General features: G+C 41.9%; 1 protein-coding gene and 1 non-coding gene across 2 annotated transcripts; both read right to left on the minus strand.

The window, feature by feature from the left end:
• Positions 1–1,182: 1,182 nt before the first annotated feature.
• On the minus strand, positions 1,183–107,235 carry LOC126108686 (zinc finger protein OZF-like). Its single transcript, XM_049914006.1, has 8 exons — positions 106,977–107,235; positions 60,099–60,180; positions 53,670–53,741; positions 35,610–35,687; positions 28,241–28,336; positions 17,098–17,163; positions 8,852–8,889; positions 1,183–2,617 (listed from the first exon to the last, which is right to left on the minus strand). The coding sequence occupies exons 2-8, from the start codon at positions 60,126–60,128 to the stop codon at positions 1,450–1,452; spliced, it is 1,548 nt and encodes a 515-aa protein (XP_049769963.1). The 5' UTR covers positions 60,129–60,180; positions 106,977–107,235; the 3' UTR covers positions 1,183–1,449.
• Positions 62,358–62,430, minus strand: Trnai-uau (transfer RNA isoleucine (anticodon UAU)). Its single transcript has one exon. It is a non-coding gene; the product is annotated as a tRNA-Ile (tRNA).
• Positions 107,236–108,233: the final 998 nt, after the last annotated feature.

Here is a 108,233-nt window from a genome sequence, read left to right on the forward strand (position 1 = left end):
GTCTATTGTGAGCGGTGTGGTCTGGAGACGTTTAGCTTTCACAAATAGGAATGATTCATTCATGAAAAAATGTGTTTCACAAAGCAGCTGTTCAGTTTGAAGACTGATTTATGCTGCTTTTTATTCTCGTCCACCTCATAAAAGCCTCTTCAGAACTTTTCACTTGAACCTCTTATTGTATTGAGGTCATGGTCTCTCTCTACAGGTCCCCCTCCCCCACCCCCTCCCCCACCCCCTCCCCCCCTATCCATCTACTCACTTCCACTATGAAACTGATGATTCCTTGATGCCTCGGACTGTGTCCTACCAACCTGCCCCTTCTTTTAGTCAAGTTGTGAATAATTTTTTTCCCCCCAATTTGATTTAGTACCTCCTCATTACATACTTGATCTACCCATGTGGTCTTCAGCTTTCTTCTGTAGCACCTCATTTCAAAAGTTTGTTCTTGTTGCAACAGTTTCTTGTCCATGTTTTACTTCTGTACAAAGCTACACTCCATGCAAATACCTTCACGAAAGTGTCCAGACACTTGAATCTGTATCTAATGTTAATGAATCTCTTTTTTCAGGAACATGTTCCTTCCTATTGTGAGTATACATTTTATACCCTGTCTTATTTGACCATGATAAGTTATTCTGCTGCTCAAATAGCAAAGCAAAACTCATCTACTACTTTTACTGTCTCATCTCCTATTCTGATTCCCCCAGCCTCATCTGATTTAATTTGATGACATGCCATTAGCTTTCCTTTTAAATTTTGTTGATGTACATCTCTGTTAAGGCACTATCTACTTTGTCCAACTGTCCTTGCAATTATTCGGTGATCTCTGGCAGAATTACTGTGTCACTGGCAAGCCTTTAAGTCTTTATTTCTTCTCCCTGTACTTCAAATCCCTTTCGATATTACTTCTCTGTTTCCTTTACTATTGAATAACATCTGTGATAGGCTACAACTGTCCGTCTCACTCCTAGATTACTGATCACCTTTCACATCCTTTGACTCTTGTAACTTTAGTCCGGTTTCTGTAAAAGCTGTAAATAAATTTCGCTTCCCATATTTTACACGTGCTACCTTCGTGAAGCTATATTTTTGAAAAACTGATGGCCAGCAAATCAGTCTTAAAGCTAGATGTTAAGGCCCTGAATAATGATTAAAATAAAACTCTATGAAGTTTGCACCAGGTGACTGCAAAAGATAAATGACCATTTTATTGTTCTCCCATTCTGCTTAGTTTATTATTTAACATAATAGGCACATATCAATAACATTCTCGGATACACGACAAAAATCTGATTGCCGAGCCACTGTCGGCAACACTGGGAAGTCGCAAACTCCATTCACCGGTGCAAAACTTAACAACATTGCCCCGAGAGCAATTTAGAATATCTCGAGTCTCTTCGTAAACACACGTATTCGTTACTAGTGCCATTAGTGAAAGAGGAAGGGCTCTTACGAGATTTGCGCCTCCGGGCCTTTCGCGTGCACCCGCCGGTGGCGTTTCACGTGACTCGACACCGCAAAGCACTTGCCGCATATGTCGCAGCTGTACGGCTTCTCACCCGTGTGCACCCTGCCGTGTGCATTGAGAGAGCTGAGGTAGCAAAACGTCGCTCCGCAAAGTTCGCAGCTATAAGGCCTCTCGCCAGAATGACTCTGCAAGTGTCTCTTCAGAGTGTTCAGCTCGGCAAACTGCCTCTCGCACAGACTGCAGCTGTAGGGCTTCTCGCCCGTATGCGTCAGTCGGTGCCTCTTGAGAGTCGCAGACCACATGAAGGTTTCGCCGCAGACGTCGCAGCCGTAAGGCCTCTCGTCCGTGTGCCGCCGCGTGTGCGCCTTCAGGCTGTTCGGTGCGGCGAAGGAGCTCCCGCAAATTTCGCAACTGTACTTTTTCTTTCCGGTGTGGAGTTGCCTGTGCGTTTTGAGTTTGTCCAAAAGAGAGAAGGACAACCCGCAAACGTCGCACCGGTACGGCGTCTCGCCCGTGTGCAGCCGCAGGTGCCTCTTCAGGCTGTCGGAGTGGCCGAAGGTCCTCCCGCAGATTTCGCAGCGGTGAGGCTTCTCGTCGGAGTGCGTAATTTTGTGGTTGTGCAGGTGAATCCACTGTACGAAAGCTCTGCCGCAAATTTCGCAGTCGTACGGCCTCTCCCCGGAGTGAGTCCGCGCGTGGATGTTCAGGCTCTGGGGCGTCGGGAAGGCCTTGCCGCACGTATCGCAGCTGTGAGGACGTTTTCGGGGCTTCCGTCCGTCGGGAGGCGGCTCGGATCTTCCGGAAGTCCGAAGAGCCCCCCGCAGCCCGTCCTCGTGAGCAGTCGCGTGTCCGAGCAGAGACTCTGCGTCGTCGAACACCTCCCCGCACACTCTGCAGATGTGGTCCGGAGGTGGAACACCCGGTATGTGGGTGAAAACGTGGAGTACGAGGCTGTGCTTTAACGTGAAAGCTGAAGAGCACGAACTACATTCAAAGTTTTGCCCGACGCTCTGTCTCGCTGCAGTATTACAGTTGCTGTGAGGTGCGCTCTCGTGCATCCGATACTGCGACAATTCCCCGTCGGTACCGACTCGTCCCGCCAGGGCAGCAATTGTTGTTTCTGTTGACGCAGTGGCGAAGAACCCAAATCTGTGGAGCATAATGTGAATGTATTAAACATACATTATCAAAAAAAATAAAAATAAAAACATTATTAAATCATATTGTACAACATGCACACTGAAATGTAACCGCCGTAGTCAGGTTATGACGTATTACACGATCTCAGCATTTAATGAAGAACGTGATACCTCAGCATACTTGGTTCCTGTATCTTGTCACTTCAGGATTTTAGCAATAACACACTATATTGAACAGACAATTAACACTTTTGGTTAATAATTTGAGTATTTCGTTTTATTCTGACTTCAAACCTCAGTCCATGATAATTTGCAATCTGTAATAATAATAATAATAATAATAATAATAATAATAATAATAATAATAATGTGATGGGATGATGGGCACTACATTGTTTTATGACATGTGGAGGCTCTGTTTGTCACATGAAAGTGTATTAATTAATGTAAAACAGAGTAGAGATGACTGCATGCAGTGAATAGCTGCTGTATATCTGAAAGCATTTAACAAACCTTAAGACAAATAGGAAATTTCTAAAAGCAAAACTGTATGTTATGTGAAACGATTAGATCTCAATTAATGTAACACATGTTGTTGAACCACTTGTCACATATTGTCCGATGAAAAATTGTTTATGTATAATAAATTTAATTTGTTTGCTATATTATGCAGTACTCATTTTTCATTATTTAGAGGGAGGTTTTTTATTTCATTTTAAATTTTTACACTGTGCCACTCTGCATACATTATCACTGCACTAATTTAGCAGTTATGTTGGTTGTAAAGTGCACAGGCTTAATATGAAAACGTCATTTGGGCAGACTATAGCCTTTAGGTTACTACAGACACACAAAACATTCATGAAAATTAATAACATGCTGCATAATTTGTGTATATGTTCAATTTTCTTGCGAGAGAGAGAGAGAGAGAGAGAGAGAGAGAGAGAGAGAGAGAGAGAATAAAGGTGTGTACAAATCAAGAACATCCCCGTCTGGAGATATAGCTACAGTTATAACTTCACTGTTCTACACAGTATTCTGAAACAGAGGAAAGAAAGGAGATTATGGTTTAAAGGTTTGTCAATGGTTACCTCATTAGAGACAGAATACAAATTCAAACTGAAGTGGGATGGGAAAGGAAATCAGCAGAGTCCTTTTGAAAGGAACCACGCCAACCAACATTCTGCTTTATTGATTTAAGGAATCCTTTGATGATCTAAATGTGGATGGCCAGGGAGGAATTGCAAATGCCCAGATGCCAAATGCACTGTCATCCTTGTCAGGTACAGAATACCAAGATCTTAACACGTTATTCCAGACATACGACACCACAATCTCACCACTGGACCAGATGGTGAGTGTGTTGCAATTTCTACAGAGGGTAACTGGTCCAGTTGTTAAAAGTGTTCTATCAACCTCATCAAGCTTTCGACACCTTGGACCAGAATAAATTTTTATAAATTCTGAAACTAGCACAGGTACAATACTGTAAACTAAAGATTATCTATGACTTGTACAGAAACCAAACTGCACCTACACGAGTCGAAAAATGTGAGAGGGAAGCAGAGGTTGAGAATGGAGTGAGACATGGTTGTACCCTCATCACAATGTTATTAAATCTGTACAGTGAGCTAGCAGTAAAGAAAATCAGAAGAAATTCGGAAAGGGGACAGAAGTTGAGGGAGAGAGTGTTAAAACTTTGAGGTTTGGAGATGACATTGTAATTCTGTCAGAGACAGCAGAGGACTTTGAAGAGCAGTTGAACGGCAAGGATACCGTATTCAAAAGATGGTTAATACATGATATTAAATAAAAGTAAAATCAGGATAGTGGAATGCAGGTGATGATTTGGAATTAAATTAGGAAATATGTGACTGTAAAAGTAGTATATGAGTTTTGCTATTTGGACAGTAAAGTAACTGATGATGGCCAAACGTATACAGAATATAAAACGCAGATTGGCAGCAGCAAGAAAATCATTTCTGAAAAAGAAATATATGTCAAACCTGAATATAAATTAAGTGTTAGAAGTCTTTTATGGAGATATTTGTCAGTAAAAGAAAACAAAGGTGCTACATAGTATAGTTGAATTATATCACATGATGCTAGGGGAATTAGATAAGGAAATAAGGTGCTGAAAGTAGTAGATAGGGTTTTACTATTAGGAAACAAAGATAACTTACAATGACAGAAGTAGAGAGGATAGGAATTTTAGACACGCAATAACAAGAAAAGCACTTCCAATTTTTTTAATAAAATAAAAGCACATAAGTTTTGAGTGTCTGATAGTCTTCATTTATTTAATTAATCCATTTTCAGCTTACGTCACATTATAAATTATCATCATTGCAGAGGATGAAAAACATTTCTTTGTGTCTCTTGTCTTTACTATTATTCTTCTTCTGTCTATAGTTTAGTTTAATCACTACTACAATTTTGATTAGTTTGTTCCACTTGGCAATGCCCACTGCTTTCCAGAAGTCTACAAGTGCTCTACAAATTTATTCTGTTGATCCTAGAGCTATCCTCAGTTATACTGCAAAGGCACAGGAGTCGATCTATTGTCCCTCTGCCTTGAGGAGTTTGCGGGCACTAAATGCCAAGGTTACCACGGCCTATGCCTTCTCAGAGGCCAAATTCACCTTCAGCTAAATTGACTTCACTTATGTCCTTTTGTTAATAATTTTTGTTAATAATTTCGAAGTGTGAACTAGGATGCTGAATGTGCTGTGATTTTCACACATGGCTGCTCTGTTCTTTTTTGGAATCGTTATCACAATACTTTTATTAAAGTGTTTTGGGACGATACCAGTTTCGCGCAGGTTATTCCAGAACAATGGTCATTATTGAGGGACACTACAGGAATGATCGCTAAAAGCACAAAGGTCCAGTAGACACTAGTCCTAAAGTGCATACCTTAACAGTACGAGCAATTTTTTCATCTTCGATATTGTGAAAAAAATCTCTTGTACTGTACGCTCTTTGCTTTCCATATTTTGAGAGGTGGTAGTATGGACCAAAACAAGACAAAAATGTTCAGTAAACATTGGGTTCTAAAATGCACACCTTAAGAGCTATGAGTACCTTTTTTGAATAGAAGAGATGTGCTTTAAAGTAGTGAAGATGAACAAGCACTCACAGCTCTTAAGATACACATTTTAGAGTCCAGTGTTTACTAGACCTTTTTGCTTTGAATGATCAGTCCTTTCACATCCCAGAATATTCACCATTCCTCCTGGAACAGCCAGTATGCCACTGACAGGCTTATATAAGTTGCCTTGATTCTGCATCTAAGGCTTTAAGTATTCCACTGACAAACAAAAGTCAGCAAATGTCTGAACTTGGGCTTTGGAAGCGACCGGTTTGGTGCACAAATCAGGCTTCCTTATTATCTTTTGCAACCAGTACTGAGTCTGGCTAGACTTCTGTGGTGGTTCCACATCAAACTGCTTCAGAAGGATCCTCTCAGGTATTTGAGGTTTTCACTGGATTCAGGGCTCAGTCACATAGTGCAACAACATTGGTTCCTTTGTTCTATTTACACAAACTGCAATGACTGACATGCAATAAAGTGATATGAGAGAGTTTTTATTGAGAAACTACAGAACGGTGTTTAGAATTATTTACAATATTGTCTGTAACAAAAGTACTGAATTGATCTACGGAAGCATTTGGTCTGAAATGGAACCTTGAATGATACTTCAACTGAAGTAAACTATAATGAAGTATGTCAATCTTTAAAAATAATAGCTACACAAAATGTAAGTTTTTGTGCAATATTATGCTCTTCGTGAAGTGAAGATATTTTACACAGAATCTTTAACCAGCTTACTGAAAAATATCAGTTGCAAATGTTCTTCTCGTTTGGATGAAATTTGTGTGAAAATATCCAAAATTTACATATTAACCACAGTTTAGAATGGCAGTTGTGATCTTTAACAGTGTTGACATTAGACATCAGGTCTACGGACAGTGTATCATCCGATAACATTGAGATTATATCACGTAAAATTCACACGCGGCACTACAGGAATATTCCTTATTAATGGTATCAGATTAGTTTGTGTCTCTGATCTGAAAATATACGACCTGCAGTATTGAATTTTCTCGACAAATGATAAAAGGTGTGCTCGAGGGTTAAAAGCTTACACGCTCTAATTCAAATCAACATTTTCGACTTGACACTGAACACGGAATGGTAATTAGAGCCAGATGTATGGGATATTCCATTTCAGAAATCATTAGGGAATTCAATATTCCCAGATCGAAAATGTCAAGAGTGTGCCGAGAATATCAAATTTCACCCTTTTCCTCTCACCGTGTACAATACAGTAACCGACAGTCTGCACTTAACGACTGAGAGTGGCGGAGACTGCACAGGGTTGTCAGAGTTAAAGACGAGCGACACTGCACGAAACGATTGCAAGAAACCAACGTGGCACACGACGAACATATCCGTTGGGACAGTGCAGCGAAGTACAGCGGGAGATGACCGATACGAGTGCCTTTGCCGACAGCATAACATTGCCTGTAATGCCTCTCCCGGGCTCGTAATCGTATCGGTCGGACCCTAGACTACTGAAAACCCACGGCCCGGTCAGAGGAGTCCCAACTTTAGCCGGTCAGATCTGACGGCAAGGTCGGAGTGCGGTGCAGACCCCACGAAAGCAGGCAGTCGAGCTCCCGACGAGGCACCGGGCAAGCCGGTCGTGGCTCCACTACGGTGTGGGCCTCAGACTGGCACGAACATTGTCTGTCTGGCTGTTTATATATTCTGAACAGTACTGTGGTGGATGCCCCCACATTTGGAATGATACAAAGAGTTCTGTTTGCCACGAAAATCTTCAATGCAGTCACACCAGTGTTTAGATATTCTGCACACCTGTACTTTGTCTTCTAGGTGACAGAATGGATCTGTATCTAAAGCTGTGTCCAAACTGAAGTGTGCAACAAATTTCAGGCTACGTTTCCGTCAACCACTGCAAACTCGTGTCGGCAACACGTGGAAACAGCTACCGACGAGTGTGTCGGCCCGATGTTTTTGGCCAGATTCTGCACCTTGCCACTGCATGGCACTAGCATTCGCATGTGCCTAGGTCACCTGTAGTTTGTATGCTTTTGCACTTGTTTACACAGTCCATCAATACGATACTGAAAGGTAGCGGACAAGGCCACACTGTTTGGAATTGCTGTTGTCGCACGAAGCAGAGAAGTGCTTGTGGAATGTCGGGAGGTCACCTGTAGTTTGTATGCTTTTGCACTTGTTTACACAGTCCATCAATACGATACTGAAAGGTAGCGGACAAGGCCACACTGTTTGGAATTGCTGTTGTCGCACGAAGCAGAGAAGTGCTTGTGGAATATCGGGAATTCCAGCTATAAGAATGTAAACAGATGACAGGAGTCTTTGGAAAGAACTGCTGTGGTATTTAGGGTCAGCAACAGCTGTACCGGGAAGTAGATCAGGTCGCTAATCGTTCGTGGCTTCAAAACCACTGCTCCACATACTGCAGGTATTATTTCAGATGTTGCTTACTTTGAAATGTGAAACAAATATGCATATCTCTGGCTTGAAACTGCAGCTGCCAAAATATGAAGAGTAACACCGTAATTGCTTTCCTGAAATTTGTGTCTTCTTTGTACCATACAATACTATCACAAAAGCCATAATTTGAAATTCAAAGGATGATATCCTAGTGAATTTACATAAGGCTGCGTCATCCTCCACACTCGTCCCATTGCAAGTTATTCTCATCACTACTTCTGCAGTACATTTTTGTCCACCAATGACTGTTACGCATTTCTCTTAATGTGTTTAAGTTTTTGATACCGACAGTGCAGCACAACATATCAATACAGTTTTCTCATTATTAGACACAGGATAGCAGCTGATCCAGATACACTACGGGAAAGTAAGACGCGTGGACAGAAACCTTAATGAGAGATAATATTTGAAACTACATTAAAAAGGAAACATTTACAACAAAAACGTTTCCTGTCAGGATGCAATTCACGCGAGCACACACACACACACACACACACACACACACACACACACACACACACACACACACTATTTTTTCTCATGGAAACTATGTCAATCCTTACAAAGACCTTCTTCAGTCTCCAGAAAATATACACTTAATAATTCTAGAAAAAGATTTGCCTTACTGACTCCTTTTAACAATCGGCAACATATCACTTCAAAGTATTAAAAGTCTATTACCAAACTATTTAAACTTACCGTGTTCTGTCAAAATATATCTCTGCCGCCCCTGGTTCCTGGAACATTAGGAGAGACAATTACGTGTTGGTTGATTGGTCAGCACAGAATGTACTTACTAGCAATACACCTCTGTCTGTTACAGACAGTGTGTCAACAACATATTAAAACTGATAAAAATATGTTCTTACATTTATATTCAGTCAGTGCTACCATCTCGTCCCATTCTTTTCTCCAAAAATTTCACTTTAGACATTTAATGGTCATCTAAAGCTTTCATATAACAATCATTCTGAAATCAGTGGCTCCCATTTAGTTTCATGTAAACTACAACATACACAGAAGGCATAACAACACCGACACAGCAAGATTTCAGCTATATACCATCACTTTTCCACACAGTCAACCACAGTCCATTATAAACCTTTGCCAACAGTGAAGCAGAGCCCACGACTGCCTGAGGCTACACACCATCTCACATCTCTGATGAAAGCATCCGGATCTGGAATATATCGGCCACAAATTCAGTCTTTCATAGGAACAAAGAGGTGGAAATCTGGGCCGAACAACAACTGTACGATGCTTCTTTTTCTTATCTGTCATACGTACTGTGCTGCATCAGATTAAGTAAAATCTTGCAAGAAATTTTAAAGAGTCTGCAGAGGTAAAAATGTAATGCATAAACTTTATGTATGGTTCATTTTAGCTCACACATTGAAGTGAATGAAATATAGATAAGACATCGAAATTTTATTTAAAATGGATAGCACAAGGATATCTCATTTTGGTCTCAATTAATTGGGCTTTATATCTGAAGGACAGTCATGCACAATGCACTTACTCACGTCCTTGCACATCGTGAACCACGTTGTCATAACAACTGTTGTATCTCATAAACAATTCAAGATATCCAAATGAAGTCATTTGCAAATGATAGCACACAATAATGCACATATGTTACATGATAAATTCTGGAAACACTTTATTCACCAAGTCATGGAAGTAACTCATCTGCACCAATGGTATCAGCAGCTCAGGAAGCATTTAGACATCCATAGCACTGTAGGAAAATGCAAGTGGTGCCTGTATAAATGTCCACAACACTTGGGGAACGGCATAGTAGGATGTGAAATGGTTAACAGTCAAAAACTGTCGTGGGGCCTGTCATATTCTACATCTACATACTTTATCTACATCTATATACATATTCTGCAAGCCACTGTATAGTGCATGGCAAAAGATGCCTCAGCAATACAGATAGCCGTACCATAGGTGCAACCACAAAAATGGTTCAAATGGCTCTGAGCACTATGGGACTTAACTTCTGAGGTCATCAGTCCCCTAGAACTTAGAACTACTTAAACCTAACTAACCTAAGGACATCACACACATTCAGCCCGCAGGATTCGAACCTGCGACCGCAGCGGTCACGTGGTTCCAGACTGTAGCGCCTAGAGCCACACGACCACTCCGAACAGTGTGCAACCACAACAGTTGAGAGGCCAGACAAACGTGTGGTTCCTGAAGAGGGGCAGTAGCCTTTTCAGTAGTTGCAGGGGCAACAGTCTGGATGACTGACTGATCTGGCCTTGTAACAGTAACCAAAACGGCCTTGCTGTGCTGGTACTGCGAACGGCTGAAAGCAAGGGGAAACTACAGCCATAATTTTTCCCGAGGGCATGCAGCTTTACTGTATGGTTTAATGATGATGACGTCCTCTTGGGTAAAATATTCTGGAGGTAAAATAGTCCCCCATTTGGATCTCCGGGTGGGGACTGCTCAGGAGGATGTCGTTATCAGGAGAAAGAAAACTGGCGTTCTATGGATTGGAGCGTGGAATGTCAGATCCCTTAATCGAGCAGGTAGGTTAGAAAATTTAAAAATGGAAACGGATAGGTTAAAATTAGATATAGTGGAAATTAGTGAAGTTCGCTGGCAGGAGGAACAAGACTTTTGGTCAGGCAAATACAGGGTTATAAATACAAAATCAAAAAGCGGTAATGCAGGGGTAAGTTTAATAATGAATAAAAAAGTAGCTACTACGAACAGCACAGTGAACATATTATTGTGGCCAAGATAGACATGAAGCCCACGCCTACTACAGTAGTACAAGTTTATATGCCAACTAGCTCTGCAGATGACAAAGAAATTGGAGAAATGTATGATGAAATAAAAGAAATTATTCAGATAGTGAAGGGAGATGAAAATTTAATAGCCATGGATGACTGGAATTCGGTAATAGGAAAAGGGAGAGAAGGTAACATAGTAGGTGAATATGGATTGGGGTTAAGAAATGAAAGAGGAAGCCGCCTGGTAGAATTTTGCACAGAGCATAACTTAATCATAGCTCAGACCTCACGAGATCGTGGATCCGAGTTATCGACAACCACTGTGCAAGCTGGTGGTGGTGCTGTGGTGTCACCGCCAGACACCACACTTGCTAGGTGGTAGCCTTTAAATCGGCCGCGGTCCGTTAGTATACGTCGGACCCGCGTGTCGCCACTATCAGTGATTGCAGACCGAACACCGCCACATGGCAGGTCTAGAGAGACTTCCTAGCACTCGCCCCAGTTGTACAGCCGACTTTGCTAGTGATGGTTCACTGACTACATACGCTCTCATTTGCAGAGACGACAGTTTAGCATAGCCTTCAGCTATGTCATTTGCTACGACCTAGCAAGGCGCCATATTCAGTTACTATTGATATTGATGTTGTGAATCATGTACCTTCAAGAGCGACGTTCATCATTAATGGATTAAAGTTAAGTATTAAACTAATAACATCCGCTTTCTGAATTCTAGTTCCTAGTCATGTTCCAGACCTCACGTCAGTATAGTTCTTCCCTCCTCACGCCAGCCTGCGTGAGCTAAAATGCGTGCATTTCGGCCTCCAATAGTAACACGGTGTTGGTTCTTCTGTCAACCCAACACCTTCAATGGTGAAGTAATTGTGGGGTGAGTATATAGTCGGTCATAGTGACCAGAAAGTAAGTTGTAGGTTTGGCATCCATGGGGCATTGGGAAATGCAGTGTTCAATAGTGGCAAAGTTAGGGATGTTAGTGTACAGGGAGGTGACAATGGTAGTGTAGAGCAGGGTTCCTTGTGGCAGAGGAACAGGAACTGTGGAGAGTCAGTGGAGTAAACGGTTGGTGTCTTTTATATAGGAGGTTGGGTTTCAGGTAATAGGCTGAATGTTTATGCCTACAAGGGCAGAGATTCTCTTAAAAGGGGTGTCCTGGGTGGTCGAGTTAATGGACCTTCGGAAGCACGCACAAGGTAGGAGAGTGGGGAGGATTAGGGACCAGGAGAGAGAGAGAGAGAGACTTGGGAGAGGTCCTGGGCGCTATGGATTTGAGGAGAAACTGGAGATCCTGTCTGGAATAGGCTCACTGTGGCAGGATTTGTAGCTGGACGGATCTGACAGCTGGTGGAGCCCTTCTGCCAGGCAATCGCTGCAGTTCAAAAGCCTGCAGCCGTTGCAGCCTTTGTCAGCAGGTAGGACTACAAGGTCCGGATCAATTTTGGATTGCAGTTCTTTCTGAGGATGTAAGGTCAGCTTTCACAATGAGGGATTTGGCAAATGATGGTGAGACGAGGTTTTAGGTTAAGAAAGTGGGGAATGTTAAGAGGGGGTGATTCGGGGACAGAGGGAGCGGATCCTGGTCGGATGGAGGAGTGAACTGAGTCAAGTAGGATTCGACACTGGTCTTTGGTAGAGTCCGATTGTTAAGATTGGTGACGAAAAAGTGTTTCCACTGTACGGACTGGGAGAAGGAGAGAATGACTTTAACAAGTCCTGCATGACTGATATTGGGAGGGGGCAAAAGGTGAGGCCTTTGGAAAGGACAGATACTTCTGTGGGACTGAGGGTTTTGGAGGGAAGGTTTGTGACTGTGTTTCAGGTTCGTTTAGATTCTGGCTTCTGTATAGTGGCGAGAGGGAGTTTCTGACGGTGTGGTAAATGTAGTATGTCTGCGAGGCAGGGTTTTTCCAGCTATGAGGGGGTGTGGGGGAAGTTTGGAGATTGTTGCAGAGGTGGCAGATAGTGGTAATTTGAGGCAGGAGTAGGAAGTCAACAGGCTGGAGAGTTTTTTTAAGGTGGCATTGTGCATGCTGCTCTATTTCCTGGAGGGCAAGACTTTCAGTGGGAGAGATGGGATACAGAAATTTGGGATTGCAGAGCAAGTGAATTTAATGGATGGAGAGGAGGTCTTGCAAAGAGGTTTGAGCCCGATTTACCCGATTTTGCTGGACAAGGTTGGTGACGGCTAATGACTGCCGGAATCTGAATGGACAGGGGTTATTGTTGGAAGGAGGGGTTGCTACCAAAGGCAGGTAATTTGATGCTAAGGACATTTGGGAAGATTCCATGAGCCAGGCAACAATGCAGGAACAGTACGTAGGATTGGGTTCTGGCTAGAGATACGGAAACATTTGTGTGCAGATGGAAGGAGCAGAGTAGGATAAAAATGCGTAGAAATGCTTAAATCATGTAATATATATATATATTTTTTTCATCTCAGATTTTCCACGTTAAATTACATAAAATCCTATGACACATATACATGGGCCATCTAGAGGACTTTTTTTTTTAACCATCCACAACCCAAAATCTTCAAAACTTCATATTCAATGATGATGTCTTCACGATCTGGATCAAATGTAGGTACACCCTATCCAGATTACCCCAAAACCTATCCCCCTTCGCTTTACTTGGTCTTTCTCAAACCTACAAGCCACATTCCGCAATGTCGACACCCACCTCATACAGTCCAGTGACTTAGAGCCGCTACGTCTGTAGTGAGGAATAATCCATCTTCAAATGTAGTGAGGATCTCACTGAGGCCTTCCCGGACCAAAATTATCCTCCCAACCTTGTACAGTAACACATCTCCCATGCCTCATCTCTCCAGTTACCCACCACCTCCCAAAGTCCGGCCAGCCACAAAGGAGCTCTCCTCTCACAACTCAGTGCGACCCGAATAAGACTCTCCGCCAGAGTTTCAAGTACCTCCTGTCGTGCCCACTATACTTCCCATCACACCCACAGTGGTAGTCTGCCACCCACCAAATCTACACAATATCTTCGTAAATCCCTACTCCCAACCCCCTACCTCATAGCTCATATTCCTGTAACAGCCTTAGATGCAAAACTCTCTCATACATCCTCCCACCACCGCACCTATTCCACTCTGGTCACAAGCACCTCCATAAAAGGAAGGGCTTGAGAAACCAGTTGTGCAATCTACAAGCTAAGCTGCAACTACTGAGCTGCATTCTACGTGGGCACAACAACTGACAAACTGTCTGCCAGCACAAAAGACCGATGAACTGTGGTCGGCAGACAGCTGGACCACCCAGTTTCTGAGCACACTGTCCGATGCTACATTCTTCACTTCGATGACTACTTCACAGCCTTCCTATCGACACCATTTTTCTGAACTGTAAGTAACAGCCTACAGAATATCAGACCAGCTGTGCGGCTGGATTGAAGAGTTTTTAGCAAACAGAACACAGCATGTTGTTATCAATGGAGAGATGTCTACAGACGTTAAAGTAACATCTGGCGTGCCACAGGGGAGTGTTACGGGACCATTGGTTTTCACAATATATGTAAATGACCTAGTAGATAGTGTCGGAAGTTCCGTGCGGCTTTTCGCGGATGATGCTGTAGTATGCAGAGAAGTTGCAGCATTAGAAAATTATAGCAAAATGCAGGAAGATCGGCAGCGGATAGGCACTTGGTGCAGGGAGTGGCAACTGAACCTTAACATAGACAAATGTAATGTATTATGAGTACATAGAAAGAAGGATCCTTTATTATACGATTATATGATAGCGGAACAAACACTGGTAGCAGTTACTTCTGTAAAATATCTGGGAGTATGCGTGCGGAACAATTTGAAGTGGAATGATCGTATAAAATTAATTGTCGGTAAGGTGGGTACCAAGTTGAGATTCATTGGGAGAGTCCTTAGAAAATGTAGTCCATCAACAAAGGAGGTGGCTTACAAAACACTCGTTCGACCTATACTCGAGTATTGCCCCTCAGTGTGGGATCCGTACCAGATCGGGTTGACGGAGGAGATACAGATGATCCAAAGAAGAGCGGCGCGTTTTGTCACAGGGTTATTTGGTAACCGTGATAGCATTACGGAGCTGTTTAGCAAACTCAAGTGGCAGACTCTGCAGGAGAGGCGCTCTGCATCGCGGTGTAGCTCGCTCGCCAGGTTTCGAGAGGGTGCGTTTCCAGATGAGGTATCGAATATATTGCTTCCCCCTACTTATACCTGTCAAGGAGATCACGAATGTAAAATTAGAGAGATTCGAGCGTGCACGGAGACTTTCAGACAGTCGTTCTTCCCGCGAACCGTACGCGGCTGGAACAGAAAAGGGAGGTAATGACAGTGGCAAGTAAAGTGTCCTCCGCAACACACCGTTGGGTGGCTTGCGGAGTATAAATGTAGATGTAGATGAACTGCACGTGTAGGAGCTCTCCCTGCAACATCTCCTATGTTCCAGTAACCCACGTTGGCCTTAACCTCATTTAGACCTTGTCCGTCCCTGCTCGCTCTCTAGCACTACACTGTCCTCTATTTCACCGATGCACCCACAGTTTCTTCCTCCCTCATCTACTTCTCTCCCTTTCTGCTCGACCCCCTCCCCTGCCATCCTTCTGACCTCCCGACAGCACCTAGCTGCCCTTCCCTCTCCCTGTACGTTCCCGCAAGCAGAACTTCACTGTCCCCATCCCTACTCTGCTACCCCCAGTCCCCACCCAGCCTCCTCCTCAGCCCCACCACCCAGATTTCTTCTACCATCATGCACAGTCTGGCATCGGTGGCCAGAATCTGTAGTCCTGTGTCTGACCTACGTTTGCGTCAGTGTGCGTGAGTTGTCTATTTTACAAGGAGGCCTTTTGGCCAGAAGCTCACGTGTTTAGCAGTCTTTTTGTTACACCTATCTGTGACTCGACATGTCCATTATATGGTGAGTAGCAATGTATTCTTTTCATAATACTGTCATTGTCCTGTTCTGGTTCTCGCATTGTTTAATGTTTTAACAAAGCTCTGTAAATTGGTATTGTTACATTGTGTAATGACACATTCCGACGCAGAGACATACAATACCTTAAAGGCTGCACCAAAGATTAAATTGAGAGGCATTTAGACAATAATCTTTGTAATGTTCACATTGGATTCTCTTTTGTTTCATACTCCAAGAAGGAGCTAAGAGACACTTTCGATTGTTGCCTCGTGGAGGATGGACGTAATTTTTGGAGTGTGCAGAAAGGCAGCCGTATAGTCAGTAATTGCGGTTTGTGAGACGAGCACAGTGAGTCTTATTGTGTCGTGAATAAAAAATAGTGAGAAGTATCTGAGATTTACGAGAATTATTTAAAGTGATGTAGCACTGTATTCCTCAGTCTCCACCGTCTTCGTGAAGTGAACCGATGCCGACTCGGAAAGATACACACGGTCGACAAAGAGAAGAACACCGATGGCGACTAACGAATTAATACTGTGGCAGAAGGACTAATTCTACGTCTAAGGTGAGAACTCCGATTAAATCGACAATGACGTAGAATTCAAAATGTAACTAATCGGAATGCTAAATTATATTACAGGCATATTTCACGCAGCTCTGAATTTGTCCGCATTCAAGCCGGTCAACACAGTCCGTAAAAAAAAGCCTTTTAAAAATTCTAAAGTTACATTTCTATGTTCATAATTTTTCCTCTTTTCAAAAAATCAATAAATTTTTTTTTTTTTATTTATTTCGCCACAATCTTTATTTATACCACGGCAGTTGTGCCTTCCCAGTCAGTTCTACACACACCTAGTTTGTTCCAGTACGAGTTGTAAATCAAGTTTGTACTGATCAGCATACAGTATTAGTTAATCAGCCATACAATTTGTGATGCATCTGAGAGCAACTGAAGTCTATACAAAATTGTATGTGTAAATGATGCTACTAGAAACAATAAAAAAAGATTGAGTGCAACTAGTTCTCATGTTATTAATTAACGTATACAATTCCCGGATCTAATCTATCTACACTCGAAGTTAAGCATATTAAAATCAATTAATTTCTGCATACTATCCCGCAAATTTTAGTTTGTTGGTGGTATTGGCTGGCTTGTTGGTGGAAACACACAAGTCTAAAACATAATTTTTGCTTGCGTGAAACAATGATTTTTATTAAGTACGACAATCAGATAGTAATGCGACAATACGGTAAATAAAAAGACAAGCAAAGCACTCACTATGTCTCCTTCAGAAGCCAGGGGGTCTCTCGAGGCCTCGTCGTCGGCAGGTAAACATGTCGGAACCTGTGAAGTGGAGAAACGTGTCAGCGTAAGTAGCTCTCTGCTGACAAAGCGACTGAGAATGTCTTGAACAGCTGGTCCTCCACAGCTTGCAATGAGAAATTGCCTTTCTGGTTCACTAGCTAATATTTTCCTACGCAGTACTGGGAACAGTTTTTGGACCAACTTTCATAGACTAACAAAGTTTATTACTATCACATATATGTAGAAAGCATGCTAATTTTATTTCATGGAACAGAAACAAAAACACACTCACACTGCAAATACTTGAATAAAAACATCACATTTACAATTGAGCACAAACTACAAAACAAATAAACTTTCTAGATCTCAAAAACACCAAAAGTGGGCCAATAGACTAATTCAATATCTCCCGGAAGAAGACGGCCACAGACTGCATAATTCACCGTAGTTCTTGCCATCCAAAAACAGATAAGAAAGCAGTTTTTCAGACTTGCATAAAATGACTAATAAAATATTTGCTTAGTAAATAAAATATTAGATCTGAACTAAAAACAGTGGGACGGGGGAGAAACAATGATTGTACTCCCACCTTAATTGATAAAATTTATACTAAAAAGTTGTGCATCAATAAAAAGGAAATAAGTTAGCATTAACAAGCAAAACCACATTACAACCAAAAAACTCAGTTCACTGTCATACTATAATGGTAGCAGGAGAAACAGAACTTCTGGTTCAGATAATTATATATGATTATAATACAATGTCAAATAGTGGTTAAGAAAGAGTTGGTTTAATAATGAATAAGAAAACAGGAACGGAGGTAAGCTACTACAAACAGCAATGTGGATGCACTGTCATAAGCAAGACAGACACACAGCCCACACCACCACAGTAGTACAAGTTTATATGCCAGCTAGCTTTGCAGATGATGATGATGATATTGAAGAAATGCATGATGACATAAAAGAATTCAGATAGTCAAGAGAGACAAAAATCTAATTGTAGTGGGGAATGGGGACTCAGTAGCTGAAAAGGAAGAGAAGGAAAAGTAGTAGGTGAATATGGACCAGGGAATAGTAATGAAAGAGGAAGCCACCTGGCTAAATTTTGTACAGGGGATAATTTAATCATTGCAATTTACGAACCATCAACGAAGGTTGAATACATGGAAGAGACCTGGAAACACTGGAAGGTTTCAGACTGACTCAGATGTGGGCTCTGACCACAATTTAGTGGTTATGAACTGTAGTTTAAAACTAAAGAAATTGCAGAAATTAATTAGATGGAACCTGGATAAGCTGAAATGACCAGAGGCGGCTGAGTGTTTCAGAGAGAGCATTAGGATGACTGACTACAACAGAGCAAAGAGATGATGAATGGGTAGCTCTGAGAGATGTAATAGTGAAGGCAGCAGAGGATCAAATAGGTAAAAAGCCAAGGCCTAATAGAAACCCTTGGATAACACAGGAGATATTGAATTTAACTAATGAAAGGAGAAAATATAAAAATGCAGCATATGAAGCAGGCAAAAGGGAATACAAATATCTAAAAACTGAGATTGACAGGAAGTGTTAATGGTTAAGTGAGAATGGCTAGAGGACAAAAATGGCTCTGTGCACTATGGGACTTAACATCTGAGGTCATCAGTCCCCTAGAACTTAGAACTACTTAAACCTAACTAACCTAAGGACATCACACACATCCATGCCCGAGGCAGGATTCGAACCTGCGACTGTAGCGGTCGCGCGCTTCCAGACTGAAGCGCCTAGAACCGCTCGGCCACACCGGCCGGTGCTAAGAGGACAAATGAAAGTAATTAGAAGCATATATCACTAGTGGAAAAATAGATACTGGCTACAGGAAAATTAAAGAAGCCCTTAGAGAAGAGAGAACTAGCTGTATGAATATCAAGAGCTCAGATGGAAAACCAGTCCGAAGCAAAGACGAAAAAGTTGAAAGGTGGAAGAAGCATATAGAAGGTATATGCAAGGGAGATGAACTTGAAGGCAATATTATGGAAATGGAAGAGGACATAGATGAAGACAAGATGGGAGATATGATACTGCAATAAGAATTTGACAGAGCACTGAAATACTTAAGTCCAAACAAGGGTGCAGGAGTAGATGACATTCCACCAAAGTTACTGATAGTCTTGGGGGAGCCTGCCATGACAAAATTTTCCATCTGATATGCAAGATGTACAAGACAGGTGAAATACCCTCAGACTTGAAGAAAAATGTAATAATTACAATTCCAAAGAACACAGCTGCTGCCAGGTGTAAATATTATCAAACTATCAGTTAAATAAGCAAAGTACTAACATGAATTCTTTACAGAAGGAGAATGGAAAACCTGGTAGAAGCCAACCTTGGGGAACATCAGTTCTGATTCCAGAGAAAAGCTGGAACATGCAAGGCAGTACCGATCTTATGAGTTATTTTAGAAGATACGTTAAGGTTATTTTAGAAGATACGTTAAGAAAAGGCAAATCTACATTTATAGCATTTGTAGACAGAGAGAAAGCTTTTGACAATGTTGACTGGAATACTCTCTTCACGAGTTTGTAGCCATTCCTTGACATTATTTGATCCATACACTGAGCAAGCAGCAAAGGAAATCAAAGAAAAATTTAGGCTAGGAATTAAAGTCCAGGGAGAAGAAATAAAAACTTTGAGATTTTCCGATGACATTTTAATTATGTCAGAGACAGTAAAGGACTAGAAAGAGCAGTTGCATGTAATGGGCAGTGTATTGAAAGGAAGATATGAGGTGAACACCAGCAAAAGCAAGACTAGGATAACAGGAGGTAGTCGAATTAAATCAGGTACTGCTGATGGAATTAAATTAGGAAATGAGACACTGAAAAAGGTAGATGAGTTTTTCTATTTGAACAGTAAAATAACTGATGAAACAGGGATGAAATAAAACATAGACTGGCAATGGCAGGAAAAGTGTTTCTTAAACAAGAGGAACTTGTTAACATCGAATATAGATTTAGGAATCAGGAAGTCAATTCTGGGAGTATCCGCATGGAGAGCAGCCATGTATGGAAGTGAAACATGTACCATAAACAATTTAGACAAGAAGAGAGTACAAGCTTTCTTACTGTGGCGCTACAGAAGAATGCTGAAGATTAGACAAGTACATCACGTAATTAATGAGGAGGTACTGAACAAAATTAGTGAAAAAAGAAATTTGTAGCACAACCCGACTAGTGGAAGGGATCGGTTAACGGGACACATTCCAAGACATCAAGGAATCCTCAATTTAGAATTGGGGGAGAAGTGTGCGGGGTAAAAATCTTAGAGGGAGACCAAGAGATGAATACAACAGGCCGATTCACAAGGATGCAACTTACCATATTTACCCAAATCTAAGCTACATTCTAAGCTGCACCTGCCACTGCTTTGTGAGTAGATTTTTTACCTATTCAATTAAATAATTTTATCAATAATGATTTTTTTTCATTGTTATATTCAGAATAAGAATAATACGAATGTAAGCATTACATGATATGCACATTTGTCAGCATTTATGATTGTCTCACTCCATTTTATTAGAGGGACAGGATTTAAATGAGGTAACAGCTAACACACAAGAATATATGTTGTAATGTTTACATTCGTATTAGTCTTATGACAACAGGGTGTATACGCGGACAAGGAAAAAGAATTTCCGGATTTTCCCGGATCTCCTGCTTCAAAATACACTTTCTCATGGGTGAAAATACACTTTTTCCGTGTTAAGTGACAGTATACTTTCTGTCACTACTCTAAAATTTATCAATCCTTTGAATGGATATGGTTTTATACAGCAGCATAGAATTTCCCGGCACTTTAGAAAATGAAACTCAGGGGGGAAAAACACGTTTTGGAAAGATCTTTGACGTGCAGCAACATGTACGCTGCACATTTTGGAATTACGAAAGCATAAATTCGAATTCCAACAACAGAAAAAGTTAATGGTTTAAGTTAATATACATAGTGTTGCTACAAGAAAAGCTTTCGCATATAATATTTGTCTCGAAGACTAATAAGCTACAAGATAAGCTAAGCTTTCACATTTAATGTTGATCTGTTTAGCGCATGTTACACTTTAAGATACATCACACAAATACGCCAGTAAAATTTTTAATACCGACATAAATCTTGACATTCTGGGCTCAAAATTCTTCTAAATGGCTCATCATCAAAGAGTTGATTTTTAAATGATATCAAACACACTGTGACCACAGAAATTCATCGTGCATTCTCGCACATAGTTCATCTTGCGTAAAAGGAAATTTACTTCGAAAACAATGCTTTTCGAACCAAAATTCGCAATATTTTCCCGCAACCTGTTAGAAATAGATTCATTTCAGCAGTTGCCAGAGAGTGCCAGATAATAGGCATCCCCGCACTTGCGCAGCTACGGTGACGTAGGAAGCCCATATGTTTATATGTGTGAAACATTAGAAGAGCTTACTTACATTAAGTCATAAAAGAAACAAGACATCAGAGCGTCGGAATTTCGTGAACCAGGCTAAAATGCATAGTTCGCCTTGATGTGCACATTCGTATGTCCAGATTCCCAATGACGTATGCCTCAACCTGATACTAAGCTTTTCAGTCTGGTTTTCAGGACATAAATTTTCTTGGAGTACCAGTACTGTATTATCTTACGTTTGGTACTTTCTTATGGCCTAATGCCGTAAGTGCACTTTAAATGCAGTGAACAGTTGAAACTAGCCAGTAGTGTGGAATTAAACATTTCGTTTCAAATAAATTTACTGCCTCTGCAGGAAACCTTAATAAAAGAAAAATTCCTTTAACAAACCGACAAAAATAACTTTATTGTTCTGCAAGGCGATTAATACTTGACTGTCAGAAAGGTGGAAATAAAATCAAATCTGAAACTAGTAACATAGTAATTATGTGAATGTATTTTAATTCACTTGATAGCTCCCAGCCACAGAAATCCGTCTTGTTTTCATTTGACGTGAGAGCAGTAAACGAGGAGGAAACAGAGAAATCACTAAATGTAAACACGGGTCATCTGGAAACTAGCCCCCTACTCCCCTCCCCCCTCATCCCCCTCCGCACTATAACTCAGACTGCTCTGCGCTCTATGCATAATGCATAAGAACGTCAAAATTAAAATATATATATATATATATTCATTTTGTAGTGCACATCTTTCTGAAGAGCCTGACACATAAAATATATATCTTCGAGGAAATGTAAGACATGTTATTTGATCTTAAGTGTGCCGAAGTGCCTCTTCAAACAACATTCTTATACCACATGTCACTGTATTTTGCTCTGTGGAACTCAAACGTGTATATTTTGTAATGGATGCCATCAAACTATTTCAGGACAGTGGAAATTAAAATGGCCTGTAGTGCCTCTCCTGCTCCCAGTCGGCCAGTTTGACATCCTGCCCCTCTTAAACACACAAAAAAATAAAAAACAAAAATTCGCGATTAATACTGGATATGATTATATGTCACCGGGAGAACAAGAACTCTTCAGAAAATATGGACTCTTTATTGCCTATTGTCTAATAACTTGTTCTTCTGTGTGACATGAAATTAAATATAGGATACCTAAAACCAGTAAAGACAAGAGACAGGCAAAACAGTACACATTTCGTCAATCCTTAGATCCTAGCAATTTTTCTCTCTAATCTTCCTACAGCTTTACCTGGTGTGCTTTCCTTTCTGCGAAAGAACTATTACCTCATCCCAGTTCGCTAAATGTTTTGCTAGATGAAAAATCAAAATGTTGTCGTCCAACACTGAAAAAGCTGTTAATAGAAATAGTACTTAAGACTGGTGTGATTTCTCGATCTGATTACATCTATGTTGCCCCTGTTGCTGGATGAAACAAAATAGGCCTTTCTAATATTGCAGCAATTGTAACACACACCAAATAAGTGAGACTGTTTTGGCAATAACGATCATTTTTATAGTACGACAGAATATAATTCACGAAGTACCAATACGAAATACCTATTTGGCATACTACAATCAAAAAGCTTTATGTTAGGAAATAGTTTCAGATTTCATGCATATGGTTCAGTTTCTCATTCACAAGACTGAAAAGTAGTACAAAGAAATTTTTGTATAAATTTGGAATCGTCATATTCTTCCATAATTTGTGTGATGTCCCCGTTCTCTTCTCCTTCCTCATTCTAACAAACAATCTCATCATCAGTAATTCTGTAACTATTCCTACCACTGTCAAAACTCATTCTCCGGTAAACTTTACTAACCCTGCCACACTCACCGGTTTAGTTATCCAGCGATTATTCTCCAGTTAGGCATTATTACGTGTTCGTACAATGCGTTTTCTGCACTACTCCGAGAATGGGACTTAAGTGGCTGCTAGCAGGGGACTACAACTGGCCCTGACTAGTGTAGCGATCTGGCCAAAAATTTTCTGTCAAACTTCACTTCCTTGGATACACCGAGAAGAAATACGTAATCTTTCTTACGTGTTATACCTGTTAGTCGTCTATTTCCACTCTGGTAGTCTGAATCTACGGATTTCGCTAGTAATTATAACAACGCCGAACATCTGCAAACCAAATCAACCACATAAACAAGCAGCAGTTGGCATTCACAGGTTGAGCTTTATTCCACTCAGCTCGTATAGCCCCGTCCCGTTTTGTCTGCAGGAAAGTTCATTCCTAGATGCGACGAGGATTCCCTTGGCAGAGATATCACGTACACTATGCACGCATTCAAATATCAACTTATACTTCATTCAGAAATCAACTTATAATGTGTTCAAAAATGTCCAAAAACCAGCAGGGGTGCCTTTCAAAGTCATACGAATAATCGATAGACCGACTTGCGCTGGAAGCTAGGTGCTTTGTGAAACAAAGTTTTTTTTTTCCCCCTCAAGAATATGAATTTGCCCCCTCCTCCCTAAATTGCCATCCAGTTCAGATACTCCGGTCTCCCACCCCCTTCCCCACCCCACACATTAGGTGCGAGCCTGCTGCGCACGTGTGAATCTGGCAGCTTGGGCACATCAGTAAAATCTTTCTGGGTGTCCCATGTGGCTGGTTGCTGCTACTGCTGCTTACACAGCCAACAGCCACACTTCTGTAGCCAGAAGCGGGAGAAGGTGTTACTAAAACGCAACTCAACTACGTGTGTGTGTGAGCCCACTGGTAACTGGCTAATTGATCTAACGTAAACAGTTGCGACGCCACATTCATCGGAGGCAATTTGTTGTTACGAAGCACTGCATAGTCTTCCTAAAGCCTTTGACACATTTTGCTGTCGGCAGACGCTTGTACGAGCACTGTGTTATTTTATTTCCTTTGCAATTTAAGTTTTATTTTCATTTTTTTCTCTCATTCATGTTTTAATGCTGCAGTATTATTCTGCAGTAGCGGGATACAGTAATATCCTTTGTTAGAGTATCGGTTCTTACCAGTCAAAATTACAAAAATTTAACTGAAAACTAAAACAACTAAAAATTCTGGGAATTCTAAAAAATTCCCAGGGTTTTCCCAGTTTTCTCCCAGATGAAAAAATTCCCGGGTTTTTCCCGGATCTCCCGGTTGTCCCAGGTCGTATACAACCTGGACAAAGAGAGTATGCGATTCACGATTCATAGGAACCGTCTACTGTCACCGGTAGGAAAACATCGAAGATGTACTGACAAAGTGTCGGCCATATTGACGTACGTTCTGAACACGAGTTTGCCAATCGGCTTTTCGTAGCAGATTCGTAGTGAAGTGGCAGCGCTGGAAAAACAGCAGCACCACGAAGCCGACGTCTGCCGATGCCTTAAGCGCCTACAGCACGGTTAGCATTTTTTCTGCATAAGAAATAATTTCCGCCTGGAATTTGGCACTGTAATGAAAGCTCTTTATTACGGTTCACTAACACAAGCACTTCACAGCACGTGAAACGAAAATGAGCCACAGCTTACCAACTTGTGCAAGAATCCTAAAGCCTTAGGCACTGTCGGTATTTACGTAGAGGAATTTATTTTTGTTGCTACAAATATTTGAAAGACTGCTACATTTGAAGATGAGCAATACTGAATTTCTATTTTCTCCGTAGGTGGAGATATTACAATTTGATGGCCTAAACTCAGAAAAAAAGTACCTTTATTTTCTAACTTTTTTATGTATTTTTACTAGCACAGAAGATTTGATGCCAGTATTTATCTCTGATCTCTAAAATCGTTCCCGTCTAGCACTGATTTTTTCTGATGGCAAAAGTTAGTTGAGACAGTTCCCAATGCCATTTTTTCAGAACTTCCATTTGCTTTGCATTTGATTCTAAGCTGCTGGCGGTTTTTTGGATCCTGAAAACCAGAAAAAAAGCACTGCTCAGATTCAGGTGTATACAGTATTAAGAAATGAAGAGGTTTGCACAGGAGAGAGTGGAATGGAGAGGTGCATCAAGCAAGTCTTTGGACTGGAAACAATAACAACAACAGCATACTTATACAACCAATTTCCAAAAGTGATTAACCTACTAGAGATGGAAAGCCTTGTGCCAATGTGGAGCAACAAAATCTCCTGGGCCTGTGCTACATTCCTCTGTACCATCAAACAGCTGGGAGCTGACAAGCTGCAGCAGTCAGCAACAAACCACCCTTCCACTGGGGCGATGTCGCAGCAAAAGTGCAGCGACCCACCTTACTAAAAGAGTGGCACTGACAAACTGAGGTTACCATTTTTCTGGAACCAAAACCGATTTCATCTGCAAATGTCAGGGACATCTTGGGACAATTCCGAAAGACTTGCTTTATTCTGAAAGACTCTGCAAGGATTTCGACTGTTTGTGGACCTCAGATCCTTTCGTCACAGTCTGCCACTTCTCGTCCTCTGCCTTCCGATACACTAATGTGAGTGCAATGTCAGTCTCAGAATTCCTCCCATACTTCATTGCTCACCAAAAAGATTTTTCTCATTTTCTTTTATAAATGTACATATATACTGGAAAGCTCAGTGTTTTTTATAATCACTGATTTTCCAGGCTTTGTTTTCCTATCACTTTACGAGTGCTACGAAAGTGTCAAGCTTCGAGTGAATACCGCCCACAAAATTATAGGAGAGTGTTTTGAAACATGGCCCATCACTGTTATCAAAGCTATAACTATTAATAGTTCCAATCTGAAATATGTTCCTTTAAGGATTTCAGACAGCATTTTTGTGATCTATAGCAAATTACACACTATGGTGAACATTTGAGACACATTTATACTGCTGCCACGATGGCATTAATTCAAATACTTGACACTAATGGGCACTATAGCCCCTCAAGTTATCTTACGGTGTGTAGCAGAGGATACTTCCGAGAACTGCAATGACATCTCAGTTTTTGTATTTCATTTGGGGATGGTGCATGGGAACAGTGACTCTTAGTTGTACTCCACACGAGTTCAAATTTCTGTGATTTCACTCTTGTGGACATTTCATATTATTAGCAGGAAATACTATCTTCCTTACCACTTCTTAGACAGACACTCTTCGCATCTGATAGGTACGTATCTTCATGATGCTCAATGCCTCTCTAGTAGCATCTGCAAAATAAGGCATCACCCTTTTGTGTAAGTCAATACAGTTATAAATGTTCCTAGGAACTATAGCTCAAGTTTAATGGGATAGCTGACCATGCACTGGATGCAACACCAGTTCCATACGTCCTCCCACCACCACCTACACCAGTCCGGCCACTAACGTCGCGTATCCCATCAAAGGCAGGGCTGCATGTGAAACCAGCCACGTGATCTACAAGCTAAGCTGCAACCACTCTGCCGCATTCTACGTGGGCACGACGACCGACAACCTGTCTGTCTGCACAAACTGTGGCCGAGAAACAGTAGACCACCCTATTGCTGAACGCGCTGACAAACACGATATCCTTCATCTCACTGGCCGCTTCACAACCTGTGCCATAAGGATCCTTCTGACTAACACCAGCTTCTCCCAATTGTGCAGGTGGGAACTTCTCCTGCAATACATTCCATGTGACTGTAAATCTCCTGGCTTCAACCTTTGTTAGTCGCTGTCCTCACCATCCAGCCCCTTCCCTGTTCCCATTCCAACACTACACAGCTGTCATTCCACCACCACACCCAGTCTCTTTACTTTTCCTCTTTACCTCTACTCCCCCCCCCCCCCCCCCCCCAAATCTCTCCCCCACCTTCCGTCTAACCTGTGGCACTTCACTGTCCACCATCCACCATACTATCCCTTCCTCTCCCCACCCCAGCCTCCTCATTACCCCCACCCCATCGCGTATTGATGCTGCCGCTCGCAGTGTGGTTTCAGGTGCCTGAGACTCCAGTCGTGTGTGTGAGTTGCATTTTCGAGAGAGAGAGAGAGGGAGAGAGAGAGAGAGAGAGAGAGAGAGAGAGAGAGAGAATCACCCATTGTTGACAAAGGCCTTAATGGCTGAAAGCTTTATTTGTGACAGATCAATTTGTTGTTCCTATTACGACTCACCATCTCCTATGTATAGTGAGTAGCAACTTTCCTTTTCGTAATGTTGTTACTATCCATCCTGGATTTTCCATTGTTTAACTGTTCAGTATATTTTAATGTCAATATTTGACCACTGTGGTCAGATAAACTACCTTTTACTGATTTTGCAACTAAATCACTGCAGGTTGTTGGTTCAAAAACAAGTTGTTAACAGCTGTCGCACTATGTCCTTCGGTCCTAGTAGGACTTTTACCAGATCTTTGGAACGACGTATGTAACGTTTCATAGCTATGAGTTTAGTTTTTATAACCATCGAGCAGTTCTCCAATGTGAGCCTCTGTTATCTGTTACATACGTAAAGCTTGAGCTAGTCGAGATGGATGCTTTAACATTTCATTTTTCAGAATTTTATGGTTCACTACTAAAAATCTTGAGGTGATTATGAAAAACTGCAAACTTTATTTTTGGCTCTAAAAATCACTGCAGCAATTAAAAACTGTTATGAACTCAAATAACAATCTTTCATTTACATTTAAGAGATTCTCTACAAAAACCACCATACGACAATCTAAAGACACTACCGCTCCACACCAAATAGGTCAAGAAACAGTACAATCTGCATGCTAGATACAAACACCATTGGACAGCCTTAAATGGAGCATTACTGAGCACCTCTCACCCATTCCACCTCCGGAGCCAGGCCGAGGATCACCTCCTGTTTAGCCCCTCCTGCTGGAATATCTGGCAGCCTCTGGTCAACCCCATCTTCGTGCACCTGCCATTAAGAAATATCACTGTATTACACAAAATCACTTAAAAGACAACCAATGAGACATACATACCAGTGTAATAACACACACACACACACACACACACACACAAACACAAACAAACAAACAAACAGGTCATCATCATCATCATTTAAGACTGATTATGCCTTTCAGCGTTCAGTCTGGAGCATAGCCTCCCTTATACAGTTCCTCCATGATCCCCTATTCAGTGCTAACATTGGTGCCTCTTCTGATGTTAAACCTGCTGGCAATATATATGATATATATATGATATGATATATATGATATATCATGATATATCATATATGATATATATCATATATATCATATATGATATATATCATATATATATGATATATATCATATATATGATATATGATGCTGGCAATAATCAGAACAAACAAACAGGTCTGAAAAAGAATTTCTTTAATGATGGAACAATTCTCTGTACACATGTATGAGTGGTGTATTCAAAAAGATGCCACTTGCACACACTAATATCCCAACTATGCAGAGAGAAATCTTCAGTTTAGTGATCCACAATAAACAAATTTGGCAAGGTCAGGTCATAAAATATGCAAACAGGGTAACGTCTGTTGTTTAGTTCCGCCAGGACTTCAAAACAAATAAGCAAGGGCAGGAAAAAAAGATTCAACAGGAAAACTGTGACTTCTGACAAACAGCAAAGAAATTATATCAGACTCGGTAACAGCGTGCCTCGTGGAATCGTACAGAAAGAGCTGACAGACACACACGGGCATCACCTGTGTCGAGACGGTTAACGTATCCATTAGACAGAGCACGAGGAAATCAGCTGCTTCCTTCTCAAAGGAACCATCTCGTCCCTTCTCCTTATCCAGCCTGGCAAAACTACACAAAACCGACAGTGCGTGGGCACTGGGGGATCTCCCAACAGTGAGTCCACTGCTCCACCAGGACTTTCACTACTATACGAGGTTATCACCGAGTCTAACACAGTCGTGATTTATTTCACGGATTTTACAACATATCCTGAGCTCATACACAATTGGGTATTGCGGTGTTTCCTTCTCTCCCGTGTTGTAGCGACTCTACCGCAACACCACGAGTAGGAAACACTGCGTGGGCGATATGTCAGTGTGATGTAGTCTAAGTTTCCTTTTACCGGTCTGCCTGAAATACGGTCACCTTTTCGTTTTATTCTCGTCGTACGGCTACTCTGTAGCATACTGCACACAAACTTACACTTCGAGAATTCGTGTCGTGGGTGATGCTGTGAGAAAGTGTCTCACTATTTTGAGCTACCAAATGACAAATACATCTTCAACAGTAATCTTCTGTATCACTTCAACTATTTATATCAATTGTGAAGACAGATCCAATTACCAATAACTTTCAACTTTCCAAATACATCATTCAAAATGTCTGACCACAACGAACTCAACTTAAGACCAAAGACTTACACTCTTCATTTATCATGAGCATTTACATTATAGTATCCCTGTTTTCTCTAGTGTGTTCACGATACCTTCAGGGCACGTCACCGAGGCACAAATGTCCACATCCAGCGAGTGCTATTGCACCCACCACACTGCGCCTCGCCTCTGCTGTGTTGTGTCGTTGCATACGGACCATCTCCACAGATTATACATCAGGGCATGCACAGTATTTTCTCCCCACCTCCCCCCCTCCCCCTCCCCACACACAAAATGTTTCGGAAAGGTATGACCATCTTTCATGAGCACGAGTGTTTTCAGTAGAACATAGGTCATTCACCCCATGTTGCACTACAGCATCTCAAATAAAATGACACCCTCCATTCAAAGCAGCAAGGATTCCAAAAACATGTTATATGAGGGTGGTTTGAAAAGTTCTCAGAGTGGAACAGAAAAAAGCTACATACATCACTGAAACTTTTTTTTTATTTTTCAATGTTGTCTCCTTGTAGATAAACGCACTCGGTCCATCGATGTTGCAGTGCCTCGATCCCATCTCGAAAATGAATTTCCTCCAGGCCTGCAAAATAGTTGCGAACTCCAGCTATAATTCTTCGTTTGAGCTGAATCTTCATCCACCGAGAAAAATTTTCAGTTTTGGAAAGAGATGGAAGTCTGGCTGAGGCATATCAGGTGAATAAGGTGGGTGTGACAACAATTCGTACCTTAAATCATGTAATTCTGCCACGGTGACGGCACACGTGTGCAGGTACAGTGGCAAGAGTTGCGACACCCATCTTGCAGATAATTTTTTCATTTCTAATTCTTCAGTTAAAATGTAATATACCCTTTCAGATGACATCTGGCAAGTGTGAGCCATTTCACACACTTTCAATCGACAATCCTCCGTGACCATTTTGCCCACTTTTGCAATTATCTCTGGAGCAGTGACACATCTCGGCCGACCACTGCGGAGATCGTCATCTGAGTTCTCCCGACCAAATTTAAATTCGTTTGTCCACTTGGCAACAGCTGAAGATGAAGGAGCAGAGTCCCTCGGTGTATTCTGGAAATCAACACGAATGTCCTTTGCGTTCATACCTATCTTTACGAAGTTCTTAATCACTGCTCGAATTTCGATTTTCTCGATCTTCGCAAATAATTACATGGGAACAACAACAGAGCCGTGTCACTGCCACAGCTCTCTTCCGAGAGCACTGACATGCCACGTTTACAGCCAACAGTCCAATGACACGTTAACAACTCGTTGCGCTAGCACTGACCTCTCGTGGTGACTCGGAGAACTTTTCAGACCACCTTCGTACAAAAGCCGACTTGGCCTTTTCTCACGTAACATCTAGAAAGCTGCAAATTGCAGCAATCGGGGGGTTGTGGTATTTCTTAGGTTCAAAAATTGCTTGACTCAGTATGACAGCAATATTGTTATTACAGCAATATTTAATAACAAGAGTAAGATGACGGAATATTAAAGATCACCCATCACTGGTTTCTCAGCACGGAGGACACAACACATTATGAATTTCTTTTAATTCTGCCAACGATCACAAAACTTTTGGTCCTTAGACTACCTGTTTCGGTCAGCAATGACCATCTTCAGATCTGTTTTATAACGTCACCTGCACTTCTGTAATCCTGCCACATTACTTTCTGCTCAGTGCATTACGCAGACGAAATACTGATACACTTGACTCTTATCACAGATCACACCAATATCGACCTCGATGGAACTGCATTTCGAAAACTGAATAATATATTTTCGAAAGAACACTTGTTAATGTGCTGTACTTGTACGTTTACTGTAATGTGACATTCATTCTGCAGTCAGCCCTCGTTACTCGGAAACGTGTTTTACCTTACAAGACTGTAGCCAGCTGCATTACACTGTGGCCTCACTCCGCCACCAGTTACGAAAATTCTCCCAGTGGCAGGAATACGACTTTCCATATTGTACCGAGTCACTGAGAACTCGAGACGAATTTGCCACAACTAATAAAAATTTTATACGCAAACTTAAGCTACAAATGAAAATTTGTACCGAGGCCGGAATTCCGACCCGTGTCTTCCGCTCACTAGGCAGTCGTGCCGACCGATACGCCAATCTGGCACAGTGGGTTTGCACGACAACACTGACTGACCCGGGACACCGTCCATCCCCAATTCAAATTTCCATTCGTGCCTCAGCGCATTTGGTATTCTCCTAAACTTTAACAGCACTGCAGTCTGCATATATACATTACAGATGTTTGACACGTGAAACTATCTCTGGAAGCAAAAAGTTTCATTTCATTAACGCAGCCACATCTGGGGTACTGGCAAGATCCCCCATTTCGTTCAACGCCGAGGCGCTATTCCGACAGAGTCGGGCAGTCTCCGCAGCGCTGCTCGAGTTTACAGGGAGTACCGAGTGGGCTAAGGAGTGACGGCAATTCGGATTGAGGAGGGAGGCATTGCTTTTTGTTTTGTTTTACTTTAAGGCAGGAAAAACAACTGGGATCGTACGCACCCAAGTCAAAACTACAGAACATGAAGACACAGAGGAGCTAAAAAACAACTATATGTCAGTCCCAATTGACATAAGAGAAGGCAAGTGGAGAAAGGGTTCAAAAAGACACCATACATAAATAGGAGTCCAAAACCAAAAGTTAAATGGCCTCTGCCATATTTTATCGGCAGATAAAAAGTAAAGCACGGTCGACAGAACGCATGTCGTTTGCTGAAACGGCAGACAGCAAACCCGAGCGGGAAAATAGACAGTTAAAAAAACGGGCATTCGGTCAGGAAGTGGCGAACAATTAAAACTTGAGCGCAATGTTTACAAAAAGGGGAGGTAGCACCACTTACCAAAAGACGATAGCTAAAAAGGGAGTGCCCAATATGTAGCCCAGTTAAAATGACCTCCTCCCGGCGAGAGGGCCGAGAGGAGGTCGTCCGAGCCGCTGTGAGAGGTTTCGTAAGCCGGAGCTTATTCCCGTGTAGAGAGGACCGTTGGCAATGCCAAAGGGGCACCACCTCCTGACAGACGGCAACACAGAGATCGTCGGAGGGAATACCGGAATTAGCGGGCCGAAGTACGAGGACTGCAGCCTCGGCAGCAGCGTCGGCAACCTCGCGTCCTGGCAGACCGACGTGACCGGGGACCCACAGAAAAGTCACAGTGGTCCACCGAGAGTGAGCCAGTGACAGTTTTCTGGACCCGCTGCACTGAGGGATGGGCACTGTACAGTGCAGAGAGACTTTGAAGGGCACCGACTGGATCCGAGAAGAGGACACAATCGAACAGGCCGTGTCACCGGACTTACTCCGTGGCCCGATACGGGGCGAAGAGCCCGGCTGTAAACACTGAGCAGTGTGCCGGAAGCCGATATCTAAAGACACGAGTGCCGACGGTGAAGGCACACCCGACTCCACGGTCAGTCTGAGAGCCACCACTGTACGCAAAGGTACTATCGCGAAGTTCCGTGCGAGGGTTGCGAAACTGAAGGCGATAGACCGAGGCTGTAGTAGCGTCCTCAGGAAATGAACGAAGGCCGAGGTCAACACGGGCCGCTTCACGAAACCGAGGCGGGGAAGGGTTCACAGCCACCGGGAAAGTTGCAGGTAGTGCGAAGTTCAGCTGCCGTAGCGAGTGCCGAAAGCGGACTCCGGGAGTTACCACAGAAGAGGGATGCGCCCCACACTGGCGATCAAAGAAGGAGGCACAGGACGGGTGGCCACGCACGGCAGACGAACGGCACGCGTACCTGCCGAGGAGAAAGTCGCGGTGGTACGACGGCGGTAGTTCGGCAGCTTCAGTATACAGACTCTCGACCGGGCTGGTGTAAGAGACACCCGTGGCCAAACAGATGCCACGACGCTGGATAGGGTCGAAATTGTATAAGAGGGACGGAGGTGCAGACGCATCGACAAAACACCCACAGTCGAGTTTCGAACGGACGAGGGACCGGTACAATGGAGGAGGAGGGAGGTGTGCTACGGTAGTCAGCGCAGTTGTGCAAAGCCACTGTGCCTGAGTGGCTCCGCAATTAGTGTTTCTTCCTAGCGAACGGGAAGTCCTGTTTCAAATCCCAGCCTCTGTACTAATTTTCGTTTGCTGCTCCAATCTGCATATATGGTCGTAGATGTTTGAGACCTGAAAAGGAATCTGGAACCGTAATGTTACACTTTATGTAACAAAAATTTAGTAAATACTGGGATTCAGACTCGTACTTTGATCACATATTTCTGCCTCAGCTGTTAGGCCATCTCGTCATACCTCCAACCCGACTCAAACTTGCAGTCACTGACAAATTCTCCGAGAATTTCTCAACATTAAACTCTATAAAACATCTGACAGTGCAATACACTAAAAACTTCACACTACTTTAATAAACACCCACTTTCTCGAATTGCATTTTCTCTCTCCTCCTCCAATTTCAAACCTGTACAACACCATCAACTCTACACGTTGTAATGGTACTTGAATTACATAACCATTACGGCACCTCACCTCAACCTCTCGATACCAGCAATATTCTACTGTGTTTCTGTAGAACAGTTAACATATTTCTGTGACAACATTCAGATTTGATTTCATTAATGTAGAGGTACTTTGATACATCGATATGTTCATATTGCAATGATATTATTCCTATCTGTATTCTTTGTTTTGTCACTACAATCTTTGACGTACTTGTAACTTTGAATTTTGGTGCGCATAAGCGGTTATTAGAGAGTCAAGTCTTGGTGGTCATGTTGAAAAGACGCAAATTGTAGTCAGTTTATGAAATGTGAACTTTAACAGTGAGGAAGATGTTTTCAAGTATGTTTTGCATTGTGAAGTGATGTTTTGTGTGTTACGCGATATTGCAACAAAAGCAATAAAAATGAAGTGTAACTTGAATTCAGAGTGCTGATTTTTTTTTACATCACCATTGTGCTAACTTTGAAAAGTTTAATCTTCAAGAATGGTTTGTGAAACACATCTACAAAAGTTTTGAATATAGCAGAATAAAACCTAGGCCCCTTTGCATCCGAGCTTGCAATCATCACTACCTAGATTTTCGACAATTGAGCCATGAGTTCACAACGAGACCAGCGTGGGAAACACGAAAAGATGAGTGCCTAGTTTATCCATTATTTCATGAAATGACTTTATTAACTGTGCGCTAATGACACCTGCCACATAATATAACTTTGCTGTTGCCCGAAAATGCAGTACTTAGCAGCGTGAGCAACACTACAATCAGAATTAATTTTTGACCTTTGTTGTGGTAGGGTTGTTAGAACGTGTACCTTGCAAACTGCACAGGACATCTGACAGTGCAATACACTAATGACTTCACACTACTTTAATAAACACCCACTTTCTCGAAGTGCATTTTCTTCCCCCTCCTCCCAATACACCAGTTATTATGGTTGCTTCCTGTTTCGTTTCTGTACGAAATGCAGGAAGCATGAGTGTTTAAATTCCCCTGTGCATGTCGTAATTATTAGAATCTCATCTTTTTTACTCTATGGCACCAGTATTAGGGCACTGTACTAGATTTCTAGATCTGTCACTTAACACTGTTTCAAGCAACATTGAAAGCAGGCTTTTATCTGACAGTTGAGATTTATCTTCAAGTGGCTGTCGGTCCAAGGTTTTTCATCAGGTCTACAGTGCTACCCAGTGGATAAAAATAACATTGGTTCGAGCTTGACAAGCTACAGACATGAAGAGAAGCTTGATAAAAAATTAGCATCAAGTTTTGCTATTACTACAGAACTGTGTCTCAAAATCAGAAATAAATGGGAAAGAAGACAAAAATGAGAAAAGTATGTCAGAGTGCAAAATCTTTCCTACCTGTGTGGTGTCCGACTCTCCGAGTTGCAAATCGTAGTCACCCGGTTCCAGCTTTTGCACAATAATACACTCTGGTTCCTGCAATAAAAGATACAGCATTACAAAATGATTAAGGAATTGCATTATTTGTTTTATAAATAACAATGGAAGTACACTAGACTCTTGTTAATCTGGTGATTCCTTGCACGTACAGGTGCCGGATTGGCGGAAGTGCAGGACTATTGAGAGTGTCTTAAACTTAGCGTTAACACATAGTGATTACACTTTATTAAATCCAAAGAGACACTACTCTCACAGAAAACTTAATCCTCGAGTGTGTGTGTATACACAGTAGTATCATTCACTACAAAACGTGTCGCAAATTTGTATACTTCATTCACATAACAATAAACCTGATGTACAAAAACACAAATGCAGTGACTGGTCAGTACCCATAGCTCTCGTACATTGGTGTTCCGCTCTTGGAAGTAGGTCTGTATTAGATAACTTACTACTACATTACTGTAAAAGAACCTTTAAGAATTTCTGACGTATTAACAGCCATCAACATTTTTCTTAATCATACTTTTGTTACGTAATTTTTATTTCAAAAATCGTGTACTGTCACAAATCTCTGTAAATGCAACTTGTGCTCTGATTGTCTTATTGTTCATATGTACTGTGAAAATTGATGACACTGCTCCGTAGTGAAATTCTCATGTAACACCATTAATGGTGAGAAACAAGTTGTTCTTAATGTTTTTCACAAGATTGTACAGAAAAAGCAGCTTTTATATTTTTCGAGAAAACCTAAGAAATAAGTGGTTCATGGTGTGGGTTCCTGTAGTCATGTCCTAGTTCATGAACCACGGGCAACGTATGACTGGCCAAGTAAGTGGTCCCGACAGTCGGGATACCAGTTACTTTGGAATAAGGCTGGGCATCTAGGACACATTCTGAGTCGTGGTCACCTTTGTGCTCATACAGCAAAGACTACCAAATCCACCCGTTAGTCCCTCAGCCGTTAGGGGTAAAACTCAATGGGACTCGGGGCAAGTAAGGCTAGCAACCTGCTTCCCTGGTACTTTAAATATGATGCTGGCAACAATCAGAGCAAAATGCCTCGGACCTTTGGAGGTGACAAAGTCCCACCCCTAATTGACAAACCAGGGACTCCTAAGATGTGACTTGGCAAACAAATGGTAATGAGATGGGGAGCTGTTAATATCAATGGGGGCTACTCTGGGAAGAAGGTAGAGCTGTCAGAGGCTGCAAGTAAGATGGGGCTGGACGTTTTAGCTGTTAGTGACATTCAGGTAAGGGGTGAGAAAGAAGAGGAAGTGGGAGAATACAAGGTCTACCTGTCAGGAGTCAAAGCAGGAATAGCACAATGGGGTGTAGGGCTTCACATTAGGAAAGAAATGGAACCCAGCGTAGTTGCAATAAGGTATGTAAACGAATGACTGATGTGGATAGATTTGACAGTGTCTAACAAGAAAATTAGGATTGTGTCAGTATATTCGAATTGTGAAGGGACAGATCAAGATAAGATGGATAGTTTCTATGAGGCACTCAGTGATGTAGTTGTTAGAGTAAAGGACAAGGACACTATTCTGCTCATAGGTGATTTCAACGCCAGGATTGGAAATCGAACAGAAGGGTGTGAAAAGGTTATGGGTAAATTTGGAGAGGATATGGAGGCCAACAGGAACGGGAAACAACTCTTGGATTTCTGTGCCAGTATGGGCTTAGTAATCACAAACTCCTTTTTCAAACATAAGAACATTCACCGGTATACTTGGGAAGGCAGGGGAACCAGATCTGTCATTGACTATATAACAACAGATCAGGAATTCAGGAAGGCTGTGAGGGACACACATGTATTCAGGGGATTCTTCGATGACACTGATCATTATTTAATCTGTAGTGAAATTGGGATTGTGAGGCCGAAAGTGCAGGAGGTCAGGTCCATATGTAGGAGGATAAGAGTGGAGAAACTTCAGGATAAGGAAATCAGGCACAAGTACATAACAGCAATCTCAGAAAGGTACCAGTTAGTTGAATGTAGTCAATTACAGTCATTGGAAAAGGAATGGACAAGGTACAGGGACACAGTACTAGAAGTGGCTAAAGAATGTCTTGGAACAGTAGTGTGTAAAAGTAGGATGAAGCAAACAGCTCGGTGGAATGGCACAGTCAAGGCAGCCTGTAAAAGGAAAAAGAAGGCGTATCAGAAATGGCTACATACTAGAACTCAGGTAGAGAGAGAAAGTTATGTTGAAGAAAGAAACAAAGCCAAACAGATAATTGCAGCATCCAAGAAGAAATCGTGGGAAGACTTTGGAAACAGGTTGGAGACTATGGGTCAAGCTGCTGGAAAACCATTCTGGAGTGTAATTAGCAGTCTTCGAAAGGGAGGTAGGAAGGAAATGACAAGTATTTTGGACAGGTCAGGAAAACTGCTGGTGAATCCTGTGGATGCCTTGGGCAGATGAAGGGAATATTTTGAAGAGTTGCTCAATGTAGGTGAAAATACGAACAGCAATGTTTCAGATTTCGAGGTAGAATGGGATAGGAATGATGGAAATAGGATCACATTTGAGGAAGTGGAGAAAATGGTCAATAGATTGCAGTGCAATAAAGCAGCTGGGGTGGATGAAATTAAGTCGGAACTCATCAAATACAGTGGAATGTCAGGTCTTAAATGGCTACACAGGATAATTGAAATGGCCTGGGAGTTGGGACAGGTTCCATCAGACTGGACAAAAGCAGTAATCACACCAATCTTTAAACATGGAAACAGAAAAGATTGTAACAACTACAGAGGTATCTCTTTAATCAGCGTTGTGGGTAAAATCTTCTCAGGCATTGTTGAAAGGAAAGTGCGAGTATTAGTTGAGGACCAATTGGATGAAAATCAGTGTGGGTTTAGGCCTCTTAGAGGTTGTCAGGACCAGATCTTTAGCTTACGGCAAATAATAGAGAAGTGTTATGAGTGGAACAGGGAATTGTATCTATGCTATATAGATCTAGAAAAGGCATATGACTGGGTTCCTAGGAGGAAGTTATTGTCTGTTCTACGAGATTATGGAATAGGAGGCAAACTTTTGCAAGCAATTAAAGGTCTTTTTACATGGATAGTCAGGCAGCAGTTAGAGTTGACGGTAAATTGAGTTCATGGTTCAGAGTACTTTCAGGGGTAAGACAAGGCTGCAACCTGTCTCCACTGTTGTTCATATTATTTATGGATCATATGTTGAAAACAATAGACTGGCTGGGTGAGATTAAGATATGTGAACACAAAATAAGCAGTCTTGCATATGTGGATGACTTAGTTGTGATGGCAGATTCGATTGAAAGTTTGCAAAGTAATATTTCAGAGCTAGATCAGGAATGTAAGGACTGTGGTATGAAGATTAGCATCTCCAAAACGAAAGTAATGTCAGAGGGGAAAGAAATATAAACGGATTGAGTGCCAAATAGGAGGAACAAAGTTAGAATAGGTGGACGGTTTCAAGTACTTAGGATGCATATTCTCACAGGATGGCAACATAGTGAAAGAACTGGAAGCGAGGTGTAGCAAAGCTAATGCAGTGAGCGCTCAGCTACGATCTACTCTCTTCTGCAAGAAGGAAGTCAGTACCAAGACTAAGTTATCTGTGCACCATTCAATCTTTCGACCAACTTTGTTGTATGGGAGCGAAAGCTGGGTGGATTCAGGTTACCTTATCAACAAGGTTGAGGTTACGGATATGAAAGCAGCTAGGATGATTGCAGGTACTAGTAGATGGGAACAATGGCAGGAGGGTGTCCACAATGAGGAAATCAAAGAAAAACTGGGAATGAACTCTATAGATGTAGCAGTCAGGCTTAGATGGTGGGGTCATGTTACACGCATGGGAGAAGCAAGGTTACCCAAGAGACTCATGGGTTTAGCAGTAGAGGGTAGGAGGAGTCGGGGCAGACCAAGGAGAAGGTACCTGGATTCGGTTAAGAATGATTTTGAAGTAACAGGTTTAACATCAGAATAGGCACCAATGTTAGCACTGAATAGGGGATCATGGAGGAATTTTATAAGGGGGGCTATGCTCCAGACTGAACACTGAAAGGCATAATCAGTCTTAAATGATGATGATGATGATGATGATGATGATGATGATGTCCTAAGAAATAAATATAAGGGAAAGAATTGTAATTACATGCATGGCGTAAGCAATAGTGTCACTGAACGACAATTGTGTATGCTAGCAGGTGGCGGTTCAAAACAAGTTGTTGTCTATGATTTTTTCCTGTTGGAATACCTAAATCATTTAAATGTGATATTCATCAAATATATGTTAATTAAGGCACACTTAACCAGCACTTTTCAAGAAAAATACACGTCTTCTAGTTTCTAATTACATATTGCAAACAAAATTCTGGTTTTCATTGCAAATACATATTCTTAATTATTAATATTTTATAAAAGATTGTCAGAGATTGTTGAAGTTAAGAAAACATTACACAACTAAATTTTTTGGAGAAAAATTAAAAATCAAATACTCTTTATTTGAATATACACATTGTTTTGTAGGACAGATGCGGCCTCATACGAGCCAGAGTAATAAGCGTGTAGAAAATTGGAAAACTATAATGTTCACAGTGTCAAGCTCACTGCAAATGCGGCATTTTTACTGTTGTTTACATAACACTGCAACTAAACCCAACAGAATTGAGCTGGAGCCAAGTTAAGTGATTTGTTGAGAGAAATAACAAACTGCCAAATGTACTGGAAATAATGCACAAAGCTTTGTGACACATCACTGCAGAACAATGGCGAAATGCAGAACAGTACGTCATAAAAGAGGAGGAGGAAGAAATGTGTTTTTGGTGGCTTGGGATTCTGTTGCTGATTGTCTAGTTATCAACGCAAACTTCCAAAATGTTTGTATTGCCCAGAGTACAATACGGAAGGAGTCCAGAGATTACCAGATGACTGACTGTAATACCCTCGGTGGCATCAATATTTAACTACATGGGAAATTACCAGTGCGCTTTTATGCCACACGTAGCTCGTGAAGAAAAATTACACTTGTTGAAGTCAGTAATTTTCATCACTCTTGTTTTTAATTACAACGTTATGTTCTACATCTACATTCATACTCCGCAAGCCACCTGATGGTGTGTGGCGGAGGGTACCTTGAGTACCTCTATCAGTTCTCCCTTCTATTCCAGTCTCGTATTGTTCGTGGAAAGAAGGACTGTCGGTATGCCTCTGTGTGGGCTCTAATATCTCTGATTTTATCCTCACAGTCTCTTCGCGAGATATACGTAGGAGGGAGAAATCTACTGCTCGACTCCTCGGTGAAGGTATGTTCTCGAAACTTCAACAAAAGCCCGTACCGAGCTACTGAGCGTCTCTCTTGCAGAGTCTTCCACTGGAGTTTATCTATCATCTCCGCAACGCTTTCGTGATTGCTAAATGATCCTGTAACGAAGCGTGCTGCTCTCCGTTGGATCTTCTCTATCTCTTCTTTGACCCTATCTGGTACGGATCCCACACTGCTGAGCAGTATTCGAGCAGTGGGCGAACAAGCGTACTGTAACCTACTTCCTTTGTTTTCAGATTGCATTTCCTTAGGATTCTTCCAATGAATCTCAGTCTGGCATCTGCTTTACCGACGATCAGCTTTATATGATCATTCCATTTTAAATCATTCCTAATGCATACTCTCAGATAATTTATGGAATTAACTGCTTCCAGTTGCTGACCTGCTATATTGTAGCTAAATGATAAGGGATCTTTCTTTCTATGTATTCGCAGCACATTACACTTGTCTACATTGAGATTAAATTGCCATTCCCTGCACCATGCGGCAATTCGCTGTAGATCCTCCTGCATTTCAGTACAATTTTCCATTGTTACAACCTCTCGATATACCACAGCATCATCCGCAAAAAGCCTCGGTGAACTTCCGATGTCATCCACAAGATCATTTATGTATATTGTGAATAGCAACGGTCCTACGACACTCTCCGGCGGCACACCTGAAATCACTCTTACTTCAGAAGACTTCTCTCCATTGAGAATGACATGCTGCGTTCTGTTATCTACGAACTCTTCAGTCCAATCACACAATTGGTCTGATAGTCCATACGGTCCTACTTTGTTCATTAAACGACTGTGGGGAACTGTGTCGAACGCCTTGCGGAAGTCGAGAAACACGGCATCTACCTGGGAACCCGTGTCTATGTTAGCTAACATCGAGAGCACGTCACGTTTTCCGTCTGCTCACCTAAGAAGCGTATCACCTGAGTTTTGCCATATATTACTACCTTTTGTTTAAAAATTAAATGACATTCAAAGCTATATTGTTTCTTTGCTCATCGCTCTTTATGTCTTTACTGCAACTGTTACTTCACTGCGGGTTAGCTGGATCACTTGTCTGGTCAGTGCTGTCCAAGTTAAACGCACTGAAACCTGTCACCCCATATCATCGCTGAGCCGACGTATGCATAATGCAGAGCACGAAACAAATACGCATTATCGCACTCGAGTGTATTCAAGACAGCTCAGCTTCCGCTCCACATGAAACGAAATCCAATGAGGTTCCAGCAAACAGAGAAGAAGACATAGTGTAATGTTTACTTACACGAGATTTATTCTTACGACGGACGGAGAATAGTTGTCACAATGGCGATATGCCACGGCAGTACACCTGATCACAATCGGCTTTACAAGCATTACATCGATACTGCACATTTCAGGCTGTTGCATAATGTACTCCAGGGAGATGCCTGCAGGTACAGCACCAGCAGTGTTCTCCCCTCGTATGTCCTCTCCTTCATCACGACTTTGTTGTACTCTTTCAACTGTTCTTCGTCTATTAAAGTTTGGTCACAAACTGCTGCTCATCCAGCACTGTACTTGGCAGCAACAGCTTTCCAGGAAGAATGTCAGTTCGACTTCCCTGCAGTTTCAACTTTCTGCTCGACGTCTAGCATAGCGTGTTTTAGAAGCAGTGATACTGAACCGTAAAGAAAGCTGCAATTTCAAACACATGTAGCATTGTTTGACATTGTAATTAACTAACAATGTTGTTGCACACAATAATTCATTATCTACTTGAACGACTAGAGGCCAGATGTGGGCCGGATTACTGAGAGGCTGGACTTCTGAGGGCCAGATTAGCAGGAGTTCACTGTGATAAATACAAGGATTGGTAAAGACGAACTCTCATGTGTAAACAACAAGTCTGACAACATCTTCTGACATCGCAATGTGGCTAATGTTGTAGAAATTTTCAGTGAAGAACTTCATTACAAATTTGTATGACTCAAGATGCACGGAAAGCTTTCCTGCAATTCTCTCATTTGGGAATTTTAACAGCATCTTCAGTCAGTGACCGTCAAAAGTGAAATTCTGTAAATTTTCTGAAAGATCATCCACACCGATTCTGAATGTAAAGCAACGACAAGTCGATGCCAAAGTTTCTCAGGAAGAAAACTTTGACATCGTGATCGGCAAGCGACAGATGTGTCATCCTCAAACATCGCACATTAAGCCGGCCTCACTGCACTCGTTCGTGTCAAAGTACGTTTTTCTCCTCTTAATCTAATTTTATCGTTTGCTTTGTTTCCTTGATGCGCTGCAAAGCTTTCTCAGTGACTCACATTTTTGCCCTCACAAGTGTTCTTCCAGCAAATAGGTAAAACATCTCAAATCAAAAAGTGGTATAGTTTTTACAATACCGGGACAAAATAAAGCCTCTATTATGCATTGTCAACCACATAAACTGATGAAATAATTTTCAATAAAACACTTCTTAATAGTGAAAAAGTGAGTTCTGTTGACTGTTAAGAACAAAAACTTCTCAATATCAGCACGATTCATCATTACAGTACACACCCAATCAATAGACGAGTCCTCCCCAAACCTTGATGGTTCAAATGGCTCTGAGCACCATGGGACTTAACGTCTGAGGTCATCAGTCCCCTAGAACTTAGAACTACTTAAACCTAACTAACCTAAGGGCAGCACACACATCTGTGCGAGAGGCAGGATTCGAACCTGCAACTGTAGCAGTTGCGCGGCTCCGGACTGAAGCACTTAGAACCGCTCAGCCACAACGGCCGGCCAAACATTGATCAGTGTGCCTGGAGTAATGGTTGCACCAACTGTTTCTTGTGTTGGATAGATCAGCAAGTACCAGAAGCACATACACATGATCCCTTACGAGCTCCCAAAGGTAAAAATTGCATGGTGTCGGAGCAGGTGAACATGGAGTCCATGCGAAACAAGATGTGTTGTCTGCCCCCTTGACCAATCCTGGAGTCTTGTACATCATCATCATCATCCTCATCATCATTTAACTAATCCTGTACCAAGTTCCAAGTAATACCACATACCAGTGAGGTGGTGCACCATCTTGCAGCCAAACGTAATTCCATGATCCAGTTTCTCCCAAATGAGGAAAGAGCCATATTTTTAGTGCATCAATATAAGAAACAGCACTTTGCTTCACCAAAGAAGAAAAGCCCATAAACTTTCCACTAAATTTCGTATGTAAATCGTAGTCTGGAGGCTTTAGATCTCGTAACAACTGCAAACTTTGTAAAACTGCTCGAGTTGCCTTTTAATTTAATGTAATAAAACCTGAAAGCAGAATGTAATAAATGCTACAAAGCTTTAAACCCCAACATTCACTTTTAAACACTGGGTATTGTGCACACTGGGTGTGGTAAGAAGCCACTGCAATCACTGAGAAATGGAAAAGTAAACTGCAGTAGTTTTGGAAGACGAGTCGTCATTCACTAGCTCTGCGACACTGCCCTTGTTGACAGCCTGTGAAGGGCGGCAATTTGAGTGGAGAGAGAGGGACATTTTTGACAAATTACCAGCATGGTGGGGCACTGGGCAATGCTTTTATTACATGAAGTATTCACAGGGTTTTTCATGATACAACAGAAACTTTTCTGGTTGTCGGCTCAGGAAATTTGGTCACAAGTTATTGAAAAAATAACACTGCAAATAACATCATTTCTCTACACGGTCTGCCTTAACCGTCATTTAGTTGAGCCATCTCCTGACAAGTTTCCTCCAGCCATCCCGAAAACAGCTCTGTGGCACCGCCTCCACAATCTCGTCATTTGACAGAAACTCGTATTCGACCACGTGCTCATCTGTCTAACAAAAAGGGTAGGAATCTTCTGAAGCAATGTCAGAAATCTATAGTAGGTGATCTAGAATTTCAAATATATTGGATTTCATAGTTTGCCATCTACATACAGACTCCCTGAGTCACCGTGCAGTGTGTGACGGAGGGTATCCTGCACCACTAATAGTAGTTTCCTTTCCCCTTTCACTCGCAAACAGAGCGAGTGAAAGACAACTCTCTGTACGCCTCCGTACGAGCACTAATTTCTCGAACATTATCTCTGTGGTCCTTATGCGCAATGTATGTTGGAGGCGGCAGAAACATTCTGCTGTCAGCCTCAAATGCCAGTTCTCTAAATTTTGTCAATAGTGTTTCTCAAAAAGAATATCGTCTCAGCTCCAGGGATAGCCATTTCAGTTCCGGAAGCACGTCAGTAACATTCGAGTGTCGTTCGAACCTACCAGTGACAAATCTACCACCTGCCAGCAACAAATCTGCCAGCCCACCTCTTAACTGATTCAATCCGACCTGGTACGGATCGAAAACACTCGAGCAGTACTCGAGAATAGGTCACACCGGCGTCCTATATAAGGATCTCCTTTACAGATGAACCGTGCTTTCCTAGAATTCTCCCAATAAACTGAAGTCCAACATTTGCCTTTCCTACCACAAGTCTCACATGCTCGTTCCATTTCATATTGCTTTACAAAGTTCTGCCCAGACATTTCATTTCAACAATGTGACAGTGTCAAGGGGAGACTACTAATGCTGCATCCGAACATTATAGGTTTGTTTTTCCTACTCATTTGCGTTAATTTACATTTTTCTACTTTTACAGCTAGCTGCCATTCGTCATACCAACTAGAAATTTTGTGTAAGTCATTGTTTATCCTCCTCCAGTCACTCAACAATGATCCTTCCCCTACACCGCGGCATCATCAGCAAACAACCACAGACTGCTGCCCAACCTGCCCACCAGATCATTCGTGTATATAAAAAATAACAGTGACCCTACAACACTTCCCAGGGACACTTCTGATGATACCCTGATGAACACACTCAGTCGAGGACAACATACCGATTCTGTTACTTAAGAAGTTTAGTTTAGTTTAGTTATGTAATGTTCCATAGATCATTTTCCCAATTATTTTATCGATATGATGTGGAACAAGTCAGACACACACACACACACACACACACACACACACACACACACACACACAAATATATTAATATTACTGAAAGTTTCACTTCTACACATGCAACTACATTTAGAGGTACTTTTTTTTTTTTTTTTTTTTTTTTTTTTTTTTTTTTTTTTTTTAAAGCAGTCCTGAAACAGAAACTTGTCCATGGAACAGAAGCAGTTGTCCAAAAGAAATGATTTTAAGCTAGATTTAAAACTTGATCTGCTACCTGCCAGAAACTTTATGCTGTTGGGCAAATGATCAAAGATTTTTCTTGTTGAATAGTGTACTCTTTTTTGAGCAACTGACAGCTTCAATAACGGATAGGAAAGGCCATTTTTCCCTCTAGCGAACATATATACTCTGATGGTGCAGTTAAAATACCTAACTCCTTGAAAAGGTTCCTACATGACATCCTTGGGTGAACACCACTAATTATTCCCACTGCTCTCCTGTGTGTAATCAATACATTATGTCTAAGTGGTGTGTTACCCCAGAAAACTATTCCATAAGACATTACTAATTGAAAATATGCAAAGTACGTTAGGAGGCCGATCGGTTTATTACCGAAACTAGCGATTATACGAAGAGCGAAAGAAGCCGAACTTAATTGTTTGAGAAGCTCAGTAATATGCTTCTTCCAGTTCAAGTTGTCATCAATGTGAACACCCAAAAAATTTGGAGGAATCTAACCTGTTAACTGAGCCCTGTTCATATGCTACGTCAATTGTCAGTATGTCTCTATTCGGTGTACAGAACTGGATATGGTGACCATTTTCAAAATTAAGGGGGGGGGGGGGGGGGGGTCAATTTTCTGAAAACTACTTAATAATTCTTTGAAAGACATTCTTAACAATATCTTCAGCTGATTTTTCTGGAATGGGATTTATTATAACACTCGTGTCATCTGCAAAAAGTACTAGTTCCGCTTGCTGAACGTTAGGTGAGAGGTCAATCACACAAATAAATTGAACCATGTGGGACTCTCTTTGTGATAACTCCCCATTCACTAGAATTGAACACCCTCCCAACATTATTTGTGCGATTCAGCACAATTTTTTGCTTTCTATTCATTAAGTATGATTCAAACCAGCTGTATGTATAGCATTCAATTCCATAAAACCTGAGTTTTTCTAACAAGGGAACCTCCCCATCGCACCCCTCTCAGATTTAGTTATAAGTTGGCACAGTGGATAGGCCCTGAAAAACTGAACACCGATCAATGGAGAAAACAGGAAGAAGTTGTGTGGAACTATCAAAAAAATAAGTAAAATATACAAACTGAGTAGTCCATGAGCAAGTAAGGCAACATCAAGGGCAGTGTCAGCTCAGGAGCGCCGTGGTACTGTGGTTAGCGTGAGCAGCTGCGGAACGAGAGGTTCTTGGTTCAAGTCTTCCTCGAGTGAAAATTTTACTTTCTTTATTTTCGCAAAGTTATGATCTGTCCATTCGTTCATTGACGTCTCTGTTCACTGTAATAAGTTTAGTGTCTGTGTTTTGCAACCGCACCGCAAAGCCGTGCGATTAGTAGACAGCAACCGCACCGCAAAGCCGTGCGATTAGTAGACAAAATGACGTGCCTCTCCAATGGGAACCGAAAACATTTGATCGAAAGGTCATAGGTCAACCGATTCCTCCACAGGTAAACACATCTGATATATTCTATGCAACACTGGTGATGGCATGTGCATCACATGACAGGAATATGTTGCCGACCCACCTAACTTGTACACTTGGCGAATGGGTAAAAAGATTCTTCCACCTTGCCCGATTTAGGTTTTCTTGTGGATGTGATAATCACTCCCAATAAAGTGATGAAAACATAAGAGTTTGTCACATAAACTGCAACAAATTAATGCAACAGTTTCACAGTCACACAGTTTTCCCTGTGCTCTGTCAAAACATATGTTTTTAACGTTTTTGTGCTGTGGTCGACTGACGTCGTGTGTTACGAAATTTGTTTAGGTGTAGCGTCCCCATACTACGGCGCAGTTACCTCGCATCGGATGGACGGACAGACAGATAATAATTGTCTGAAAATTAAAAAAATAAACTTTTCGCTCGAGGGGAGACTTGAACCAAGGACCTCTCATTCCGCAGCTGCTCATGCTAACCACGGGTCCACGGTGCTGCTGAGCTCACACCATCCATGATGTTGCATATCTTGCGCATGGACTACTCAGTTTGTATATTTTGCTTATTTTTTCCTAGTTCCACACAACTTCTTCCTGTTTTCTCCATTGATCTGTGTTCAGTTTTTCAAGGCCTATCCACTGTGCCAACTTATAACAAAATCTGAGGGAGGTGCGATGGGGAGGTTCCCTTGTAAGAGTGTGACATGGTCCACACAGTTACATCACAAAAGATATCAAAAGATCACAAAAGATATCAACTGGTGATAATTTGTTATTTAGGGCTTGTACTATTTCATGGGTAAATGTGTCTTTCAGCCATTCACATATATGAGAACCCATTCCCATATGCTCGTACCTTTGTTAAACCCTGCGCAGGGGCACTGTGTAGAATGCTTTTGGGAAATCTAGGAATATGGAATCTGGAACTTGCCCTTCACAGCATGTCATGTAAGAACAGTGCAAGCCGAGTTTTCCATGTGCGATGCTTTATAAAACTGTGTCGATTCATTGATGGAAGCTTTTCTGTCTCCAGGAAATTTATTATATTCACATTGAGAATATCTTAAAGAATTCAGCAGGAAACCGATGTTAAAGATGTTGGTCTGTAATTTTTTGGGTCCACTCTTTTACCATTCTTCCATACAGAAGTCACGTGTGCTTTTTTCAGTCGCTTGGGACTTTGCACGGGTTGACATTCATGATAAATGCAAGGTAAGTAAGGGTCCAATGCACTCTTTGTGAAACCAGACTGGGATTCCATCTGGAGCCAGCAACTTATTTGTTTTCAATTCTTCCTGTTGTTTTTCTATGCCAGGAATGCCTATTACTATGTCCTTCCATACAACAGTCAGTGTCGTGGTCAAATGACAGTATGGTTGTATGACTCTCCTGGGTGAATGATTTCTTAAACGCAAAATTTAAAACTTCAGCTTTCCTTCTGCTATCTTCTACTGTCACACTAGATTGGTCAACAAGTGACTGGATGGAAGTCTTAGACCCACTTAGAGATTCTGTATAATATCAGGATTTTCTCAGGTTCTCGGCAAAATCTTTTGCTAAGGTATGACAGCAGTAGTAGTTGCATGCTTTGTGCATCGATCTTTTTAAAGCTGTACAAATCCCTGCTAACTTTAGACTGTCATCGTCTGCATGTTCACTTTCAACCGAGAGTGTAACGGCCTTCACTTCCTCAGGATTTTTCAAATATTTTTGTTAGACCAAAGTGGGTCTTTCCCATTCTTAATTAACTTATCTGCCAAATACTTCTCCAGAGCTTCATTTACAATCTGTTTCAACTTTGGCCACAATTCCTCTACTGGAAGTAAACGATTTCAATTCATTCTCTAAACGGGATACTAACAACAGCATATTTGCTAACAGGAATACTCTCCTACCCTATGTGACTGATTTATTAACTTTAGTAGCCATAGTCACTACTGAATATAATCGGGGAGAAGAGAAATTTGTGCCACAACTTGACTAGAAGAAGTTGGTAGGACGTCAACAGATCACCCGTTTAGTATTGGAGGGCAGTGTGGAGGGTAATAATCGTAGAGGGAGACCAAGAGATGAATACACTAAGCAGATTCAGAAGGATGTAAGGTTCAGTGGTTACTCGGAGATGAAGAGGCTTGCACAGGATAGAGTAGTATGGAGAGCTGCATCAAACCAGTCTCTGGACTGAAGACAACAATAACAACAACAACAACAACAACAACCACAACAGTCACTATAATCACGTCAGAGTCACTGAGCCACTGATACGGTCAGGCCTGTTTTTAGCTGCAAGTTCAAAAACACATCCATTGTGTGTTGACTGTCAAACTAGCTGCTCAATATAGTTTTCTGAAAACATTTTCAAAAGCACATCACATGCTTGTAGGTCTGTATCCTCTGCAATGAATCCACAGACGTCAGACCCTTTAAGAAGGGTAGTAGGAGTAATCCATCGAACCACAGACCTATACTATTGATGTCGGTTTGCAGTAGGGTTTTGGAGCATATACTGTATTCAAACATTATGAATCACCTCAAAGGCAACAATCTATTGATACGTAATCAGCATGGTTTCAGAAAACATCGCTATTGTGCAACGCAGCTAGCTCTTTATTCGTACGAAGTAATGGCCGCTATCGACAGGGGATCTCAGGTTGATTCCATATTTCTGGATTTCCGGAAAGCTTTTGACACCGTTCCTCACAAGCGACTTCTAATCAAGCTGCGGGCCTATGGGGTATCATCTCAGTTGTGCGACTGGATTCGTGATTTCCTGTCAGGAAGGTCGCAGTTCGTAGTAATAGACGGCAAACCATCGAGTAAAACTGACGTGATATCAGGTGTTCCCCAGGGAAGCATCCTGGGACCTCTGCTGTTCCTGATCTATATAAATGACCTCGGTGACAATCTGAGCAGTTCTCTTAGATTGTTCGCAGATGATGCTGTAATTTACTGTCTAGTAAGGTCATCCAAAGACCAGTATCAGTTGCAAAGCGATTTAGAAAAGATTGCTGTATGGTGTGGCAGGTGGCAGTTGACGCTAAATAACGAAAAGTGTGAGGTGATGAACACAAGTTCCAAAAGAAATCCGTCGGAATTCGATTACTCGATAAATAGTACAATTCTCAAGGCTGTCAATTCAACTAAGTACCGGGGTGTTAAAATCACAAACAACTTCAGTTGGAAAGACCACATAGATAATATTGTGGGGAAGGTGAGCCAAAGGTTGCGTTTCATTGGCAGGACACTTGGAAGATGCAACAAGTCCATTTAAGAGACAGCTTACACTACACTCGTTCGTCCTTTATTAGAATATTGCTGCGCGGTGTGGGATCCTTACCAGGTGGGATTGACGGAGGACATCGAAACGATGCAAAAAAGGGCAGCTCATTTTGTATTATCACGTAATAGGGGAGAGAGTGCGGCAGATATGATACGCGAGTTGGGATGGAAGTCATTAAAGCAAAGACGTTTTTCGTCGTGGCGAGTTCTATTTACGAAATTTCAGTCACCAACTTTCTCTTCCGAATGCGAAAATATTTTGTTGAGCCCAACCTACATAGGTAGGAATGATCATCAAAATAAAATATGAGAAATCAGAGCTCGAACAGAAAGGTTTAGGTGTTCGTTTTTCCCGCGCGCTGTTCGGGAGTGTAATGGCAGAGAGATAGTATGATTGTGGTTCGATGAACCCTCTGCCAAGCACTTAAATGTGAATTGCAGAGTAGTCATGTAGATGTAATTGTAGATACCTGGTAGGTTGAAATTTCTTCCAACTAATACTGCACAGTCCGGGTATTTCCACGATACTGACCATAGACTAATTTGAATGATTCTAGAACTGTCATAGCAGAATCGGGTGGCTGGTACAAACATCCAACAATTAACTTGGTTTTCTTAGACCTGTTATATGCAATAAGATAACCTCAATGTCACACTCCAATTCGACCTCAATAGAGACGTTTTTGTCAACTGCAATAAACACTCCCCCCTCCCATGGCGTTTAATCTGTCTTTTCGATATACGTTCCGTGACTCGCTAAATATCTCTGAGATTTCTATCTTGGGCTTCAGTCTCGTCTCGGTCCCAAGAATAGTCAGAGTGTGAGAAATTTTGTTGAGGGAATAAATTTGGGACCTACGTTGCAAATACTTCGGCAATTTACTGATAAAATTTTAACCGTTGAAATGTCTTTACTCAGAACACGGTCCGATTTCACTATCTGCCTGTTATGAGGTGAGCGTTCATCAGAGAGGATGTTCATCATTTCTACGAGGGCAGCCATTACCCTGATGCAAAATCACAGTCCTGAAAGCTCCTTCTCTCCTTCATTTGGTCACAAAAGTTGTCACTCAACCTGTTTGGCAGTTGAGATTTCAACAAACTGACAGTAGACTTTAAAATTATATTGGAAACAATTGCAAGATATTTATTTTTATCGTTGTTGTTGAACAAGTAGTAAAGCAACACAGCTTTGTATAATTCATTGGGACGCAGTACCATAGCTTTGGTACTCATTTCCTGTAAACACTGTTTACACACTGCACAAATGTAAAAAATGAACATGACTCGTATTAAACAAACTGTACTAGTTAACTGACATTTGTACCTCCTACTGTGTCATATCACTTAATACTGTTCATGGCAAGAACAAACTGTTACTGCAAATAAATACTACAGCTAAAGATATTAATAAATATTTTATTGGTGAAAGTAAGACAGGTATACCATCTAAAGTCTTTAATCTACCAGATTATCCATTTTTTGAGAGGCTTAAAATGAGTAAAAAGGTAAAAGAATAACACTTTCTGAAGTTAAAGGTACATTTGAAGTAGTAGTCATATTAACTGTTAACACAGGCCAAACCAGAACTCCGTCAATAAACTTTCACAGTTGGTAGTACGGACCAAAATGTCCAGTAAACATGGACTTTAAGGTGAATATCTTAAGAGTTACAAGCACTTCTTCAGGAGATATGTTTCACAGAACCAAAGATGAAAGAGTGCTCGGAGCTCCTAAGGTACGCATTTTAGAGTGCACATTTACTTGACTTTTTTTTTCCTCATTTTGGTCCACACTACCACATCTGGAGGCAGTAGAGATGTGGATATGGAGAAGAATGGAGGAAGTGAAATAGGGAGCCCGAGTACGGAATGAAGGAATATTAAGAAGAGTTGGAGAAGAAAGAAACATGCTGAAAGTCATCAGAGAGAGAAAACGGAAATGGGTTGGGCACTGTTTGAGGAGGCACTGTTTATTGAAAGAAGGAATAGATGGAATGGTGGAGGGAAAAAGGGGAAGATAAAAAAAGATATCAAATGCTGGACAATATAAAAGGAGACAAATATTCAGAAATGAAACAACTGGCTATGGGCGGACAAAAGTGGAAGAGGCTTAACCCATGACAAGGCCTGCCATAAGGCTACTACTACTACTACTACTACTACTACTACTACTACCACCACCACCACCACCACCACCACCACCACATCTGAAAGTTTGTCAGAGGCATTCCGGTCGTGTATAGTTTATGGATTTTCTACGATATACTTCCCCTCCATTAATTATTACCAAAACTTGTTCCAAATTTTCGAAGGCTCTCCTTCTTCACAGGATCAGCTGAACGTGCTAAATTAAACAATGGTTCAAAAATGGTTCAAATGGCTCTGAGCACTGTGGGACTTAACAACTATGGTCATCAGTCCCCTAGAACTTAGAACTACTTAAACCTAACTAACCTAAGGACATCACACAACACCCAGGCATCACGAGGCAGAGAAAATCCCTGACCCCGCCGGGAATCGAACCCGGGAACCCGGGCGTGGGAAGAGAGAACGCTACTGCACGACCACTAGCTGCAGCCAATTAAACAATGGATAGGGAGAACTACAGTGTACAGGAAGTCTGAATAACACTACAAGTTTTCAGTTTCAATATTTATAGACAGCTTGCAAAGGTGATAGTACTTGTAGGTGGAAGAGAAAATACTATGGCTGGCTGAGGAGTGGAGTGTGGGAGTCTTTGGAGTGGCAGCCTTACACTCAGTCACATGACAGTACTTTCCATCAATATCTAATGGTGAAATACCAGGAAACACTTACAGACGACGCAATGCAAGTTTCATACCTGCACCATTCGTAGTAGATCCGCCTCGGTGCCTTCACGTAGCTCCTGCTTCACTGCCATAAACTCATATCCCTGCAATACAAAAAAACAACATTACTGTATTTTTATGTGTGGCAAAACATCTGTGCCAGATTATAGTCAAAGCAGTGCAGAAGTGTAGAATGAAGGCTTTGATGACTGGATGACATAGCTGCTGGTAAACCTTTCAGGCTGTGAGGTCGTGGTCCAAGAAACTCTTCTGTTCCTGAAGTTTCATCCAGGACTGCACCGGACATCTTCAGGTGCTCCTCCGCCGAATCTTGCCGACTGACTGGTCAGACGTCCGAGAGCGACATATATACTGTACGAAAGGGGGTGTGGTCAAAGTAATGTGATGAGCAGAGATAATCCTTGTCAAAGATATGACTTAACTATCAATTGTCGTCTTGTCGAAGATAAAATTGTCTAGCGATTCTGCGGCTCTGCTACTTTGACCACACCCCCTTTCCTACAGTACGTATGTCGTTCTCGGGCGTCCGATCGGTCAGTCGGCAAGACTCGGAGGAAGAGCACCCGAAGGTGTCCGGCGCAGTCCGGGGCAAAACGCCAGGAACAGAAGAGTTTCTCGGACCACGAGCTCACATCCAGAAAGGTTTACTAGCAGCTGGTACAGAAGCGGCCTGAAACAATATTCTCAGACCTCCGTGAAAAGGAAAGTTGCTACTCACCATATAGCAGAGATGCCGAGTCGCAGACAGACACGACAAAAAGACTGTCAAAAATAATAGCTTTCAGCCAGTAAGGCCATATAGCATCTCCGCTATATGGTGAGCAGTAACTTTCCTTTTCACAATATTGTCACGAACATTTGGTAAGAATGTAGTGTTACAAATACCAGCAATTACACTGATATCTTTCCCGTGCGAATGACAACAGGAAAATATTTCCACCGACGAGCAATGACCGGAGCGAGATCAAATGTCACCTGCTGCCGCTCCGGACACACAGTGCGGTATGGAAAGTACAGGATGTTTGTAAAGTCGGTACCTACTTGTAACAGTGAATATTTAAAAAAGAATACATCTTTTCATAGTTTTGTTTCCACTGAATATATTATTACAGTGTACCATTTGGTTATTAAGTTACATTTCAATTTATGCACCCACATTTTCCACATAAATCTTGAATCTTTTAGGAAAAAATCCACAGCTTTTCCTAGCATCTCAACTAGGACATTTGCAAACACTTCACAGATACGTTGTTCAAGACTGCCAATATCCTTCAGTTTTAACTTGTACACTTATTCCTTAGCTCATCCCCAAAGGAAGAATTCACATGATGTGAGATCAGGGCTGCATGCAAGCCATTCTGTCAGTTCCCGGTGGCCAATGTACCTGCGAGGGAAATTGTCATCAAACCATTCTCTCACTGTGGGGTGGAGTTCCATCTTGCACGAAGAGCAATTCCCTTCCATTTTCCGATTCTCGAATCACAGGCTCTACGTACATTCGCAGCACCTGCAAGTACCGTGCACTATTCACGGTGTCATGTAGCACGTACGGTCCAACTAATCTCCTTCCCACACCTCTGATCTCGATTGCATTTTTTCAGCTGTCACACTGCATCCAATTTTTACCAATAATGACACCCGTGACAGTTCACAAAACCTCCAACGTGAAATCCCACTTCATCAGAGCACAGGGTATTGTTTTACTGATCGGGATAATCGTCTCCTCGATCGAGCACAAACTCCCAAAATTCCACTCTCCTGTCACAGTCCTCATCGAACAACTCTTGCACATAATATGGCTCCTGAGGTCGAAAAAATAGCTCACTTTTAAAAATGGTTGTTACCGTGTGACATTACAATCCCATTTCCCTAGCAGCTTGTCTTGTTGACTTTGCAAGGCTTCGTTCAAAGATGTGGTGAACATCATTCACATTCTCTTCGCACGTGGATGTCGAAAGTCTTCCAGACTGACTTGCATCTTTCACTCTAGCAGTTATCACATATTTTTTATGACAGTTTTCTTTATTGTCTTAGGATTAACTTTCGGTTTCCTACCTCACTCTTGCCCAGGGGCGAAGGCAAGAGGGGGCGCTTTGGGGGGGGGGGGGGGGGGGGGTTATAGCTCGCCTCCCCCCACCCCTCCAATGGAGTATTATATTACACTGGATAAAATGACTTTAGAAATCAACAAATATATTACTTCAACAGATTCAGAAGGCGAGCTGAAACTACGGAAGAAAAAGAGGGTAGATGAAAGTAAAAGATCTGAAACAGCGACTGAAGATTTAAAGAACTGTGACAAACAGTTTTTCCTAAATGCATATGTTGTACTTCAAATATTTGGGACTATTTCTGTTACCATGAACACTCCTGAATGAAGCTTCTCTATTTTGAGACGAATAAAGACTTATTTGTGTAACACACTGAGGCAGGTGAGAATAAATGTATCGGCTCTTGCAAATATCCATAAAGAAAGAGATATGGACATTGAAAATATCATTGACACATTCAGTAAAAAGAAACAGAGACAAATGAGCATGACAAATTGGGCTGAAGACAGAAATATCCAGTGAATTTTGGTACAGATTTATTTTTTTTCCTATATCCAGTTCAAGTTTTTACATTCATGTCATCTTCCGTATCCAGAAAATTACTGGAAACTTATTTGTTGTAAGTTGACCTTTTTTATGATTTATGTAATTTTTAAAATTTCCCATGTTAAAATAAGTTTTTTTTTTTACCCTGAACTCCAAAACAGGTACCAAAAACTACTTTAAGCAAACCCCAAATTTTACCAATTTGTCGGTGGCGGACTGTCCTTTTGTTAAGCAATATTGCGTGGGCATAATGTTCTGCTCATCAGTGCTCACATAAGTGATATACTGTGTAGAGATGCATTGATAAAAATTACAGAGAATGAAAGAGAAAGTTCAGATGTTTTGTGTATGCTATAGCCATTCCATAGACAGAGTGAAGTCATCGCAAGAGTGTTTTACAAATGCGTATTCTGAGATCTAGAACTGTTTTTGGTGCAAGAGGCACGTACCTGAGGTCTTTCAAACAACCTCGGAGAAACAAATTGACAGGTGTCAGGCCTAGAGAGGTATGTGGCCAAGACCCAAATGCAGCACTGTCGTGTCACCTCCATATCCAATTCACAGTTACCATTTAAAGATGACACGCTGTTCATTCTACACAGTGATTCCAGAAGAATTACAGAAGACAAATGTAATGCAACATTCCACGAACTTGAGGGCTAGTGCCGAAGTGCTAAACTGTCACTAGCAGATCACAAAAGAACAACGTACCTCCTGCTGAAAGGAACCTAGCAAGAAACCGTAAAATAAAATTTAGTGATTTCATGATTCGGAGAAGTGCAGTAACAAGATATCTAGGGATATTTCTGGACACACATCGTAACTTTGCACTTCGTGTAGAGGAAACAGGCAAAAAAAGGTACAAATCTGATGAATAAAATTATAACAAGTGCAAACAGGCAATTTTGTCTTTCCTCGAAAACAATCGGAGCATACCACCGATTTATTTTATCATCGGTCATAGGATATGGTATGAGCATCTATGCTCATAGATTGCAGCTAGTGAAGCCAGCCTCATTAGTGAGAAGAATTCAATGAGGAGTGTTACTAATATTAACAGATGCTTAATGCATTAGCCTGAATGATGCTTTGTTAGTAATTCCGAGAATATGCCCACTGGACTTGGAAATCAGAAAAATGAGAGACCTTTACTGGTTAAAGAAAGCAATTAAATGGAAGTAAAAAGGATGCACGGAACTGAAGCCAATACAAAAAATTTAATGAAAGATGGCCTATTATGACTCACAAAATGAATGAAACATCTCAGATACAGGCTGAAGAACAGATGAATTTATCCCTAACATCAGGAGGAGACTAAAAATCAGATTTCTTAACCCATCGAGTGGATTAATACATTACCTGACTGGCCACGGCATGTATGCTACATACCTATACAAAATCAAAAGACAGACAGACGATAGCTATGCTTGCGGCAGTGTGGGTGCTCTAGAAAACCCGACACTGATGAACCGTCCGCTCTACGCAGATGCGGCAGGTATTACCCCAAAGCAGCACTAGGAAGCAAGTCGATCTGGTCCACGTTTGACGATAATGCAGCTGCAGTAACCAGGAAGGCCGAGGAAGATTTCCACGAAGCATTCGACAACATGTGAGTATGCTGCCATCCTGCGTAGACGATATACTCAACAGTTTGAAAGAAGACGACTGAGGTCGGCAATTGCCTCAAGAATTTACACTGTGTCGATACAGGTGATCACGGAAGTGTGCACTCTAAGCCACAACAGTGATTGCTGGAAATTTTTGCTACAGTCGAAACGTTGCTGACGTGCTGCCCGATGCCCGAAGAATGTAGCGGACAGTGGCTTTTAAAAGCGGGGTAGTACGAGGATGTATCCAGTAGTGGAAACAACTATCTACTGCTTAAATGGACCAGACTAAATGAGCAGACACATGACATATTCTGCTATGCTTATAGTGGTATTAGTAGGTGGTAGTTGTTTAAGGGTTTATTGCAGTTTTCCAGTAGCAGAAGCAGTTGTAATATTTTTAAAATATAAATATCAGGAATAAATAGTTAATGCATAAATTTATCATTACCCAAGAAAATGTGATTTGTATGGCCTGTTTTAGCTCTTCAGATAACAGGCTGTAATTGTGAAATATAAATAAGTAAATAAATAACAATACCCACTTCATTGTACTTGGATAATAACTGAATTTATGAACCACCTCTTACTAACCCTGTAATCCTTATTCCGCATAATTATGTAATATATAGTTGAAGCCATTTTCAATTGCAATACATTCACAGATTTGGCCCTCATTGCCTGACAGTCAATAAACAATTGTATCGTAATGCACTACAATGGAGTACACAAGAAGTGAACCTTCACAGAAGTGGTGTAAAAGTGACTAGGTACTACACTGTGCCAATGTGCGATGAGGTGTTTTTCTTGTTGCGAGTTGATTTTAAGTGATCAACATATTGTGAGATGCCAAGCCTTCACTCGTTCCCTGTAATAACAGTTACCTTCCTTTCGAAATTTCACAGTCGCCATCTCGTTTTCTCTCGATATTGTGGTCCCGCTATGCCACACCACATATTTGACTGCCGACTTCTTTTCCGATTCCAGACGGGTGAAGGCTATAAGAGAGCCTCTACATTTAAACAACTAACTACAAAATCACTAAACATGGTTTCCATAATTCTTCTATATTCAAATATGTTCTCAATTTACAACTGATAATTACCAAAACTTTTCAGACATGTTCATACGTGATGCTTTACTGCTTGACCAAACCCATTCATTGGAACTTAATATGAGATAGCATAGCATAGAATCTATAAAAAACAATTATTATAAAATAATATATATAAATAACATACAATGGAAGAGCGTGAATTCGTCTTCTTCCAGGGGAACAGCTCCTCGACACCAGTATTGGGTGACATAGACATGCTGGCAGCAGCTCCAGTACACTCTGGGGAACATTCGCACCGGCATCCATGGGTCCAGTAGAGCTCGTGTCAGGCACCATAACAGCTGAGGAGTATCGTACACTGGTTGCCAACCACATATACCCCTGCACGACGACAATGTTTCCGGAGCGCTGTGACATTTTTCAAGAAGACAATGCACTGTGTCACAATTCCAGGAGAGTGACGGAGTGATTTGAGGAACACAGTGGCGAGTTCCAATTGACGTGTTGGCCCCCCCAGTCACCAGACCGGAACCTGATCGAACATACCTGCAACGCGATTGAACATGGTTTCAGAGCTCACCGACCACCTCCCCCCTACTCAGAATTTACGGGAATTAGGTGACTCGTGTGTGCAAATGTGGTATCAACTCCCTCCAGCGACCTACCGAGGGCCGACTGCCTCCGTACCACGACACGCTGTGCTGTTACGCTCAGGTGGATGGTCATAATGTTCTGGACAATCAGTGTATATTCGATAGCATCGTCTGCAAACAGCTTCGCAGAGCATCTGACATTCTCATTAATGTAAACTGTAAACAGTAACAGCCCTATAATACTCCCTTCGAGTACACCAGAAATAACTTTTACATCTTTTGAATTTGTTTCTTTGAAAATGATGAGTTCAGTTCTATCTGAAAGGTAGAAATCCAATCACAAATACGGCCCAAAACTCAATAAACTAGTGTTTTTTTCACCAAACAACAGTGTGGAAAAGTATCAAAAGCATTCCAGAAGTCTAAGAACGCGGCATACGGCCGGTTGCCGAACTCCGGGGCACTCTGTAGATTACGAGTGTAAAATCACAGTTGCGTTCACTCCGGTAGGAAGTCCCGAACCCACTCACAAATTTACAATCGTCCACCAGATGTGCTCAATAAGGGACAGGAGTGAGGGCCTTACCTCGGCAGCTCCGGGCACCTCATCTTCCATGGTGGCCAGCGCCTTCCGTGACTGTCGGCACAATACTGGATGCCAGCATCAGCTGCAACAGAACAGGCAACACCTCACTATCGGCAGTGCAATTTCTCGGCTAAGATCAAGATTGTCTGCACAGACATGTAGAAAAGCTCTGCACATCACAATGACATTCTCTCCTGCAACAACTGAATCATATTGAAACGCGTCAAGACATTGAAAGTTCTGTGGTGTGGACCATCTCCACCTACAAACATACTCTGCAGGCCACAGTGACATGCACGGCAGACGGTGCCTAGCAGTGTACCGCACGATGGGGTACGTCCCCGTTCCAGTCGTGTACCGACTGCAGAAAGAATGACTGCTTGAATGCAGTATAATTAGTCAGATCTTGTCTTCGCACTGTCTACGTAAGCTATACATAAAAAAGTTGGAGAGCAGCTCTAAATTCTTCACCTAATACAGATTCTTGAAACTTTACAAGAACGGGATAACTGGCTTCTATCTCGAGCAATCTGCTAATTTAAATTTTGCAACATTTCCATGAAATTCTCCCATGAGCCAAAAAAATCTGTGACACTCGTGTATCTTTATTATCCCCTGTTACTCCTCTTTCCTACAGGTCCCACATGTTTCAGCAATGTGCTAAAATGGGACACGTAAGTGATTTGTAACCCAGATCTTTTGTAACTTCTCAGCTGATTGAAACTGTGTGCCAGACGAAAACTCAAGCTCGGGACCTCTGCCTTCCGTGGCAAGTCCTCTATCGACTGAGCTACCCGAGCACAAGTCACGACTCGTCTGCACCGAGAGGACCGCTGGGAGCCGGGACTGGACCCGGGGCAAGATGTGTGACTGGGCCCCACCGCCAAATACACAAACCATTTATATTATAACAACAAAAACAATCAATTAGTGATAAAATTATTTAATTGGATAGGTAAAAAAAATCTACTCGCCAAGCAGCGGCAGAACACAAACACAAAAGACTGCTGTGAGGCAAGCTTTTGCAGCCAGTGGCTCCTTCTTCAGGCAGAAGGGTTGAAGTGGAAGCAATATGGGTGAAGGAAAAGGCCTGGAGAGGTCTAGGAAAAGGGGTAGACTGTGACAAGGTCACCCAGAACCGTAATGCAGGGGAGACTTACCGTATGGGATGAGAGGGAAAGACTGATTCTTTAATGTGAGATGGGATTCATCATGGCAAGAGAGGGCACTTTGGAGAGTTAAAAATCGTGAGAGTGGTCAAATAAAATATGCACAGGTTGGAAAAAATAAAAAAAACGAAAGAAAAGCACGAAAAAGGTCATAAAATATTAGAAAAATTCGTACGGAAGTCATTAATAGGAGGTAATGAGTGGACGATCTATATTGATCAGAAAATAGAAATAAGGTAAAAATCGATCTGGAAAGTCGTGAAAACTGACGAAATTTTAGAGCCTGGATAAACAGAAAGCGAAAGTTATAAAAGAAAATGTAAACTACTTTACTTGATATCAATTAAAGTCGATTACAGCGATTTGCCGAAAAACAAACGCGGAAAAACGTGAGAGAATTACGTATAAACAAAATAAGGCGATAGTGGAAAAGCAAATAGCTCTCAAATTTGCGAATAAATCGGTGAAAGACGATCGGGATAAGGCCATGCAGTATAATGAACCGTAAATTGTTGAATGCAAATTCGTAAATAACAATGGAATTGCTATATACAAATAAAATTGAAAGTGAAAATAGACCCGTCTACTGGCACGAAAATCCGTATTAGAAAAGACATCGCGACAAAGTGCTAATATTTTTTCGCTGCGATATAGATCGCCCACTTATTATCTCTTACTAATCATTTCCGTACGAATTTTTCTAATTTTTCCGACCTATTTTGTTGCCTTTCTTCCGTTTTTCTACATTTTCCACCCTATGCTTTCTTTTCTTTACGACTCTCACGATTGTTAACTCTCCAAATCGTCCTCTTTTTCCATGACGAATCGCATCTATTAAACACTCAGTCTTTCCTTCTCATCCCGTACGACAAGGCTCCCCTGACCCACAGTTCTGGGTGACTTCCTCAAACGTCGCAGAGCAATGCTTTTGGCTTCATGCTGTGCTGGGAGAACAGGAAAAGGGAAGCTGTAAGTAGCAATAAGAGGAAGTAAACATTTTCCCGCTGAAGCGTTGAAACGTTGTGGATAACAAACAAGAAATATGTTGGCGCCCTAGCAATAGCACCACCATCACTCACAGAAAATTAAATGCCCCGGGTGAGGATAGAACTCACGACCTTAAGATTATAAGACTTACGCGCTGCCTACTGCGCTACCGAAGCACGGGTGAACCGTTTCACCTGGAAACTGGGTAAGTTGCCTACCCAATATTAGACGTAGAAATAGCGGCCTTATTCTGTATCGTTCATACCGTTCGGTGTAGTAGGTTAGTCTCGGTAGTGACGTCATTTTCGGTTCTTTATCGAAATACCCTATTAAGTAAGCTTCTGAGACTTGTTACCGAACGGTCCATCATGGGGCCCTATTCAGTATCGTTCACACAGATCGGTGTAGTAGGTTAGTCTCAGTAGTGACGTCATTTTCGGTTCTTTATCCAAATACCCTATTCAGTAAGCTTCTGAGACTTGTTACCGAACGGTCCATCATGGGGCCCTATTCTGTATCGTTCACACAGATCGGTGTAGTAGGTTAGTCTCAGTAGTGACGTCATTTTCGGTTCTTTATCGAAATACCCTATTCAGTAAGCTTCTGAGACTTGTTACCGAACGGTCCATCATGGGGCCCTATTCTGTATCGTTCACACACATCGGTGTAGTAGGTTAGTCTCAGTAGTGACGTCATTTTCGGTTCTTTATCCAAATACCCTATTCAGTAAGCTTCTAACTTGTTACCGAATGGTCCATCATGGGGCCCTATTCTGTATCGTTCACACAGATCGGTGTAGTAGGTTAGTCTCAGTAGTGACGATATTTTCGGTTCTTTATCGAAATACCCTATCCAGTAAGCTTCTGAGACTTGTTACCGAACGGTCCATCATGGGGCCCTATTCTGTATCGTTCACACAGATCGGTGTAGTAGGTTAGTCTCGGTAGTGACGTCATTTTCGGTTCTTTATCGAAATACCATATCCATCATGGGGCCCTATTCTGTATCGTTCACACAGATCGGTGTAGTAGGTTAGTCTCGGTAGTGACGTCATTTTCGGTTCTTTATCCAAATACCCTATCCAGTAAGCTTCTGAGACTTGTTACCGAACGGTCCATCATGGGACCCTATTCTGTATCGTTCACACAGATCGGTGTAGTAGGTTAGTCTCGGTAGTGATGTCATTTTCGGTTCTTTATCGAAATACCCTATTCAGTAAGCTTCTGAGACTTGTTACCGAACGGTCCATCATGGGGCCCTATTCTGTATCGTTCACACAGATCGGTGTAGTAGGTTAGTCTCGGTAGTGACGTCATTTTCGGTTCTTTATCCAAATACCCTATTCAGTAAGCTTCTGAGACTTGTTACCGAACGGTCCATCATGGGGCCCTATTCTGTATCGTTCACACAGATCGGTGTAGTAGGTTAGTCTCGGTAGTGACGTCATTTTCGGTTCTTTATCCAAATACCCTATTCAGTAAGCTTCTGAGACTTGTTACCGAACAGTCCATCATGGGGCCCTATTCTGTATCGTTCACACAGATCGGTGTAGTAGGTTAGTCTCGGTAGTGACGTCATTTGCGGTTCTTTATCGAAATACCCTATCCAGTAAGCTTCTGAGACTTGTTACCGAACGGTCCATCATGGGGCCCTATTCTGTATCGTTCACACAGATCGGTGTAGTAGGTTAGTCTCGGTAGTGACGTCATTTTCGGTTCTTTATCGAAATACCCTATCCAGTAAGCTTTTGAGACTTGTTACCGAACGGTCCATCATGGGGCCCTATTCTGTATCGTTCACACAGATCGGTGTAGTAGGTTAGTCTCGGTAGTGACGTCATTTTCGGTTCTTTATCGAAATACCCTATTCAGTAAGCTTCTGAGACTTGTTACCGAACGGTCCATCATGGGGCCCTATTCTGTATCGTTCACACAGATCGGTGTAGTAGGTTAGTCTCGGTAGTGACGTCATTTGCGGTTCTTTATCGAAATACCCTATCCAGTAAGCTTCTGAGACTTGTTACCGAACGGTCCATCATGGGGCCCTATTCTGTATCGTTCACACAGATCGGTGTAGTAGGTTAGTCTCGGTAGTGACGTCATTTTCGGTTCTTTATCCAAATACCCTATTCAGTAAGCTTCTGAGACTTGTTACCGAACGGTCCATCATGGGGCCCTATTCTGTATCGTTCACACAGATCGGTGTAGTAGGTTAGTCTCGGTAGTGACGTCATTTTCGGTTCTTTATCGAAATACCCTATCCAGTAAGCTTCTGAGACTTGTTACCGAACGGTCCATCATGGGGCCCTATTCTGTATCGTTCACACAGATCGATGTAGTAGGTTAGTCTCGGTAGTGACGTCATTTGCGGTTCTTTATCGAAATACCCTATTCAGTAAGCTTCTGAGACTTGTTACCAAACGGTCCATCATGGGGCCCTATTCTGTATCGTTCACACAGATCGGTGTAGTCGGTTAGTCTCAGTAGTGACGTCATTTTCGGTTCTTTATCGAAATACCCTATCCAGTAAGCTTCTGAGACTTGTTACCAAACGGTCCATCATGGGGCCCTATTCTGTATCGTTCACACAGATCGGTGTAGTAGGTTAGTCTCAGTAGTGACGTCATTTTCGGTTCTTTATCGAAATACCCTATTCAGTAAGCTTCTGAGACTTGTTACCGAACGGTCCATCATGGGGCCCTATTCTGTATCGTTCACACAGATCGGTGTGGTAGGTTAGTCTCGGTAGTGACGTCATTTTCGGTTCTTTATCCAAATAGCCTATTCAGTAAGCTTTTGAAACTTGTTACCGAACGGTCCACCATGGGGCCCTATTCTGTATCGTTCATAACGATCGGTGTAGTAGGTTAGTCTCGGTAGTGACGTCATTAACGGTTCTTTATCCAAATACCCTATTCAGTAAGCTTCTGAGACTTGTTACCGAACGGTCCATCATAGGACCCTATTCTGTATCGTTCATACCGATCGGTGTAGTAGTTTAGTCTCGGTAGTGACGTCATTTTCGGTTCTTTATCGAAATACCCTATTCAGTAAGCTTCTGAAATTTGTTACCGAACAGTCCTCCCGCCGATTTTACGACAATTGGACCGAGAAGTTTTGGATTTCGGTCTGGCCCTGTCGACCTATGAGCTGTGGTTTATTTGCACCATTAATTTGTTATTTTAAACATATTTAGCGGTTTTAGCTCTGGATTTAGTGATTGTGTTACAAAAGAATCATCAGAGGATGCATCCGGTTGGAATGTGAATGATTACATAAAAAAAAGTTTTTGGTCAATATCCTCTCAAAATACGTGTTAGTAGCATGGAGAGCTGCGTCAAACCGGTCTCAGGAGTGAAATCCACAACAACAACTTATGAAAATAAGGGTTTAAAGATTATTAAAGATCAAGACATCGGTTATGCTTACGTATATTACAGGAGTGTGAAGTGACATTACTAGTGCGTTTGTGTACTTTTTCCCACAAATGGGTTAGTTAGTAATTATCGAAACGTGTTTACAACTTTCAAGTAACAATGGAAAGCAATTACGTGCAGCCTCATATTGGAAACTTTCCAAACTGTCACGCGTTTATGACTTACACTGCACCGTTTGGCAACGAAGTCAGCCTATGTTCCTCTACACAATACTACAAGAACTGAGCACTGCAGGTCTGTTGTTTGGTGTGGCTAAGTGGTTAGCGCGCGTGTATGCGATGCGGAAGGACACAGGTTCACAAACTGGTAGGTGCAAAACAATTTTTTTTTCCTCTTCATATATGCAACACCTTCTGAGACATTGCTATTCGTGTAGTTAAGATTTTTCTGCAATATTACTTACATGTAAGAGTGCACTTCGTCAGTAATGGCTTCGTGATTTTTGTGTGTTTAAAATACGAAATATGAAATTGTTGGCGATGAAATTTCTGTGAGTGAAACAACCGACAGTGACCTTTATATTTTTTCTTGTCAGAAATAATTCACCATTTTTGCCGAATAAGTAGCGATTTCTGAGTATGCAGCTAGACAGGAATCTAAGAGCACAACTTAAATTACTGGGAATGTAACTAGCAGCAATAATCTTCATAATCTTGCTTGTCACAAGTATTTATCTGCGATAGAATCCTCGACCACAGTAGACAGAGATGAAAGATCTCTGACGTAATATTTTTAGACTGTAGCAACATATACGAAACATTTTCATTCACGAGATGCATGTTATAAACTTCAAAGAACTGCAGGAGCTCTCGAAAATGCGTTTTCTTTTCCGTTTTTGTTTTTAAGACAGAAATAGTTGACGTATTATATAGGGAAGTGGGCTACATAATCATTTGGATGTCTAGGAGCGAGTTATAACCACATTCTGTTTATCTTCTTACTATTTGAAACTCTCAGAATCAATTTTTCGGGGTTTCTTATAGATGTATTAGTACAGTTTGGTACTACACACTATACCTAACTCGTTTTCGGAAACGTGAAATCCAAAACACGATGTCAGTGTGAATGAGAATAAGATGACATAATGCGGCATTTACGACAATCTTCAGAATACAGTCAAATACGCTGCCGTTATTATGCATGCATGGAAACATGCGGTCAGACAAAATGTAAAAATTTTTATGCATTTCAGCTGAGAATCATGGAAATGGATATACTGCAACTGATACTGTTAAGGATGGGGCAAGCTCGATGGAATGCGGCGTCTTGCGTTATGGCAACGTAAACGCAAGTTCGGTACTTGGAAGAGTAGCGCGCCTGTGCCTTCTGCTGGCCGCTGTGTGTTCGTGGCGCTGTGTGCGCTGCAGTGCGCATGCGCGGATCTGCGGCCGCTCGCTTTTGATTGGCTTGCGCGACGCGAACCGACAACAGCGCTTCGGTTCTCTAGACCCGAACGGTATCACTACCGAAATGCACACTGAATAATGCTGGGGCTCTAATTCGAGTACTAGACCGTGAGTACCGAAACGATCGGCACAATGGCGGAAAGATACAGAATAGGCACCCAGGCCTTTTCTTTCACCCTTCTCCCTTTCCCTTCAACCCTTCTGCCTGAAGAAGGAGCCACTGGCTCCGAAAGCTTGCCTATCGGAAGTCTTTTGTGTGTGTGTGTGTGTGTGCTCTGCCGCTGCTTGGTGAGTAGATTTTTTTAACTATGCAATTAAACAAATTTTATTGTTATTTTGAAGAAAGTTTGACACAATTTAAATGTAATGCAATTCGGAGAATATTGGACGCACACAAAAAATATGCTTTGGGATGAAATAGATGATGATGATAATGATGATAATAATAACAATAATAATAATTTCTTATTAGACGCTAAACATATCTTCACAAATACAGTCGGTCTGCGCACAGTACCAGTATGTTCCAATCTACACGTACATGATTATTCTGAAATTCACAACTAGGTGCCTCGTAGGGATTGTTATGATCAAACTGCTGTTGGCTTCTGTCTCGCGTTCTTCGGTTGACATTTGTCTGACGATTTTCTGTCGTTCGCCAGCACGAGTGGCTGGCATAGTCGAAGCTTCTGCAGCTGTGAGCTCCAGTATGTTAGTGATACCGTTCGGGTCTAGAGAACCGAAGCGCTGGTTGTCGGTTTGCGTCGCGCAAGCCAATCAAAAGCGAGCGGCCGCAGATCCGTGCATGCGCACTGCTGCGCCACGAACACACAGAGGCTAACAGACAACACAGGTGCGCTGTTCTTCCAAGTACCGAAAACTGCGTTTACGTTGCCATAGCGCATGACGCTGAATTCCATCGAGCTGACGTGCCCGCCTTCATCGCTCTTGCCTCCTCCTTAACAGTATCAGTTGCAGTATATCCATTTCCATGATTCCCAGCTGAAATGCATAAAAATTTTTACATTTTGTCTGACCGCACATTTCCATGCATGCATAATAACGACAGCGTATTTCACTGAAGCTTTGACAATGTCAGCCAATTGTGCTGGCAAAACGTCAGAAAATCGTCAGACAAACATCAACCAAAGAACCCGAGACAGAAGCTGACGCGCAGTTTGTCAAGAAGTGGCCACAAAAGCCTTAACAGTTTAGTAGTATGATGATCATTCCTCCCCACAGACGTGAGTGCCAAAAAAATACAGTGGGTGCCAACAAAATACAGGGTGTCCCAAACAGAATGATCCAATTTTAAATAGAATTATTTATTGTGAAGATGGGCTTAACACCAACAAATTGCAAACTAAATTACTCAGAAAAGACAGAAGGTTATAAAAATCCATCATAAATGTTCACTATGTCCTCCATTGGCTGCACGGACGACATCTAGCCGATAACCGAATTCATACCAAACTGAGCGCAGTGTGTCTTCTGTCACTGAAGCTACAGCAGCTGATATTCTGGTTTTTAGTTCATCAATGTCACGAGGTAAGGGAGGAACGTAAACACATTGTTTGACATATCTCCATAGGAAGAAGTCACATGGTGTTAAGTCAGGGGATCTACGAGGCCAAGACTGCGAAGCACGGTCTCGCGTTCCTGTACGCCACATTGCGCGAGACTGGCTGCATGCGCCAGGTCAGCGCTCGCAGCGACATCTAGCGGAATTTCTCTGAAACTCTAGGCCATGCCGATTACATCTTGCAATGTTTCAGTTACCAAGTGACATTTGTCTCAATATTATTACAAGTTAAAGTCGGGTCATTCGCCGGCCAGAGTGGCCGAGTGGTTAAAGGCACTACAGTCTGGAACCGCACGACCGCTACGGTCGCAGGTTCGAATCCTGCCTCGGGCATGGATGTGTGTGACGTCCTTAGGTTAGTTAGGTTTAAGTAGTTCCAAGTTCTAGGGGACTTATGACCACAGCAGTTGAGTCCCATAGTGCTCAGAGCCATTTGACCCATTCGGGTCATTCCTTTTGGGACACCCTGTAGTTTCCCACTCTGAGGAGAATATTGGTGATTGAAGTTTCATGACGTGATCTTGCCACAACAAAAAACACTTTTGCTTTAATCATTGCCATCCCAATTCGTGCGAAATACCCAAGGCATTCTTTCCACCATTTCATGACAGTACAGAATAAGCGGCCCTTCTTTCAGCTTTTTCAGTGTCCTCCGTCGGTCCTACCTGAGGCACACCTCACACAGCACAGAAGGGACAAGCGTAGTGTGGGCAGTCTCTTCAGTAGAACTGTTGCATTTTCTCTGTGTTCTAGCACAGTCTCTCACATTATGTGATTGCTCCATCTTAAGTTATTCATAATGGTAATCCTTAAGTATTTAGTTGAATTTACAGTCTTTAGATTTGTGCGATTTACTGAGTGACCATAATTTAGCGGATTCCTTTTGTACTCATGTGACAACTCTACACTTTTTATTACGCAGAGTCAATTGCCACTTTTCGAACCATACGGGCACCCTGTCTAAATCGTTTTTCGATTTGTTTTGATCATCGTTTTATAAGATGGTAAATGACGGCCATCAACTGCAAAAGCTCTAAGACTGCTACTCAGATTGTCCTCCAAATCATTTACGTACTCAGGAAAAGAAGAGGGCCTATAACACTTCCTTGGGGGACGCCAGATATTACTTCTGTTTTGCTCGATGACTTTCCGTCAAAAGTGTGACTTCTCACAAGGTTTTCCAGGGATTCATATCTCGCATTCTATTGATCACAAAGGGTCAACTGGATGGCCCTCGACCTACACTTATCGGAAGAACTATACTGTAGTTATTGTACAGTACAACATCGGTCAGTTGTTCTACATTAGGTGTGGTCCTGAGGGACTTTTAGCTGGCTTATAAGAGCAACATTTTTCCATGGGCGATTTCTGAGAAAATCCTGAAAAACTGCGATTTTTTTGGGCACAAAAAGTACGAATAGTGGGGATACCACTTCAATCATTTCTACTGGTGGCAGATCGTCAGTATGTTCTTAAGATGATGATATTCCCGTGGAACCTGCAAACTTTTTTTGATATCGTCATCCATTGCCAAAGACAAGGGCTCAAAGTTGTCGTATTTACGCGGTAAACAATGCGCGTAATATCCAGTTTGAGGCATAAATGTAGTTTAACTGATGTTATGACACATGGCGAGGGTTCCAGGGTCATCGCAAGGGTTCTGAGGTCACCGCACTATTTTCTTAGTCAGTATTTGTTCATCAGAAATGCTTTATGACGCACTCTCTCTGTACAATGGGTATTTCATGCCTATACAAATATGCCAAAACTGATACTGCAGTAACTAAAAATGGGCTACAAAGGGTCTTAATGTGCCCCATGGTCGCACAAGTGTTACGCACGATGACGGAGCCGGACGACCGTTTACCGCCACAAATGAAGAAAACATTGAGCGTTCACGTGAAATGATTTTCTTAGACAGACGATTAACTATTGACAAAGTGGCACATCGTCTGCAAATTAGTCACGGTTCTGCCTACGAAACCATCCACAACAGACTTGGGTTTCATAAAGTTTGTGCAAGATGGTTTCCAAAACAGCTCACAGAGTTGCATAAACAAACGCGCTTGGGCATCTGTAAAAAACATATGGATTGCTATGGTAACTCGGACAAGATCATTACTGGTGACGAAACCTGGATCCAAATACACCGTGCATGGAAAAGTTCAGGATCCAACCGACCGCAGGAAAACTGATGCGACCGGTTTTTTGGCACACACAACGTAGAGTACTGGAAAATTATGGGGAAAGGGGCACGACAATAAACAGTGTACGTTACAGTGAGATGCTTACTGCCAGGCTAAGGCCTGCAATTCGAAGCAAACACCGAGGATTGCTATCAAAAGGTGTCTTGTTGTTGCACGACAATGCCCGCCCGCATACTGCTGCCCACACTGCTGAATCGCTCCAGAAACTCAGGTTTCAAGTGCTGGATCATCCTCCATATAGTCCCAATCTTTGCCCCTTCTGACTATCACTTGTCTGGTCCACTCAAACAGGCATTAAAGGGCCGTCGATTTGTCTCGGACGAAGCAGTGAAAGAAGCGGTGCATTCCGGGCTCGGAGCTCAGCCGAGAACCTTCTTTTATGAGGGCATCAGGAAGCTTGTACAACGATGGACCAAGTGCGTTGAAACGCAAGGAGACTATGTCAAATAATGATGTTCTTGTAAGTTTCCTATTTGATTACAATAAAATTTTATAACTGCTTTGCAGATAATAATGGACTTACCCTTGTATAATCAGTTTCCAAGGTCCCAGAAACTGTCAGACGTCATTAATGCATTGGCAGATTTTAACACGAGCCACAGTGCTCAACAAACTTTCTGCTTCATCTTGTAATTGGAATTTCGTATTAGAGTTCTTCCATAAAAGCCAAACGCTTCATCAGTTTCATACCGGATTTGCAAGTTGGACACTATACTGTCACTGATACCATAACAATCCCCTGAATTCACATGTGTCATTTCATTACTGGTTTCATCATAAAATTATTTCCTCTTCCAAGCGCGCACCTCCAGAAATTCAGGATTGATATTAATTCCACTGCCAGGAACTTTAGATCTGGGACAATGACGGCCTAATCTTGGCGAACATATTTTTTAAGTCATTTAATACGCTCTCAAGGTGCCTTGCCTCAACGTCAACTGTAGTATTTCGAGTGTAGTGTAATTTGCTCTGTCGTCAATTAGTACTGACAACTTTATTAGCTATACTGATGGCACGATTAATCACTTGAATGATCTCACATAATCCGGAACACTTCGTGCCACAGAACGTGTTTCGGCTAATAAATTTAACTTCCTGAGAGCCTCAACAGCAATGGCAGTCTTATCCAAGTGAGCTGCAGTTGGTGGTGCTGTGTCAACTCGAGCACTCCAACGGGCATCAGTAACGGAATATAAACTACACAACTGGCCATTAAAATTGCTACACCAAGAAAAAATGCTGTTGATGAACGGGTATTCATTAGACAAATATACTAATACTAAAACAGACAGGTGATTACATTTTCACGCAATTTGGGTGCATAGATCCTGAGAAATCAGTACCCAGAACAACCACCTCTGGCCGTAATAACGGCCTCGATACGCCTGGGCATTGAGTCAAACAGAGCTCGGATGGCGTGTACAGGTACAGCTGCCCATGCAGCTTCAACACGATATCACAGTTCATCGAGAGTATTGACTGGCATATTGTGACGAGCCAGTTGCTCGGCCACCATTGACCAGACGTTTTCAATTGGTGAGGGATCTGAGGAATGTGCTGGCCAGTGCAGCAGTCGAACATTTTCTGTATCCAGAAAGGCCCGTATAGGACCTGCAATGTGCGGTCGTGCATTATCCTGCTGAAATGTAAGGTTTCGCAGGGATCGAATGAAGAGTAGAGCCACGAGTCTTAACACATCTGAAATGTAACGTCCACTATTCAAAGTGCCGTCAATGCGAACAAGAGGTGACCGAGACGCGTAAGCAATGGCACCCCATACCATCACACCGGGTGATACGCCAGTATGGCGATGACGAATACACGCTTCAAATGTGCGTTCACTGCGATGTCACCAAACACGGATGTGACCATTGTGATGCTTTAAACAGAACCTGGATTCATCCGAAAAAATAACGTTTTCCATTCGTGCACCCAGGTTCGTTGTCGAGTACCTTGCAAACGCTCCTGTCTTGCAAACGTCCACATCTGTTGACTCAGGGATCGAGACGTGGCTGCACGATCCGTTACAGCCGTGCGGATAAGATGCCTGTCATCTCGACTGCTGGTGATACGAGGCCATTGGGATCCAGCACAGCGTTCCGCATTACCCTCCTGAACCCACCGATTCCACATTCCGCTAACAGTCATCGGATCTCGACCAACGCGAGCAGCAATGTCGCGATACGATAAACAGCAATCGCGATAGGCTTCAATCCGACATTTATCAAAGTCGGAAACGTGATGGTACGCAATTGTCCTCCTTACACGAGGCATCACAATGTTTCACCAGGTAACGCCGGTAAACTGCTGTTTGTGTATGAGAAATCGGTTGGAAACTTACCTCATGTCAGCACGTTGTAGGTGTCGCCACCGGCGCCAACCTCGTGTGAATGCTCTGAAAAGCTAGTCATTTGCATATCACAGCATCTTCTTCCTGTCGGTTAAATTTCGCGTCTGTAGCACGTCATCTTTGTGGTGTAGCAATTTTAATGGCGAGTAGTGTAATTCCGACACACTGTATCAGAATTTCACCTCGTTGCGGACTGTTACGTGGTCTTGCGGTAGCATTCTCGCTTCCCGCGCACTGGGTCCCGGGTTCGATTCCCGGCGGGGCCAGGGATTTTCTCTGCTTCATGATGACTGGGTGTTGTGTGTCTTTCAACATCATTTCATCCCCATCGACACGCAAGTCGCCGAAGTGGCGTCAACTCGAAAGACTTGCACCAGGCGAATGGTCTACCCAACGGGAGGCCCGAGCCACACGGCATTTGCATTTATACTGAACAGGTTGTAAAAAGTAACTGCTTCCCGATAAGTCTCAGCTGCACGTACTAACGCCAAAGACTGTGATAACCACACACAGAAAATTTTGCAAGAAGATTTCACGAAGAAAATGTGTCTAATCTCCTTTACAAGACACTAATATTACTCCCGTTACCATAACCCCGTTCGCGGCATTTACTGAAACGAACTGAGTGTTTCATACAGTGTGTTACAAAAAGGTACGGCCAAACTTTCAGAAACATTCCTCACACACAAAGAAAGAAAATATGTTATGTGGACATGTGTCCGGAAACGCTTACTTTCCATGTTAGAGCTCATTTTAACACTTCTCTTCAAATCACATTAATCATGGAATGGAAACACACAGTAACAGAACGTACCAGCGTGACTTCAAACACTTTGTTACAGAAAATGTTCAAAATGTCCTCCGTTAGCGAGGATACATGCATCCACCCTCCGTCGCATGGAATCCCTGATGCGCTGATGCAGCCCTGGAGAACGGCGTATTGTATCACAGCCGAGCACGAAGGGTCTCTACATTTGGTACCGGGGTTGCGTAGACGAGAGCTTTCAAATGCCCCCGTAAATGAAAGTCAAGAGGGTTGAGGTGAGGAGAGCGTGGAGGCCACGGAATTGGTCCGCCTCTACCAATCCATCGGTCACCGAATTTGTTGTTGAGAATGATGATTGGGTGTTGTGTGCTGTCCTTAGGTTAGTTAGGTTTAAGTAGTTCTAAGTTCTAGGGGACTGATGACCATAGATGTTAAGTCCCATAGTGCTCAGAGCCATTTGAACCATTTTTTGTTGTTGAGAAGCGTGCGAACACTTCGACTGAAATGTGCAGGAGCTCCATCGTGTGTCAACCACATGTTGTGTCGTACTTGTAAAGGCACATGTTCTAGCAGCACAGGTAGAGTATCCCGTATGGAATCATGATAACGTGCTCCATTGAGCGTACATACTGACGAAACTAAAATGAGCTCTAACATGGAAATTAAGCGTTTTCGGACACATGTCCACATAACATATTTTCTTTCTTTGTGTGTGAGGAATGTTTCCTGAAAGTTTGGCCGTCCCTTTTTGTAACACCCTGTATACGTTGATCGAATTAAATTTGCAATACAGGGTTGCCATATCAAGCTGGGACCTCGCCACTGGGCCGCCATCTTTCTGTACAGGGGTTGTGTGCGGGAATAGAAAACAAGTACTCGCATAACTTTAGCAGTTGGCATTTGTGTTCACGATTTTCGGTTTCCTTACGAAAGTAAATCCACCTTTCTCCCACGGAGAGCCATACGTAGTTCCTTAAAAGCTCTTCAGATACAAATATTTCTGAAAACAAAACCACTCTCTCTTCCTCAAATTTCAAACGCAATTTAATTATTTCTTGGTTACGGGTTCTCGTTCTATAATTTGCACAAATTCATCTTCGTTTGCGTGTAAATAAAATTGGCATTCTTCCTTTGATTCAGACGTCTTTCATTGTCGATTACTAATTTCTTATTTCAATTATCGAGGCAATTCTTCTCTACGTTTATTATGTATAATAAACGTATTCAAACACAGCCAAGTTTGACTGCACAAACGAAGTAAATTTCACTGACAGGGCCACTGAAAAAAATTGAAATTATTTTAGGTGATCTTTCTCCGGTATCAAAAAATGGTTTTATTGGCATCCAAAGCTTAAGAATTCTCGCCACTGCTGGCATTAACGACAGCCATCTTGTTTTTGAGTGAGATGGAAGAGTCTGGTGATTGACATCAACGTCTAAGCAGAACTCTTTCAGCTTCTCTGTATACTGAAAAATAAATAATGTTGACAGTTAAGGCTCCAGCAGTGCTTTATATACGCTGTGCGAACAAAAGTATCCGGACACCAGATTGAAAATGGATTACAAGTTCGTCGCACCGTCCATCGGTAATGCTGGAATTCAATATGGTGTTGGCCCACCCTTAACATTCATGACAGCTTCCACTCTCGCAGGCATGCGTTCAATCACGTGTTGGAACGTTTCTTGGGGAATGGCAGCCCATTCTTCACAGAGTGCTGCACTGAGGAGAGGTAGCGATGTCGGTCGGTGAGGCCTGGAACAAAGTCGGCTTTCCAAAACATCCCAAAGGTGTTGTATAGGATTCAGGTCAGGACTATGTGTAGGCCAGCTGATTACAGGGATGTTATTGTCGTGTAATCACTCCGCCACATGACGTGCATTATGGACGGATGCTCGTTCGTGTTAAAAGATGCAAGCGCCATCAACAGTGGGAAGTAAGAAGATGCCTAAAACATTAATGTAGGCCTGTGCTGTGATAGTGCCACGCAAAACAAGGGGTGTGACCACCCTCCAAGAAAAACACGACCACACCATGAAATTTTACTGTCGCCACTACACACCCTGGCAGCTGACGTTCACCGGGCATTCGCCATACCCACACCCTGCCATCGGATCGCCACATTGTGTACCGTGATTCCTCACTCCACACAACGTTATTCCACTGTTCAATCGTCCAACGTTTACGCTTCTTACACCAAGCGAGGAGTCGTCTGGCATTTATTGGCATGGCGTGTGGCTTATGAGCAGCCGCTCGACCGCAAAATGCAAGTTTTCTCACCTCCCGCCTACCTTGTCGTACTACTTGCAATGTATCCTGGTGCAGTTTGGAATTCCTATGTGACGGTATGAATAGATGTCTGCCTATTACACATTGCGACCCTCTTCCACTATCAGCGGTGTCTGTCAGTCAACCGACGAGGTCGGCCTGCACGTTTCTGTGCTGCACATTCCGTTCGCTTCTACTTCAGTATCACATCAGCCGCGCGGGATTAGCCGAGCGGTCTCGGGCGCTGCAGTCGTGGACTGTGCAGCTGGTTCCGGCAGAGGTTCGAGTCCTCCCTCGGGCATGGGTGTGGGTGTTTGTCCTTAGGATATAATTTAGGGTAAGTAGTGTGTCAGTTTAGGGACTGATGACATTAGCATTCAAGTCCCATAAGATTTCACACACATTTGAACATTATTTTATCACAACGGAAACAACTGATCTAAGGATATAAGGGAGTGTGGAAATCTCACGTACAGACGTATGACACAGGAGACACCCAGTCAGTCACCTGACCACATTCAAAGTCCGTGAGTTCCGCAGAGCACCCCATTCTCCTCTCTAGTCTAATGACTACTGAGGTCGCTGATATGGCGTACCTGGCAGTAGGTGGCAGCACAATGCACCTAATAATTTTTTTTTTTTTTTTTTTGTGGTTTTAGGGCGCACAACTTCAATGGTCATTAGCGCCCTGACTGCTCTAAGAATGCACCGCGAGGCACAAGTGGACAACAACAACTAAAAGGGAAAACACGATAAAAGACAGACTGACAGGCATAGGATTAAAAAACAGCATCATCAAATGTCCTGAGAGAGGTTTGTCAAATTGATAAAACGAAGAACACGAGCAACTGCTCGTGGGTCATCCACTAAAATGGCATCGAAAGTACTTGGCAGGTTAAGATCTAGACGCAGTGTGTTAAAATATGGACAGGACATTAAAATGTGTCGAACCGTCAGCAAGTGCCCACATGGGCAGAACGGCGCTGGCGCAGCCGTCAGCAGATGGCGATGGCTGAACCGGCAGTGTCCAATTCTTAACCGGGCCAAAACTACCTCCTCCCGCCGAGAAGGGCGTGAGGAGGTCGTCCAAGCCACGGGAAGAGGTTTTAAGGCCCGAAGCTTGTTGTCTGTAAGTGCAGCCCAATCGGCATGCCACAGCGACACAATGCACCGACAAATGACCCTGCTAAAATCGGACGAAGGGACACAACAAGAAGCTGTCCGAGGCTGGAGGACCGCTGCCTTCGCTGCAGCATCTGCAGCTTCGTTCCCAGGGATACCGACATGGCCAGGAACCCACATAAAGCTAACCGGAGAACCGACGTCCACCAGCTGCTGAAGAGAGCGTTGGATCCGGTGTACAAAAGGGTGAACCGGGTACGGATCACTGAGGCTCTGGATGGCGCTCAGGGAGTCAGAGCAGATGACATAAGCAGAATGTCGGTGGCGGCAGATGTAAAGAACAGCCTGGTAGAGGGCAAAGAGCTCAGCTGTGAAGACCGAACAATGGCCATGGAGCCGGTATTTGAAACTTTGTGCCCCGACAATAAAGGAACACCCGACCCCGTCATTGGTCTTAGAGCCATCTGTATAAATGAAAGTCATGTTGATGAACTTCGAACGAAGTTCCAAAAAACGGGAGTGGTAGACCGAACCGGGGGTAACCTCTTTTGGGAGCGAGCTGAGGTCAAGGTGAACGCGGACCTGAGCCTGGAGCCAAGGTGGCGTGTGGCTCTCGCCCACTCGAAAGGTTGCAGGGAGTGAAAAATTAAGGTGTTGAAGGAGGCGACGAAAGCGAACTCCAGGGGGTAGCAGGGCAGAGACATACAACCCGTATTGACGGTCGAGAGAGTCGTCAAAAAAGGAACGATAAGACGGATGGTCGGGCATTGACAGTAGCCGACAGGCATACCGACAAAGCAGTATATCGCGCCGGTAGGTGAGTGGCAATTCGCCAGCGTCAGCATGAAGACTCTCTACGGGACTAGTATAAAATGCTCCGATCGCAAGTCGTAAACCCCGATGTTGTATGGAGTTGAGGCGGCGTAAGATGGATGGCCGTGCAGAGGAGTATACGAAGCTCCCATAATCCAGCTTGGAGCGGACGATCGACCGATATAGACGAAGTAGGACAGTTCGATCCGCTCCCCACGACATACCACTGAGAATACGGAGGACATTTAAAGAACGGGTACAACGGGCGGCCAAATATGACACATGTGGAGACCAGCTAAGTTTCCTGTCAAAGGTAAGGCCTAAAAATTTGGTTGTCTCCACGATTGGGAGAGCAACGGGACCGAGTCGTAAGGACGGTGGGAGAAACTCTTTGTAGCGCCAGAAGTTAATACAGACCGTCTTCTCGGCAGAAAAATGGAAGCCATTGGCGACACTCCAGGAGTAAAGACGGTCAAGAGAACGCTGAAGACAGCGCTCCAGGACACGTGTACACTGCGCGTTGCAATAGATGGTAAAATCGTCCACAAAAAGGGAGCCTGATACATCAGCTGGGAGGCAATCCATTATTGGATTGATCGCGATGGCGAAGAGAGCGACGCTCAAAACTGAGCCCTGTGGCACCCCATTCTCCTGGCGAAAGGTGTCAGACAGGACAGAACCCACACGTACCCTGAACTGTCGATCCATTAAAAAGGAACGAATAAAAAGAGGGAGGCGACCGCGAAGGCCCCATGTATGCATGGTGCGGAGAATGCCCGCCCTCCAACAGGTGTCGTAAGCCTTCTCCAAATCAAAGAACACAGCCGCGGTCGGGCGCTTCCGCAAGAAGTTATTCATAATGAAGGTCGACAAGGTAACCAGATGGTCAACAGCAGAGCGGCGCCTACGAAATCCACATTGTTCATTGGTAAATAGGCGTCGAGACTCGAGCAGCCAAACCAATCGAGAGTTAACCATTCGCTCCATCACTTTACAGACACAGCTGGTAAGCGAGATAGGTCGATAACTGGAAGGCAAGTGCTTGTCCTTCCCCGGCTTAGGAATCGGGACAACAATAGACTCGCGCCAGCATGCGGGAACATGTCCCTCAATCCAGATGCGATTGTATGTACGAAGAAGAAAACCTTTACCCGCAGGAGAAAGGTTCTTCAGCATCTGAATATGAATAGAATCAGGCCCTGGAGCGGAGGACCGTGATCGGCCAAGTGCGTTTTCAAGTTCCCGCATGGTGAATGGGGCATTATAACTTTCACAATTCGAGGAGCGGAAGTCAGGTGGCCTAGCCTCCTCTGCCTGTTTGCGGGGGAGGAAGGCAGGATGGTAATGAGCGGAGCTCGAAACCTCTGCGAAAAAGCGGCCGAAGGCATTGGAGACAGCCTCAGGGGCCACAAGGACGTCATTCGCGACCTTCAAGCCAGAAACTGGGGAGTGGACCTTAGTGCCAGATAGCCGGCGCAGGCTACACCAGACAACAGAAGAAGGAGTAAAACTGTTGAAGGTGCTTGTGAAAGCAGCCCAGCTGGCTTTCTTGCTTTCTTTAATAATACGACGACACTGAGCACATAATCGTTTATAATTAATACAATTCGCCACTGTAGGGTGGCGTTTAAAGGTGCGTAAAGCACGTCGACGAGCACGTAAAGCGTCTCTACATGCTGCGGTCCACCAGGTGACCGGTACGCGACGTGGAGAAGAAGTAGGGTGAGGGATGGAATATTCAGCAGCAGCGAGAATGACTTCCGTGAGGTGTGCGACCTGACGATCGCAGCTTGTGAAGGTTTGATCCTGAAAGGTCGCCCTGGAAGAGAAGAGCCCCCAGTCTGCCTTGGAGATGGTCCAACTAGAGGAGCACGGAGAGGGAGTATGCTGCAGGAGATGGATAACACACGGGAAGTGGTCACTCGAATATGTATCAGAAAGTGCATACCACTCAAACCGGCGTGCAAGTTGGGGAGTACATATAGAGAGGTCTAAATGGGAATAGGTGTGAGATGTGTCCGAAAGAAAAGTAGGGGCGCCAGTATTGAGGCAGACAAGATTGAGCTGGTTGAAAAGGTCTGCTAACAAGGAGCCCCTTGGGCAGGATGCTGGAGAGCCCCAAAAGGGATGGTGGGCATTGAAGTCTCCAGTTAACAAAAATGGTGCAGGTAGCTGAGCAATAATTTGCATCATGTCTGCCCTGGTAACGGCAGATGACGATGGAGTGTAAACGGTACAAAAGGAAAACGTAAAAGTGGGGAGAGTAATGCGGATGGCAACTGCCTGCAGGCCGGTGTGCAACGGGATGGGATCGTAGTAAATATCATCCCGGACCAGCAACATAACCCCTCCATGAGCTGGGACACCTACCACAGGGGGTAGGTCAAAACGCACAGAGGTGTAGTGTGCCAAGGCAATTTGATCGCATGGGCGTAGCTTCGTTTCCTGGAACGCTACGACGAGCGGACGGTGCAAGCGGAGCAGCAACTTCAAGTCCTCTCGGTTGGAGCGAATGCTGCGAATATTCCAGTGAATAAGTGCCATCGTAAGAAAAGGAAGATGAAAAAAGGGGTCACCTCGAAGGCCGCTGAGGGCATGGCTTCGAGCGAGCACCGCCGCCGCTATCAGTAGGCGGACAGTCATCGTCCATTGGGTCCATAGGTTCATCGGCCATCTCGGGAGGATGGCCGGGAGGGGGAGCTTCCTCCGCCGGTGAACGGCCAGATGTACGGCTACCAGCGGTGCGGCCAGGCGAAACAGATGACGGCCTGGGGTGGCAACCGCTGGGTGGCGCAGGAGAAGAAATGCGCCGTGGCGGAGAAGGAGAACTGTGCTTCCTATGAGCCTTTTTGGAAGGACGTTTGGTGGAAGTACCGGTCGAAGGCTGGGAGGTCGAGGAACGTAGGAAGTCTGCACGGGATGGTTCCTTCTTGAAGGCCCGTGCATCTGACTTCGGGGTCTTCGTCTTAGCAGAAGCTGATGAAGGGGCTGGTGTCTGTGGGGTGATGGGAGGAAGAGGAGACGTCGACTGCGCGATCTTAGCACTGGCCGAACGGACGACCGTGGTGCTGAAGGTCAGATCGCATGTCTGGGTTGCTACCTCCCTGGTAGTCCGAGGAGAGGCGAGGACAGTACTGTATTTCCCCGCTGGGAGCAGCACGGGCTTCCTACTAGCCAATAGCTTGCGAGCAGCCGAGGTGGACACTTTCTCTTTGACCCGAATTTCTTGGATACAGCGTTCTTCCTTATAGACAGGACAGTCGCGGGAGGATGCGGCATGGTCACCCTGACAGTTCACACAACGAGGAGACGGAGGTGGACAGTCACCCTCATGGGCATCCCTGCCACAAGTGACACATTTAGCCACATTGGAACAAGACTGTCGAGTGTGATTGAAACGCTGACACTGGTAGCAGCGCGTAGGTGTCGGGACATAGGGGCGAACAGAAATAACCTCGTAGCCCGCCTTGATGCGCGATGGCAGCTTAACACTATCGAAGGTCAAGAAAAGTGTCCGGGTCGGTACAAGGTCATTGTTGACCTTTTTCATGACCCTATGGACAGCCGTCACACCCTGCTCAGCGAGGAAAGATTGAATCTCCTCGTCAGTCAATCCGTCGAGGGAGCTAGTATAGACTACACCACGAGACGAATTCAGTTCGGTGGGCCTCCACCCGGACAGGGAAGGTGTACAGGAGTGTGGCCCGAAGCAGTTTTTGTGCCTGAAAGGCACTCTCAGTTTCTAGTAATAAGGTACCGTTACGCAACCTGGTACAAGATTTGACAGATCCGGCTATGGCATCTACGCCCTTCTGGATAACGAAAGGGTTGACAGAGGAAAAATCCTTTCAGTCCTCAGATCCAGAAACGACGAGGAACTGTGGGGCAGGCGGTAGTACTTTTGTCACTGGTGGCTGGTCACATTTCCGTTTTTGGGCAGAAGTCGAAAGCGATGGAGTAGAATCCATTGCGGAGGAATCCCCCATGATTGCCAGCGTCTCCGATGGCGCGCTCCTTCCTTGTGGGGACCCTCTCAGAGGGCACTCCCGCCTTAGGTGAATGTTTACACCTCAGGTCACACCTCCCGAGAAACAGACAGAGGGACCAATCGGCATGGTCAGAAGGTATCAGCTCAGGCAATCACCCCTCCCCGGGCCTGGCCTTTACCAGGGGGTACGCGCGTGCCTTACATGTCTACCCAGGGCGGGGACTTACGCGTTACCCCGTCACCGGCTACGCGTGCGAACGCGTGGGTCGGCCTTCAGGCACGCACAGGGAGGAAGGAAGAAGAGGAAAAAGAAGAGAGAGGGAGAAAGAGGACAGACTGTCTCAAACGCCGAGGCGGAGACCAGAGAAGGCAAGGAGAAGAAGGCAATGAGAAAGCAAGGAGAAGAAGGCAATGAGAAGGCAAGGAGAAGAAGGCAATGAGAAGGCAAGGAGAAGTCAAGGGAAAGAGTAAGAAAGACAGTGAGGTGGAGAAGAGCAAAGAAAGGAACCAACAAAAGGAAGGAAGAAACGAGAAGTGAAAAACCAGAAAGACCACAATTATAGGTCGTGGAACCGTCCGTCTCCGGACGCAGGCGCTAACTACCCCCGTGAGGGGGAGGGACTCCTTTTAGTCGCCTCTTACGACAGGCAGGAATACCTCGGGCCTATTCTAATCCCCGGACCCGCAGGGGAAGCACCTAATAAGAAAAACGTACGTTTTTCGGGGTGTCCGGATACTTTTGATCACACAGTGTAGTATTATGGAGAACATGGGCAGGGTGTCCAATTCCTTCTACATTCTTTTCTAGTTCTTTTAATTTGGTAAAACACATTCCACTGGCCGCATCGATAAAGCCCTCCGAAGTCAGTACGGTACTGTCTCCATAAAAAGCGATTAATTTATCTACTGGAATTTGTAGTTGTCTTAAAGTGTCTAGACAAAACTTTGAAACTGTCTCCGATCTTTCGTTATTCAGCGAATGAAATTTCAACAGCTTCTGTTGTATTCCGTCACTTTCAGTAAAGTATTAAATAACTCAAGGAAACATCTTTTCAGCCTTGTGGTCCGATGCGTCGGTGCCTATCGTATACTGCCTTGCGGCGACTTTGGAGTCAGAATACACTGCGGTCTTCAGTTTTACGGTACAGTCCAGTGCACTAAAGGATTGACATACTTGACAACTTTATAAGCTGCTGTTAGTTCTGCAGCAGTAACGAGCAATTCTTCTTGGGTATATTATTTAATCTCGAATGTAAAAATGGGCTTTGATGTCAATGTTACTGTGGATCTATTTGTATGATTCTTCGTTGAAATGTGATGCCTCACATCTGCCTTACCTCCGCTAGTTAAACTAAGATGAAACAGCTACAGATATCACACAACGCCTCCTGATATATACGTTCTGTCTTGACAAAAGACCACTCTTCTGTGTAATTGTCCGAAAAGTGAAACTTACTCTTACCATCCTTAGGCATTTTCGTAAGCTATAAGTTTATTGGTCAGTAAGCAGTCGACAACACTTCAGTCGTCAAAGTACGCATCACTATACACTTCAAGCTCAATACAGGGTGGTCCTTTGATAGTGACCGGGCCAAATATCTCACGAAATAAGCATCAAACGAAAAAACTAAGAACGAAACTCGTGTAGTTGGAAGGGGGAAACCAGATGGCGCTATGGTTGGCCCGCTTGATGGCATTGCCATAGGTCAAACGGATATCAACTGTTGGAAATATGAATGTTTTAGTTGGACCACTTTTTTCGCTTTGTAATAGATGGCGCTATAATAGTCACAAACGTAAAAGTACGTGGTATCACGTAACATTCCGCCAGTGCGGGCGGTATTTGCTTGTGACACATTACTCGTGTTAAAATGGAGCGTTTACCAATTGCGAAAAAGGTCGATATCGTGTTGATATATGGCTATTGTGATCAAAATGCCCAACGGGCGTGTGCTATGTATGCTGCTCAGTATCCTGGACGACATCATCCAAGTGTCCGGACCGTTCGCCGGATAGTTACGTTATTTAAGGAAACTGGAAGTGTTCAGCCACATGCGAAACGTCAACCACGACCTGCAACGAATGATGATGCCGAATTAGGTGTTTTAGCTGCTGTCGCGGCTAATCCGCACATCAGCAGCTGACAAATTGCGCGAAAAGTCGGGGAATCTCAAAAACGTCGGTGTTGAGAATGCTACATCCACATCGATTGCAGCAGTACCATATTTCTATGCACTAGGAATTGCATGGCGACGACTTTGAACGTCGTGTACATTGCTGCCACAGGGCAAAAGAGAAATTACAGGACGATGGCAGATTTTTTGCTCGCGTTCTATTTCGCGACGAAGCGTCATTCACCAACAGCGGTAACGTAAACCGACATAACATGCACTATTGGGCAACAGAAAATCCACGATGGCTGCGACAAGTTGATCATCAGCGACCTTGGCGGATTGATGTATGGTGCGGCATTATGGGAGGAAGAATAACTGGACCCCATTTTATCGATGGCAATCTAAATGGTGCAATGTATGCTGATTTCCTACGTAATGTTCTACCGATGTTACTACAAGATGTTTCACTGCATGACAGAATGGCGATGTACTTGCAACACGATGGATGTCCGGCACATAGCTCGCGTGGGGTTGAAGTGGTATTCAATAGCATATTTCATGACAGGTGGATTGGTCGTCGAAGCACCATATCGTGGCCCGCACGTTCATCGGATCTGACGTCCCAGGATTTCTTTCTGTGGGGAAAGTTGAAGGATATTTGCTATAGTGATCCACCGACAACGCCTGACAACATGCGTCAGCGCATTGTCAATGGGGGTGCGAACATTACGGAAGGCGAACTACTCGCTGATGAGGAATGCAAAATGCATTGAGGTTGATGGACATCATTTTGAGCATTTATTGCATTAATGTGGTTTTACAAGTAATCATGCTGTAACAGCATGCGTTTTCAGAAATGGTAAGTTCACAAAGGTACATGTATCACATTGGAACAACCGAAATAAAATGTTGAAACGTATCTACGTTTTGTATTTTAAATTAAAAAACCTACCTGTTACCAACTGTTCGTCTAAAATTGTGAGCTGTATGTTTGTGATTATTACGGTGCCAGCTATAACAAAGCAAAAAAAGTGGTTCAACTAAAACATTCATATTTCTTTACGTACTACACGAATATGTAATAAAAAATGGGGGTTCCTATTTTAAAAAAACGCAGTTGATATCCGTTTGACCCATGTCAGCGCCATCTAGCGGGCCAACCACAGCGCCATCTGGTTTCCCCCTTCAAGCTAGACGAGTTCCGTTCTTTGTAGTTTTTTCGTTTGACGCTTATTTCATGAGATATTTGGGCGGTCACTATCAATGGACCACCCTGTATATGCGGTGTCTGTTCTTTAAGTCATGACCAAAAGAAGAAACACCATATACACTTTTTTAACTGTACAACTTTACTTTTCTGAACATTTAAAGCAAGTTTCCAGTCTTCACATGTTTTCGAAATCTCATCAAGACCTAACTCAATACTTGTACAGCTTTTTTCAGATAATGCTTTATTATAGATAACAGAATTATCCAGGAAACGTTGGAGTTAGTATTAATATATATTGTTTTAATGTCATTAATATACAAGATGAACAGCATGAGTGGCAACACAATTCCCTGGGATATACTCAAGTTTCTTCTACTTTTGTGTCCAAGTCTCCAGCCAATATAATGCATTACATCCTCCCTACCAATAAATTCTAACTTATCACAAATTTCATAGCTCAAAGATCCAACTTTTGTTAGTAAAAAACGGTGTAGCACTGAGAGAGATGCATTCTGGAAGTCAAGAAACACTGCATTTGCCCAACTGCCTCAATCAACAGCTTTAAGGATGTCTCGGGGGCAAAAAGCTCCAGTTGTGTTTCGCACGACTGGTGTTTATGGAGTCTGTGTTACTCAGAATGAAAGTAATCATTTATTTGGGGTACTCAGAATGTTTCACCTCAGAATACATTTTAGGACTTAGTGACAGACCAGGAGATGCTGAGATACATTAGCAGAGAACGATCAAAGTCACATCGAAGTGAAACCTCACACCAATTGCTGAGGGACTGCAAGAGGCCACTGCATTACCCACGTGTTTTACAGCCAACTGTTAGTAACGTGAGGTGGCTCTATCAGCAACTGTTTCCAAATGAGCAATGAAGTGAAGCACTTGTTCCATATCCTAACAAGGATATAACTGTACAATGTACAATAATTTTGGAAAAACGGTGGTCATAGTCACTAATCTTCACATGAAATGAACTACAAAAATAAAAATAAAATATTTTTGTATTTGTTGGTGTTTTCGTTAGTTCACAGACTGGTCTGACGCAGCTCCCCACACTAGTATATCCCGTGCAAGCTTCTTCATCTCTGCACCCTCCATCCTCTCGAATCTGCTTATTGTATTCGAGCCTCATTCTCTCTCTACAATTTTTACCCCCCAGCAGTGAACTGGCGATCCCTCAATATCTCAGAAAGTGTCCTGTCAACTGATTACTCCTTGTACTCATGTTGTGCCACTAATTTCTTTTCTCTGCCATTCTATTCTGTACCTCCTCATTAGTTAAGCAATCTATTCTTCCAAACTTCTGCACTCTTCTGTAGCATCACATGTCAGAAGTTTCTATTCTCCTCTTGTCTATACGGCTTTCCGTCTATGTTCGACAGTCGCGTAAGCTTCATTTTATACAAAATTTTTACTGAAAACTTCCTAACAGTTAAAATTATAATCGGTGTTAAGAAATTCTGTTTTCACAGAAACACTTTTCCTTTTATTACCGGTCTGCATATTATATCCTGGTTACCTCAGGCATCATCAGTTATTTTGCCATCCAAATAACGAAACTTATCTACAACTTTTAATTGGTAGCCTGACTTTGGCTACATTCCATTACCGTTATTTTAATTTTGATTATGTTCGCTTAAGACTATCTTTTCAGGATGCTATCCATTCGGTTTAACAGCTTTGCCACCTCTGCCAGAATTATGTCATCATCTGCAAACCTCAAAAATTTCAGTTTAAATTCCCTTCCCAAACTGCACCTCAGCTTCCTTTACTGATTCCTCAGTGAACAGACTGAATAGCATTGGGGTACCCTATAACCCGGACTCACTATCACATCAACCACTGCTCCCTTGTCCTGTCCTTTGACAATTATACCTGCAATCTGTACAAGTTGTAGGTACCCTTTCTCCGCCTGTATTTCATCCCTCTTACATTCAGAATTTAAGGGTTTAAATGTGAATAAGCTAACAAACCGGATCTTTGAGTATCTTTGAGACAAGAAATTAACAACAAAGCTCGATCTGAGAAGTTAAATAAGAATTAGAAACACACAACACAAAAATGAAAGAAGCAGTAGAAACACACACCTTCAGACGCAAAGTAGCGAAATTAGGGTTCGAAGGTAGGAGCAGTAAGAGTACAAAACAGCAAATCAGAAGAAACTGAAGTAAGCATGTGATAGAGATATAGACAGATATATATATAGATAGATATGAATATAATAGAGGGAAACATTCCACGTGGGAATCCTTTTGTCTTTCCTTCTCCTTCCCTCTTTCCTGACGAGGCAACCATTGGTTGCGAAAGCTAGAGTTTTGTGTGTATGTTTGTGTTTATTTGTGTGTCTATCGACCTGCCAGCGCTTTTGTTGGGTAAGTCTCATCATCTTTCTATATATAGATAGATAGGTAGATAGATAGATAGAGAGAGAGAGAGAGAGAGAGAGAGAGAGAGAGAGAGAGAGAGTTATGTCATATGTATGATGAAAGGAGGGAGAGAGGATCAGAGCCACCTCTTCCCAAATAGCACCGGAGAGGCCACTGAGCTTAATGTCCCCACGTCACAGACAAATGACCATCGACATTGTCACACGACATCCCGTCACGACACACTGAGGAGAACTTCGGAATACACTCTGGGACACTGGCAATGAGGAGCTTTCTGCCAGCAGTGAAACTTAAAGACAGCAAGGGGTGTAAATCCTTCACACATTTCACATTATGAGGTACATAAGGAACAGATATGGCAAGCAGTATTTTTTCAAGTAGATATATTAATATTTGCACAGTTGCAATAACATGACAACCTGCCTGTCTCCTCCGTTTACAGCTGTCATCACGTGCACATGCCGTGCAACAGCTTCGATTTAAAGTTGGCAGTGATAAAATTTGAAGAAAAGGACAATCTGGAGTGCCCCAGGAAAGTGTGATACCACCGCTCTTATTTTCTATTTACAAAGTGAAGGAATTTAAAATACCATCCAAATTAATCAGATTAGTTAAAATGTGTATAGATGAAACTTTATGTCGCATAAAGACACTGGTAAGAGAAACTGAAGATGAAGGAGGTGTGCACTGGGCTGAGACAAGGGGATGGCACTTCACCTATTTTATTTAACTTTGTCCTAGAGAAGATCGATAAAGAATTTTCTAAAACCAGTCCACAAGGGATCCAGGTACAGGATGTGAACATTACAAGACTTGCTTATGCAGATGATGTAGCACTAATAAGTAGTTCCAAAAGAGAATTAATCAGAATGATGCAAAATTACTACAAAATTGCTGAGAAAACAGGATTACATGTTAATGAAGAAAAGACAGAATACCTGCCCATAAGTAAGAAAACCAAAAAAGGTACACCTCTGACTATAGACGGATTCAATTTGAAGACTGTTGACCACTTCAAGTACCTAGGAAGTCTTTTTAGTAATAACAACAAAACAGATATAGAAATAGATGTCCGTTTATCAACAGCAAAAACAAGACACTTCTTAGTTTCATCAAAATTCTAAGAAAAAGATCACTTAGCAGTAACTTCAAAATCTGCTTATATCAACCGACCATTATACCTGTGATATTACATGGATGTGAAACATTAATATTTACACAGAAGAAAAACTGTTAATATTCGAAAGAAAAGTACTAAGGAAAATTTTTGGACCTGAGACGAAAATAACATAGAATGGAGAATAAGAAGAAATGAAGAATTAAGAGGGCTGCACACACACTGTAACATCGTCGAAGTGCTCAAGAGGAGAAGGTTGAATTGGGCAGGCCATATAGCAAGAATGACAGAGAATAGACTACCTAGAATGGCATTCAGCAGAACAAAAGATGTAACAAGAGGAAGAGGGAGACCCAGAATCAGATGGCGGGATAACATTCAGGAGGACACAACTAGGATGAACAGCAACAGCAACTGGACAAACAGCGCATCGGACAGGCAGAAGAGGAAGAGGCTCGTATGGTCGATAAGGCCCTTGCCACATGCAAAGTAAAGTAAAGTAAAAAAAAGTAAAAGTATAAGTGATCTAGCAGACAGAGTGGACAGGCATAAGGGAAGCTGTCATCATTGGGTGGCTGTAGGAGATACAAGATGAGTTCAACAAAATTTCTAGTTCGTGTGATGAAAAAGTGTACGTTAATGCAGACGAGTAGGAAATACAAACCTGTAACGATCAGATACAGTTATTAGTAATGTCCTAGCCAACACAGTCACGTCAATTAAATATCTAGACGTAACGTTGCAAAGCAATACGAAATCGAATGAGCACGTGAGGACTGTAGTAGGGAAGGCGAATGGTCGACTTCGATTTATTGGGAGAATTTTAGGAAAGAGTGGTTCATCCGTAAAGGAGACACCGTACGGAACAATGGTGTGACCCATTTTGAGTACTGTTCGAGTGTCTGGGATCTGCACAAGGTCGAATTAAAGGAAGACATTGAAAATTCAGAGGTGGACTGCTAGATTTGTTACCGGTAGGTCTCAACGACACACGAGTATTACAGAGATGCTTCAGAAACTTAAATGCAAATTACCGGAGGAAAGGCTACGTTCTTTTCGATGAGCACTATTGAGAATATTTAGAGAACCACCATTTGAGGCTGACTGCAAAACGATTCTAGTGTCACCGATGTACACTTCACGAAAGAACCACGAAGATAAGACTGGAGAGACTAGGGCTCGTATGGAGGCATGCTGGCAGCCACTTTTCCCTTGTTCTGTCTGCAAGTGGAACGGAAAAGGAAATGACTACAAGTGGTGCAGGGTACATATGGTGGCTTGCGGAGTACGTACATACGTGTAGATGTAGCTAGTTACAACATATCGCAGCCCTGGTTTGTGAGATAACTTGCTTGAATTCTCTGCTGTCTTCACAAATGTAGAAGTCTGACTAGATCTATACTTGAGTATTGCTCATCAGTGTGAGATCTGTACCAGGTCGGAACATCCAAAGAAGAGCGGCGCGTTTCGTCACAGGGTTATTTGGTAAGCGTGATAGCATTACGGAGATGTTTAGCAAACTCGAGTGGCAGACTCTGCAAGAGAGGCGCTCTGCATCTCGGTGTAGCTAACTGTCTAGGTTTCGAGTGGGTGCGTTTCTGGATGAGGTATCGAATATATTGCTTCCCCCTACTTATACCTCCTGAGGAGATAACGAACGTAAAATTAGAGAGATTAGAGCGCGCACGGAGGCTTTCCGGCAGTCGTTCTTCCCGCGAACCGTATGCACTGGAACAGGAAAGGAAGGTAATGACAGTGGCACGTAAAGTGCCCTCCACCACACACCGTTGGGGGGGCTTGCGGAGTATAAATGTAGATGTAGGTGATGTGTGGACAGCTTCCACCAACTAATCCAATCAAGTCTGACACGAGTACACTGCTCGACCCACGTTTAAATATTCTCGCTTTTAAACACATTTAAATATACTTGCTTTTAAAAAATGCTAGAGTAATTTAAGTATTACAGTCAATGTACAAGAATGAAATTTGTTTCATCAAAAAGAACAACATTCCAATTAACAGCAATTAATTAATACACAGATACAAATGCGGCGATAACTTAACAGATAATCTGCCCTAAAAAATTAGAGTCCATGTTTGTAATTTGTGACTAAAATGCAATATTTTTGTGTGTATATGAATCACATCCTGTTTAATATTCATTTTGGCATTTTTGTAGTGCTTTTCATGTCTGTACATCTCTACCCCATCCACCTCAGCAACAATCCAGTTCAATCAGTGTATTCTAAACACAATTTGCATGTGAAGAGAACCAGCAGACTGTGAGTGTCTCCAAATACTATTTTTACCCATTGAATCATACTGAAAATTAACCTTCAGTCTCATCTTGAATTCTACAAATGATAACTGAACTCACATGACACTTTGTAGCTATTTATTTATTTATTTACATGTCAGGTTCTGTAGGACCAAATTGACCAAGGTCTTGGAACATGTCAGTACATGAAATTACAACATAAAAGTAATAACAGATAAAAATAAAATGTTTATAAACACCAAAAAAAATCAATCCATAAGTACACACAATCAACAAAACAACAAGAACCAGCTTCATTTTTCAAGGAACTCCTCGACAGAATAGAAGGAGTGACCCACGAGGAAACTCTTCGATTTCGATTTGAAAGCGGTTGAATTACTGCTAAGATTTTCGAATTCGAGCGGTAGCTTATTGAAAATGGATGCAGGAGTATACTGCACACCATTCTGCACAAGAGTTAAGGAAGTCTGATCCAAATACAGGTTTGATTTCTGCCGAGTATTAACTGAGTGAAACCCAAATGCTACCAAACTGGTACTCCAGTATTTTCATGCACAGGGGATATGTTAATTAAGCTTTGATCCTTATGTAAGCTAATTTTCGACACAGCAAAAATAAATAAATAAATAAATAAACACAATAAATTCTTGCAGATGAAGAATGGTCAGAGTAACTGATAGATAGCTACGGCATATGTCTAACATTACTGAAACTTTTCAGGTAGAAATAGCAGTGCACTATGCTGAGAAGATGTGCATGTGCAACTGACTGGCACCTTTTGGACTCTGAGACAGGTCAAACGATTGATACAGCAGACCCATGTGTGGGACCTGTACTAGATAGGACTAACAGGAGATAACGAACATGTACAGAAAAGAGTGCCAATAATGGTAAAAGGTTTGCTTGACTCATGGGAATGAAACACAGAAATGTTGAAAATGTGAATTTGGCACACTTTGGTAGACATATGCTACCTACCCTATGAAAGCCAATTTACAGTAAGCACACAGGCTTTTAAGCAGTCAACGTGTAAGTGGAACAGGAAGAGACCCTAATATGTTTTAGAGTCTCCTTGCTACGCACTTCACAGTGGTTTGTAGGGTATATATGTGCATAAAAAGTGGAAATGTGTGAACTCAAATTATAATGTAACAGAAGGTGTAGTACCCATCACTATTTTGATGTAAATTATATAATTTCTGCTTGATTAATTTATCACTGTTGTAACAACTATAATCCTTGTCAATTGTTGTTGTGGTCTTCAGTCCTGAGACTGGTTTGATGCAGCTCTCCATGCTACTCTATCCTGTGAAAGCTTCTTCATATCCCAGTACCTACTGCAGCCTACATCCTTCTGAATGTGCTTAGTGTATTCATCTCTTGGTCTCCCTCTACGATTTTTACACCCCACGCTGCCCTCCAGTACTAAATTGGTGATCCCTTGATGCCTCAGAACATGTCCTACCAACCGGTCCCTTCTTCTTGTCAAGTTGTGCCACAAACTCCTCTTCTCCCCAATTCTATTCAATACCTCCTCATTAGTTATGTGATCTACCCACCTAATCTTCAGCATTCTTCTGTAGCACCACATTTCGAAAGCTTCTATTCTCTTCTTGTCCAAACTATTTATCGTCCATGTTTCACTTCCATACATGGCTACACTCCATACAAATACTTTCAGAAACGACTTCCTGACACTTAAATCTATACCCGATGTTTACAAATTTCTCTTCTTCAGAAACGATTTCCTTGCCATTGCCAGACTACATTTGATATCCTCTCTACTTCGACCATCATCAGTTATTTTGCTCCTCAAATAGCAAAACTCCTTTACTACTTTAAGTGTCTCATTTCCTAATCTAATTCCCTCAGCATCACCCGACTTAATTCGACTACATTCCATTATCCTCGTTTTGCTTTCATTGATGTTCATCTTATATCCTCCCTTCAAGACACTATCCATTCCGTTCAACTGCTCTTCCAAGTCCTTTGCCGTATCTGACAGAATTACAATGTCATCAGCGAACCTCAAAGTTTTTATTTCTTCTCCATGGATTTTAATTCCTACTCCAAATTTTTCTTTTGTTTCCTTTACAGCTCGCTCAATATAGAGATTGAATAACATCGGGGAAAGGCTACAACCCTGTCTCACTCCCTTCCCAACCACTTCTTCACTTTCATGTCCCTCGACTCTTATAACTGCCATCTGGTTTCTGTAAAAATTGTAAATAGCCTTTCGCTCCCTGTATTTTACCCCTGCCACCTTCAGAATTTGAAAGAGAATATTCCAATCAACATTGTCAAAAGGTTTCTCTAAGTCTACAAATGCTAGAAACGTAGGTTTGCCTTTCCTTAATCTTTCTTCTGAGATAAGTCGTAGGGTCAGTATTGCCTCACGTGTTCCAACATTTCTACAGAATCCATACTGATCTTCCCCGAAGTCAGCTTCTATCAATTTTTCCATTCGCCTGTAAAGAATTCGTGTTAGTACTTTGCAGCTGTGACTTATTAAACTGATAGTTCGGTAATTTTCACATATGTCAACACCTGCTTTCTTTGGGATTGGAATTATTATATTCTTCTTGAAGTCTGAGGGTTTTGTCAGGACTGGCTCTCCCAAGGCCATCATTAGTTCTGATGGAATGTTGTCTATTCCCGGGGCCTTGTTTCGACTCAGGTCTTTCAGTGCTCAGTCAAACTTTTCAAGCAGTATCATATCTCCCATTTCATCTTCATCTACATCCTCATCCATTTCCATAATATTGTCCTCAAGTACATCGCCCTTGTATAGACCCCCTATATACTCCTTCCACCTTTCTGCTTTCCCTTCTTTGCTTAGAACTGGGTTTCCATCTGAGCTCTTGATATTCATACAAGTGGTTCTCCTTTCTCCAAAGGTCTCTTTAATTTTCTTGTAGGCAGTATCTATCTTACCCCTAATGAGATAAGCCTCTACATCCTTACATTTGTCCTCTAGCCATCCCTGCTTAGCCATTTTGCACTTCCTGTCGATGTCATTTTTGAGACGTTTGTATTCCTTTTTGCCTGCTTCATTTACTGCATTTTTATGTTTTCTCCTTTCATGAATTAAATTCAATATTTCTTCTGTTACCCAAGGGTTTCTACTAGCCCTCGTCTTTTTACCTATTTGATCCTCTGCTGCCTTCACTATTTCATCCCTCAAAGCTGCCCATTCTTCTTCTACTGTATTTCCTTCCCCCATCCTTGTCAAATGTGATGTTAAACTGCTGCTGTAAATTTGTCCCCAAAGCTTGTTTTATACTTTTCAATTTTGTCATTGTTCCTGCGGTCATGTTCTTGCACGGATGTGCTAGCAAGTAGTACATAATTTTTGGCTGGCCCCCTAATCGTACACACTGTCATATATTTGAACAGCGGTGAATGATGTTGAATAAACCACAGTAATTTATAACCCACAATATATATTATATCTCAATAGTGGTTGTGGTTTTTTTTTTTTTTTTTTGGCATGCCATATCTCCTGCATTTGTTAGTCAAACTTAATGATTGAGACATTACTTTCAGGCTTTCATTCACCACTAATAATGAAAAATGCAGATTTATTTTAAAATTACTGTTTTCATTACAAAACTTTATTCTAAACTCCTGTTTATAGAGCTAATGTAGAAGGTGCTACTTATTAATAATTTGTTTAAGTAACCGGCACAACAGCTGTCAGTTGTTTAGATTATTTACGAAACTGTAGTCTATCACACGATTTCGATCATACACATTGATGTGAAGCATTTAGAGGGTGCCATCATTCACAATCTTGTTTTGCTATTATGCACAACAGCAGATAGAGTTGTTTACTTTCTATAAGCAAGCACTGTGTACTGCACAAATTGCTGAATTACATCAACATACCTAATCAAAGGCAAGTAACATTTACTTTTATAACTTGATTTATTTAACTTTTAATTCGTCATTACTTTACAACACTTGCAATGTTATGTTACACTCTCGTAACCTCAATACCATTAATCTACATATTTATTTTTATAGCTTAAATCTTCATTATTATGTTCCAAAACTGATTGTACGACAGTTAATGAATATGTCATTTCCAATTTGTTACATGGAGAGACAATGGTTTCCCTTAATTCTTGTGCCGTCCAATTTGTAGAAACAGATAACGTTCAATTGTACCCGTAGAATTTTTGAACTCTATAAACCCATCCGGTTTACCACCTCACCAATTGCTTTTAAAGAAAAATGCTATTATTATGTTAATTTGAAATCTTAATGCTAATCTACTATTAATTAATGTTGTACAATTAGTGGTAACTCATTTAGTCGGTACATCAAGTGGAAATGTGTGTACTCAAATTATAATGCAACAAAAGGTGTAGTGTCCATCACTATTTTGATATAAATTATATAATTTCTGCTTGATTAATTTATCACTGTTGTAACAACTATAATCCTTGTCAAATGTGACGTTAAACTGCTGCTGTAAATATGTCCCTAACATGTCTCCAATAAAACTGTGCTCAACTCCGCATTAACCTCACACCTTCCAATACAATCATTCCATTGCAAATGATAAGACAACAATTCCCAATATAAGTAGTAATAAAGCATAAGGTCCAACACTTCAGAGGGCAGGTCAGTTATACATGGCTTTTTCACAAGTTCACACACTCTGTGATATTTATGTTTGTGCTAAAGACACATGCAGCCAAAAAGTAAAGGACAATCACATTATAATTGTTAACATTCTTTTCAAAGAAATTTTGTAAAATAACGAAGCTTAAAAATAAAATTAATCTGACAGAGACAATCTTTGGTTTTTATATAGTTCACAATTAAACATGTCGTACATAATGATGTCTATTTTTTACAGTGAGAGTAATATTTGTTACAGGTATTCAAAATACATCTTTTACTAATAAATATCTGTGTTTACTCATTTCTTCAATACTAATTTACCTAACGGTGACTGATCAGGATAGAGTGCTAATTATTTGCACAAGTCACCTAGTTGTTACTTTTTGTAGTGCACAAACGGACACACTCTGTTAGCAATCAAATTCTCTGCTGAGGCTTTACAAGAGTAAACATGGCATCCCACACTACTGATGTGTCAGTGGAATAAGCCACAGGTTGGAACTGCAGTGCAGTCTTGAAGTCCACACAACTTCAGTGAGAGTTCACAGCTACACAAAGATTGCTGCACAAAGATATGTGACTTGTGATTATATCAATACAAAACACAAGCATAATTTAATACCCAAAGACACTCTGAACAAATAAATCTTATAATAAGTTATATTCAAATGTTAAAGAAACTGTATGAATGTATAAGCCAAATAAGTTGTTCAAGAGAGTAATGGTATATTTGGCTTATACTTTTATATACTTTTTAAAAGTTGAATATAATTTATTATAAGATTTATTTGTTCAGTCTCTTTGTGTATTACATTATGTTTGTGTTTTGTATTGATATAGTCAAAACATGTCACATCTCTTTGTACAGCTGTGAACTCTCACTGAAGTTGTGTGTGGACTATCTGTTTGGTAAGAAGCCAAAAGTCGGTTCATAATAAAACTATTAAATAAATATTATTGTGGAACATTAATACTGTGTATTCCAGTTTTTCATATGTATGTTCTTCCAAGAACTGACAGAATATTCTGTATACATTAATAATTATTATTTCATTGGGTGCCACAAATGTACTGCAAGATGCTGACTGATTACCATATCTCTGTAGCCTTATCGGTAATAGTGGGGATGTAGATGCAGATGTCAACAGGAGAATTGGAGACGCTTCTGCCGTCTTCCACCAAGTGCAACATATGTGGCAAATAGACGCTAAATACAAGGTGCATTCAAGTTAGAACAGCACTTTTTTTTCGAGGGGGGGGGGGCTGTAAACAGAAAAATGCAGATTGTTTTAAAGTACATATACACTCATATGCACGGCACCAGAATAGATGAGACATGAAAGCAATTTTCCAGTGGTCAAACCAGACTCCTAAACAAGCAAACACAGCAGCAACAGAATTGTGGTGTCAATGTTGTTGAAAGTTTGTATGGCTACAAGGCGATTACATGGAGAAGTATCACAAGTTTCACAGTTTTCATGTGATTTGTTTGTGCGGAAAAAAAGAAAAAACTCAGAGGTGTTACAACTTGTATGCCGACAAAGCTTGGGCTGTTCTCCTCCATCACCCTGCTGATGACCTAAAACACATATGAACATGGAAAATGCCAGTACAGCCAGGACACAAGCTCAACATCTTTTACTGATGATGCTACAGGCAAATTTTAGTCATTTTGACCAGGTTTTAAATGATGAAATGCTGAGGAGTGGTTACGTAGCCTGCTCAAAATAAATTGCTGGAAAAAGATAGAACCTTGTGAGGCATATTCTATGCACAAAAGATGGAAGAATCTCCAAATTGCTTTGCAAACCGACGGATTGATACAAAAGTAGAGGAAGGCCTTGTAACACTTGGAAACAAACTTCTGCAAACTCTTCAATGCACAAGCATAAACTGGGGACAGCTGAAAACCTGGTAGCTAGCCAAGTTCACTGGAGAAACTTGTTGCTGCATACACTATTTAGCACTGGAGGAGCTAAGTCGAAGTCTAAACTTCCAGCACACACTGAAATTACATCTGCTTTACATTTCTGAAAGTGTAACATAGTACAAGAATAAAATTTTTCCTTAACCTATACAGTTAGTCGGTACACACGTGTACTTAGAGCATTCACTTTGTATAATTAATGAACGGTTTTTACCAACTCGAGACCTGTGTGACATGGTCATGTAGGTTATATACTTTCAGACAGTACTTCTAATTCTCACCACACTCCAGTTTCAGTGCCACTTCCAATGTTTTGAAGGATAGTAGAATGGCAGCCACAACATGTGCTCTGAAGGTATTTTGAAATAATGTGTAATTCTACACCTTTGATACACTTTATTTGTAGTAGTTAATGTGTGTAAAGAGTCATATGTTTTTACTAGAATTATTTCTTATGTTGATTACAGCAGATGTCGAAATTCAAAGTACACACATGTGTTCATCAGGTTACATCCTCAAAACTTTTTCTATATTTCCTATACAGTGTAGACAGCAAGGGTTCTTTTTTTTCCACTTTCAGTCACGAAAACCTCACAATTATGTAATGCTTTGGCTATGTGTAATGTTGGGAAAGAGACTGGTATATCACCAACAATTAATTTATGTTATTATTTTTCTGTTATCAACAACAAAGAAATAATTTGAATGCTGGAAGAGAATGATTTCAGTCCATTAATGTATTATGGAAGCGAGCCACCAAGTTCTCAAAACTATATAGGTCTTAAATACCAGAAAAAGGTCAGTTATATTGTTTAACCATTTCACTAATTTAGCTGTTCTTAATTGTTGGATTATGTTCAAAACATTTTATACAATGGAAGAAGCACCAAAATGCAACAGACTGTCCCTAAAAATTTTTTAGAATGAATCTGGCTAATAAGCTGATAAGTCTTCAGACATAAGATGTTCTTCACAGTTCTCCAGAAAAATATATGTGATGAATGGGAGAGCTCTGGGGATCTGATGATAGTACATCCAGGAGAAGATTTGTTGCCCGCAGCCAAGAAACCCAAATCAATACGGTTAATCACCTTCCCCAATATGTATAGGTGAAGAACACCCCTAAATGTCACTATGAAGTGTGCTAACTGTGTGCAAGAAATGGTAATATATATTTGTGTGTACTTAGAAACAACTGCTTTTTATAATTCCATGAACAGAATTCTTAATATCTGTTATAAAATTTTTCTTCCACTGGTTAAGACCTGAAGTGCACATGGGTATCTTAAATATTTTAGAAAATATAAAAAAATTAAGCAATGTAATTTAAAATGTAACTCTGTGTAACAACAATAAAATATGATGAAAACATTTTCCTGTACTTCTTTTATCAGCAGGAGTGAAGAGTTTAAAGCGATCATGTAGGCTGTCATCATGTAGTCATATTTTTCAAAGAGAAAGTGAACCATAACTGTAAAACTGACATGCTTCACATTATAGCAAGACACCACCATTATGATACGTGGAACATGCAAACAAACTAAACCAAACAGATACGCACCACATCTGGCATCCCTCTCACTGGCTACAGACTCAGCTGCACTGAGAAATTACAACTGAATCTGAGTGTCTGCATTCTTTTGTCCACAGTCTGTTTCATAGCTTTATATATGTATGACCACTGTTTAACAATCCCACATGTGGCGTGATTGAGGTACTGAACTTTATATAGGCCTCACTTCTACAACATTAAAATGATATGACACAATTAATCATTTCCCCTATATTGTTACTTTGTTAAATGGCAGCCATCTCATAATGGTTGAACTCCACAATGCATGGCGCATCCCAAACTGCCACGACCCCAGAGCACAAATGCTTCACAGCATACAGCCAAAAACTAATAATATGCAGTTTCAGACAATCAGTAAAAACCTCATTACTGCAGCCATGACACCCAATATACTGAGACCACTTTTAATATCATGAAAAAAGACAAACTCCATATGGGGAATTTTTATGTTTATTCTGATCACCTTAGTTACAAATCGTCTAATTACTGTCACAACAGATTGTCACCCTGCCGATACACAGTGATTTGCAGGTATCAGGTACGCACCTGAAGGTGAACTGTAACAGATGTTGAAACTGATACAGTAATCTGAGTAGCTACTTGACTTCCTTTAATAAATGAACGGGAATATTGAGGGAACTCCATATGTCCATATTTTGACAAAATGGAGTTATCTATGATTTTGTACTTATAGGCTTGTCATGATCCAGAGAAAACCTATATGTTCTGTGTTATTGCGCAGCCATTGTACCAGCTAAATCAAAGGGAAACCTCCACATGTACAAAAGATATGGGCTTTTTCCAAAGTTCTAAACAGAGAGAATAATCAATATGTACCTGTAAACGCATGACCTACGGCGATTTCTACTATTCCTACCAAAAGAAGAAATCATCCAAAACTTCTATATGGACATATACAACTGGCCAACATGTGTCACAGAATGAACCATGTGTTGAGAATAATTCCAACGAGAATGGAACATAAACATATTTTGGTTGGTTTTTGTCCACATTAGCAATAAATTATGGATTAACTAATGACTTATGCTTATTCTTTACAAAATATTGAGTAAGTACACATGTTTAATACATAAATTTTAACTTAACATCAGGAAAACTTACCATGATTGTCTAGAATGCACTGATGTTCTTCTCTATACATTAATTTTAAAGAAAACAGAAGAACACCAGATTTTCAACATAATTCTAAGAACTGCAATGTTTTTTATCATCTTCTGGAAAGTTTGGTTTCGCAACATTCCCATTCAAATAAAATACAGGATGATTACAGTTGAAGTGCAGCATAGAAACAAAACAAAATTTAATGAAATTTTTCCGACTAGATGGTGCTGTAAGCATCATAATATAAATGGGTGCAACCACAGATGATAGATGAATCCCAATGTGACGGGCAAGGTCTGAGTAGTACATTAAACCAACCACACTGTGCAATATGCACGAGCGTACAAGTTTCGCTTTCAACACTTGTGGCACTGTAAGTTAGGTAAGCCCATCCACCACGGCGAAGTCATACCACATCGGTTAGGAAAAATCAGATTTTATTCATTGTTCTGGAGCCAAAAAGCAATGACGACATCACTTTTTAATTCTCCTGAGGCAAAAGCTGCATAAAAATCAACAATGGCATCAGTTTTTAATCCTCTGGAGGCTAAAAAACGAGTAAAATGCAATGATGCCATCAGTTCTTAATTATCTCGAGGTCAAAAACTGCGTGAAATGAAACAATTAAATTGGTTTCTAATCGTCCTGAGAACAAAAACGAAGGCAACAATGAAATCTGTTTTTAACTGTCGAGACACTGGTACAAGACATAGTCAATACGCTATCCGCAGTTTTCTTGCACAAGTTGAAATCCAAAACCGGCAATTTCCACAGCAAATAGGAGTGTCTCAAGGGTCATGTGCAGAATATGTGGTGCAAAGTGTTCCTTCATTTCAGCACTGAAAATAGATAAATCCATAACCGGAAGTCACCTGCGTTAAGAATAAGTTATCTGAAGTTATCTGGATGGCGACACACACACACACACACACACACACACACACACACACGGATTTTCTGTTGCTCATATTCTGCATATTGTGAAGTCTTTGGAGATGGAAATGAGCTTTGTCTGTCCCCATTATGTTCCATGGCCATTCATTGTCTACTTTCATGAAAACAATAAATTCTACAGCAAATGTTTGCCTTACTGGCAGGTCAACACGAAGCAATTCCTGAACACATTTAATTTTCTGTGAATAGCATCACAGTATGTTTTGTAGAATTTTGTGCACCATGCTCACAGGCATTTCCAAAGTACCGGCAACTCCACATGCACCGCATGTTAGTGCACCACCTTTCTACCCCTCCTGCAAAACTGAGGCCACATTTGTACTGACTTGCATGTCAAAAGAACCCCTCTATTCAAATTTCATAATCATTTTCTCTAGACTCTTGGCAGACATCAGATCAATGTCGTTTTTCACAGCCTTGAGTGTACGGAACTACTGCACGACCACATAACTACTGGCACACCGTCACTGTTCTTGTAAAAGAGCTTTACAATAATGAAAGATCCCACTCTAGATAGGCATGCTGAGCACCTCGGATGCAACAGCTATGTTCCCTTCATCTATCATTTCACATATTCTGCTACTTACAGCACCATCTAGTGTTAATCTTCCCCTCCCCAATAATGTTTCCCACTTCTTCAAAAGAAAATACAATGTCATTCAGAGAAATGGTTCTCTCTTTATAGTGTTTTGAAAGTGGAACTTACGATCTCCCTATACCTAAGCTTTTTTTTCTTTCTTTTTTTTTCCAGAGATGGAGATAAACAATCAGATAATTAATGAAACTCTATATACAAAATTGCTGGGTCTCTGGGTATACAAACAGGTAAGCTCAAGAAGTTCAGTGTGATCTACTATGTTTTAATGTACCCATACCTCACATATGGAATTGAAGTATGGCAAACGTAAGAATTTATAACACTGTAACCAACATATATTTGTAAAGCTGTTCCATTAATTTTAAAATAAAAACAGTGCAATAGTTTAAATAAAGATGTACATATTTATAATATTACACGGGATTCTGATTATCAACTGGAAAGGCATAACGCTGAAGATCCAGACAAGAGCCCCTATTATATGAAGGTCACACTTTCTAGCCTTGCACCTGATGGTGGTTTGCTAGATTGCTAGACGAAGATTTAGAAATGACAAACTTCCAAAGACTTTAAAAAGCTCATGTGGAGCCTGCTTTAAAATGTCTCCACAGAGTTTCTTAGCAATCAGTGTTATTATAATGTTACAGAATTCCATTCAGAGTAGTCAAAATACTTAGAATACTTCCAATTCTAACAATAGTATTTGTAAGTACCACTAATGTGGTGTTCTTTGTTGTTGTTGTCGTCTTCAGTCTTGAGACTGGTTTGATGCAGCTCTCCATGCTACTCTATCCTGTGCAAGCTTCTTCATCTCCCAGTACCTACTGCACCCTACATCCCCCTGAATCTGCTTAGTGTATTCATCTCTTGGTCTCCCCCTACGATTTTTACCCTCCACGCTGCCCTCCAATACTAAATTGGTGATCCCTTGATGCCTCAGAACATGTCCTACCAACCGAGCCCTTCTTCTAGTCAAGTTGTGCCACAAATTTCTCTTCTCCCCAATCCTCTTTATTTATGTGATCTACCCATCTAATCTTCAGCATTCTTCTATAGCACCACATTTCGAAAGCTTCTATTCTCTTCTTGTCCAAGCCATTTATAGTCCACGTTTCACTTCCATACATGGCTACACTCCATACAAATACTTTCAGAAACGACTTCCTAACACTTAAATCTATACTCGATGTTAACAAATTTCTCTTCTTCAGAAACGCTTTCCTTGCCATTGCCAGTCTACATTTTATAACCTCACTACTTTGACCATCATGAGTTATTTTGCTCCACAAATAGCAAAACTCCTGTATAGGTCTATGCAAAACAAGTAAAGCTAAGCTGAGAAAGCTTTGCAGTGAGACACATTTTTCAAATAACGCTATTGTCATATTTTTCACATTTCCATTCTATAATGCCCTATGGTATAACCTTCTGGGGAAAACAGCAGGAACTGAGAAAGTTATCAAACTTCAGAAATAGTGAAATTACCCCTGATATACAGGATTAATAAAAGATTAGTATTTTATGTTTGTTGAAATAATCAGCAACTAGGTGTAGCAAAGAAATTTTACTTCCTGTACCTGTTTCAGGCACCTAGTGACATCTCCAGAAAGTTAAATTTGTCACAGCTTTGTCACAATTTCTGCATTTCTTTGGTTTCATTATACCAGTTTTGTACAGGTGCTATGAACAACAGCAATGCGCAACATACATCTTAATTTTGACACTAGCACATAAGGCGATAATTAAAACCTTCTTAAGAAAGGTGTTAGATGCCTGAAACCGGAAGAGGAAATAAAATTTCCTTTGCAAAACTGGTTGCTGATTATTTCAGCAAGAAGTTACTAAAAATACATGCAGCACAGTATTTCATCGAGTCTTTCTGGGTATTTAGAATTGGAATTGTTTCATACACACTGTGATAACCACACGGTGACACAGGATGGATGAAAAATTTCCAACAAGGCTCTGGAGCTCTCACAGAAGTACACAATGCAGTTACTGAGACAGGAATATAAGTATACAATACGCTTCCTGTCAACGTAAAAGAGGAAATTAATAATGTACAGGTATTCAGAAGGAAGCTATAAACATTCTTCACAGACCAAACTTTTTGCAAAAATAAATGACACTGCATCTATTTTTGGTGTACCCCACAACATACCAGAGACGGCTTTTAACTCAAAGTTTTGACGAATTTGCAATTCATTTTTTAAGTTCACCGTGGCAAAAGAAGTATGATGAATGTTCCTGTACATTACAAAATATTAAAAATACAAGTAAACATAAATCTGCGTATTTCTTTCTCGACGGTGCCTGTTGGGTCGACCGAAGCATCCGATCCCACCCGTCGGCTTTCACCCGTGACGTAAAGCGGCTGTTGTGTGTGACGTCACGACGGCGCGGAATTTAGTTTGTGAGAGTGGGGTGTTTGTAGGTGTCGTTTTGATGTGATCGGTGATGCTATCTGGTGGTGTGTTAAGGGATGTTTTTGGTTTAGTTTGCGTGTGTATCGCGTTTATAAGTGGCGTATTGTTGCCGTGGGTGGTTCTGGTGGTGTGTTGATGGGTAGCGTGTTACGTGACGTATGGGGTTCATTTGCATGATAGCACTGCACACGTGTGGTATGGGGGCTGTGCTTTCAGTGGAATATTTTTCAGGGAGTTAATGATTTTAGTTTTGTTATTTCGACGTTATTGTAGTTTTTTTATGTTCATCGTGTGTGAATTTTGGTAAACTGCTTTTTTTATGTCTTTGGTAGGTATGGATATATCTGACAAGGTCAACAGTTTTGGTTGTTGGCGATGATGGGGGGTCAGTGCATTGTCTCTAATAAAGTTTCTTCAACTGTTCGTATTTTTTGATGAAGTCGTGAAGTGTTTAGTATGTCGTGAAGAAATGAGGCTTACTAAAGTTACGGCGTCTCAGACCAGGGACTGCTGTGTGGAGATGTTGTAAGGATAACAGGTCAAGGGAAGTGTGGCTGTGGGGTGTTCCGGTATTGGGAGTTGCTATTGAGCTATATAGGTCAAGCGAAGTGTTCGATTCCAATTTGTGGAATCTGAAGCTGCTGTTGAGCTATATAGGTCAAGGGAAGTGTCTGATTCCAGAAGATATTGTATTTCGTGGAATTTGGGGAGTTTTGTGTGGTTTGGTATGGTGGTGTGTGTCTAAATTTGTTTATATCTACTTTGTCCCCACCCAGAAACCGCCAATTTCCCACGCTTGTCTCGTTAGTTTCATTGGGTTTTTTGTGGAACATGTGTGTGTGTTGGTTTTTCAATGTATTTTGGTGTTTGTGGTCACGTTTACGTAATGACGATATAGGCGCCATATTGGAGTCTTAGTGTATGGTCGTTTCCGCCACATTTGTGACGTCATGGGTCAAAGCAGACGGGTGGAATCGGACGCTTCTGTATTTCCTGCCTGTTTTCTCTTTTGGTTTGCGTACGTTATCCATTAACTGCAAGAACGGAAAACCACATCAGAGGTTTGTATACTGCATCCGCGCCACTGCCCTATCTCTTGGTGTTCTCCACCTTTATCTGCTCCCTTCGGTATTGCACGACAACAGATCAATCTTCTTCTCTGTGCAGGTGTCAAAAACAGCAGCAATTTTATGTGGTTTTGGTTTCGCACTTCCCGACCTTGAGCTCGTACATTCCATATGTGCTCCTCACCCCGACAGAGCGATGCAAAGTGTACAACGTGCTCCCTTACCCACTCCATTGTTAAATTGTTTACAAAATAACATAATAGTTGCAGACGAAATCACATCTCTGAATATACACTACGCACAGCGCAGCGCTCAAATGCTGTAGCTGGCCAGAAATATTGTTTCCAATCCCACGGATGGCTGTAACTGCGTTTCGAAATACGTTTGCAGCTGCAGAATGAAGGAAATCACGTAGTAGTAAAAAACAGAATACCACTAGGCTCGGATAGTAAAATAGGTAGAATACCACTAGGCTCGGATAGTAAAACAGGTAGAATAACACTCGGCTCGGATAGTAAAACAGATGAAAGTGTACAGCTGTCTTTAATATTTGGCAAGTAAACTTACGACTTGATGAAAGGACACAAACATACTTTCATTTATTTGTGCAATCAAGGTAAATGTGTATGCAGTTACTCATTATCTTGCAGACTTTGAGCTTTCACATAATTTTATGTCAGTAAATGCAGGTTGTTAATAATGTATGGCGGCAATTGAATTTCGAAAATTCACCATACATCTAAATCTGACCTAAAAAGAGTCATATCACTTAGCAGTCTTCGACATGTCCTAGTACGTTCCTTGTAAACCATCTGATCATACGTTACATTCATCGACTTCAGTCACTTTCTCGTGGCAGCAAGCACAAACAAACGAAAATTTAAACACACACACACACACACACACACACACACACACACAGACACACACGGCCATAGCAATCGTGGATCTTTTTGTGGTCGTGTTCGAACCTCCTGTTGCCTAATCACTCACTTCAAAACAGGTAAGAACAAGCGACACACACCCCAAAACATTATTTTAGTAATGATTATTCGAAATTGTTCGTTAACGTTGCAGGAGCACCAAAGTTGGTAGTACACGCCCAACCTAGCAAACACAATGCTAAATACCGCCCTCGCCCTTATAAACTACATTTTTGTTTATTTTCTGACAGCCATAACCAATGGGGACAGCATTAACTTAGGTAACAACTTAATAAAGCTACACAGAGGATATTTTAACCTGAGAATATACGCATTTCTATAACGACAGGACAGTTTCTGTTACGACATGGAAAATTAGTTTCAATCCGGTGAAAGAAACACTGCAATGAAGTCAACATTTAAACCAACTTATTAGCTAAAGCACGTACCTAAAGAAGGTAACAGCTGATTTTCCGCTTCTTTTTGTGGGTCTGTAGGCAACACAGGTAACCATATTTACACAATATATGTTTTTATTTCGATGAATTATTCTCATGCCACTCACGATATTTTCGACATTTTAATACCGCGGAGTACTGAAGTCGCTGGCTTCTCGCTTATGGCGTCAGAAATTCCCAGTGATCTCCGGAAATTCTTTATCTTGGACTATACTATAGATACGTCGTCCACAGATTCTAACCGACGCCACCTGTATGGGGCGTTGAACTAACCTCACTTGTGGGTGGCTAGACAGTGACTTGTCACGCTGGCGGTGCTGCCTTGTATCTGCAGCTGCTGCAAAATGCAAACTAAACTTGAGTTAAGCGTTCCATCCGTTTTTAAGAACCCAGTAACTAAAAATACCGTAAAACGCTAAGCTGCCACGCAGAATATTGTCGTGTGAGTCTTGGCGATCCAGCTGCAGAGTCAACCAGTCAAAACTCAACGTTCAAAGCCGCGACGACATTTCTTATTACAGTGTCCATCAGTTGCATGAATTCAAATCATTTATTTATATGATATCGTTTTCAAGGCTCGTACGCGTGATTTCATTACATTGAGTGGTTGATACAATAAGGAGCTTAAGTATTTGCCTGAAATCGTGCCAATAATATTGCTAATCGACTACACGTTGAGAAAATGTTTCACGGAACTACGGCACTCGAGAAAAAAATTACATAAGTGCTGTGAAAATGAAGTGGAATCCATTTCAGAACTAACAGTAGTGTTTAGTGAAATAGCGTAACTCGTACGCGTGAAAATGTACTGCAAGCACAATGCAGCGGTTTTACTTCAGGTCCGTTACTGAATAATTTTAAAAGATTGTAGATTTTGTAGTGATCAATTCACATTAAGTTTGTGCTTGTTAATTAATACAAAAATGGTTCGTTTTTAATTGTAACTATATATAGATCTTCACTGGGAAATTTTAAATTTTTGCTCACCGTACCATTGTCAGACAGCAGCAAACCTCAATAGCCTATAGTGATTAAGATGTAGATTTTCTTACGAATTCTGATAGGAAAAGTGATCCGGAAACACTATTTTGTCCTACAGTTTCATTTCAGTAACACGGTTGGGTAAAGACAGTAGGGCCCTAATTGATAATGTTTTCTTTGGTGAAGATCAAAGCAAGAAAATGACTATTTGCCTGCCAAGTAACTAATGTGCCCTCTGATCATGATGTACAGTTAGTTAGGATAAAT

This window comes from Schistocerca cancellata, chromosome 11 (assembly GCF_023864275.1).
Source record: "Schistocerca cancellata isolate TAMUIC-IGC-003103 chromosome 11, iqSchCanc2.1, whole genome shotgun sequence".
NCBI lineage: Eukaryota > Metazoa > Arthropoda > Insecta > Orthoptera > Acrididae > Schistocerca > Schistocerca cancellata.

Coding starts and splice junctions, on each gene's coding strand:
- LOC126108686 (XM_049914006.1), bottom strand. CDS start 60,128: ATGGAAGATGAGGTGCCCGGAGCTGCCGAG. Junction 35,688..53,669: donor ATCTACTACGAATGGTGCAG/GTATGAAACTTG, acceptor CTTTTATTGCAG/GAACCAGAGTGTATTATTGT. Junction 8,890..17,097: donor TGGCTTCTGAAGGAGACATA/GTGAGTGCTTTG, acceptor CTAATGTTCCAG/GAACCAGGGGCGGCAGAGAT.